The sequence below is a fragment of the Phyllobates terribilis genome, unplaced genomic scaffold (assembly GCF_046119375.1).
Source record: "Phyllobates terribilis strain yellow unplaced genomic scaffold, ASM4611937v1 Scaffold_1__5_contigs__length_1240528914, whole genome shotgun sequence".
NCBI classification, from domain to species: Eukaryota; Metazoa; Chordata; class Amphibia; order Anura; family Dendrobatidae; genus Phyllobates; species Phyllobates terribilis.
In genome coordinates this window covers 107,730,789-107,845,330 of record NW_027362761.1, presented here as the reverse complement: position 1 = coordinate 107,845,330, position 114,542 = coordinate 107,730,789, and the positions used below count along the sequence as shown (strand labels likewise).

Below are 114,542 nucleotides of genomic sequence, written 5' to 3'. Positions count from 1 at the left end.
ATTTGGCAGGCTTTAGAGACCCTACACTAACTATTTCGCAGGATAAATCTCTCCCTAGTTCAGCAGCACTGACCCTACACTCTCTGATCCGGAGCGACTGTGTCCAAGATGGCTTGCGCCTGGTTTTAAATACACGAGGTGACGCTGTGCGGCCAGCCAATCACTGTAATGCCCACAAACAACATGGCTGCGGCATTACAGTGACTGGCTGGCAATCCCTGCATGTTCATTGGCTCTGTAAAGAGCGCCAAACGTGCAGGGCGGAGACCCGAGCTTCTGCCCGAGTAACCCGGAAATGCTCGGTGATCGCCAAACATCCCGAGTAGTGAGATGCTCGGGCGAGTACCGAGCAGTGTCGAGGATGCTCGCTCAACACTACTTGCCATAATGGATGCAGCATTCTATATTCTTGCTTCTTTCCTATCCTTTCTATACATCACTATTTTCACTTAACTTCTACTGGAGAAACACATCGCATGTACATAGTTTAGGTAATAAATGTATGATCAGTGGTGGTCTTACCATTAGTGCACCTACAGATCATGAATCGAGGGGTCTCAAAATTGCGTGTTTATAGATCAGTGAGGGGAGATGGCTTTTCTTCCCACCTCCCTCCAGAGTTTCCATACAAGTTAGATTTCATTTGATCACTTTCCATTCGCTCTGTTCACATCTGCTGTGATAAGTGGGTTGGATGCATGTTGATATGCCATAAATGTCTGACATGAGCAACTGGCCTGGTCCAACTCTGCAGCTATCATTTGCCTGACAGCTGTTAGAACTACAGTAGAACAATTCCTCCTCCTGTGCCATGTATTTTGATTGTCAAGATATAACCAAATCTGCCTTCTCTTAGGAGTCTGCACTTCATGTGAAGTAGCAAGGACCCTATTGCAATCTCTTGAGATATTGACTTTTGTTATTCCCTCCCTGTCGATTGGTTATAAACCCTTTTTGTGTGCTATATGGATTTAAAGCCATGGAGCAAGCACAATCCCATTTTCTAGATGTCTCTGAAGACTCCAAATGACTGAGGTAAAAGCTTTACAAAGGATGATGTTTGGGCTGCTCCAGAACACAAAGATCAGAGATGGGGTTGAAAAGGTGTAAATCTGCACCCAATGTAAAATAAGACAACTTTGGTCACTGGAATAAAGTTCCTGTTTTGTCTTGGTTACATTTATGGTTCACTGTAAACTTTGTTCTGTTTGACATATTTTTGTTTCTAGGCATTTATATTTTCTGCAAAAGTGCTGCTTGATGTTTGGTAGAAATGATTTAATCATTTGAAATCTATCAAACTTCTCTCTGAAGTCAAACCCATCAGAGCTTTGAATGCATGCAAATATAACCAAATGTTCGATGACTTTTAAATGACTTGCTAGAGTCTTGAGACTCTTTGTTGTGGGTCTGCTGACCAGTGTGACTGCTTCACAGAAACTTAATGAAGCAGTCATGCTTTGGTTGGGAGACCTGTGACCAAATTGCATTGCGGTTCATTATGTATGGGCGTCTGCATGAGCCCTTATTGTTCATGGCTATTACCCTCTTTTCAAAAACTGATTCACTGATGGAGTTGGAAAGATACGATATCTGGCTAAAAATTGATGATGCACTTCCTAATGGTCTTCAGATGTGTCACTGATGTCTTACAAATAAACTAAAATATTAAGCACATAGCGATTAAAATATTTGATCAAAACACTACTAGCAATATCCTGCAGAGTTAGGAACTTTAAATGTGGCAAGGTCAAAGGCTAACACCTTTACCTAAAGGGCCTAACTTTTTTTCATGTCTATAGTCACAGCACCACCAGCCACAGAAGAGGCATAACAAAGTTACTATATAATATGCGGGTTCTGAATCTTGAGCAGCAAACTAATCTCTGCACTATATTTAATTAATTTAGATGTCTCAGCAAAAAGTGTCCCTAATCCCTCCTAATTATGTATATATTGAAGTGTATTAAAATACCAATTTAGTGTTCCCTGGTTTACAGTGGTGCTTCAGTCATCTTCTGGGCCATGTGACTGCTTCATCTTTGCTTGCTCACGCTGTTGGGGGGGGGGGTTGCTTTTCCAATGTAAGTCTATGAGACTGAGAACGAGGCTCCATAGATATGAATTGAGAAAGCTAGCTACAGGAAACGCACTAGATGGAAACCCAACCGGGAGTCTTCACATTTCAAAAAAAATTTTTGCTAACATTAGGAGCAACAGAAGCCATGACAAAGATGTCACAGACTGCAATAACGTGAGATTAATGCAGAATACTAAAAACTACACTATCGCCTAGTCTTCGATTGGGGCACAAATGTCCTTGGAGATCCATTACTTGTTCATCTTTATGAAAGTTAGGCGGTCTGCACTTTCAGAGGACAGCCCGATGTTCTTATCTGTCAGGACACCACCAGCAGCACTGAAGACATGTTCTGAGCGAATGCTGGCTGCCGGGCATGATATAACCTTCAAGGCGTGACAGGTGAGTTCAGGCCACTGTTCCATTTTTGAAAACCAAAATCTAAAAGGGTCCAAACCCAGCATCTGGCAAAATTTACTCATGTGCCTTGGCTCTAACAGAGTAACAACCCAGTAGTCGGCACTATTTTGAATCCTAACAACAATAGGGGAATCATGTCGGTGTGAGAATTCCTACTCCACTCACCTATAGAACTGTTTTAGTAACTATGTGTGTTGGAGTCCTCTTAAAATGTATTATTTATGATACGGCCATTAGATGGCAGCAGAGTTACATATTTATATTACCTTACCCTTGTCAGTTGGGGCACACAGGGTTAACTGGTTTGGACCGCCCTTAGTGTGACAGTTAAGACTGAGGAATTACTGGGAGTTGGTGTCAGCCATGTTTTATTTAAGAAAAGTCAGAGAGGACAGATGTGCTAGGGGCAAAGCAGAAGAAGGACTGGTGTGTGTGTGGGGAAGATATGGAGGATTAACAGCAACAGGCATAATACAGTACAACCTATACTCATGTAGTCAATTTGTGCACTCTCGACTTTTCCAGCTGGTAGGCATTATTGAACGTGTCAGGACTAGGGCAGCCTTAAAGTGTCGTTATATGCAACTGGCATTGTATCTGTAATCCTACCTGTCTTCAAGGCCAGACAGACTGTGTTGTTTTTTAAAAAACTGTGTCGTCTCTTATTCAAGGCTCAGAAGAACTGCACCTAAAGGAACCGAGTATGACCGTGAGTAGAGAACACCGCACACCACACACACCCAGGGACACACGGGTCCCTATTTTCCTGTAGTGGGAGAGGGTGAAGAAGAAAACATAGCATCCCTCGCCACTGACTACCTCCCTGGCCCCCGTTACATCGGGCTCTTCCATGAGGTCCAAGCCCATGGTGTATTGGTGGTTGGGTAACACTGAAGCTTGCTTCCTCCGTCCCCTCCTGCCAACCACGCATAACAGAGGGGATCATTATCCTCTTCATTTCCTGACTGTTCGGTGCTCGCCCATCACCTCTTTCCTCCTTCCTTGTCGTCCTCCATTTTTTCCTCTGCTCTGTCACCTTCACTAACAGTTTGTCTGGTGCCACGAGCCCCCCTCGATCGCTGTAATCCACACTCCTTTGGCGCCCGCCTGTGTGATGACCGTCTGGAACTTAGAGACGTTATCACTTCCTCTGGGACCACTACCTCCTCTCGCAGACTATTCAAAGTGTGCTCCAGCATGTAGATGACTGCATCGTCAGCACTAACCATCTTAGTAGCCAATTAAAACTGCAGAAGGGTACAGAGGTCCTTAATGTATGCCCATTCCGCAAGCTTGATTTGCACCTTTTGCAACATGCGATACTGCATTGGGGCTCAGCGCTGCTGCCACAGTCGCTGCATCATGTGCAGAGTAGAATTCCACTGTGTTGGCACATTGCATATCAACCAGTTAACTAGTATGTCCAAAGACCTCTGTACCGGTGCAAGTCGATGACCCGCGAGATGCGAATGGCAGAAGTGAGCACACAGTGACCGTGCTTTCTACAGCAGCGCATCCAAGCAGGGATAGGGTCGGAGAAATTGCTGTACCACCAGGTTGAGGGCATGAGCCATGAAAGGTACATGTGTGAGGTTGCTCTGGAGTAGGGCAGCCACCAGGTTCGCACCGTTATCGCACATGACCTTCTCTGGCTTCAGGTTCAGTGGAAACAGCCATTGCTTGAACTTGGCCAGGATAGCTGGCCACAGCTCTCGAGCTGTATAACTGTGATCTCCATGGCATATTAATTTTAACACTGCCTGATTGCTTTGAGCCCTAGCTGCGCAATATGGAGGTGGGGGGGATTATCTCTGCACTGTTGGAATGAGTGTCTCATTAAGGCACAGGTGGAGCGCGCTAGAGGAGGCAGAAGCTGTGGAGGAAGTGTTACATACAGAGGTTAGTCTCACAAGGCTTGGGGATTCCAAAACTTGTGGAACAGACCCTTCTCGCCTGCCCTCACAACCACCGGAGTCACCCAGTGCCCAGTCAGCAAGATGTAATGCCCCTGGCCATGCTTGCTCGTCCAGGTGTCTGGTGAAATGCCATCCAGCAGACATAGATTTTTTTCAAGGAACGGGTGATGTCTGCGACATGCTGGTGTACCGCAGGCACAACCTTCTTAAAGAAGTAATGGTGACTGGGCAACTGACACTGGGGGACTGCGACAGCCATCAGCTTTTGGAAGCCGTCTGTATCCACCAGGTGGAAAGGCAGCATTTCTGTGGCCAACAGATTGGAGATGGTGGAGTTTAACCTCTTAGCTTTGGTATGTTTAGGATGAAACAATCTTTTATGTGACCACAACTGCGGGACCGAGGGCTGGTTGCTGTCCTGAGAGGATGGAGTAAGGTGAACATGACAAACTGCTGGACTGTGAGTGAGGTGCAGGTGGAGATGTTACGGTGGAATGAGAAAGATGTGGTGTGCTTGGTGAAACAAAATCTGCAGGCATGTCCATTTCTGTTACAGCTGACGGGCTCTCACTCACCCTGACTGGAGTGGGTAAACAAATGGAGGTTCTGTGGCCGGAGACCTGCATAAGAACACTTGGCACTGTGACGGAGGAGGAAGAAGCAGCAGATGCGGTTGATGGGGCGGCCGATGGTTGATGAGGCCCGCTAGTCCGTATTTTATCGCAGTGAGATTCCCAGACTAATGCATGTTGTTTGCGCATGTGCCGTGTAATGCATGTATTAATCAAATTATTGCAATTTTTGCCTCTAAGAGTCTTTTTTTTTTGCAAAGTTGGCAGATAACGTTAGTTGGGTCATTCTTTGCAGTCTCAAAAAAGGCCCAGACTAGGCAACCCTTGACGCCCCTGCAAATTGCAGACCCGCGACCGCTGCTGGCCAAAGCCACAGTTGTGGCTGATGATGCAGTGGTCATTGTGGTCGCATCACTCCGTGTCTGTGTGGGAGGCCGCAATATAACCTCATCTTCCTCCTCCTCCACCTCCTCTGTTGAGCTACTCCGCTGCAAGCTTCTGGGTTCACACCAAGTGGGATCTACAACCTCATCATCATCCTCTCTGTTCTCCCACTCCTCACCCTGAGAGTCACCCTCCTCCTCTTCCTATCCTGACTGCACAGTATAGTCCGCGTGCGCCTCAGGTAACTGAGTCTCATCAGATGATGAGGGTCAGGATTCTGCTTAGACCCTACTTTGTCCTGCCCCAGATCCAACAGAAAAAAAATTTGGGCATCAGTGCAGATGATTTCCTCCTCTTGAGTCTGCGAATCCTTGGAGTAGACCTCTGATGCCTATGGCATAAAATGAGTGAATAACTCTGCAGACTCACCCATCTGTGATTCCCTACAGGCAGTTGGGCGGTTGGAGAGTTGTGACTCGGTGGGGTGGAAACAAGGGTATTTGGGGTGCCACTTCTGAGGACTGTACTGTGTGTGATGTTGAGGTGGAGAAAGAGGAGGAGAGGCCACTTGATGCAGTGCATGCCATCCACTGGAGCACATGCTCTTTCTGCCCTCATCTACAAGGCATACCGCTGTGCAGCTAGCTGCCAAAGAAAGGGAGTGGAGTAGCCCGTCCAGTAACAGAAGTTGTCAATTGTTTTTGGATCGGACATGAGGGTGTTCAGTAGAGCTTTGACTAACATTACCACCTACCCAACGTACACCTTGAACACCAAGCCTATTCCCCCTTCCACCTCGCTTTTTCCCACTCATGTTGGATGTACCCTTCCCCTCTTTAAATCATCTGTTTAACAAACCTATGCCCAGATTTGTCAGTCACCAGTCACTAAATTACAAATAAGTATTTATTTGCTTTGTAATATGGCTGGAGCACACTATTACCAACAAAAAAATAGATTTTCTAATGTAGAGCCCTGAATAGAGCAGAATCTCAGCGCAAAATAACTACAAGCTCAGATGTGGCCTGCTTTATGTAGCACGGTAGTAACAGAAGGAATCTGATTTTCTAATGTAGAGCCCTGAATAGAGCAGAATCTCAGCGCAAAATAACTACAAGCTCAGATGTGGCCTGCTTTATGTAGCATGGTAGTAACAGAAGGAATCTGATTTTCCAATGTGGAGCCCTGGATAGAGCAGAATCTCAGCGCAAAATAACTGCAAGCTCAGATGTGGCCTGCTTTATGTAGCAAAGTAGTACCAGAAAAAAATATATTTTCGAATGTGGAGTCCTGGATACAGCAGAATCTCAGCGCAAAACAATTGCAAGCTCAGATGTGGCCTGCTTTATGTAGCACAAGAGTTACAGAAAAAAAAACTATTTTCTAATGTGGATCTCTGGATACAGGAGAATCTCAGCGCAAAACAACTACAAGCTCTGATGTGGCCTGCTTTATGTAACACTGTACTACCAGAAAAGATTAGATTTTCCAATAAGGAGCCCTGGATACAGCAGAGTCTCAGCCCTTGTGTCTGGATGTTGTGGATGGCTTCTGAGCCCCGATTCTCCACACATTAAGTTAAGAAAAAAAAAAATAAGAATGACAGTCCGCCGCTCCACCGACCTCTCCCCAACCCCTCCCCTCATCAAACAAATCCCCCCCACTCATCATACAGCACCACTATCCTAGCCAAAGTCCTAAAAAATACTCTGGTGGAAACACAATAACTTATCGAACTTTGGCCGATTTCCTAACATGTTTGCTCTTCTCTAGTGAAGATGACTTTTATTTTTTATTTTATGGTTAATAGTGATGAGCGAATGTGCTCGGTACTCACCCAAGCATCACTGTGCTCCACAAGCTCGGCGAGTATTTCCGGTTGCTCGGGCGGGAACTCGGGTCCTCTCCATGCATGTTTGGCACTCTTTAGAGAGCCACTGAACATGCAGGGATTGCCTGCCACACACTGTAATTCCGTAGCCATGTTAGTTGTGGGCATTACAGTGATTCACTAGCCGCACAGCGTCATCAGGTCTATATAAGACCTGGCGCCGCTATGCTCGTCACAGTGTACCCTGGAATCAGGCAGAGTAGGGAGAGATGCTGCTGCGTCAGGGAGAGATTTGCTTCTTTATAGTTAGTATAGGTATTCCACAACATATACAGTGGTGGCCAAAAGTATTGGCACCCCTGCAATTCTGTCAGATAATACTCAGTTTCTTCCTGAAAATGATTGCAATCACAAATTCTTTGGTATTATTATCTTCATTTAATTTGCTTGCAAGGAGAAAAAACACAAAAGAGAATGAAGCAAAAATCAAATCATTGATCATTTCACACAAAACTCCAAAAATGGGCCAGATAAAAGTATTGGCACCCTTAGCCTAATACTTGGTTGCACAACCTTTAGCAAAAATAACTGCAAACAACCGCTTCCGGTAACCATCAATGAGTTTCTTACAATGCTCTGCTGGAATTGTAGACCATTCTTCTTTGGCAAACTGCTCCAGGTCCCTGATATTTGAAGGGTGGCTTCTCCAAACTGCCATTTTGACATCTCTCCACAGGTGTTCTATGGGATTCAGGTCTGGACTCATTGCTGGCCACTTTAAAAGTCTCCAGTGCTTTCTCTCAAACCATTTTATAGTGCTTTTGGAAGTGTGTTTTGGGTCATTGTCCTGCTGGAAGACCCATGACCTCTGAGGGAGACCCAGCTTTCTCACACTGGGCCCTACATTATGCTGCAAAATTTGTTGGTAGTCTTCAGACTTCATAATGCCATGCACACGGTCAAGCAGTCCAGTGCCAGAGGCAGCAAAGCAACCCAAAAACATCAGGGAACCTCCACCATGTTTGACTGTAGGGACCGTGTTCTTTTCTTTCAATGCCTCTTTTTTTTTTTTTTTCCCTGTACACTCTATGTTGATGCTTTTTCCCAAAAAGCTCTACTTTTGTCTCATCTGACCAGAGAACATTCTTCTAAAACATTTTCAGCTTTCTCAGGTAAGTTTTGGCAAACTCCAGCCTGGATTTTTTATGTCTCGGGGTAAGAAGTGAGGTCTTCCTGGGTATCCTACCATACAGTCCCTTTTCATTCAGATGCCGACGGATAGTACGGGTTGACACTGCTGTACCCTCGGACTGCAGGGCAGCTTGAACTTGTTTGGATGTTAGTCGAGGTTCTTTATCCACCATCCGCACAATCTTGCGTTGAAATCTCTCAATTTTTCTTTTCCGTCCACATCTAGGGAGGTTAGCCACAGTGCCATGGGCTTTAAACTTCTTGATGACACTGCACACGGAAAGACACAGGAACATTCAGGTCTTTGGAGATGGACTTGTAGCCTTGAGATTGCTCATGCTTCCTCACCATTTGGTTTCTCAAGTCCTCAGACAGTTCTTTGGTCTTCTTTCTTTTCTCCATGCTCAATGTGGTACACACAAGGACACAGGACAGAGGTTGAGTCAACTTTAATCCATGTTAACTGGCTGCAAGTGTGATTTAGTTATTGCCAACACCTGTTAGGTGCCACAGGTAAGTTACAGGTGCTGTTAATTACACGAATTAGAGAAGCATCACATGATTTTTCAAACAGTGCCAATACTTTTGTCCACCCCCTTTTTTAGGTTTGGTGTGGAATTATATCCAATTTGGCTTTAGGGCAATTCTTTTTGTGCTTTTTCATTGAAGACAAATTAAATGAAGAGAATAATACCAAAGAATTTGTGATTGCAATCATTTTCAGGAAGAAACTGAGTATTATTTGACAGAATTGCAGGGGTGCCAATACTTTTGGCCACCACTGTGTGTGTGTGTGTGTGTGTGTGTGTGTGTGTGTGTGTGTGTGTGTGTGTGTGTGTGTGTGTGTGTGTGTATATATATATATATATATATATATATATATATATATATATATATATATATATATATATATACACACACAGTACAGACCAAAAGTTTGGACACAACTTCTCATTTACAGATTTTTCTGTATTTTCATGACTTTGAAAATTGTACATTTACACTGAAGGCATCAAAACTATGAATTAACACATGTGCAATTATATACTTAACAAAAAAGTGTGAAACAACTGAAAATATGTCTTATATTTTAGGTTCTTCAAAGTAGCCACCTTTTGCTTTGATGACTGCTTTGCACACTCTTGGCATTCTCTTGATGAGCTTCAAGAGGTAGTCACCGGAAATGGTTTTCACTTCACAGGTGTGCCCTATCAGGTTTAATAAGTGGGATTTATTGCCTTATAAATGGGGTTGGGACCATCAGTTGTGTTGTGCAGAAGTCTGGTGGATACACAGCTGATAGTCCTACTGAATAGACTGTTAGCTGCTTTTTTCTTTCCATAATACAAATTCTAAGTAAAGAAAAACGAGTGGCCATCATTACTTTAAGAAATGAAGGTCAGTCAGTGCGAAAAATTGGGAAAACTTTGAAAGTGTCCCCAAGTGCAGTTGAAAAAACCATCAAGCGCTACAAAGAAACTGGCTCACATGAGGACCGCCCCAGGAAAGGAAGACCAAGAGTCACCTCTGCTTCTGAGGATAAGTTTATCCGAGGCACCAGCCTCAGAAATAGCAGGCTAACAGCAGCTCAGATTAGAGACCAGGTCAAAGCCACACAGAGTTCTAGCAGTAGACACATCTCTACAACAACTGTTAAGAGGAGACTTTGTGCAGGAGGCCTTCATGGTAAAATAGCTGCTAGGAAACCAGTGCTAAGGACTGACAACAAGCAGAAGACTTGTTTGGGCTAAAGAACACAAGGAATGGACATTAGACCAGTGGAAATCTGTGCTTTGGTCTGATGAGTCCAAATTTGAGATCTTTGGTTCCAACCACCGTGTCTTTGTGCGACGCAGAAAAGGTGAACGGATGGACTCTACATGCCTGGTTCCCACCGTGAAGCATGGAGGAGGAGGTGTGATGGTGTGGGGGTGCTTTGCTGGTGACACTGTTGGGGATTTATTCAAAATTGAAGGCATACTGAACCAGCATGGCTACCACAGCATCTTGCAGCGGCATGCTATTCCATCCGGTTTGCGTTTAGTTGGACCATCATTTATTTTTCAACAGGTCAATGACCCCAAACACACCTCCAGGCTGTGTAAGGGCTATTTGACCAAGAGGGAGAGTGATGGGGTGCTACGCCAGATGACCAGGCCTCCACAGTCACCAGACCTGAACCCAATCGAGATGGTTTGGGGTGAGCTGGACCGCAGAGTGAAGGCAAAAGGTCCAACAAGTGCTAAGCATCTCTGGGAACTCCTTCAAAATTGTTGAAAGACCATTTCCAGTGACTACCTCTTGAAGCTCATCAAGAGAATGCCAAGAGTGTGCAAAGCAGTCATCAAAGCAAAAGGTGGCTACTTTGAAGAACCTAGAATATAAGACATATTTTCAGTTGTTTCACACTTTTTTGTTAAGTATATAATTCCACATGTGTTAATTCATAGTTTTGATGCCTTCAGTGTGAATGTACAATTTTCATAGTCATGAAAATACAGAAAAATCTTTAAATGAGAAGGTGTGTCCAAACTTTTGGTCTGTACTGTATATCTATGGTACTTTCACTTTCTGCAGTTTGATCGCAGTTATCATGTATAGAAGTGCAGGATCACTGCTATACATTATGACTTGTCAGCCTTGCAGACACAAGTTACTTTGATCGTGCACTATCATACGTTATCAAAGTAACTTGCTGGTGTCTGGTGACTCATGACGACATCGGGTCACTATGGCAACGATTGGGACCCTGCGCTGTCAGCACAGGGTCTCCGATTCAAGGTAACAGCGGCTGTTTTTCCTCTCCCTGCTCCTGAAATGCTGCGATCTACTTCAATTGCAGCATTTCAGGGGTTAATGTGTCGGGAGAGGTGTGGGACCACTTGTGGCACCGAGTGTCAGTATCAGTGCCGGGTGTGGCAGACCGCCTGGTCAGTAATAGTACGTCCCTGGGCCAGGGCACATGGTCGTACTATTACTGACCGCGTCATAAAGGGGTTAAGGTTAAAATTGGCTCCGTCACTAAGGGGTTAAGAAGCCATGAAAGTGTGATATCTACCTCAAAATAGTATCAATAAAAACATCAAGTGACCAAGCAAAAAACGGGCCCTCACACAGCTGCAGTGACCGGGAAATGTAAACGCTATGGGCGTTGGAAGATGTCGACACAAACTAATTTTTTTTTTCTTTCAACAAAATTTCTACTTTTTTTTTCAGCACTTAAAAACCCCACAAGTTTGGTAGTGTCGTAACCGTACTGACCTGGACAATCATATTTAGAGCTCGTTGTTACTGCAGAATGAACACCGAAAAAAAGAAAACCCAAAAAACAATTGCCAAATCGCATTCTTTTTTGCAATTTCCCTTGGAATTAATTTATCTCAGTTTCCAGTACAGTAACATGGATGTACAGCTAGTCTCACAGAAAACAAGCCCTGCTGGCTTTGTCAGTAGGAAAATATAAAAGTTCCGGCTCTTGGACTAAGGGGTGTAAAAATGAAAAGCACAAAAACGAAAAATTGCTTGGTCGTTAAGAGGTTAACCTAAAGTGGGAGAGAATCTTTTACAATTATAATTTTTTCACTCACAAATTAGACAACAAACGGATTTCTTTTGTTTAGGAACCACTTCTGGCTCTGACTGAAAAGAAACCATTCTATGCTCCGGCGTAGTCCCCTGCTTGTGGGAACACGGCAGCTCGTCACTAATCAGGACTACGGGAAGATGGCGGCGCACGCACAGTTCTCACTCCAGCGACTGATGCAGCGTAAACAGCATCCAGTACCCGCCTACCTGCGATTTCCAGCGTCACCATTGGTTGATTCTGAAGACCACATTAGAGCGTGCTGATTGGACTAAATGAATAGCTGGTTTTGGCGCCAAGATGGCGGCCTCTTTTCTTCCCTCAGAGAAACTATTCACTCTCCGGATTGCAGTTGAGTGACAGCACCGGTCCTAAACTGGTGGCTGTGGAGTGGACCAGTGTGGGTATCCGGCAGGAGGCACTGACGCGGCTGTGCAGACAGCGAGCGCTTTCTTCTGGCCCTGTTAGACCTTTACTTGCGCCCACAGCAGCCATCATGCAGAGCGTGCCCCGCTCCCAGCCGTCCTGGCAGAAGGAACACGCGTGGCTGTCTCTGCAGGCCCTGGGCTTTGAGGCCGGAGCAGAGGCCGCCGCTGCTGTCAGGCCCCTCGCCCATGTGACGTTCGGAGTGTGAGTTCCCCATTCCCCTGGGGTCTGGGAAGGGTCACGTGGTGAATGTTGGTGTTTGGTCTCATGCATCCTTTCTCTCTAGGAACATGTTTGACAAGCCTAACAAGGACGCCTTCTGTGTGGTCTTCCACTTCCTGTTTGCCAGGCTGGACAGTGCCCGCTGCAAGGAGGTCTTCAGGTAAGGGGTAACCTCATGGTATGGTGAGTGGTGCCCACTACCTGCTGCTGACTGTGCCTGCAGGTACATTGCGCTCCTGCCCTTCAGTGGGTACGTGCAGGGGTGTACGTAGGAGTTGTACGCCCCATACCAAACTCCCCTTGGTCATGGTGCAGTCATGCAAGTATAATAATAATCTTTATTTTTATATAGCGCTAACATATTCCGCAGCGCTTTACATACATTATCGTCGCTGTCCCCATTGGGAGTTACAATCTACATTCCCTATCAGTATGTCTTTGGAGTGTGGGAGAACCTGGAGGAAACCATACAAACTCCTTGCAGATGTTGTCCTTGGTGGGATTTGAACCCAGGACCCCAGCGCTGCAAGGCTTCAGTGCTAACCACTGCGCCACTGTGCCGCCCAAGTATGCTGACAAAGAGGGCGACCAGTTACAGGCAATGTCTAAGCAGCTTGTGGAAAGCGTAATAATCTGTACTGAAATATATACATGGAGCTCTTAATTGTACATAGAGAGCTGACGTGTGCTAGAAAGTAAAGGGCTCTTTGAAAAATCATGAAATTAACTCTCATTTGCCATGTTTGGCCCCGATGAACTAATAAAACTTATACTCCCCTCCCGTGCTGGCTTTGTTCCCGCAGTGTCGGCACTTGCTCTCTTCGGGGCTCCCGTGCTGTTGTGTCATGTGACCTCGGCACCCAGTCAGGGCTGGCGTCACTGTCCCCGCCTCCTGTCGCACTGAAGAGGAAGTCAGTGATCAGCTGCAGCGCGGACCTCTTCAACATGTTCGATTTGTCCTTTTGCGGGGACAGTAACTCCAGCGCTGATTGGGCGCCAGGGTCACATGTCACAACCATCGCACGGGAGCCCTGGGACTGCGAGTGCTGGGGCTTAACAGTTAGATTAAGAAGGGGCTGTCTAAGTAGTGGACAAACCCTTTAAAAGGTTAATCTGCAACCCAATAGTAAATTTCAACTAATCTTAAATTACAAAAGTTGTTTTTTAAAGCCATGGTAAAATTCCCTACCATTCTCTCTACTGCAACTTATGGTTCTGTTTATCAGCTTTGAAAAAGAATGCCAGAGTGCGTGCAATCCGCTTTTAATGTTGTACTAACAAACCTTTTGGACTTTATGAATCTGGATTTTTTTTCTCATGTTTCTGGATTTCCATGTGGAATCGCACGTTTTCCTTGCTTTTGCACGCTGAGAGATGCTTTATGTGAGCTGGTTACATTTTCTTACATTCTGTTTATATTATCCAGTCCCTATGATTCTTTTGAGAATTCCCAGTGCTTGATGGGATACTCAAACAAATCGTCATCTGCTGGCTGAAACTGCTGTCACTCCCCTTACTGCCCTGAAATAAGTTCAGAGGGGGAGGGGTATTTGGGCGGGCGCTTAGAAATCCTGACACTCCCCTTGCTTCGTTTGCTGCCCTGAAAAGAAGCATAATCAGTGACGCTCATTTGAGGAGCTGGTCCCTGTGGTGTCTTTCCTGTGCAGTGTCCGTTTGTTGTCTGCTTAAATGAATAGTAATAAGCCTGCTATAGAGCAGTGTCACTATGCCCAAGTGAGACCAGTGACATCTACAGGGGCGGCACTAGTCCTCTTGCACACCAGGTATAGTGACACCGCTTGGCTGCTGTCTTATTACTATTCAGCTGCGCTCATCGCACAGCAGAAGAGACAGCACGGCCCCTGAAATGAGTCACTGACGCTTCGTTTCAGGGTGGCAAGGGGGGAGTGACAGCAGATGAAGATTCGTTTGAGTATCCCATCATGCACTGGGATTCTCAAATGAATTGTCATAGGAAGTGGGTAATGCAAACTGAACCTTAAAGGGGTATTCCCATCTCCGTGGTGGTGGTGGTACCCCCCCTTTAAGTTGCAATACTGAGTGAGTTATAGGGAATTTTATCATGACTCTTTAAAAACCTAATACCTTTTCTAATTTTAAGATTTATTAATTGAAATTTACTTTTGGATTTCATACTTGCCTTTTAAAAATATTAAAACGGTATAGACCAGTGGGTGGTAGCTCAGAAAACGCATAGCAGGAGGTAAATATAAAGATCTCAGAAAAAGTGTAATGTGACCTACTTGAGTGGGATATATCTCTATCTCTAATCTTGGGATTCTAATAAAATGTGTGTGTATATATCTGAGAGTGTAATGCTTCCAAGTGGTATATATAATCTTGATGTCTTTAGTCCATTAGTTATGGATTAAAGAATAAAGGCATCATGATTTTACATACCACTTGGAAGTGCTCCTCTGTTTCCCTCTCGTCTACCGTTGCTGTTCTGCACAAGCCAGAGATATGGCACCCATTAAGGATTGTCTGGTCAAAAGTGATAAGTCTGCAGTCACTCTGTGTGACTGCAGACTTATGAATGCCCCCAGCGCAGGCACTGTGCTCTGTAGGGGTTCGCCGGTATGAGACCCATTAACCTTATGTATGTGTTATACATACTCCCGGCCAGTGGGCCTGGCCTCACTCCCCATACACTTGTATTGAGCGAGGCTGTGCCTTCTTGTCAGACACGCCCACTGACTGTCACTAGACGGGGCGTAGCATTGCTCCATACAAGTGTATGGGGGTATGTATAATGTATACCTAGCATCCGGTCCCAGGACTCATGCCGGCGTATTCCCCCTCCCCTCCCCCCAGATATTGTGATAAAGATTTTATGCTCTATCCCTGTAGCTGGATTAATTCCCCCTCCCCTAACTGTTGTGGGGACCAGAATACCAGCAATTATTTTTTTCGGCTTACCAATCAGATTAATCTTAATATTTTGATTGGACTTTTCTGGATGCAGCGATACCACATATATGGTGTGTGTTTTTATAGAGAAAAAAAAGAGAACCTGTCATCAGTGTTATCCATATTAAAGCTCACCTGTCAGCAGGATTGTGCTTAGTAAACTACATACATTGTCAGGTGGACACCGCTACACTAAGATGATAGCAGGGGGAAGGAGAAGCTGTGCTGCCCGATTCCCCCTGGGTCCGCCATCCGGTAAGTTCTTCGGGTCCAGGGACCTCTTGCTCCTCTCCTGTTCCTATCCTCCCAGGGACAGGAAAAACACTGGAGGGGGAGGGCTTTTAAACTCGTGTTTCCTGTCCCTGGATGGATTAGGAGGACGTCCTCCATGGTGCTGTCAGGGGGACATCCTGGAAAGTTACTTTCTCTATGCCTAGAGGGATTGATATCGAATCATACAGTGTCATGGTCTTCTGTGTGAACCAGGAGAGTGTCACATACTGGTCAGGTGGTATAAGTTGAAATACCTTTTATAATTCAGGAGTGAAGCACCTGGTAAGAAAATTACCTGATTATGCAGTGTATGCCACACCTGAGTAATAGGGCCAGGAGGCACTATTGGGCCCAGACGTAGGTGCTGAGCTGTGGTATGGCTATTCCGTGGTGGCATGTAGTTTGGTGTGTCACGGTGTTCCTACTTGGTTCCTGGCGCTCCAAACTCATTCCCAGGGCACATCTAGAGGAGTTAGAGGTAGGTAGGAAGAAACATGACCTTGGTATGAACAGTTCAAACGGTTTGCTGGATCACAGATTAATTATTCACAGCTTCTCCAGCATTTAGCTGCAACACTTGATTGCCATACAAGTTCCGGCTGGATGGCAACAGGACTGATGCTCTGACTTGGTAAATCTATAACTGAGGTTTGGCCTTGTTGTGATGTGCTCTGTAAGTTTAGGGTCTTTCAGGTTATACCCTCGGTCTCTAGGACTACCTACTATAGCGGGCAGGATGTGGCGTGCCAATTGCCTGTTTGGGTTCTGTATTTAGATTTTATGCATAAGGCAGGAACGTGCCTTTTATATTTCTTCTGCTGTCGGCTCTTGGTTGTCAGGTCTCTGAAAAGACTGGTAAGGTACTCAATCCTAGCAGCCCTTGTACTCTACTCCTCGCCTCTAGTCGGGCTAGATCCTCTCCAACTGCCAACTCTCCCTAGTCACCATAGTGACCAGACTATAGAGCAGGGGTCTCAAACACGCGGCCCGCGGGCCGCATGCGGCCCCTGAGGCTGCTTTATGCGGCCCGCAGGCACAGACCCCTTGACGATCCCGACCTGGTCCGGGAGGAGCCGCTGACAGCAGCGATGAATTGCCGCACAGAGACTGTTTCCCAGCACTGCATTTCCAATGCCAGCCGCTGGCCAATCAGAGGCCAGCAGCTGATATCTGCGTGTCGGCGCAGCGAGTATGACGTCATTGCCATATGCAGATGTCAGCTGCTGGCCTCTGATTGGCCGGCGGCTGACATTGAAAATACTGTGCTGGGAGACGGTCTCTGTGCGGCAATGCAGCGCTGCTGTCGGCGGCTCCTCCTGGACCAGGTCAGGATCGTCAAGGGGTCGGACTCTGTGGTGCCTGCGGGCCACATCTGCAGGAAGGCCGCCGAGGGAACGGAGGACAGGTGAGAATCATCTTTTTTTTTTTCTATTTTATGTGTGTGAAGAACAGCACAGGGGGCACATAGCCACAAGATGGGGACCTGGATGGGGCACATAGCCACAAGAGGGGACCTGGATGGGGCACATAGCCACAAGATGGGGACCTGGATGGGGCACATAGCCGCAAGAGGGGACCTGGATGGGGCACAGAGCCACAAGATGGGGACCTGGATGGGGCACAGAGCCACAAGATGGGGACCTGGATGGGGCACATAGCCACAAGATGGGGACCTGGATGGGGCACATAGCCACAAGATGGGGACCTGGATGGGGCACATAGCCACAAGATGGGGACCTGGATGGGGCACATAGCCACAAGAGGGGACCTGGATGGGGCACAGAGCCACAAGAGGGGACCTGGATGGGGCACATAGCCACAAGATGGGGACCTGGATGGGGCACAGAGCCACAAGAGGGGACCTGGATGGGGCACATAGCCACAAGATGGGGACCTGGATGGGGCACAGAGCCACAAGAGGGGACCTGGATGGGGCACATAGCCACAAGAGGGGACCTGGATGGGGCACATAGCCACAAGAGGGGACCTGGATGGGGCACAGAGCCACAAGAGGGGACCTGGATGGGGCACAGAGCCACAAGAGGGGACCTGGATGGGGCACATAGCCACAGGATGGGGACCTGGATGGGGCACATAGCCACAAGATGTGGACCTGGATGGGGCACAGAGCCACAACATGGGGACCGGGATGGTGCACAGAGCCACAAGAGGGGACCTGGATGGGGCACATAGCCACAGGATGGGGACCTGGATGGGGCACATAGCCACAGGATGGGGCACATAGCCACAAGAGGGGACCTGGATGGGGCACATAGCCACAAGAGGGGACCTGGATGGGGCACATAGCCACAGGATGGGGACCTGGATGGGGCACATAGCCACAAGATGTGGACCTGGATGGGGCACAGAGCCACAACATGGGGACCGGGATGATGCACAGAGCCACAAGAGGGGACCTGGATGGGGCACATAGCCACAGGATGGGGACCTGGATGGGGCACATAGCCACAAGATGGGGACCTGGATGGGGCACAGAGCCACAAGATGGGGACCTGGATGGGGCACAGAGCCACAAGATGGGGACCTGGATGGGGCACATAGCCACAAGATGGGGACCTGGATGGGGCACATAGCCACAAGATGGGGACCTGGATGGGGCACATAGCCACAAGATGGGGACCTGGATGGGGCACATAGCCACAAGATGGGGACCTGGATGGGGCACATAGCCACAAGATGGGGACCTGGATGGGGCACATAGCCACAAGAGGGGACCTGGATGGGGCACAGAGCCACAAGAGGGGACCTGGATGGGGCACATAGCCACAAGATGGGGACCTGGATGGGGCACATAGCCACAGGATGGGGCACATAGCCACAAGAGGGGACCTGGATGGGGCACATAGCCACAAGAGGGGACCTGGATGGGGCACATAGCCACAAGAGGGGACCTGGATGGGGCACATAGCCACAAGAGGGGACCTGGATGGGGCACAGAGCCACAAGAGGGGACCTGGATGGGGCACAGAGCCACAAGAGGGGACCTGGATGGGGCACATAGCCACAGGATGGGGACCTGGATGGGGCACATAGCCACAAGATGTGGACCTGGATGGGGCACAGAGCCACAACATGGGGACCGGGATGGTGCACAGAGCCACAAGAGGGGACCTGGATGGGGCACATAGCCACAGGATGGGGACCTGGATGGGGCACATAGCCACAGGATGGGGCACATAGCCACAAGAGGGGACCTGGATGGGGCACATAGCCACAAGAGGGGACCTGGATGGGGCACATAGCCACAGGATGGGGACCTGGATGGGGCACATAGCCACAAGATGTGGACCTGGATGGGGCACAGAGCCACAACATGGGGACCGGGATGATGCACAGAGCCACAAGAGGGGACCTGGATGGGGCACATAGCCACAGGATGGGGACCTGGATGGGGCACATAGCCACAAGATGGGGACCTGGATGGGGCACAGAGCCACAAGATGGGGCACATAGCCACAAGATGGGGACCTGGATGGGGCACATAGCCACAAGATGGGGACCTGGATGGGGCACATAGCCACAAGATGGGGACCTGGATGGGGCACATAGCCACAAGATGGGGACCTGGATGGGGCACAGAGCCACAAGAGGGGACCTGGATGGGGCACATAGCCACAAGATGGGGACCTGGATGGGGCACATAGCCACAAGATGGGGACCTGGATGGGGCACATAGCCACAAGAGGGGACCTGGATGGGGCACAGAGCCACAAGAGGGGACCTGGATGGGGCACAGAGCCACAAGATGGGGACCTGGATGGGGCACATAGCCACAAGAGGGGACCTGGATGGGGCACATAGCCACAAGAGGGGACCTGGATGGGGCACATAGCCACAAGAGGGGACCTGGATGGGGCACATAGCCACAAGAGGGGACCTGGATGGGGCACATAGCCACAAGAGGGGACCTGGATGGGGCACATAGCCACAAGAGGGGACCTGGATGGGGCACAGAGCCACAAGAGGGGACCTGGATGGGGCACAGAGCCACAAGAGGGGACCTGGATGGGGCACAGAGCCACAGGATGGGGACCTGGATGGGGCACATAGCCACAAGATGTGGACCTGGATGGGGCACAGAGCCACAACATGGGGACCGGGATGGTGCACAGAGCCACAAGAGGGGACCTGGATGGGGCACATAGCCACAGGATGGGGACCTGGATGGGGCACATAGCCACAGGATGGGGCACATAGCCACAAGAGGGGACCTGGATGGGGCACATAGCCACAAGAGGGGACCTGGATGGGGCACATAGCCACAGGATGGGGACCTGGATGGGGCACAGAGCCACAAGATGTGGACCTGGATGGGGCACAGAGCCACAACATGGGGACCGGGATGGTGCACAGAGCCACAAGAGGGGACCTGGATGGGGCACATAGCCACAAGATGGGGACCTGGATGGGGCACAGAGCCACAAGATGGGGCACATAGCCACAAGATGGGGACCTGGATGGGGCACATAGCCACAAGATGGGGACCTGGATGGGGCACATAGCCACAAGATGGGGACCTGGATGAGGCACATTAGTACAAGATGGGCGCCAGGATGGGGAACGTTGCCACAGGATGGGGACCTGGATGGGGCACATAGCCACAGGATGGGGACCTGGATGGGGCACAGAGCCACAAGATGGGGACCTGGATGGGGCACAGAGCCACAGGATGGGGACCTGGATGGGGCACATAGCCCCAAGATGGGGACCTGGATGAGGCACATTAGTACAAGATGGGCGCCAGGATGGGGAACGTTGCCACAGGATGGGGACCTGGATGGGGCACATAGCCACAGGATGGGGACCTGGATGGGGCACATTAGTACAAGATGGGGACCTGGATGGGGCACATTAGTACAAGATGGGGACTTGGATGGGGAACATTACTACAAGATGATTTCCATTATTACTATATGATGCTAATTGTAAGACAATATTACTGTATGTGGCCAATTGGGGGAAATAAAATTGTAAAAAAAATAAAATAAAGCATGAAAAAATATTGGGCACTAAAAATGCTGTTTTATATGTAAACTAAAGTAAACACAAAAAAGTGCACGTTTATTATCGCCACATCCATAACGACCCAAGCCATAAAAAAATAAACACGGCAAAAATGTTCAAAAGGTGTATACAAAAAAAATGGTATCACTAAAAATGTCACATTGAACAAAGAATGCGGCCCCCCAAATTCAAATTTTTTCCATGTGCGGCCCATATACCCAGCCGAGTTTGAGACCCCTGCTATAGAGTATGTTGCTCAGACATCCCCGAATACAGTCCCTTGCCGACCCTTATACCGCCACCTGCTGGTCTCCAGTGTTATTAAAGAGCAACACCTTTCATTTAATCTGGCAGAATGATACTAGGCAATCAGGGCTGTGGAGATGGTAAGTCCAATCTGACTCCTCAATTTCCCTGACTCCCGACTCCACAGCACGGCCTCACTACTGAGCATGTACATAAAGTGCAGCACAGATCAGGAATAGAACAGACATTTATAGGACATTTCATAACTTTCCCAAATTCTTATGAGCAAACTTACAGCACATCCTGCATTGAACTAGTGTACCAAATTTACTGTGTTTTAGAAGTCGGCCCATTTTATTCCAGCTCCACCAAAATGGACTCCGACTCCACAGCCCTGCAGGCAATGCATCAAAGCATGAATTATTCCACAGGCTCCTATGAATGCAGACATATTTGTAATGGCCCCTTTTGGGTCATTACAAATACATTAATAGTGGAAAAAGGGGGGAGGAAATTGACATTGCTACGCTTTTTAGCTTACAATGTGCAGGTCATTGCAGTAGCTTGGGTGTCTATGGTAATGACCATTAACTAACTGTCACTATAGTAGTGGTCATAACCACGAATAGCTAAGCTATTGCAATGCCCTACATATGGGGTTAATCGACATGGCTAATCAGAAGAATACTACAGTTCTAATTGGAGGTATTTGCTAATATTATTACACCTACTACATATTGGCATAGGATCTTGGAGATGGGAATACCCCTTTTATTAGTTTCCATTTGGGAAAGCATGCAGCCCTTTATTTATTTTTTTAGAATAAACCTGCTACCATACAGTGTTTTGTCATGTTTAGACGAAGCGTTAGCTTACAACAATTTATCCATATTGATAGATATTGCTGGCCCCCACTAGACAAGAAGAAAGATGCAGAGTTTAGGAAAGCATCATGTGAATGGCTGAAGAAGATTTCAGTAAGCACCTTTAACCTTTCCTCCATATCTTTCTGCTGACAATACCAGCCCATTGTGTTGTAGAATATGTGATTGTTAACATTGCTTATTTCCAAATAGGAAGAAGTTGGTAATAGTTTTCCTCAAGTCGTGGCATCAATATTTCTGTCCCCGGGTGGTCCTAAGTTTATTCAACTCCTGTACAATTTTGCTAAATATGTTATGTTACAACATATCAAAAGGGATGCTTCTGGTAAGTTATCTGCTGCTAGCTTTTAGATCTGACATTGTATTACTAGGTTCGTATATGCTTTTTTTTTTCCTTTTTTAGATGAAAACTACTTTATTCCTGATGCTCTGCAGAGTAGAATTGAGGACCCCCAGAAGTCTCTGGCTCGTAATCTAGTGTCTCACCGTAGATACCTACAGACGTTGCAAAGGGAGAACTTTGTGATCGAGGCGTATCAGAGCAAAGCGCAGTTAGTATTGGCATAGCTTTTAGTATTGGCATAGCTATTTTGCTATAAAGTTTCTTTCATTTTTGCACTACTCAAGCATTGTTCACTGCAATGCAAAATGCTGTATTGGTAATGATTTTTCTTGCAAAATACTTTGTTTTAGAATGGTTTTCCAAATTATGACAAACAGAAAATGAAGTGGTGGTTGTACTTGTTGGACTGTTTTATTGTGCATTGTGAGTTTGATCTGAATGTGGGTATGATTCAGATGGTCAAATGAAGATGTTACTATAAAAAAAGCATGTAGTTGCATATTTTAAAAAATCATATATATTTTTTTCCCCCTTTTCAAGGCTGTTAGTAAAACAGATAAGGGAGTTGCGCTCTGAATTTTCATCATTGCAGACCAAATTCAGGTATGCTGACTTTGTGGCAAATTATTTGGCCAGTTAAAATATACTAAAGAAATTAGCACATTTCTCAGAAAAAATGCCATCTAAATGTTAAAACAGCAGGGATTTTTTATTTGTGTATTATAGGTGCTGCTTTAGTTGTGTGTTTTTGTTTTCTTTTTTTTCTTCTGTGTTTTCGCTTGGGCTTCTTTAGGCTCTTTTCATGAAGAATTTAAGGGTATACTTTGGGTATTTTGTGTGCAGAAATTTCTGCATCTCTTGGCAGGAAAACGCAGCCTCAAAAACATTGCCGTTTTTTCAGTGCATTCAATTGGTGAAAAATGCAGGTAAAAATGCACAGAATTGACATGCTGCAGGCTATTTTTTGCACCAAATCTGCAACGTACATCAAACTTCTTTTTAAAATGTTTACAAATACAGTTTTAATGAGTTTTTGCAGCTCCATGGGAAGAAAATTTGTATGGCTCTTGTAACCCTATTGAAGAAAAAAATCTGTGTTCTCAAAACCAAAATAGCTGCTCTATTGAAAAGTTATTCTAGCATAAAGTTGTTATTGCCATAGGCGATAAATGTTAAGCTGCAGCACTTTTTTTTTTCTGCTCTATAAGAATGCACATTCGTGCAGATATCAATGGATCTCAGTCTGATCACAGACCGCAATTCACGGACTGGCTGCGTGTTTCCTGATTGGAACATGGCCGCTTCATATATTTCTGAGGCCGTTGTTTGGGTCGGGAGACCCGTGGCCAGTCCATGCATTGCGGTCCATGATTGGACAGGGATCTGTGAACATCTGCATTAGCCCTAAAACTGGATATTTTTTCAATTTACTGTGCTAAGCAGCATATATACTTGCATTTCAGAGCACTAAGTGTACAGAATGACAATTCCAATTCCAGGAGATATGTCAGGATAATCGAGGTAAACAGTTTTTGATATTTCACAAACTAATTAAATTTTGGAAGAAAATGAAAGGCATTTTAAATACTTACCTCTTTTTATGTTAAGGTTCGTTCTATGTGGAACACCATAATGCACATCTTAAAAACTTTGGAAAAAGAAATTGAGGTTGTCGATTCCGTTGTTGGAGGAGATGTGGATCAGTTCTCTCTGGATGGATCTAATATTGCCATAAACATTCCCAGCATGCTGGTGACTAGAATTGAGCGTGAAATGTACATGGTATGTGGGTGTCTTCTCTTTTTTTGGGGGTTCTTTTCACCCATGTATAAAAATATCTACCCACCTTCCAGAACAGGGTTATTCACAAGATAGCGTAAATGTAAGAAAAAAATGGCTTCCAGAAAAAAAAAAAAATTTCCAAATTTTTTTTTTGGATAGAAAAATAGTTCAGATCAGTTCAGGTAAAAAGATAAAAATTCAATGGATAAATCACATCATAGGATCCAGCTACGCGTTTCGAGCATGACACTATGCTCTTTGTCAAAGCTGATTATATATATATATATATATATATATATATATATATATATATATATATATATATATATATATATACCAAAAGTTTGGACACACTCTCTCATTTAAAGATTTTTCTGTATTTTCATGACTGAAAATTGTACATTCACACTGAAGGCATCAAAACTATGAATTAACACATGTGGAATTATATACTTAACAAAAAAGTGTGAAACAACTGAAAATATGTCTTATATTCTAGGTTCTTCAAAGTAGCCACCTTTTGCTTTGATGAGCTTCAAGAGGTAGTCACCGGAAATAGTTTTCACTTCACAGGTGTGCCCTGTCAGGTTTAAGAAGTGCGATTTCTTGCCTTATAAATGGGGTTGGGACCATCAGTTGTATTGTGCAGAAGTCAGGTGGATACACAGCTGATAGTCCTACTGAATAGACTGTTAGAATTTGTATTATGGCAAGAAAAAAGCAGCTAAGGAAAGAAAAACGAGTGGCCATCATTGCTTTAAGAAATGAAGGTCAGTCTGAAAAATTGGGCAAACTTTGAAAGTGTCCCCAAGTGCAGTTGCAAAAACCATCAAGCGCTACAAAGAAACTGGCTCACATGAGGACCGCCCCAGGAAAGGAAGACCAAGAGTCACCTCTGCTTCTGAGGATAAGTTTATCCGAGTCACCAGCCTCAGAAATAGCAGGTTAACAGCAGCTCAGATTAGAGACCAGGTCAATGCCACAGAGAGTTCTAGCAGTAGACACATCTCTACAACAACTGTTAAGAGGAGACTTTGTGCAGCAGGCCTTCATGGTAAAATAGCTCCTAGGAAACCACTGCTAAGGACAGGCAACAAGCAGAAGACTTGTTTGGGCTAAAGAACACAAGGAATGGACATTAGACCAGTGGAAATCTGTGCTTTGGTCTGATGAGTTCAAATTTGAGATCTTTGTGCGACTCAGAAAAAGTGAATGGATGGACTCTACAGGCCTGGTTCCCACCGTGAAGCATGGAGGAGGAGGTGTGGGGGTGCTTTGCTGGTGACACTGGGGATTTATTCAAAATTGAAGGCATACTGAACCAGCATGGCTACCACAGCATCTTGCAGTGGCATGCTATTCCATCTGGTTTGCTTTTAGTTGGACCATCATTTATTTTTCAACAGGACAATGACCCCAAACACACCTCCAGGCTGTGTAAGGGCTATTTGACCAAGAGGGAGAGTGATGGGGTGCTACGCCAGATGACCTGGCCTCCACAGTCACCAGACCTGAACCCAATCGAGATGGTTTGGGGTGAGCTGGACCGCAGAGTGAAGGCAAAAGGGCCAACAAGTGGTAAGCATCTCTGGGAACTCATTCAAGATTGTTGGAAGACCATTTCTGGTGACTTCCTCTTGAAGCTCATCAAGAGAATGCCAAGAGTGTGCAAAGCAGTCATCAAAGCAAAAGGTGGCTACTTTGAAGAACCTAGAATATAAGACATATTTTCAGTTGTTTCACACTTTTTTGTTAAGCATATAATTCCACATGTGTTAATTCATAGTTTTGATGCCTTCAGTGTGAATGTACAATTTTCATAGTCATGAAAATACAGAAAAATCTTTAAATGAGAAGGTGTGTCCAAACTTTTGGTCTGTACTGTGTGTATGTGTATATATATCTCTCTCTCTATCTCAAAACATACAAATATATATGAAATAAAAAGAAGGTTCACTTAGGTATAATGATACATAATCTCCCGACGTGCATTGAGACCATTAGGATATCGTGAATCCAGAGAATAAATCCAAAATTCTTCTCTGGTAAGAAGATGTCGTCTGCGATCACCCCCTCTTTGTGTGTGCTTGAGTCGTTCAATACCAATCACTTGTAAAGCACGGGTGTTTCTCTGATGTCGTTCAATAAAATGTTTAGAAGCGGACTTCCGGGTCAGGCCCTGGCTGAGAGGCGGTGAGAAGAAATAGCTCCGCAACCCTGGCAGATTTCACCCCCTCAAAGCAGTAAAAACTGTTAAGAAAACTTAGGATCAAAAGCACAGAACAGTGAGAAGCAGATTAACCAGCCATGGAACGTTATCTCATCTCCTCCGCAGCAGTAAAACCCCAGTGAGTGGTATGACGGGGGAGATTCAGGAGATATCCAAAATGGCCACCAATGAAGATTCTCAGTGTGCCTTGCTGTTATCACAGACGCCAGCACAGAAGCCAAGAGGGGAGGAACGGTGTACAGACTCCCAGCAGGAGATGGGGGTGAGAGAAGATGGGAGAGGACAGAGAGAGTCTGGCCAGCTAATGGGAGAGATGCAGGCAGACTTCAGCAGTATAAACTACAAAGAACTTACTGAATCAGTAATCAAACACCTCACCCCACAGATAGGTTTCCCTTGAGCATGCAATGAAACAGACGCTGATGGGTCTTAAAGAAGACCTCTCACAACATGAAGTGAGGATAGAGGAGGCAGAAGCCAGAATTGGGCGCCTGGAGGATATAAATGAACAGGCTGATAAAGACATCCGTTTACTGCAGAAGCAAGTTCATATTTTGGTAGATCGCATTGAAGATCTTGAAAACGGATCACGTAGGAATAATTTAAGGGTCGTTGGACTCCCGGAGACTTTCAAGCCCAGACAACTTCAGAGAATATTTGAAGATGATTTACCAGAGGCTCTGGGAATAACCTCTCACAGGAGGGTAGAAAGGGCGCACCGAATAGGCCCTCAAAGACCGAACAATACGCCAGAGACAAACCAGAGACCAAGGCAAGCAATAGCCAAGTACTTGGACTTTAACGATAAGGAAAGCATTCTGTAAGCGTTTAGACGTCGAAGAGAGCCGTTAACTTTTGAAGGACACAAAATTATCATTTTCAATGACTATTCTGTGGAGGTTAATAAACGGCGCAGAATGTTCAGTGACTGTTGTTCTAGACTATTTAAAAATCATATACAGTTCCAATTACTGTACCCGGCCACATTGAAAGTAAGGCACACAGATGGCTCAACAAAAAGCTTTCAAAACCCGAAGGATGCAGAAGAGTACATATCGAAGCTGCTGAGGAAAAACGGACAAGATGAAACAGAGGTCGGAACATCGCCGAAGCAGGGGAGAAAAGCAGAGCAAAGTACAGAGAGAAGAGGAATCCGAAAATTGGAGGTTGAGCCCACAGACCCAAAGGCAAAGAACACCCAGACATCACAAGATAATCCAGGAAGTGGATATTGAAGCAGATAAGTAATACATTATGGAGGGGATAAAGCAGGGAGAAGGACACTTTAATAAGACTGGCGACCCAAGGACTCTCCTATTTGTAGTCACTTGAGGGGGTGACCACTTAAAGAACTTAGAGGTGGTTTAACAAAAGAAATATTGCCGGGGAGGAGCTTGTGGGGGAATAACCCAGAAAAAGGAAGTCACAGAAAAATGCTATTGAGTGATTGTTTGTTTGTTGTCGGTTGTTAACTTGTTTTTTGTTCAAAGGGGAGACATGCAGGAACACAATGTAAGTCAGAACAAAATTGTGATTATTTGGTGTGAGCACCCAACATATAATCAAAAATGAAAATATCCTAGTATGCACATTGTAAAGGGGCTTAGAGCCCCGACTAAAAGAATGATGGTTCTGCGACATTTAAAGAAGCTAGAAGCAGATATTGCATTATTGCAGGAAACTCATTTGAGAAATGAAGATATGTTTAGGATGAAAAAATTGTGGGTGGGAGAGGTGTATGGTTCAGAGGGGGTGGGAAGAAAGGCAGGTGTTCTAATATTGCTGCACAAAAATCTACCGTACAAAGTAACGCTGGTAGAACGGGATACAGATGGAAGGTACATAATGCTAAAGCTAGAAAGAAATGAGGAAGAAACTGGTGTAATCAATATATATGCGCCCAACACAGACCAAAAACCTTCTTTTTGAACAACTGTTTTAAGATATTACAAAACACAACAAAGAACATGATAGTAGGAAGAGATTACAACAACACACACTCTATAGAGGAAGATCGATTGAGTCACGTGAGGACAAGAGGGGAAAAAGCTAGTGGGAAGTCAACTCTATTGGCAGAGTTAAGAGGACACAGATTTGTCGGATATTTGGAGGTTGGAATCACCCAATGAACGAGAATTTACACACTTTTCCCACCCACATCAAACTTGGTCTAGAATTGACTATATATTGGTGAGTAGAGGGCTACTAGACAGATGCAAAAAGTTAAAAATTGAGGAAATGGTGATTTCGGATCATGTGCCAATCTCTTTAAATTTAATTGAGCAATATCCAAGGGGAACGGACTACATATGGAGATTCCCATCGTTTCTTCTTGGAGACGAGCGATTTAAAGTGATATTATAGCAATGGTGGGAGGAGTATTCTTACCACAATTCGGTGGATGGTCTGAAACCACAAACATACTAGGAAGCAGGAAAGGCGGTCCTGATAGGGAAACTAATAGCGTATATGCATACATTAAAAAACAAACACTAAATATGAGGAATTTAGTAGGAAATTAAGAGAAATGCTTGCATTTTCAACAACAAAAAGCAGCTAAAAATAGGGATGAATGGAGGGAGGCCAAAAGGGATTTTGACATATGGGCAGAAAAAAAATTATTTAGAAAGACTCAAATGGAAATAGTTGAGGAGATATGGAGATAAAGCAGGAAAGCTATTAGCAAACTTGGCAAAGGGCAAGAAGGGAAAGAGTAATATCTTAAAGCTTAAGACTAGAGCGGGTTTAATGGTGGATAACCCTAGGGAAATAAACTCAACCCTGCGGGAGTATTATGCTAACTTATATTTAGAAGAGGCCAAGGGCACAAGTAGGGGTGAGGACTTTCTAAAAAAAAATGAACATACCTTGTGTCTCAGAGCCACAGTTAAATATGCTAAATGCTCCCATTACAGAGGAGGAAGTGAAGAGTACCATTGGGGGATTGCCAGCTGGAAAAGCACCTGGGCCGGATGGGTTCACAGGCAATTTTTATAAGGTCATGTCCCAACAAATAACCCCTACTTTGACTGCATGGTATAATGAATGAATTGTTACAGGGGGCGGGATCTGTTGGTGGGCACTAATGTGGCTCATATTAGCTTAATACCAAAAGAAGGGAAAAATGTGGAGGACACAGCATCTTATAGACCTATATCCTTGATAAATCAAGATGTTAAAATAATATCCAAACTCATGGCAAACAGATTAGCAGAGATACTCCCAACATTAGTAACTGCACTCCTACCTTTCACAAAGCCCACCTGTGCTGGTGTTACTAATGTAAGATGTACATTGTTAGCCATAGATGCAATAAATAAAGAAGAAAACAGTCGAGGTAAGCCGGCTCTAGTTACACTAGACGCAGAGAAGGCCTTTGATAAGGTGAAGTGGAGCTGGGTAGGTCAAGTTTTGGACAAAATTGGGCTTGTGGGAAACTTCAGAAATTTTAAAAAAGCCCTATATGCTAACCCCGCAGCAAGAATTCAAACCCCAGGTCATTGTCCCTGCTAATGTTTGATCTGGCATTAGAACCCCTTGCGCGATACCTAGAACAACATGAAGTTTATGAAGGGATACCAATAGGGGGCATGAAGCTTAAGGCCTCGTATTTTGCAGACGATATCATACTTTACATGGCTGAGGTGGCAAGAGATCTGCCAGGGGTCCTGGATCTTATGGAAAATTTTGGTAGGTATTCGGGATTCACTCTAAATAAAAGCAAATGTGAAATTCTCCACTTAACAAATAGAGACAGAAGTAGTATGGTGGAAAAGGAAATGTGCAGTATTCCAATATCCAAAACACATATAACATATCTGGGTATCAAGCTGGGGAGAAAACCAGAGTCAATATATAACTTAAACTTTCCTCCAGTCATCTCAAATTCAACAGGAATTAGAAAGGTGGCAAAATTTGCCTGTGAGTCTATTGGGCAGGATTCGCCTTTTTTAAAAATGAGTTTTCCGAAACTCATGTATCCACTGCAGACCATTCCTGTTCTTCTAAAACATGTAGATGTGCAGAAAGTATACTCGGCTATTAGGAAATTTATATGGAGAGGTCGAAGACCCCGTATAAAACTGAATACACTGATGGCTTCCAGGGAAAAGGGAGGGGTAAACTTGCCAGACATAAGAGGATATAATCTAGCGTGTATTTCCCGTCACATAGTAGATTGGTTTAAAGACACTAGTGGGTTCTCTGATACGGTCCTGGAAAAATCGTATGCGTACCCGTGGAACTTAGTCGCCTTATTACACACGCCACAAAGCCTAATGCCTTAAAAAAAAAAAAAAAAAAAAAAAAACTCAATAGTGTATCGGGATACAATAGCTACATGGAAGGAACGTAGGAGAAAACTTAAATCATGGAGAATATCGAGAGATTTACCCATATGGGGAAATCCCGTGTTCCAACAAATAGCAGAGAACAAACTATTTCAGGAATGGAGGGTGAGGGGGATCCTTAAAATAGCTAATCTACTACATGAAGAAGAAAATAGGTGGCTGAGTAGGGAAGAGATAATATTAAAATTCAAGCTAAGTGAACAACAATTCCTACAATTCGGACAAATAAAAGGGACAATTATGGCGCATTTGATAGATGTGAGTGAAGAGACGAGAAGGAATGCAATGGATGATCTACTATTTGACCGAACAGGTACATGCAATATATCCGCAATATACAGAAATCTGAAAGGCATCCTTGGAAAAATAGACATAGAGAAAACATTCAGATCCTGGGCCAAACAAATAGAGGGTGATGAAATCGGGGAAAAAATGCTGGCGGGTTGGCAGGCAGTACGGAAAAACATCTTAAGTGAGGTTTGGAGAGACACACAATTTAGGATTTTGCACAGAGCTGTACTGGCCTTCAACATACCAGTATCTAGAACAATGAGGGATCGTCTGGTACATTGTCCAAAATGCAAACTCGGAAAATCTGATCTGTTACATGGACTCTGGGGATGCCCTAAAGTACAGGAATTCTGGGAAGATATAAAACATATGATGGAAAATATAGGTATTGGGAACATATCATTGCACCCATTACCGTTCCTCTTCCATTACTGGAAAGGAGAAGAAGCCCCACAACAAAAAGGAAAGGACACATTAACTCAAATGTTCCAATTAATTTGTATGATCGCCAAAAGAAGCCTATTAAAGGATTGATTGGGCGATTCCATTCCAAATCGGAGTTATAATGGGACAAATGTAAACTTTGTTTCGCTTAGAATGGTTGGAAGCCGAGCGTAACAAGGAAAAGAGTATAAAATCGCTCATAATAAAATGGAAAAGCTTCTTACTTAGACATTACACAAACAAAGAACTTCAGGAAATTATGAAACCCTTTGAACAGACCAGTTGGTACATACTGGAAGACTTGGGTGGAACATTGGGGAAGTTAAAAATAGTTGATCTGAATGTTGATGGAAAAGGTGGAAGGGATACAGGTTAAGACGTAGTATAAAATATGGATACAGACTAAATATTCAATAATGTTTAAGGGATTAAGAAGAAGACGAAAGGAGAGGTGCACACAAGAAATATACAAGTGTTTTCTGCATGTTGGGGAAGAGGGAGGGCAATGGGGAGGTTTTTTTTTTTTGTTTACTTTGTACTTAGACCATACAATTAGTAAGGTGATAATCAAAACTGAAATGAATACTTAAGCCAAGAATAATGCATTGGAATGTACATTTACACTTATGTTAAAAATCAATAATTATTTAAAAAAAAAAAAATGTTTAGAAGCATGTGAAACATTCCGATTACTACTACAAAGAGAAATAATGTCAAGCAAATGTTCAGAAATACGGTCTTTTAATCTCCTGGTTGTACATCCCACATAGATCAATTTGCACTCCTTGCATAATATAATGTAAACCACTCCTGTAGTATTACAATTAATATACGTCTTAATAAAGAATGATTTGGTGTAAGGAGTTACTCTTTTACAGGAATCATGTGGTTGCACGTACGGCATTTGGCCTGACCGCAGCCATAAAAACCCTGAAAATTAAGCCATGTGGCCTTTTTTTAACCTTAAGAAAAAAGAGATGGAGACAACCTATTGCCAATAGTTTTCCCTCTGCATGCTACAACTGAACATCCTGAATTTAATATCTCAGATAAGATCGGGTCTTCAAATAAAATAGGTAAATGTTTATAAAAAATTGATTTAATCATTGAAAATTCGGTGCTGTATTGTAAAGATGGATCTAATTTATTTTTCTGTACCATGCTATTCCGATCATGACAGACAAAATTGTGTCTTTTTTTTTTTCTGCGATGTTCTATTCCGGTTATGTGTTCGTATCGGAGTTATTCCCACTGACTGTTGAGCCCTATTCAAAATCCATTTTGGATAACCACGTCGAATAAAGTTAGTTTTGGAGCGAGAATTCACCAGCTAATATTTGTGCATTACAATTTCTAGCTATACGTGTGAATTCGCCCACTGGCACCGCTTTTATTGTGTGAAGTGGGTGACTCCTGCTGGCATGCAGAATAGTATTGCCAGAAAGAGGTTTAAAATGGGTACTAGTGGCAATGTTTTTGTTAGAAATGCCACACAAATTTAGATCCAAAAACAAAAAATTTTTTTGATGCTGATATGTAAAGGTAAGGTTGCAATGATTAATATTCAAAAAAATCTATGAACTCGGGTATGTCAGATCGCCAGACCATATGAAAAGTTGGTCATCGATTTATATCTGCCATACCAGTAAATATGTCCCAAAAAAGATTGTTGTCACAATATAAATAACTCTCCTCCCAATAAGCCATAACTAAATTTGCCAACGAAGGTGAATACTTTGCGCCCATAGGAACACCCCTGATTTGGATGTAAAATTGGCCATCGAAGGAGAAGTAGTTGCATTTCATTAAATAATCAACAACCTGTATAACAAAATTGCAAAGGTCTGGTGAATATTTACTATATTTAATCAAATGAAAAAACGCCTCAAGAGCAATTTCTGATGGAATAGATGTATATAAAGCAACAATATCACAAGAAATCCAACAAATTCTCCTGCCACACTATATCAGATAACTGCTCCAGAACGTCACCTGTGTCCTGCAGAAAACCGGGTGTCCTCTGGGATAGAGGCTGTAACAAGGAGTCCACCCACTCGCCCAGTCTCTGAGACTGAGCCAATACCCGAAATGATGGGTCGCATAGGTGGAGGAGTGATCCCCTTGTGCACCTTGGGCAGAGCATGCATAATGGGGGTAACAGGAAAATCCACCTGCATATAATCACATAGGGTTTGAGTAAGAATACCCAAAGACAAACCATCCTGCAAGATGTTAATTTTTGTGGCAATATTTTTAACTGGATCATACTGCAGTTTCTTATAGGTGGTAGAATCACTTAATAGTGTTAAAATTTGGGATCTATACACATCTGAGTCCAAAACGACCACCAGACCGCCTTTATCAGCCATGCGTGTCACTATATGGTCCATATCTTGCAAAGCTTTTTGTTGATTCTTGGACAAATTGTTTATGATTTGTGCGATCACTGTGTGCCAGGATCCTAAGTTCACGTTCCATGGTTTCCTGAAAACGGTCCATACAATCAACGCAAGCTTGAAGAGGGTAAAAAAATGGATTTAGTTGCAAAGGATGTCGCTTGTGATATTTCAGCAGGTGGTGATGATTGGTCTTGTAAATCCTGCAATTGTAACAGGGCCTTTTGTTCTTCAAATTTTAAGTCTGTATTCGTTCTTTATTGAGGGAGTAGAAACGTCAATTTGTGATTCAGAAAAAAAGTGTTTTTATAGTCACATTATGTATAAATTTATTAAGATCAATTAGAGTAGAAAAAAGGTCAAAATGTCTGTCCGGTACAAAAGAAAAACCTAGTGATAGAACTTCATCCTGATCTTTAGTCAATATCTGTTTGGACAAGTTAAGAACATTTGAGGTGTATTCATTTATGGTCGTTGCTTGTAACGAGTTGACATGCCTGCAGAATTTGTGTTTGCGGCCACCTCTCGTTTTGCGGGTTTTTTTTTTTGCGTATTTAGAAGCTTTTGCTTTACGATAATATGGATTATTCCCATTTTCCATATTGGTATTAGTATCATCCATTGATTACTGATCTGAACTAAATGAAACATGTAAATTTGTTGGCATAGAATTATAGTTAGTTCTTTTTAAAATTGATTTAGGTGAAGGGGAGGTATGAGACCATCTGCCCCATTCATACACTTGATGTGAGGCATAATCAAGTGTATGAGATGGCAAGTACCGCATTTTTTGGACCATAAGACGCACGCACCCCAAATTCTCAGGAGGAAAATGGGGAGGGTGGGATGTAATGCATCAAATGGGGGTCTGAATTCAGCTTACCAGCGAGGGGCGGTGGTGGAGTGGGGACACAGGTGGTGTTCAGAGGTGCGATGCTACAAGTCCCAGGGTGGTAGGAGGGGGTGCTTGACTGTCCTCAGCGATGCGGGGGCTCCGCCGACATTGATTCCCAGGCGCCTGTACGTGTGATACTGATGCCACACACGGATCACAGCTATCTCCTTTACTGGTTTTTCCGGTACCGGAAATATACGGACGTGTCAAACCGGCCTAATTCTTGGAAGACTTGAAGCTGCGATCATTTGATAGCTTTTGCTATACATGGCAGTGCTTCAGCTCTGCTATGTATAGCAAAAAATCCTGATCTCCTATGAAGACCGGCCTTGGGGATTTACAATGACAGGCATGAGGGTCTTCTGCTAACTCTGGCTGTCATGACAACCCATTGGCGCCAATGGGCGGGACTCATGCTCTTCCTGCCAGCCCATGTTAAATGCTGCTGTCAGTGATTGAAAGCGGCATTTAACTTAACAGCGGGGTGTGGAATTCAAGGTTGTGTGTTTACTTACTCTGAAGGTTTTATCACCTGGTGATTATCATTGCTGTGACTATCTGGCATGTGCTTGTAAGTCAAACTCTGCACCCCTCCTTTGAAAAGCCGTCCACTGTCTGTAGACCATAAGTATAACATATATGATGTCTAAACGGGATCCATTGGAGTAACAGGAAAAACACACTCGACACTAACAATGCCACAAAAGGAACTAAATGCCACCTTAGTTCAAATAGTGACAAGGTTTTCATATTAAAAATCTTTTTATATTGAATACATAAAAACATGCATATATGTAGATAATAACTTATAAGCAAAGAACATCATGAAAAATAAACGATTGGTCCTAGATAAATGACACCTGAGCCATATCCCTTATGAACAATGATGATAGTGTTTTCTGACATTTAGTATACTTACAGCATCTTTTTGTCCATATACTTGGTTGCACTTGTCATTTGATATAATTATGGAAACCTAAAGGGATCTATTTACCTTAGTCTTATAAATACACCAAAAAAGAGCCATTTTGTTTATGGCACTTCCACCAAATATACATAACCTATAACAATATGGAAGCACAAGCTATCATAATTACATCAATCTTTATTAATCAGAATTAAACATAAAAAAAAAACATAATAAAAAGGGGAAACATAGCAGAATTAACCCCATCAACAGGCTATACAGATTCATTCCACAAGAGGGAGCTCAAGCTCCATAAACAGACTGCAATGTAGATCAGCACAAGGCATTAACAACTACCATATAGGTTAGTGTGTCACTAAAAAAACTCAATTTCTCTAGATATGAGAATATTTGATAAAGTACAAATGTGCTGGAATACAGATAAATATTAAACATCTATAGATCAAGCAGTGCCTAGTGATATATGCATACTATGGGAAAACAAAATACCAAAGGCTTATGCGGGCAAAACAGCCCTGTTATCAGTAGTATTAAAGTACACCTAATAATGCATCATTCAGTCCCACAGTGAAAAAGCATACTGCGAAACGCGCGTTGGGGCCAGTAAACACGTTGACAGATGTACCTTTCATTCCCAGCACTTTGCCTTTCTATGATTTCCTTCTTACTCTGTCTCTGCACTCTTCACTGTAGTACTGAATTATGTCTTTTTTTTTTTTCTTTAAATGCGTGTAATTGGGGCTGAAAAATCTTTCAATGAAAAATCATGGGTTTCATTAAAACTTTTACACAGTTTGTCTCCTACAGCTGCTGTATGATGCGGTCTATTGCTGGCTGCGGCTGCCGAATGAGTTACTGGGATTGGCAACTTTTTTTTTTTTACCAGATGTGTTGGGGACATGTTTGTGTGGCACTTACTATTAGATAGGTATGCCAGGTTCTCCTCCTGCTCTTGTTACTGCGGCTTTCCTCAGTCTGCAAAGCTCTCCTGTCCATAATTGCGGCTGGTGGAGGGACCTGTGACCAGACCTGTCCACTAGCTTTGTCTAATAGAAAACCTCACATGAGAACTGCTTTTCTATTGGAGGAGGATGATGGACAGGTCTGGTCACATGTTCCTCCACCCGCAGCCATTGTATGGACAGGAGAACTGTGCAGTCAGAGGAAAGTTGCAGTAACGAGCAGGAGGAGAACCTGTCATTATAATGGTAAGTGACACACAATCTTGTTCACAACACATCTGGTAAAGTAAAGATAATGTTGCCCACCCTGTTGCCTCATTCAGCGGCTATGGGAGGATGTTGGCAGTGCTCTAGTCTGATGGTCTCTGGCCACAGGACCAGGGTTCTGCAATTTTTTTCTTAAGTCTAATTTGACTGTTTTAATTAAGTCTCTTCTTGTTAATGCAGTTGCAATTGGAAAATGTGTACGAAGCTGGAAAAGTGAATTTTATCACAGTTATTCAATTACTAAATGAAGTCCTAAAGGTGGTTAAAGAGGAAAATGTCCACAACCGTGGCAAACAATGCCCAGTAGTAGACCTCCAGTATCTCTTAGCAAAAGTGAAGTATGAAACTGAAATTCTTCAAAGAATAAAGCAAATCAGGTGAGTTTTTCTTTGAGATGATTAGAAGCTAAATATTGGGAGACTGATACACAAACAAAGTACAGACTTGCCCTGTTTGTCACAGAATCTCCCTAAAGTAACACTGCCTTTTGATGACCGGAACGAAATGAGAGAAATCGTAACGGACAGATACGGGGCAGACATGTTTTTAACTCAATATAATCTAATATTATTTTGTGTTTTTTAAATATTTCAGGCATAAAATAAAAAGGGAGGACCTTGTATACATTAACAAATCAATTAATGATAAAGAAATCGAATGGGATAAAAAATGGGAGAGGTTTTTGGGCCAATCACCATTCAGCCTCTCTAAGACGTTGAATCCAGTAAGTTTGTGGGGTTTTTGTTGTACAAGTGTCTTTATTCCTATATTCTATTTTTTTTTAAATGGCCACTGATATATTTAAGAATATGTACCTCTTGGGCAGAAGAGTCATACATTTGTAGGTGATTAACCATAGTCCATATCCATTTTTTTTTCTTCTCTCCAGGGTCTTCAATTTCAGTCATCCCTGCCTCTATTTTCATTTGAACCTGCCACAGAGGAGGAGTTCATAAACAGTCCTTATAATCTGTTCCCAGAATCTGTCCCAGGTGAGATGTCTTGTATATTGTTTACGTCTTATCCATCTTTATGTCCTATAAAGCTATAAAGACTCGCAGTTTGGACCAGCGGCATAGCTGTGCCACGGACATGAGCGGTGCTCTCCCAAGCTGCTATCTGAGGTGAATTTGCCTTTACAGCATCAGAGGAGGACAAGTGCACTGAAGCCGGCAGGACCTAGTGATCTGGATCATTTCAATGCAATCTTTAAAATCTCCATTGCAAAGATCCTGTGATGGCTGCCTAAAAGACCAGCCACCGCTGATGGTCTACAGAAGTGGCTAGTAATTTAGACAACGAACAGTAAAAACAAAAGCCCTACATTCTTGAGAGCAGAGAAGATTTTTATTAAAATATAAACTGCTTTTTTTTTCCCCCAATTTCTGATCATGAGAAATCCCTTTTACCAGGCTAATGGCATGGTCTTCAAGTATCTGGTAGAAGGAATCTGACACCACTGAACGTCTCTGTATACTGACCATTGATAAGTGATCTTTTCGGCAGTGTCATAATTGGGTACATTTTGGTTATACTGCAGTTCTCCGATAGATTTTTGACATACTGGAAGTCTGTTCATATACTCCCAACAGGGTAAATTTGGATCATATATTGGTTGGAAGACTAACCCAATTAGGGCACTGTTTTTTTATATGTTTATGTATATATAAAACTTCTACCCATCTGCAATATAAAATTACAGGCACAGAAGCAAAATGGCACTTTGAGATGCAAGTTTTATATACTGAGCCAAAATAAAGCCTATTGCTTACACTTATGCATCTATCTTTCTGTACTTTTGTTTTGTTAGCATTCTCAAACAATGATTCTAGCTTTAGGAACAGAGAGCCCAGTGATTCCTTCATGAATTTTATGGATGCTCCATTGTTCACACCTACTGGAAGGTAAGTATTCCAGAATAGGATATAATAGTTTTCTTCATCTTTAAAATGTTTCCAGGTTTGTAGCCACAAAGTTCTACAGGCATGTTCTCATTTATACCACTGAGCTTTTAAAGGAGCAATAAACTTAAAAAGAACTTCCAACATTTTCTAAAATAATTGTGTTGGGGGACCTGCTGGAGCAAGTTTTGTGAGTAAATGTACACACTGCTTTTCCGCTTGGATTGATGTCTAGAAAATTTGTAGCTTTCTACATTACCACCTGAACTTGGATTTTAAAGGCAGTCTGTCGTGCCCATATTCAAGTTACTGGTAGTCATATGAGACTTATGTCCCATAGAAAGCATACCTTTTTAGTATAGATTTATTCGGTCGACCATGACAGCACCACGAGAGAGGGGGTGGGAACGCCCAGTCTTTAACCCCTTTACCCCCCGAGGGTGGTTTGCACGTTAATGACCAGGCCAATTTTTACAATTCTGACCACTGTCACTTTATGAGGTACTTTCTCTGGAACGCTTCAACGGATCCCACTGATTCTGAGACTGTTTTTTCGTGACATATTGTACTTCATGATTGTGGTAAAATTTCTTCGATATCCCTTGCGTTTATTTGTGGAAAAAACGGAAATTTGGCGAAAATTTTGCAATTTTCAAAATTTGAATTTTTTTATGCCCTTAAATCAGAGAGATATGTCACACAAAAGAGTTAATGAATAACATTTCCCACATGTCTACTTTACATCAGCACAATTTTGGAGCCCAATTTTTTTTTTTTGTTAGGGAGCTATAAGGGTTAAAAGTTGACCAGTGATTTCTCATTTTTCCAACAAAATTTGCAAAAACCCTTTTTTTTTCATTTTTACGAATCAATTTGTGAAGCACCTGGGGGTTCCAAGTGCTCACTATGCATCTAGATAGGTGCCTTGGGTGGTCTAGTTTCCAAAATGGGGTCACTTGTGGGGGAGCTCCAATGTTTAGGCACACAGGGGCTCTCCAAACGCAACATGGTGTCCGCTAACAATTTGAGCCGATTTTCTATTCAATTTGTTAGCGGACACCATGTTGCATTTGGAGAGCCCCTGTGTGCCTAAACATTGGAGCTCCCCCACAAGTGACCCCATTTTGGAAACTATACCCCTCAAGGATTTTATTAAGGGGTATAGTGAACATTTTGAACCCAGAGATACGACACAGAATTTAACATTAGGTCATCATATTGAATAAGTTGTCATTACTCTTGAGCACAAGTGCTCGCTACTTGAGTTTGCATCGGGTACTCAGGTATGCACCATGTATCACGGGTGCTCAAGTGAAATGCTCCTGTCCCCGCCCGTATGTTTCACGGTTATTAGACACCCCAAAAAAAACATGCGGGGACCGCTCGTGCATGGCAGGCAATCCCCGCGAGTTTTTTTTGGCCGCGAAGCATATGGGGCGTAGACTCGATCACCAGCGATACTCAGTGCATACCCGAGCACCAGATGCAAACTCAAGTAGCGAGCACTTGCGCTCAACACTAATCGCCATATCGTCTTTTTTTTTTTTTTTTTTTACTTTTGGAAAAAAAACAACCCTAGCGTTTATTTTTTACGCCGTTCCTCGTGCGGTATAAGTGATGAGATTACTTTATTCTTCGTGTCGGTGCGATTACAGCGATACCACAATCATATCGGGTTTTTATGATTGACAGCTGTCGCATACTAAAAGACACACATTTTGTAAAATCTAGTTTTTGCATCGCCATATTTTGGCCGACAGTCATGTGACTGCTTGTTTTTTGCGGTATGAGTTGACGTTTTTATTGGTGCCATTTTCAGGCACGTGACATTTTTTGATCGCTTTCTATTCCTATTTTTGGGAGGCAGAATAAACAAAAACCAACAATTCAGGAATTGTTTTTTTTTACATTTTTTTTTTTTTTATTCTGCTCCGGGTGTGGTAAAATTGATAAGGTAGCTATATTCTTCGTATCAGTACGTTTACAGCGGTACCACATTTATATTGTTTTTTGTATGTTGGCGCTTTTACACACTAAAGGCTATTTTATAGAAAAAATTATTTTTTTGCATTGCTTTATTCTGAGAGCTGTAACTTTTTGATTTTTCGGATGATGGAGCTGTATGGCGGCTTGTTTTTTGTGGGACGAGATGACGTTTTTTGTTTGGCGGTATGATAAAGTATTGTTTTTGTTTTTTTATACCGTGTTCACTGAAGGGGTTAACTAGTGGAACAGTTTTATAGGCCAGGTCGTTACGGACGCGGCGATACCAAATATGTGCACTTTTATTGTTTGATGGGTACATTATATTTTTATTTTTAGTGGATTATTATTTTTTTTTTATTTTTTTTTTCACTTTCTGGGAGTTTTTTTTTTTACTTTTTTACTTTGTCCCACTATGGGACTTTCAATTTTTTTTGTTCTGATCGCCTGTATAGCACAGGAATGCAGCACTATCCCTGTGCCATGCAGGCAGTCAGCGCTGGACAGGGAGAAGATAGTTTGGAGATGCACTGCGCATGTCCAAACAATCCTCCTGCTGTCTGGTGACCCGGATGTTGTCATGACGACATCGGGTCGTCATGGCAACACCCGGGAAGCCACGGCAGACAGCGCTGGAGGCCGGAAGAGGAGGGGAGTATCTGCGATCACCTCCCCTTGCCACCGCAATGCTGCGATCGACTTTGATCGCAGCATTGCGGGGGTTAATGTGCTGGGAGCGGTGCGGGACCGCTCCCTGCACATTGTCACAGCTGACACCCGGTACTATCAGCTGACACCCGGTGGCGATCGCGCCCGCACAGCCTGTGTGCGATCGCGATGACGTACTAATACGGGTCAGACTCTTAAAGCCCAGGGCACAGACGCGTATTAGTACGTCATGGGCTTTAAAGGGGTTAATTAATTTAAAAAAATAAAAAAAATAAAAAAAAATGGAAGGGGCTGGCGCACCTATAAATTGGGTCTGGCACCACAGCCCTGTGCTTCCCAGCTACTTCTGACCCATATTCCAAATGGAGACTGAGCAACAGCAGCCGCTGCCATCACAATCTCAGCGGCTCCTTGTGAAACCCCAGGAGAAACTGCTCCTTCGGGGCAGCGGAGGTAACCGGACCTTGGAAAGGCGTGGATCTGCAAGCAGGTCCAGTCACCATAGCTCCAGCAGGATGGATGAATCTGCAACTTTCAGGGACAATCCCCCGGCTGAGAAAGATCCTTCCTCCAAACCGGTACCAGCCATTTGAGTCGTATGGGTAAGTGGTCTTTGAGAAAGTTCACTTAATAGGGTGTCCCTTCTTGTCTATCTTTTACTAGGGGGAAGAAGTGCGTCACCAAAACTAGGCACAAGGAATGTGCATTGTGTAAAGCCCTGTTAGCGGACTCATAGCCAAAAAGGCTGTGTCAGTCCTGTATCAACCAGACTCTGGCAGGCGAGACTCCTAGTTTTTCATCAGAATTAAAATCCTTGGTCAAATCGGAGATCAGCAAGGCACTCTTTAAAAAAGGAAAGGGGAAGGAAGTTGTGGAATGGGAAAGGACTTTCTCCGCTCTTCCTTTAAAAGGAAATGCTCCTTTTGAGGACTCTGCCTCATCCTCTTGGGAGAAAGCCTCAAGACTTGATGTGGCGATAACAAAAGCATCTAGGAAGTCCTTCCTTTCCCTTTCATATGGGAGCCCTCAAGGACCATTTGGATAGAAAAGCCAATGCCTTTAAGGGGACCTGGGAGACATCTGCTGGAGATTTAAAGCCGGCGGTTGCAGCAACCTGTACGGCCAGGTCTCTGATATGGCTGGAACAGCTCGGGTCCCATCTGAAAGGACGCCCAGGAAAAATATATTGTCTAGCATCCTGCTCATGAAAGGAGCTGCTGCTTTCCTACCGTACGCCACGGCAGATTCGGCCATGTTGGCCGCAAGATCGGCTGCCCTGTCCAATGCGGCTCATGGAGTCCAGGCGAGAATGAGACTGTGCTCTATTCCATGCGAGGGAGATAATCTCTTCGGGCCGGCTCCAGATGAAATTTTGGACAAAGCAAGTGATGTGAAGAAGGGATTCCCCAGTCTATCCAGGTGTACCTAATAGATGATCATTTTCCAAAAGAAAATTTGTCTGTAAAAGACCGCAAGAAAAACAAGATAAGTGGGAGGATCGCAGGCCGAAACGTAGAGGGCTTCTGTTTGATTCCTCTTCCCAGTAAACCCAGAAGCAGTGTCGATGACTCATAGCCCATGTGGGGGGGGTGGGGGTGAGGCTGTTGGGCTAATTACCTACCTGGACAAATATTTCAGCCAGTAACCTGGATCCTTGATCTGATAGGTTCAGGTCTTAGGTTTGAGTTCCAGGTGATCCCTCACGAGAGATTCATCTTGACCCTGGTCCTTTCCACTGAGAAAACTAGCCCTACAAAAAGAGGTGCTGGATTTAGTGCAGAACGCATTCCTGATGGAGGTCCCAGCGGCAGAAAAAGTGTTGGAGTTCTACTCTCCCCTCTTCCTGGTTTCTAAACCTGACTGTGCTGCCTGGGCTCTGTGCAGTGCCGACTTTTATAAAAGGTGGGTGGTCCTGCAAGCGCTACGAGTGCGGTGCAGAGCAGTAGCTCTGACAGGGGACATCATTGGGATCTGATTGGACAAGGTCCCAATAATGTTAACCCTTAGCGATCGCAGCATTTAGAAGATAGTGAGAGGGGGTCATCCACTTATCTTTCTGATGGCCCCCTGATGTCTGAGAGGACCTGGCGTTGTCATGGCAGCCGAAGGTCACATGACCACCTCAGGGTCTGCCTGCAGCTGAGTCTAGCAGGAGATAATGACAGTGTAAAACTGTCAGCTGAGCTCTTATGCAATACATGTCTATTGCATTGCATGAGAACAGTGATTAGAAAAATAAAAATTGATGTCCCATAACGCGACTAAGTAAAAATGTAAAAAAAAAAAAAAGTAAGTTCTCAAACTGTAAAAAAATAAAAATCACAAAAAAATAAAATAAACCAATAAATCCGTATATTTATGCAAAAACAAAAAGTACACATTTTGTATCGCCGCGTCCGGAACAACCCAATGTATAAAACTGTCACACTAACCCCTCCTGTGCACACCGTTATTACGCTGTCGCCTCATTGGGGGACACAGGACCATGGGTGTTATGCTACTGTCCACTAGGAGGCGACACTATGCATAATCTGAAAAAGATTAACCGTGGCTCCTCCTCTGCAGTATATAACCCTGGACGGCGTCGGCCTTCTCCAGTTTTTGCTTAGTGTCGCATAAGGAGGCACACATAAAACTTTTACTCCCTTTTCTCCAACGGGATTACAGATGAAGAAAAGCGGGTCTCCTGCGAGACATTTCTCCTTCTTCTGTCCCCTATTGCGGGGTGCACAGTTGAAGTTGAGATGGCTATTCCCCATGTCGCTCCTTCCCCAGCCCCTCGGGTGCTGGTTCGAAGTGGAGACCCTCCCCCCCCCCCCTCCTTCCCCAATTCCTTTTGGTTTCTGGGTTGAAGTGAGGATAAAGCCCCCTGATGGTGACAGCAGCACCCTCCCTAATCCCCCTCTGGGGGCATTATGTTGAGATGCCTCAGGTAGGGCCTGTACAGGCAGCACTCTGCAGCTCCCAGTAGCTAGCACGCTGCAGCTGAATCCAGGGACCCCAGCCCTGCTGCGGGCTCCTGTCGGGGCCGGGGGGAGTGCAGGCAGGCATGGCACAACACAGGCACAGGCCTCCCTGCGCCCTGTCTCTGCGGCAGCACCAGCTCTATGGTTCCTCAGGGGGACTCCTCACAGGCCCCCCTTCCGCTTATACCCCCACCTCTATCTTGCCTTCAAATCCGGGGGGGTCCGGTTCAGATCCGGCCCCCTCCCGGACTTCTGCGCCGGCCTGGAGCCCCTTTGGGCATCAGGCTTCTAATTTAGACCGTGGCTCTGGCCTAGCAGAAACTGCCACCCCCTCTCCGCCCCCCGGATGACAAATGACACTACAGTGTCATGGAAGGGGCGGATCCAGACTGAAAGGGTGCGATTTCACAGCAAACTACCGCCCTTTTTCAGCTCTCCGCCCCCCTTCCTCAAACATTTACTCCGGCGGCAATTATCTGCTGCAGGAATAAGATTAACCCTGCAGCTACCGGTCGGCAGATACAGACCAGGCCTGCCAGTCTCCGGGGAGGCACAGGACTGTGGATCTTTGACGCTGGACCTAGAGGCACACTGGTGGGGTAAGATCACAGCTGGAGTTCCTCCTCAGCTGTGAATCCATTATTTTCCCCTCCCTCATGACAGCACACCTTGAGAGGATCCGCCCCACCAAGGACAGGAAACCGTCTGAAATAAAAGGGCGGTACCTCTCCCTCGCTTCAGTTGGTTTCCTGTCCTTGATGGGGAACCTGTCTGGAAGAAAGAAGACTTACCTGGGGCTGTCCCGGTGTGGAAGAGCAGGCACTGGCCTGTGCACCGGGTTCAGTATCCCAGAAGCGCCGTCCGCAACTTCCCCTGGGGTCTCTGCGCCGAGCGGGGCGCACGCGGTGAGGCAGGCTCTGTCCTCCCGGAGACCGCGGCGCCGTCCTCCCCCTGCAGTGTGGAACGCTTCCGGGTGTGACGCGCCTGACGTCACGGCGCAGGGCACGCTGGGAGCGGCGCGCTGGGTGACGTCAGGAGGCGGTGCCGATCCAAGATGGCGGCGCCCATCGGAGCGTCCCAGGCCGGTTTTTTATTTTTATTTTTTTTTTCAACAGAGCTCCGGCCTGAGGAAGGGGGAGGGCCCACAGACCGGAGGAGGCTGGATGGCCCTATATTTAATGGGGGGGGGGAGGAGCTATCCTGGAAGCGTGGTGCGCTTCTGAGACATGGCTGATCCAGATAGCCAGGAGCAGCAGCAGCTTACCCCCCCCCACCTCAGCAACAGAAAAAGCAGAGGGATGCATCGTATACAGACAGCCACTCGAGTAATCGTAGTGGCAGCCGCAGGAGTAAGGCTTCGAGTGCCTCGGGACCATCCAGAATGGAATCATCGGTTCCGCGACAGCCTCCGAATCCGGTACCCGTTTGTGACCTCCGAGGGTGAGTGAGCTTCGTGAATGTCACTGGTTAATAACGGGAAGTCTCTTATGTGCTTCCTTTTTTTTTTTTTTTTAGGAGCCTAAGAAGAGTAGTGCCAAGCAAAAGCATAAAATGTGTGCCCTTTGCCAAGCTTCTCTCTCAGTAGAGTGGCAGAAACCACTTTGCCAGGGCTGTGTGACCAAAACCATAGCTGAGAATTCCCGGGATTTTGCTGCAGATTTAAAGTCCATAGTACATGCAGAAGTTCAGGGGTCCCTGAAAGGGTTCCTTAGAGGGAAGAAAAGGCCCCGTAGAGAGGTTTCCCCCGTCTCTGATTCCTCCCAGTCCGAGGAGCAGTGGGATTCATCGTCCTCTTCCTCATCGGGGGGCGGTAGACCCTGCTTCCCCATTGAGAATACAGACAGACTGGTTAGGGCAGTAAGATCAACCATGGGTCTGGAGGAAGAGAGAGTATCTAAATCCCGGGAGGACATCATGTTTGCGGGCTTGGGAGAGAAGAAGAGACGCTCATTTCCGGTTAACAGTAAGATTCAGGGCCTCATTGACCGGGAGTGGAGGAGACCTGAGAGATCAGGGGCTTTACCCTCCTTCTCCAAAAGAAGGTACCCCTTCGAAGAGAAGGATGCGGAACCTTGGGATAAGATCCCCAAGGTGGACGGGACTGTGGCAAGGTCATCGAAAAGATCTTCCCTGCCCTTGGAGGACTCTGGCGTCCTAAAAGATGCCCTGGATAAAAGAGCTGACTCCATCCTGCGCCACACGTGGGAGGCGGCGGCAGGTGGCCTAAAACCAGCGGTGGCTAGCACCTGTGTGGCGAGGTCCTTGATGGTGTGGCTCCAACAGCTGGAAGACCAGCTTAAAGATAAAAAGGTCTCCAGACAGGCAATACTTGCAGAGCTACCTCTAATACAAACAGCATCGGCCTTCCTGGCCGACTCTTCAGCTGACTCGGTCAGACTGTCAGCTAGGGCAGCGGGACTATCCAACGCAGCCAGGCGGGCCTTGTGGCTCAAAGGTTGCCCAGGCGACCTACCTTCGAAACAGAAACTGTGCTCCCTCCCATGTGATGGTAGACTCCTGTTTGGCCAAAAGTTAGAAGACCTGTTGGAAAAAGCAGGCGATAAAACCAAAGGGTTCCCGGGATTTTCGGGGGAACCAAGAAGATTTAGTTTTCGGAGGAGAAAATTTAACCGGGGTCGTCCTCCGGGAGACACAAAGAAATGGGAAGCCAAGTCCAAAAAAGAATCGGGCTACATGTTTGGAGGACCATCCTCGAGTTCGAAGAGATCATCCCAATGACGCCAGGCTGGAAGTGGGTGGAAGGCTTTCCCACTTTCTTCCAGCTTGGGATGCGATAACAGCAAACCCCTGGATTCTGAAAATTATCAGTGGGGGCCTGAAGATCCGGTTCAGCCAGACCCCCTGGCGGACCTTTGTGGTTACCCCCCTACGAAAGGTCCAGGAAGAACAATTAGCCCTGGAAACAGAAGTGTTAGAGTTAGTAGGAAAGCAGGTCCTTCTCGAAGTACCAGCAACACAGAGAGGGAGGGGGTTCTATTCCCCACTATTCATGATAAAAAAACCAAACGGGTCCTTAAGGACCATCATCAACCTCAGGAGTCTGAACCAAGTAGTAGAAAACCAGACTTTCAAGATGGAGTCAGTAAGCTCGGCAGTGAAGCTCTTACATCGCAACTGCTTTATGGCTGTAATAGACTTGAAGGACGCATATTATCACGTCCCAATCCATCCGGAGTATCAGAAGTATCTGAGAGTAGCCCTGTTTATTCAGGGGAAGCTGAGGCATTTTCAGTTTGCTGCCCTACCCTTTGGCCTCTCCATTGCCCCGAGAATATTTACGAAACTAATAGCAGAAGTGACAGCCTTCCTACGGATCAAGAATGTAGTGATCGTGCCATATTTAGACGACTTCTTGATAATAGGGAAAACAGAAGCCCACTGCTCCAGCCAGCTCCTAGTGGTCACGGAAGTGTTGCATCAGCTGGGGTGGTTAGTAAATTTCCAAAAATCAAGACTAACCCCCTCCAGGACTCAGAACTTTCTGGGTCTAATCCTAGACTCTTGTCGCCAAACCTGCTTCCTCCCAGAGGACAAAATCTGCAGGTTGATTGCATTAGTCTCGAAGGCCATTCAAGCTCCAGAGATGTCTCTGAGAGAGGCAATGTCCCTCCTGGGTTCTATGACTGCCTGTCTCCCAGCAGTAATGTGGGCCCAGGGGCATATGAGGCGGCTTCAGTGGGAGGTCCTGTCAGCACAGAGGTCCTGCAACGGGCATTTAGAAGGCAGGCTCTCTCTCTCCCCACAAGTAGTAGATTCCCTTTCGTGGTGGACAGTCAGGGGAAATCTAACCGCAGGCGTTCAATGGTCCAGACCAGTAGATCGGGTAATTACGACCGATGCAAGCAGTTCCGGATGGGGGGGTCATCTGGCAGAACTCGCAATACAGGGTCACTGGGCTTACCACGAGGGGGGAGCATCCTCAAACTTAAAGGAGCTTTGGGCCGTAGAAAGATCCCTCAGGGGCTTCCTCCCTCACATCCAAAATCACCATGTCCAGGTCAGGTCCGACAACCGGACAGCAGTAGCCTATGTGAATCACCAAGGAGGGACAAGGTCACGCCCTCTGATGGTGGTGGCAGACAGGATCCTTGGTCTAGCAGAGCGAAACCTCCTATCCCTCAGCGCCCTTCACATAAAGGGGATAGAAAACGTGAAAGCAGATTTTCTAAGCCGCCATACCCTAAGACAGGGGGAGTGGGGGTTGAACCCGGAGGTCTTCCATCAGATTGTCCAGTTATGGGGGCAGCCAGACATAGACCTGTTCGCCACAAGGGCAAACAGAAAGGTGCAGAAATTTTGCTCCCTAAATCCGGCAGAAAATCCCCATGCCGTAGATGCCCTCCAGATTCCTTGGGGGTTCAGGAAGGCCTATGCCTTTCCGCCATTAGTGATGATTCCAGTAGTGGTGAGGAAGATCCGGGAGGAAGGCGCCAGGGTGATTTTGATAGCCCCTTTTTGGCCCAAGAGGCCTTGGTTCTCTCTGCTTCGGCTAATGTCGGTGTCAGATCCCTGGATTCTACCAGAGAGGCCGGACCTTCTCATGCAGGGACCAGTATTCCATGCCCAGGCCAGGGGGTTCCATCTTTCGGCATGGAATTTGAGAGGTCGCTATTGAGTAGCAAGGGGTTTTCACCAGGCTTAGTTTCTACTTTATTGGGGAGCAGAAAACCAATTACAACTAAGATTTATAGCAGGGTTTGGGGTAAATTCCTAGAGTTTATAGATATCCCGCTATCGAGCAAACCTCCGATCAGAGGGATCCTGGAATTTCTGCAAAAGGGGCGGGACCTGGGTCTAGCTACAGGGACCCTTAAGGTTCAAGTTTCAGCTTTGGGAGCACTCTACAATTGTAATCTGGCTGGGAATAGGTGGATCTCGAGGTTTATCAAGTCCTGTGCCAGAGCAGGACCGGTTAGATCCTTGGGTGTTCCTCCTTGGGACCTGAACTTAGTCTTGAACGCTCTTACTAGTGAACCATTTGAACCTCTACACAAGGTTTCTCCAAAAATTCTCACCCTTAAGACCATCCTCCTAGTGGCCTTAACGTCAGCCCGTAGGGTGGGTGATCTGCAGGCCCTTTCGGTTAATCCTCCTTACACACAAATCTTTGAGGATAGGGTCACCTTGCGGCCAGATCCAGCATACCTTCCCAAGGTGGTATCTAGATTTCACCGTAGTCAGGAGATTGTGCTACCCTCGTTCTGCAGCAATCCCAAGAACCCAGGGGAAGTCAGGTTCCATAGCCTAGATGTTAGGAGGTCCCTGCTACAGTACATTCACATGATTAGTCTGTGGAGGAAAGACGGTTCTCTGTTCCTGGCCTTTCAAGGGTGTAGGAAAGGTCACGGGGTGTCCAAGTGTACCATCTCTAGGTGGCTCAGGGAGGCCATTTGCTTAGCCTATACGTCCACAGGGGTTCCAGCCCCGGACAATGTGAGGGCTCATTCCACCAGAGCCGTTGCAATCTCCTGGGCAGAGAGAGCAGACGTCTCGATCGAGCAGATATGTAGGGCTGCTACTTGGTCTACACCATCCACCTTCTTTAAGCACTATCGGTTGGATCTATCCTCTTCTGATCTCACCTTTGGGAGAAGGGTACTTCAGGCGGTGGTCCCTCCCTAGGGTGCTCATAAATTCTCCAAAATTCTCTCAAGGTGTGCTGTCATGGGGGAGGGGAAAACACCAAGGTTACTTACCGGTAGCCGGTTTTTCCTGAGCCCATGACAGCACCCGTAGTTTCCCCCCCTTATTTTTTCTATGTTTCTCACACCCTGGTGTGCACTGTTTGGGGTGGTGTGTATATGTATATTGTGGTGTTGGTTATGTGCCTAACCTGTTTAGGGAGGTCCTCTCAATGCTCTGTAAACAACTGAAGCGAGGGAGAGGTACCGCCCTTTTATTTCAGACGGTTTCCTGTCCTTGGTGGGGCGGATCCTCTCTCAAGGTGTGCTGTCATGGGCTCAGGAAAAACCGGCTACCGGTAAGTAACCTTGGTGTTTCTCATAAGCTCCTCTGCACTCTGCATAGCCACCCATGTGCACTATGGAGGACTCGAGGTCGAAGAGAACCAGGCAGGACTGCTATTATGCACTCTGTACAGCCTGCAGTAATACTCTCCCCAGTGGCAGCACTTACCTGCACTACCAGGACTGCATCCAGACTACTGTGCCAGAGCCCCAAGAAGCCCCTACCAATGCTTTGGGTCTAATGCCACGCCGGAATGGGTCACTCAGATGTCGCAATCTATGACTCAGTCTATAGATAACCTAACCTCTACATTGCTTCAAGCTCTGCAGCGTCATGCCTCGGCTATGAACGCTAACCAGCAAAGGGAGAGCTCGACTCAGGGACATGACGACCCGGGCACATCCGCGTCTAGGTCAGGATGCAAGCGGACCCACAGGTCACGCTCATCTGCATCATCCCATAGCACACGGTCATCCCCCTTCTAGGGAGAGACACCGTAATGCCAGTTCATTTAGACCGTCCCCTACCAGGGACAGACTATGCAGATCTCCGCAGCGATCCCCGACCAGAGAAGGCCTCCGCCCCACCAGCAGGAGACGCCTTAGCGATGCACAGGATTCGGAAGACATCTGTGATTCCGACTCTGACAAGGAAACTGAAGGGTTCCTGATCCCAATCCCCCTAGCAATACAGTGCTAGTTGAGGACGTAATCTCGCCCATCCATCGGGTGCTGGACATTTCTGATCCGCCCCCGGAGGCACCAGAACATTTCCTTTTGAAGGAGCTCTGAAGCCGCCTAAGATCTTTGACCACCCAGAGTTTAAATCGATCCTTAAAGCGCAAATATCTGGAGGTGCAGTACCCCTTCCCACAGGAGGTCACCAAGGAATGGACAGATCCACCCAAAGGGGATCCCCCAGTCTGTAGGCTAGCACCACAGTCACTCCTTTCACTGCCAGGTAGCTCAACCCTCAGGGATGCAGCAGACCGGCAGGTGGAACGCAACGCTTGTTCAATCTTCGAGGCCGTAGGGGCCTCCCTGGCTCCCGTGTTCTCTTCAGTTTGGACTGCCAAGGCCAATCCTGGCTTAGCCCCCAAAAATTTACAAACTGGCCTCCAAGCATCTGCTCCTGAGCTGTCGGACCAAGCGGTTCAAATAGCAGTTATAGCAGATTACATGCTTCATGCAGTCTGCATTCAGCAAGGGGTGCAGCGGGGATAGCATCAAACGCCATCATGATTCGGCGTATCCTCTGGCTGCGGGAATGGAAACAGAAGCAGCCTCAAGGAAGTCCCTCGCCCACCTAGCGTACCTCAGTGGTAGACTTTTTGGCAAACAGTTGGACATGATATCCAATGCCACCGGGGGTATGAGTACTCTCTCCCCCAACTGAAACCCAAACGCACTTACAAGAAGCGTAACCAAACTCTATTCCGAACCTTTCGGAACTCTTCGGACTGGTCCGTCTCGCGTCCAGCACAAAATAGCAACCTCTCCCCACGCAGGGACTACTCGCGGTCGACGCAAAAATCGGACAAGACCTGGCAGTCAAAAGCAGGCCAGTCAAAGTCCAAAGGAGGAAAATCTCAGATTTCCTCCTCATCATGACTCACGGACTACGGAAGACACCCCACCCGTAGGCGGCCGACTTTTGCTCTTTCATCAAGTCTGGCTGCCTATTACAGAAGACAGGTGGGTCAGGGAACTAGTGTCTTCGGGATACAAGATGGAGTTCACTTCCAACCCACCAAACAGACTTTCTGTTCCCCAAAGCTGCCAGCCAAGGCTCGTGCCTTCAGCCAAGCAGTCTCCTCGCTTCTTCAAGCAGGAGTCATAGTTCCTTTCTCCGCGGCCGAGCGCTTCCGAGGGTTCTACTCCAATCTATTCGTAGTCCCCAAGAAAGGAGGCGGCGTACGGCCCATACTGGACCTAAAACGGCTCAACAAATGGGTACTGGTACCTCACTTCCGCATGGAGTCCATTCGGTCCATCATTGCGTCCATGGAGAAGGGAGAATTTCTCGCCTCCATAGACATACAAGACGCATACCTGCATATACCAATTGCACCCGCCCATCTGAGATTTCTCAGGTTTGCTATCGATCAGGACCGCTACCTGTTAGTGGCTCTCGCGTTTGGACTCGCCGTGGCTCCCAAAGATTTTACCAAAGTCATGGCAGCCACCATGGACGTCCTGCACTACAGAGGCATAGTAGTCGTTCCATACCTGGACGATCTCCTTATCAAGGCTCCTACTTTCAAGGACTACAAACTCAGCATCTCAATCACAGTCGACACTGAGTCGCCTGGGCTGGTTAGTCAACCTACAAAGGTCATCACCAACCCCGAGTCAGTCTCTGACCTTCCTGGGAATGCTATTCAACACCTTCAGGGGTCTAGTGCTCCTTCCCAAGGACAAGGCACTGCCTCTCCGTCTAGGAGTTCGCACCCTCCTCAGCAAACCCCCTCGTTCTCCGGTTTGCCATGAGAGTCCTCGACAGGATGAATGGCGGCAATAGAAGATGTTCCATTTGCCCAACTTCACCTCAGGCCTCTCCAACTACCCATCCTCAAGTCATGGGACAGGAACCCCTTTTTCTCTCGACAGGGAGTTCCAGCTGACGTCAACCAGGAAGTCCCTGCACTGGTGGCTCAAGCCAACCTCACTAACAAAGGGGAAATCCTTTCTCACGGGTCAATGGAAGGTTCTGACCACCAACGTGAGCCTGACGGGTTGGGGTGCGGTGCACTTACACCACAGAGCAAGTGGTCCCCAGTGGAAGCGACCATGCCCATCAACATCTTGGAAATTCGTGCCATTCTCCTGGCGTTGAGAGCCTTCCATCACTTACTGGCAGCCTCTCACATCAGAGTACAGTCGGACAATGCCACAGCTGTGGCATATGTAAATCACCAAGGGGGGACCCGCAGTACCCAGGCGATGCAAGAAGTGACACATTCTCCACTGGGCAGAAGACACAGGTTCAGTTCTCTCTGCGGTCCACATTCCAGGTGTGGACAACTGAGAAGCAGACTTCCTCAGCCGGCAAGGAATGGACTCGGGAGAGCAGTCTCTCCATCCCGAAGTTTTTCGCCAGATCTGCTATCGCTGGGGGACGTGGACCTAATGGCATCCCACTTCAATACCAAGGTCTCCAACTTCATGGCCAGAACACACGACGTGCGGGCTCTAGGAACGGACGCCCTGGTTCAGGACTGGACCCAGTTCCAGCTCCTGTACATTATTTTTTTTATTTATTTTTTTTTCTCTCCCACCTCTCCTCCTGATATCCAGAGTGGTGAGGGAGTTCCAACCATCCTAATCGCACCGGACTGGCCCAGATGTACAGCTCACAGCAGACGTCCTCTGGCGTCTCCCCGACCACCCGGATCTTCGGTCACAAGGCCCGTTCTACCACCAGAACTCAGGGGCCCTCAATTTGACGGCGTGGACATGGAGACTTGGGTTCTAACCCAGTCACGGTTCTCGCCGCACGTCATTGCAACCATGATCAGGGCACGGAAGCCAACCTCTGCTAAGATTTATTACTGTACCTGAAAAGCCTTCTTTACCTGGTGCGAATCTCATGGCCAGACCCCATTCCCTTATTCCCTCCCCAGGGTACTTGGGTTTCTCCAATCGGGTCTGCAGGCCAGACTGTCCCTGGCCTCCCTTAAGAGCCAGGTGTCCGCGCTCTCGGTGCCTTTTCAGAAGTGCATTGCTAACAAGCCGCAAGTAAGGACATTTCTTCAGAGGGTTTCCCGATTGGTTCCCCCCTACAGACGACCACTAGAAACGTGGGACCTCAACCTGGTGCTGACAACATTGCAGGAAACACCTTTGAACCCCTTAGTGAAGTGTCCCTCCACCTTCTATCCCAGAAAGTGGTTTTCCTAGTGGCAATCACCTCGCTACTCAGGGTGTCTGAACTGACAGCACACTCCTGCAGGCGGCCCTTCATGTGTTTTTTTTTTTTTTTTACCAGGACTAGATGGTTCTCTGTAGGTCCCATCCTTCCTTCCGAAGGTTGTGTCCAACTTCCACCTCAATGAGGAAATTTTCACTTCCATCCCTCTGTCCGGTCCCGGTTCATAGAGTGCAGAAGGCTCTGCATACACTTGACCTTGTCAGGGCATTGCGTATCTATGTGTCTAGGACTGCGCCCTTCCGGAAGTCTGTTACTCTTTTCCTTCTACTGGTAGGCGGCCGCAAGGGTCTGCCAGCTTCCAAAGCTACCCTTGCCAGGTGGATCAAATCCACCATACAAGAGGCCTACCCCCTCAAAAATTCTCCTCTTCCAGCACGAATGATGGCACACTCTACACATGCGGTAGGTGCCTCCTGGGCCATTCAGCACCAGGCTTCGGCACAACAAGCGTGTAAGGCAGCCACCTGGACTAGCCTACACACGTTTACCAAACATTACAGATTTCATACCCAGTCCTCAGCAGACGTGAGCCTGGGTAGATGGGTTCTGCAGGCGACGGTGCTCCAATAATAGGGGCCTGTCTACACAATGTTCGTCCATTGCTTCCCACCCAGGGACTGCTTTGGGACGTCCCAAGGTCCTGTGGCCCCCAATGAGGCGACAGAGTAAAGGAGATTTTTGTGTACTCGCCGTGAAATCTTTCTCTTAGCCTCTAATTGGGGGACACAGCTCCCACCCTGTTGCCCGTTCCGGGCCGGTATGTTGAGTTCTCATATTGTCTTTGAGCTCGTACATAGTTGCCTTCTTATAGGCATGATTGTTATCCATATTACGTTCCTCCTCCTGCTTTTGCACAAAACTGAAGAAGGCTGACGCCGTCCAGGGGTGTATACTGCAGAGGAGCCACTGTTAATCTTTTTCAGATTATGTATAGTGTTGCCTCCTAGTGGATAGCAGCATAACACCCAAGGTCCTGTGTCCCCCAATTAGAGGCTAAGAGATTTTATGGTGAGTACACAAAAATCTCATTTTTCATCATATCGCCAAACAAAGTGGAATAAAATGCGATCAAAAAGCCTAATGGAATAAAAATGGTACCGCTGAAAACGTGATCTTGTCCCGCAAAAAACACACAAAAACCGCCATACAGCTCCATCAGCCGAAAAATAAGTTGTAGCTCTCAGAATAAAGTGATGCAAAAATATTTTTTCTATAGTTTTATTGTGTAAAAGCGAAAAAATATAAAAAACGATACGTGTAGTATCGCTGTAAACGTACTGACCCGAAGAATAACGCTGCCTTATCACCTTTACCACACGCAGAATGACATAAAAAAAAAAAAAACACTCAAAGCAAATCCTGAATTGTTGGTCTTTATTCATTTTACTTCCCAAAAAAACGGAATAGAAGGCAATCCAAAAATGGTACTAATAAAAACGTCAACTCATTCCGCAAAAAAAAAGCCCTCACATGACTAGGCTGAAATATGGAAAAATTATAGCTCTCAAAATGTGATTCAAAAACTAGATTTTGCAAAAAAAAGCGTCTTAGTGTGACAGCAGCCAATCATAAAAACCCGTTATGAATCTGGTATCTCTGTAATCACACCGACCCGAAGAATAAAGTCGTCTAATCACTTATACCACACGAACGGCGTAAAAAATAAAACCAATTCTTCACCTGCTACTGATTTGTTTGTGTCTCCCAAAGATAGCAGTATGGCTCTGCTCACATTTATCCGGCATTCTGCGCTGAGCGCTTAGGCTATATGCCCACGTAGCGTTTTTGCGGCCGCGAAAACGCTTGTAAAACCATCTGCCATACAAAGCAATGTGAATTCGGATGTGCTGTGCACATGATGCGCTAATTAGCGCGCCGAATTCGCATTGCGTTGCAAAACGCAGCATGACCATTTCTGCCACGTTTACGCCGCAAATTCACGGCCATTGAGTAACATTGAAACGCAGCAAACCCGCAGGTATATGTGGATTTGCTGCATTTCAATTTAATTCAATGGCCGCGAATTTGCAGCGTAATCGTGGTGCGTGTGGTACCCAGGATGAAGAAAAGACTACAACTCCTCTTCATCCCAGCTACCACACGGTTAAAAAAAAAACAAAAAAAAAAAACTGTATACTCACCGCTCCGGTCTTCTCACGGCCGCGTCCTCTCTCCTCGGCGTCCCGCGGTGTACTTGCAGGACCTACACTGACGTCATTTAGTCAGCTGATGGTCACGCGACCGCTGACTAAAAGACGTCACCGCAGGTCCTGCCAGTACACCCACGGACGCCGAGGAGATAGGATTGCTGCTGGGAGGAGATTGGAGAGGTGAGTATATAGGTTTTTTTTTTTTTTTCCTTACTATAGATGCAGCATTAAGCATCTAAGTTGGTCACACAATATAAATCCAGGCCAGTTGCATGGATTTATATTGTGTGACCAACTTGTCAAGCACTTTTCCAAGTGATGTTCAAAATCGCTTGAAAAAGTGCTTGAAAAAAAACTCATGCGTTTTCGCATGTAAAAACGCTGAAAAAACACTTCTCTGGCAGAAAAAAACGCATGTAAATCTGCATGCATTTTTTTTTCTGCCAGAGAGGCAAAAACGCTCTGCATCAAATCTGCTACGTGGGTACATAGCCTTACACCGGGGTTTCCGTGTAAATCTCTGAAATATGTGATTCGGATGGAACCCCTGACGGAAGATTCCCTGTAATGAGGCAGATATAGGCCACTGTGGATGCCGTCTGGCCTGTGATCCCACGGTGTCAGGTTTTTTTAGGCGTGCATAAGTGCGGTTGGCCACAGTTTTTTGTGCTCTTCTGAAAAAAAGGACACCACTAAACAGAGGCCAGATGGAGTCCAGAGTAACTCTGCTGCCTCATTATAGTGAATGGATCCTGTGGGGGTTTCATCTGAATTGCATCACTTGGCGATTTAGATGGAAACCCCGATGTAAGTGCTCAGCCTAGAGCACCGGATAAGCGTTATGTAAAATGTTCCCAATAAAAGATTCAACTCCGTCCTCAAAAAAAGCTAGTCCCCACTCAGGTCCGTTATCTGTTAAAAATATAAGGGACTTCCAAGTTACTGGTAGCAGAAAGGCTCTGGAAAAGCGAAATGGCCCTTGCCCCCCAAAAGAAACTCAGAAAATTTTGTGCATCCAAATGCCTCCCTGCCTTCTGAGCCCCACAATGTGCCTAAACTGCATTTAGGGTCGACATGTTTTGGCATTCCTGTAGCGATGAGAGCTTGCCTAATTTACAGGTGCATGTCTCCAGAAGAACGAGCTGGGCACAACGTACTGGTCACTTCAACGGCAGTTTGAAATTTTCACTCCGCAACATCCACTGCTGCTTGTTTCTGGAAAAGACCCATGGAGTCAAAATCGTCACTATACCTGTAGGTAAATTCCCAAGGGGTATAATTTCCAAAATGGGGTCACTTGAGGGGGGATTCTGCTCTTCTAGCACTTAGGGGCTGTGTATATGGAGTCCGCAAACTATTCTACAATAATTTGTTCTCCAAGAGTCAAATAGCGCTCTGTCCCTCCCGGATCTCGCCATATGGCTAAGCGGTAGGGTACAGCCACATATGAGGTATTGCCACGTTTAGAAGAAATTGTGTGACACATTTCGCACCATTTTTACCCATTGCCCTGTGTGAAAATGTAAAATCTGAGGCTAAAACTTTTTTTTTTTTGTGCTAAAAATATAATTGTTTTGTTCACTGCCCAATGGTATAAATGTAAAAATTAAAAAATACTCACTACTTCCCTAGATGAATTCCTTGATAGGTGTAGTTTCCAAAATGGTGTCATTTTGTGGGGGGTTTTCACTGTTTAGGCACATCAGGGGCTCCCCAAATGGAATATGGCATCCGCTAATTATTCAAGTAAATTTTACATTCAAAAAGTCAAATGGCGCTCCTTCCCTTCCGAACCCTGCAGTGCGCCCAAACAGTGGTTTTCCCTCACATATGGGGTATCAGTGTGCTCAGGAGAAATTGCACTACAAATTGTGTAGTAAATTATTCTCAGACAGCATAGCCAGAACAATAAACAGAATTTTTTAAAAATTCCAAAATCAAATTAGAAAATGGCAAAAGGCAATAGTTCTCACCAGCCAAGGTTTCAAGAAAAATGCACACCAGGACACGGCCTTCCCTCTTTTTTGTTAGAAGGAGGTAACACAGGTGCATAATGCTGATGAACAATCACCCTCACCCACTCTCACTGGAGGAGCGATTGCCTAGCACTAAAGCTGCACACAGATGAAACTTGCAGTAGGGTGCAATTCACACACTCGCGGCACCGTGCCTAGCCAGCATCCTATTACACGCCTACTATTCGATTAGGCGGGATGCCCGGCACCCTATCCGTGCATCGCAGAGTTGCGAAGCCTCAACTCACAAGGTCACCGTTATTCTCTAATAACCCCCCACGACAGCACACAGGAGGATGTAACCCCACCCTAATAGGGACAGGAAATATGAAGAGGTTTAAATAGCCCCTCCCACATCCTCCCTCCAGTGTTATTTCCTGTCCCTATCAGGGATGAAGAGGTCATCCCCGGTGTGCTGGGCTGGGGACAGGCACTGGGGGAAAGCTACTAGCCGGGCAGCGGAGGATTGAGAGGTCTTTACCTCTCCTACTCAGGGTGCTGCTCCCGACTCCTCTGGATTCGGGACCCCCTCCTGCAGTCCACGCTCTCGGGCAAGGTCTGCAGGATCTTCTGACTGGAGGCCTCTGAGCTTATTTTTTGCGCGCCGGGCTGACGTTTTTATTGATAACTTTTTGGGGTAGATCCGATGTTTTGATCGCCCGTTATTGCATTTTATTGCAATTTTGCGGCGACCAAAAAACATAATTCTGGCGTTTAGAATTTTTTTCTCGTTACGCCGTTTACCGATCGGATTAATTCTTTATTTATATTGATCGGGCGATTCTGAACGCGGCGATACCAAATATGTCTATGTAGGGTTTTTTTTTTTTAATATTTTATTTTGAATGGGGTGCAAGGGGGGTGATTTAAACTTTTTTATATTTTTATTTTTTTTTATATTTTTAAACTTTTTTTTTTTTTTTTTTACTTTTTGCATGCTTCAATAGTCTCCATAGGAGACTAGAAGCAGCAACTATCCGATCGCCTCTGCTACATACAGGGGATCAGCAGATCCCCTGCATATAGCAGAATTGGTCCAGTGCTATGAGCGCCAACCACTAGGTGGCGCTCATAGTGACCAGCTCATGACAACTGCAGGCATCTGCTGCAGACCCTGGGTTGTCATGCACGCCCATCGGTGACCCGCGATCACGTGACGGGGTCTTCGATGGGTGGGGCTTATGACGTGCTACCCGGAAGTGCGCGTTAAATGCCGCTGTCGGAGATTGACAGTGGCATTTAACATGTTAACAGCCGTGGGTGGATCGCGATTCCACCCGGGGCTGTTGCGGGCACTTGTCAGCTGTAAGAATCAGCTGACATGTGCTCGGTTCAGTGAGGGCTCAGCGCAGCAGCCCTCACTGAACGGGGGGTACGCAAATGTGCGTACTAATACGGCAAGGGTTGTTAAGGGGTTAATGGAGGAGATAAAGGGGATTGTATGCCAGGAGATCAAATCCTCCTTGGCCTCGATCACTCTCCCTACGCCCTCACCTAGTCAGGCTTCTACATCTACTCCCTCAGCAGCCAAAAAGAGGAAGATTAGCCCGCCAGAGGGAGGGGAGGAAGACTCTCAAGAGGAGATGTATATCTCGGAAGATCTTCCAGAGGAAGGTGAATGAAGTCCAACCCCTGATTACTCACAACGAGAGAGAGATTATTTTCCATCAGATAGTTTGGAGGAACTCCTCATGGCAGTAAGGAGAACTATGGAGGTTGAGGAAGAAAGTGCCCCAAACAGTACATGATCAGATGTTTGGGGGGCTAGGTTCCAGGAAAAAATTGGTGTTCCCTATACACCAGAGTATTAGGGACTTAGTCTTAGAGGAGTGGGAATCTCAAGAAAAGAGATTAAATACCCCTACAGAGTTAAGGGATAGATTTCCTGTGGACAATGAGACTGCAGAATGCTGGTCTGAAGTCCCAAGAGTGGATATCCAAATTGCACGAGTAGCAAAGAAAACCACTTCCCTTTTGAAGATTCCTCTCAATTAAAAGACCCCTTGGAGCGCAAAATGGAGGGGACTACTCAGGAAATCCTGGGAGACCTCGGCAACACTATTAAGCACCAACGCAGTCTCTACGGGCGTGGCTCGATCAATGGCTCGTTGGCTAGATCAACTGGAGGAACACCTAGTTTCAGGCTCCCCCAGAGAAGACATCTTGGCATCCCTACCACTTCTACAGAAGGCTATGGGGTTTTTAGCAGACCCCTCTGCAGAATCCATGAGAGTGGCGGCAAGAGCATCTGGGCTATCAAACTCTGTAAGAAGGGCCCTATGGTTGAAATCCTGGAACGGCGGCGTGACATCAAAAATGAAGTTGTGATCCATCCCCTTTAAGGGGAAATACATGTTCGGGCCAGCCCTAGATGATCTTCTAGAGAAGGCCTCAGACAAGAAGAAGGTCCTCCCGTAACCTAGGAATGTGAGGAAGAGGCCTTTTCGTCCCTCTCAAGAGCAGACTCCTCAATATAGGGGTAAAGGCGAAACAGGACGATGGCACTACCCAAAAGGTAGAGGAGGCAAAATATCTTTTTCTCTCCCAAAACCAACGTCAGAACAGACCATGACATCAGGACAATCGGGGGCCGCATCTCGAATTTTCTCCCTCAGTGGAAAGAAATCTGCTCAGACCCATGGGTCCTGAGGGTTGTCGAGTTCGGAGTAAAAATAAATTTCTCCTCCTATCCTCCAGAGAGGATACAGTTAACACTGCTCTCCTCTCAGTCGTCAGGCCACCCTGTTATCCGGTCTTGCAGACCTATTGTCCTCAGGGGTGATATCCCTGGTTCCTACAAGAGAGAGAGGGAGAGACAGAGGATATTATTCCAGGCTCTTCCTACTAAAAAAAACCCGAATGATTAGAACTCTGTGTGAGCCAATCGAAGGCCACTGAATCAGTATATCCACTACCAACGATTCAAGATGGAATCCATCAGGTCGACGGTCCCTCCGATGGGACAGGACCATGTCATGGCCACAATCTACCTCCAGGATGCATATTACCACATCCCCATACACAGCCCACCTTTGTCATCAAGGGGGCACAAGATACGAAAGCTTAAAAGCAATCTCAGCAAGAATATTCTCCTGGGCCAAAGAACATCTTCTATCCTGGTCGGCTCTTCATATCAAAGGTTCAGTCAATATCCAGGCCGACTTCTTAAGCAGAACAAAGATTCATCCAGGAGAGTGGAGCCTAAGCCCAGTCGTCTTCCTGATGTTAGTTGAGATGGGGCTATCCAGAGGTAGATCTCTTCACCGGACACCAGAACGCGAAAGTACCTCAATATTTCTTCCTGGATGCAAACAGCCCTTGCCTGGGTGTGGATGCGTTCACTTACAAATGGGAGTATAAACTAGCGTATGCCTTTCCCCACTATCTATTCTTTCAAAAACCTTACAGAAGATAAGGACCGAAGGGACCAGAGTAATCCTAGTGGCCCCTCGCTGGTCAAAATGGACTGGGTTCGGAACGTTAACCAGTCTGTGGAGAGCCCTCTAATCCTTCCTCCCATCAAGGATCTTCTTCTCCAGGGACCGATTCACCATCCGGATCCCGAGAGGCTACACCTAACTGCCTGGCTTCTGAATTCCTGATATTAAAAACAAGAGGCCTCTCAGAGAAAGTCATCAAAACTCTCCAGAAGAGCAGGAAACCTGTAAATAGCAACATTTACCATAAGATCTGGAAAACCTTCTTAAGGTGGTGTGTGTTAGAACCCTCCTGTTTGTTTTTTTTCCGTCTTGTGTTTTGCGGTCACGTGACCATCTGCCTTTATGTTCCAGCTCCGCCCTTTTGGCTGTGCTGGACTTCAGTGTTTGACTGTTTCTCTAGCCAGGTGCTTCTGTGCCTTTCTCTCAGTTCGCTTGGTCCTTTTGGGACCTCTAGTGCCTTTTTTGTCAGTTTGTCTTTGTGTTCTGCAACAACTTCTCTGTTTAGGAGGTGTCCCGTTTTTGTCCCCGTCCTTAGTTCTTTTAGGGACCCTTCCCTTTATGCTATAGGTCTTCGTTCAGACTAGCCGAGGACTAAGGCTGGTCTGTTCGCTAGGAACAGGCAGCCCGCTACATCATAGGGATTCAGCTTAGTCTTACTGTAGGGACAGCTTTCCCCTATCTTTCCTTATTTCATGTTGCAGATCATAAGTGTGCTCCCACTCGCCCAGACGCTCATAGGGCTGATGTGGCTCCGATTCTAGAATTTTTTCAAGAAGGCCTGGACAAAGGTCTGAGACCTAGTACCCTTAAGGTCCAGGTAGCGGCGTTAAGTTCTTCGATCAAAGACTAGCGGAACATCAGTGGGTGAGAAGATTTAGGACAACAGCCACCCGCATCCACCCTAGAGTAACAGACCTGGTTCCCCCCTGGGACCCCGTAATATTATTCTGAAAGGGTTAACCCACCCTCTGAGCCCTTATCAACCGTAAGACTTGACAGGCTGACCTGGAAAACTGCTTTCCTGGTGGCTATAACTACAGCCAGAAGAGTGTGTGAACTACAGGCCCTTTCGATCAAAGAACCCTACCTGAGAATCCTGGAAGATCGTCTAATTTTCCAACTTAGCCCTTCAATTCTACCTAAGGTGGTCTCAAATTTCCACAGATCTCAGGAGATAATTCTTCCATCTTTTTGTGACAACCCAAAAGACAAAAAAGAGATGGAATTCCACACTCTGGACGTTCGGAGAATAGTACTGCACTATCTTCAGGAAAGACAAGAACCTATTTGTCCATACACGAGGTGCAAACAGAGGAAAGAAAGCAGCAAAATCCACAATAGCCAACTGGATTAAGAGGGCGATTACGGAGGCTTACCAGATCCAGCATCTACCTCCTCCAGCAAAGCTCAAGGCCTATTCTACAAGGGCGATATCTGTCTCCTGGGCTGAAAAAGCCAGCGCATCAATCGAACAGATTTGCAGAGCTGCCACATGGTCCTCAATTGATACTTTCTCCAAACACTACAGACTAGACCTACTGTCTGTTGGAGATTTAGCCTTCGGAAGAAAGGTCCTTCAGACTATTGTCCCTCCGTAGTATATCTTTGGTATGCCTCCTGTGTGCTGTCGTGGGTGGTTATTAGAGAAAATAGAATTAGACTTACCGGTAATTCGGTTTCTAATAACCCACCACGACAGCACGGGTAAATCCCTCCCCCTCGCTTATTGTTTCTACGACAGCTTGATCAGTAGAAATAAAATTTAATTTGAAGCATCTATACTCTTGTGGTCCTTTGTAATAACACTGGAGGGAAGATGTGGGAGGGGCTATTTAAACCTCTTCGTATTTCCTGTCCCTATTAGGGTGGGGTTACATCCTCCTGTGTGCTGTCATGGTGGGTTATTAGAAACCGAATTACCGGTAAGTCTAATTCTATTTTTTTTCGTTACCCTTGTGAAAATTTAAAAAAAATTGGGTCTAAAGTAACTTTTTTGTGAAAAAAGTTAAATGTTCATTGTTTTCTTCCACATTCCAAAAATTCCCATGAAACGCCTAAAAGGTTAATAAACTTCTTGAATGTGGTTTTGAGCACCTTGAAGGGTGAAGTTTTTAGAATGGTGTCACTTTTGAGTATTTTCTGTCATAAAGGCCCCTCAAAGTCACTTCAAATAAGATGTGGTCCCTAAAAAAAAAAAAAAAAAAAAAAAAAAAAAAAAAATGGTTTTGTAACTTTTGTTGGAAAAATGAGACGTCGCTGGTCAACTTTTAACCCTTAGAACTTCTTAACAAAAAAAAATGTTGGTTCCAAAATTGTGCTGATGTAATGTAGACATGTGGGAAATGTTGTTTATTAACTATTTTGTGACATACAGTACAGACAGTTTGGACACACCTTCTGATTTAAAGATTTTTCTGTATTTTCATGACTATGAAAATTGTACATTCACACTGAAGGCATCAAAACTATGAATTAACACATGTGGAATTATATACTTAACAAAAAAATGTGAAACAACTGAAAATGTCTTATATTCTAGGTTCTTCAAAGTAGCCACCTTTTGCTTTGATGACTGCTTTGCACATATCTGCCCAGCATTGTGTTTTAAAATAACAAATATAAACTTGCTTGCCAATATTTTGTGGCTTCTACTGTACTGCTGGGTTCCCTGCTGTTCTCCTTGCTTCATTTACATTCTGTCCATACATGCATGCCAGAAGAGGTAGAGGAGAGAGTCGGGTGGGAGATTCAGAGGAGCGACTATCTTAATATATACATTTTCTATGTTCATTTTAATGCTGCTTCTCTGCAATCAAAAGCACAGCAGTAATATGTACTTATAATAGTGCAGGGGCCAGCAACCTGTAGTATGACAAGCTGTCGCATGGCCGTTGTATAGTAATTCTAGCGACAGATGGAATGTCGCTAATGTTAAAGTAACCATTGCAGAAACTATAAGTAGATGATGGATGTCCTGTAGATCCAAAAGTTTGTCTTCAAACTAGAGAACGACTACATTTATGTTCATGAAATCTCTTGGTGTTTGGTCTTGTTCCCAACTACCTTTTGACCAAGCACTCTCTGCTTTTTTGGCTTGAAAGGTTTGCTGTGTTAATTGAGAAATATTGTAATGAGTTACTTTTTACCCTCACTAGGAAATCTCTACCACTTAACAAACTGACTCCTGATATGCGTAGATTGTCCTTAAATGAAAAGGTAAGTTTTAATTAAAACGATTTAAATTCTAATATTTTTTTATTTTCAATTAGAATATTTATTCTCTTTTTTTTGTGCTGTGCTGCATTTTAAAAAATGCCTGAAGATTTGATTTTTAAATGCTACAAGTCTGACCATGGGGAAAAAAGTGGGGTGTGGTTTAAAATTATGTATAAAAAAATATATACTGGCTACTTAACTCCCTAGTTATCAAGTTAGTCAATGCTTTTGCCTCAAGTAATTGGTTCCATTTTTTGGGGGGGGTAATCATGTTTCCTTTCTGAGAGCTGTATTGTGACTTATGAGTCAATACATTTATTGAAGATCACCATGTTAGATACAGAATGTGTACTAATTGAACTTTCACAGGAACTTCTATCACCCAACTCCACTGGAGAAGATAGTTTTGTACAAAGAACTCCAACCTCTTCAATGCAGAAAAGGTCAGACACTACCTGGACAACACCTGCAAGCAGCTTACTGCATAATACTCCAACACCATGTGAACAGGATGCTAAGAGTGCTGCATGTCTACAGCTTGCACAACAGGTTTGAAACCTTATTTTCCTTAATTTGCTTGTAGTCTTGACATAATGTTCATTGTTGTGTTCTGCTTTTTGCAGATGGTCTTCAATAGTCATGCATAAGCACATCCACTTCTCATTGATTTTAACCTGTTAGCGCAAAGTTAGTTATACAGTGGGGAAAATAAGTATTCGATAGAATTTTTATCGTAGGGTGGTACACTTTATCTGTGAGAGACAGAATGTAAAAAAAATTCACATTTGTATAATTTTTAAATAATTAAATTGTATTTTAATGCATGAAATAAGTATTTGATCACCTACCAAACAACAAGAATTCTCAGACCTGTTAGTTTTTCATTAAGAAGCCCTCCTACTCTGCACTCAAAACCTGTATTAATTGCACCTGTTTGAACTCATTACCTGTATAAAAGACACCCGTCCACACAGTCAATCACACTCCAACCCCTCCACCATGGCCAAGACCAAAGAGCGGTCTAAGGACACCAGGGACAAAATTGCAGACCTGCACAAGGCTGGGATGGGCTACAAGACAATAGACAAGCAGCTTAGTGAGAAAGCAACAACTGTTCGCCCATTTATTAGAAAATGGAAGAAACACAAGATGATTGTCAATCTTCCTCGGTCTGGGGCTCCATGCAAGTTCTCGCATCGTCTGGGTAAGGATGATTTTGACAAGGGTCAGGTCAGGAATGAGCCCAGAACTACATGGGAGGACCTGGTCAATGACCTGAAGAGAACTGAGACCACAGTCTCAACATAACTGTTAGCAACACACTGCTGTCATGTATTAAAATCCTGCAGCGCACGCAAGGCCTCCCTGTTCACGCCAGCACATGTCCAGGCCCATTTGAAGTTCTCCAGTGACCATCTGGATGATCCAGAGAAGGCATGGGAGAAGGTCAGATAAGACCAAAATAGAACTTTTTTTGGTATCAACTCCACTCGCTGTGTTTGGAGTAAAGAGGAGTCCAACCCCAAGAACACCGTCCCAACTGTGAAGCATGGTGGGGGAAACATCATCCTGTCCCCTTTTGCAGAAAAACACCCACCAAAGTATGATTGCACCATATTAAAGGGAGGATGGATGGGGTCATGTATCTCAAAATTTTGGCCAACAACCTCCTTCCTATAGTAAGAGCATTGAAGATGGGTCATGGCTGGGGTAATCCAGCATGGCAATGACCCGAAACACACAGCCAGGGCAACTAAAGAGTGGCTCCTTAAGAATCATTTCAAGGTCCTGTAGTGACCTGTCCAGTCTCCATACCTGAACCCAATAGAAAATCTTTGGAGGGAGCTGAAACTCAATGTTGCCCAGAGACCTGAAAGATCTGGAGAAGATCTGTATGGAGGAGTGGGCCAAAATCCATTTCTGCAGTGTGTGTGCAAACTTGGTCAAGAAATACCTGGGGGGCTGAGGTGTTGGTGGAGCAGAGTCCCAGGTGGCAGGGTCGAGGCAGAAGTCGGGAGATCGCTGCTGCTGGAAGCTTCTGCCTTCCGGCAGAGGCAGGATTCAGCATATGGCAGCGGGCCCCATGCTTGTAGTCGGATGTGTTCGGTGGTGCAGGGGCTCCGCCGACATTTTGTGAAAGCCGGAGCCCTGCACCTTCCAAAATTATTGAACAATACTGTGCCTTATGTGAATCTGCTTTTACACAGTTATTGTAGTTGCATCGCTCTGTTGGCTACACAACTATTCTGACTTCAATTTATCTTTTTGTCTAGGTTGCGGATTACATGGTTGACGAATCTTCAAATAGTGCATCAGATCGCGGAACGGAGTTTGAGGATTTAATTGGCATGCTGTCTTCAGATCCTTTTTTGTCTAGAAAGGAGATTCCTAGGACCCCAGAGAACTTGAGTAAGTTTACTTCACTAGTAAATAATATTTCCTTATATTCTAAAGGATTTGGAAAACCATGAACTCCCCAAGATGGGAAGAACATTCAAACTCTGTGCAGATATTGTCCTTTGGTGTGAATGGAACCCTGGGCTTTAGCACTGCTAGACTACGCTGCTAACCACTGCTGCCCACTTAAGGGAACCTGTCACGTCCTAGTTGCCATCTACACTGCCCCCATTGCTTTGTTAGTGATGCAATGTGCACTACTAACGAGCTTTTTTCATTAAAACCCTTCACGGTTGACCAAATGAGTGTCAAATTATTATGTTGATTGCATTCCACAGAAAACCAAACTGAAACAATGTTCTGTATTTGGAGGATTCAAAGAATCTCTGATCCTGTTTATTTTGCTTAGCATTTTATATGGCTATTAAAATACTCAAAACAAATCAACTCTGCAGCCATACTATAGTACTATAGGCTAACTAATGTTAGTACAATTATTACGGAAACACATATATGGTCCTATTATCGTTCGTTCGAAGCACTATGGAAATTTTACAAGGTCAAACCTGGCCTAAACAAGTTAGATAACAGTGTCTGACAAAATGTTCTCTTGAGAAAGTTAGTGTGAGAGAAGTTCCATGGGAAGAGAGAAAGAAAGAATGTATGTTATGCAAGGAGTTATAATATGATTTTAAAGCAAGCAGACAAAATGGAGTTGCTCTAGCATGAGTTTCAATATGTCCTTTACATTCCCCCCTAAAAATTATCAACAATAGAGGTGCTTTCCCAGGGTCATGTTTGGAGCCTGAGGGACATTGGTCTTCACCCAATTAGTGCCATTGTTACCAATTGGGGCTGTCGTGGCATGTCCATCCCCCCCTTGTTAGTTGATATAATCATAAGCTCAGATCTGAGGTTGGTTGGGGCAATGCTGGTTCATTGTCCTTGTGTAGTAGCACTGGATGTCTGTTAACAGCGTCCTCCTTGCTCTCTATTGACTGACAGGTTTTCCTCATGCAAAATGGGATACAATAAAAGACTAGTTTTGGTAAAGGTTGGTGCTACAACACCGGGTTTACGTGCTCCACAATTATGGCACGTCTTGCGCCATCCTGGATTAGTGACCTAACACACATTACAGAGCCAACCGTCTGGGTTATATGATGGTGGCTGGCTCTCAGTGGGAAGTGTAGGGTATTTAATCTTATAAGGTATAAGTTGCTCGCTCAGTTTCCTGATTGAGGGGCTGGGGTACTGCTACATTTGTGGGGGTAGGGGATGCTTCTTTAGGGGCCAACAATCCACAACAGTCAACTAATCTACCCTTTTGCTGCCAGATGCCTTCATCCCACTACACATGCTGAAGCCTCCCCTCCACAGGAAAATTTAACACCTTAAACACTTTTGGCGCATTCTTAAAAGATCTTTTCCCTTCTCTACTGATCATGTTATTCATCACATTCTCCCCCTCCTGCAGGGGAGACCAAATTCTTTTTGCTCCACGGAAACATTGATTAATCACTACTGCTGCTTCACAACCAGCAAAGATTCTTAATTCTTGTGCACAGCGGAGTCTGGCCAGAGCTCCCAGCTGATCCACTACTACCTACTACCTGCTGCCTACTACTTACTAACTACTACCTTTTAATTCACCCCACCCGTCAGGGGAATCGTACAGACTATTTTAAAGCAAGCAGACAAAATGGAGTTGCTCTAGCATGAGTATCAATGTCCTTTACAGTAGTATAATTTTATAACTAAATTAATAGATTATATATCTATCTATCCTATCTGTTATATTTACACACACACACACACACACACACACACACACACACACACACACACACACACACACACACACACACACACACACACACATTGTCCTATCTGCTTGTAGTCAGTCATAGGGGAATGTGATTCTCTCATTCACTCACTGCCAAGGTTGCGTCTAGATCAGAGGTGTTTTTTTTTGTGTTCCACACTTTAGCCCCTCCGATCTAGACGCTTCACTGCTGAGGAGACTAGATCGGAGTTGCTGGAGTGAGGGCCTCAAAAAATCCCCTGTGATGTAGACAGTTCAGCACTGACACCACTAGATCGGAGTAGATTCCAGGATCCTCATACACTCTGCTGTCTAGTCGCCTCTTCTGGCTTTTTATTTTTTTTATGCCTTTTTATGCAATTGCTCGTGTTTTTAATGGAGCAAACATCACAAGTCAAAAATGATTTTTTTTTTGATCACTGTTATATAACAGTGTAAAAATACATAAAATGTATAACTTATGGATGTGAGCAAAAAAATATTTTTTTCCTGATTAATGAAACTTACATTTTTATTGTCGTTTTATGTAATATAAAAAATTCCCCTTATCGCTGATTGATCCGTTTTGCCAGAATGTGACTGACCATTTGTCCACAGTCCTGTCCACAGCACCTTCATTGTGAAGAGTGGGTGGAGCTCCGAGGGGAGAGGCGTAAAAGAGCACCCCCAACAGTCACCATAATGTACAACACAGAAGTGACATTATTACTGGAATATCTAAGGTCACTGGGGAACACTGCTGCTATAATTGACGCCACTTTTGTGCCGTACATTCTGATTGTCGGCTGCTCCGTCACTGGCTGAGACTTGTGGACATGCAGGAAAATTTGAATTCTATCAAAACTGAACAATCAGACCTATGTGTAATTTTTAATATTACAGAAAGCGATGATAAAAAAACTGACTTTATTAATTAACTTAAAAAAAAAAATTCATAAAGTGGCCAAGCTTTCTCCCTCACCCTTCACTAGGGGATATCCAGGACTTTATGAAAAACAAAAAATGTGCCTAAGCACGAGCAGGCAGGTAATTGCTACTTGCCTGCCTGTTCCTGGCGGCATTCTTCCCTGGCACAGAGCAGTCAGACCGTTCCTGTTAGGGATTCAGCTGCCTCTGCTGACGGGGCAGAGCGTGATGTCCGACTCATTCTGATTGACAGCCTTCTCCCCCAGTTAGATAGTGGGAATCCAGCTGTCAATCAGAATGACGTAGTCAATCTCACCCTGTCAACACAGTGGAGCGGAAAAGAAGCCTCCGCTCTGTCGACAGGATGTCAGCGGAGGCAGCTGAACAAAAGGAACGGATATCCCCTTTAATGAAGGGTGAGAGGGAGAAAGCTCAGCCACTTTGAATATTTTTTTTTAATTAATAAAGTGAGTTTTTTTTATTGCTTTCTGTAATATAAAAAATTACACACAGCTCTGATTGTTCAGTTTTTATAGAAATAAAATTTTCCTGCATGTCCACAAGTCTCAGCCAGTGACGGAGCAGCCGACAGAATCATCAGAATGTACGGCACAAAAGTGGCGTCAATTATGCCAGCTGTCTCCTCCAGTGACCTTAGACATTCCTGTAATAATTTGTCAATTCTGTGTTGTACATTATGGTGACGGTCGAGGGGCGCTCTTTTACTCCTCTCCCTGCAGAGCTCCGCCCACTCTCCGATCTACTCTCCTCAGCAGTGAAGCGTCTAGATCGGAGGGGCTAAAGTGAAGAGCACAAAAAATCACCTCTGATCTAGACACAACCTTGCCGGGATCAGTATTCAAATACATGGGCAGTGACTGAGAGAATCACACCCCTATCACTGAATTACGAGCAGGTAGGACAAAGTGTGTGTATATAGAAGGTTATAAAATCCTTATACTACCACCGATTTTAATGAAAAAAGCTGGTTAGTGATGCACATTGCATCACTAACAAAGCAATGGGGGCAGTGTAGATAGGATGTGACAGGTTCTGTTTAAACCCCAGACATCAGAGTCTGGTTAGTTCATAGCACAAGACTTGGAGTTTGAATTCTCTCTTATGAGATATTACTACAGTGCCTTGTGAAAGTATTTGGCCCCCTTCAACTTTTCTACCTTTTGCCACATTTCTGGCTTCAAACAAAGATATAAAATTCTAATTGTTTTGGGAAGAATCAACAAGTGGGACACAATCGTGAAGTGGAACGAAATTTATTGGATATTTTTTAACTTTTTTAACAAATTTAAAAACTGAAAAGTGGGGCGTGCAATATTATTCGGCCCCTTTACTTTCAGTGCAGTGAACTCACTGCAGAAGTTCAGTGAGGATCTCTGAATGATCCAATGTTGTCCTAAATGACTGGTAATGATAAATGATTACACACAGGCGGATTCCAAGTCTCCGTATAAATGCACCTGCTCTGTGATAGTCTCAGGGTTCTGCTTCAAGTGCAGAGAGCATCATGGAGACCAAGGAACACAAGGCACTGTATATCAGACATTTCCACCTTCTTCCTTTTAAGATGGACTATTTCACAACTTTTGACCTTATCTGTACATTCCTGCACCCAGTCACAGTTCTGTGCCTAAAAATGTGTCTTAGTTTTTTTTTTGTTTTTCTTTCTTTGTACAGGGTGCCAAAATTACTGGCACCAATTTTTTAACTGTTTAACTGCGTGCTTTCTTTCAGCTGTGTACTTTTTAACTTATGACACTGTCCAGTTATGTAAAGGTAGATGCTGACAGTTGTGACCAAAATAATGCCTGTGGTGAACGTCAGAACTGTCCCACTGTGGTCACGTGACACTATCTCAAGTCACCCACAGACAGTTCCCCAACTGCACTAAGATTATTACCCGTAATGGGTCAAGTGTCCTCCGCTTTCTCCCTGTGATGCTGCAGTCCCCTTCCTCTCCCAGCTCTTTAGTAACAGGAAGGGCTGACACAGATGTGATGCCAGCTGTCACAGAAGCTGGTTATCACAGGAGTTACATATGAGTTTGGATAAGGTGGATCACCCCCTCTGATTATCTGTCATATCAGAGGGCTTGCGACTTGCAGAGCTTCTGTCCGTCACATTAAGCGGTATATAATCCCAAAGTGACTCCATCCCACTCATAAACACCTCCACTAGTCTGTGACATCCAGTCACTGTCCCAGTGAGCCCAATGCCGCTTTTCTATTTAAGAGCTATATATGTATTACTAGATGGTGGCCCGATTCTAACGCATCGGGTATTCTAGCATATGTCTCCCGACCCTCTTTTATAATGCCCCATGCAGGAAGTCACATCCCTCGTATATAATACCCCATGCAGGATGTCACATACCCCCCCCCTACATAATGCCCCATGCAGGAAGTGACATCCCACTATAGTGCCCCATGTAGGATGTCACCTCTCCCCCCATATAATGGCCCATGCAGGATGTCGCCTCTCCTCCCATATAATAGCCCATGCAGGCTGTCACATCCCCCCTATATAATACCCCATGCAGGTCCCCTATGGCCCCATACAAAAAAGAAAAAAATCCAATACTCGCCTCACTGCTTCTCTGGACGCTGCGCGTTGTGACCGGTCAGGAGAGAGCGTGGTGTAAAGACGTCACCGCGCCCTCTGACCTGAGACGTCACAGAGCTGCTGCGGAGGCACGGGGAGGGGTAAGTATGACGCCAGGGTCCGGAGGGGAGGGGTAAGTATGACGCCGGGTGCTGGGGTCCTGATCGAGCAGGGGGAGGGGAGGGGAGAAGAGGGTAGGGGCATCACACTTGTCCTCGGGAGATAAGCGGCCGTAGCCGCTGATCTTCCGACGATAGCCGCATGTAGGTCAGCGGCGCCTGCTGTCGGGGGACTTATGCTGCATCGCCGCTGACCTCCGTGCCACACATGAGCCGCTAACGGTCGCCATGTTTTTCTGAAATGCCGCGTCGCTGATTGGCCGCGGCCGGACCAATCAGCGACCTGGGATTTCGAAGACAGACTGACAGACAGATTAAGACAATTATATAGATAGATTTATTTTTGTCATCTGTTCCCAGATAGTAAATAAAAAAGGCCCTTTTATTTTATACTGATAAAACTATATAAAAGAATGTTTTAAAGTATGTCTTGATGCAGATTGTTCAATGCTGAAGATGCGAATGCCATTGTTTGCTAAGGCACGGAGTATGAAGGTGAAATTAATTATCTCTATAATCACCCACCCCTGAAGGCACTGCAGATTTAATGCTTCACTGTCCTGTTCAGTTGAACTCATTTGGGCTTTCAGAGATAACTGTGCACAAATGTACTGCTGACAAAGGGATCCATATTGCCACAAAAGGGTTTAAGGAATTTTTTTTATAAACTATTTCATTAATGGTTGAGCAAACCAGCCTGTATGCTAATTTTCCCAGGCCCACATCATTTTATTGATATCATAAAGTCTAGTCTCAATCCAATCCAAATATAACTGGAGACCAAACTTAACTCAGCGAAACACAAAATGTATTTAAAATATACATATAAACATACAAATAAAAACCGGCACCTCCAAACTGTGAGGGACCATATATAGCATCTAATCCAGGGTGCACATACATATAGGATATACTGCTTCTGTTCAGTACACTAGAATACATATATTGCCCTCTATATTTGATTCTTAAACAAAAACCAATGCTACTGCTCATATAGTGTACAATAGTAACCTACCAAAGCAAAAAGTCCAGTCCTGACACCAGCGTGATGCAGAGTCCCTCAACCCCTACGCACGTTTCATAGTGCAACTTCCTCAGGGGGCGTGGTGTTAGCCGGGAAGTGTGCTTATTTTATGTGTGGAATGGACCAATGCGGGAAGTAAAAACTATCACATGATATAATCTGCCTCTGACATTAATGGCGCATGGTTACCCCGCCCGCATCTCCTAACCACATGACTTCCGGTTTCTGGCCCGTGGAACGCACGCTATCAGCACTCCCATGACAACATGGGACGCGCTGCACGTACGCTCCCGCTATGGTCAGATTCCCCAAAGTCAGGAGTGCAAGCAAAAGGGCACATGCGCACTGACAGATGGATTAGGATATATGTAGTGTGTTAGGTAAGTATGATGCTTCTATAAAAGATGGACTCGTGTATTAGCATGGTGCTATTAAAGTGATGTAATAGTGGAGTTGTATTTATCAATTAAAGTGAAATTGATTTTTAAAAAATTGTGATTATATAGCATATATGAACTATATTATATAACTAGTGTAGTTGTAATTTATGCTAAAATAATGGATCATGTGTGAATGTGTACATTATCAATCCTACAAATTACATTAACATATTGTTACATAATAGAGAATAGTATTAAAAAACCAACTATATTTCATGCTGAATAAGTGCTTAGTGCAAAAATTAATAACATAACTTTTTAAACAAAAATATTTAAACTAAGACACTAGGAAAATATATATAGTGCCAGTGAACTCCATGCACCCCACAAGAAGATCCCCAAGCAAACCCCCAGTCCAAAAGAAGATATATCTCCCAGAGTAGAATATCTATATGAAAATGTTGCATAATCGTCCATAGATAAAAAAAAAATTTTCAACCAATGCCTGAGGGCTGTTTGACAAAAATATCTCAAAGTCTGAGGGTACATGGTACTTGTGTAAAGACTTGTAGTTTTCATTCGTGATCTCAATTAAAGTGCAAATGCTTGACATTCATCGAACACCTGACCCAGCCATCTAACAGATGTCTTCTTCTCTGCACATGGACGATAACGTCCCACGGGTAAGTAGTTAATGTAGAGATTTCTTCCTCTCGAAAATCCCAGGTAGCGGAGTTTCCCGTCTTTGGCCCAGGTGGGATGTAGCATATCGAGAGCGAATTATTGCCACACATAAGATACGCAATCTAATATAAAAGAGATATAGATTAAAAACAATAAAACACAATAGTATAAAAAAAAAACACTTCCCCTCCCACCCTTGAAACCACAACTAGCCTTATTCTAGGGACAAATTAGAAGAAGGCATTGAATCCAAAGTTCTCGTTAAGACCAGTAGGTGCCACTGTTTTAAGCCTGAAAATCCATTTACTCTCGGTCTGAGCTAACCATCTCCCAAGGTTCCCACCCCTTGGGCCCATAGAAACTTGGTCTATGGCTTTAACCTTGAGTAGATTGGCATCACTTTGATGTAGGTAGAAGTGTTTGGGAAGGGTCTTAAGTTGGGTGATATCTTCGGCCGTTCTGCTTTTCTCAATATCCCTCACATGTTCTCGAGTTCTTATTCTTGGTTCTCTTGTGGTTAGTCCGACGTATATTTTTCCGCATGGACACTCTGCAAAGTAGATCACTACTTTAGACGAACATGTGAGGTGATGCCTTATTACATAGGTCCTTATACCGGCTGAGTTTCTAAAGTCCTTGGCTTTAACCATGTTGGTACACGCTTTACTGTGATTACAGGGGTAAAATCCAAATGTGCTAAGCCAAGTGTTTGTGTTTTGTCTCCCCTCATAATGACTATGAACAAGATCTTTTAGATTTTTAGATCTCCGTGCTGTAATGGAGGGATATTCTGGCAGACATTTTCTGAGGGCAGGATCAACTAGGAGAACACGCCAATGTTTCTGTATGATTTTCCGAAGACCTGTCCACTGATCATTGAAGGTAGTTATCAACCGCATTGGATTCTTCTTGTCATTGGAGTGGCTTAATTTGGTGGTATACAGGACATCATTGCGAGATGTCCTTTTCGCCCTAAGATAACCTCCTTGAATCTGACAGCGGTTGTACCCCTTTCCTTAAAACGCCCTTTTTAATCTTCTGCCTGCCTTTCAAAAGAAAACTCATCTGATCAATCTTAAAAACTGCCCTACTGGGATGCCTTTGATGGTTGATGCTGGATGTGAAGAGCTCGCATGCAATAGAGAATTTGTAGACGTGGGTTTTCTAAAGACATCTGTGTGCATATCACCATTGGGCAATGTAGTAATTTTAATATCTAGACAGTCCAAAGTTCTACCTATTTTGTAGGAGAGTCTGATGTTAAGGTTGTCTTGGTTTAGTTTGTTCATCAGGCATTCAAGTTCTAGGTCTATGCTCTCCCAGATGAACCAAACGTAGTCTATAAACCTCATCCACTGTTGGACCTTCTCAACGCCCGGTTTTGCGTCTACCATAAAGATGTCTCTTTCCCACGCTCCCAGAAATAAATTTGCGTAACTGGGTGCACAGGCCGCACCCATCGCAGTTCCCTGGGTTTGAAGATAAAATCTGTGTCTCAAATATGAAATAATTGTGCGTAAGGATGAACTCTAACAAAATTAGTAGTAGTTCAGTCAGTTCTGGTTCTATATTACTTGACCTCAAAAAGAAGGAAACTGCTCTCAAACCATCTTCGTGTTTTATTGAAGTGTACAAAGACTCAACATCAGCAACTACCATAGTCATATTGGGTGTCAAATGTACACTATCCAGGCGGTGTAAGGCTGCAGTTGTATCCTTAATGTACGATGGTAGGGTTGATACAAGTGGTTTGAGATAAAAATGATTGTTAATAAATTAATCAATACTAATGCTCTTGAAATGCATATAATTTGGAGAGCTTTACGAACTGGGACTTGTTAAAAGAAGACATCACTAATAGCGTACCAGAGTACACATACTTTATTACACCCCAATATACTGTACGGTGATGGCTAGAATGCGACTTGGAGCCATTGTGAAGTTTATCAATTATAATAACTCAAGATGTCCACTCCAAGTGAGCCACACGAGAACAAAATTGGTATACATAACAGGTTGAGAATTGCCACCATGTTTATTCATTAGAAAATTACCAGAAAGTCTATTTAGACGCAGAAGCAACATCTGAGAAGCATTTTAGAAAAAAAAAAAACAGTAGGCTAATCCATGGACAAATGCCATCAGAATAAACTGTAGGGTAGTAATGAAATGAAACCACAAGAGGGAGCCATAGGATAAAATTAGAATGAGCGCAGTATTAGGGGTGAAACTAGATTGATGTACTGTGGATGTATGCATGCACCAAAGAGAACAGGGTACTGGATATTGCTAAACAGTTAGAAACAGCTACTGCTAAGTATGTAGAGACAGAAGCACAAAAGTAAACTTACCGGATTGCACTAGGAACACAGTGCTATATGGTAAAGGGGTGTGATTCCCAGAAGAATTGTGCTAAAGTGGCTGATTCTGAGGAGGTTTAAAATAGAAGAGAGGTGTGCGAAGCTGGAGGCGTTTCTAATACGCGAGTATCAGAGGCCCTAAGAACGTGCTGAGCAGTGATGTCACTTCCTGTCGGCTGTGCTGCGAGTGCAATACTGTAGGAGGGACTGTGTGCTGTCACTGATGATCTGCACAGGATCTAGCGATGTGCTGCAAATAGAGTGATCTATATTCCATTTGTTACAAAAATGTCATTGGAAAGGAAACCTGCCATGGTTGTAAAACATGTCATTCAAAACTGAAAGTGTTTCCATATTTATCATACTACTTTAAATACTTTTAACTTTGTGAAAAACAGAATAAAATATGGAAAAAAATAATAACTACTGAAAAATGTAGCTGATCTAAAATTTCCATTATGCCCTAGGATCAAGGGTGGGCAGTTCATTTTCCTGAGGGGCCAAACGAGACTGACTGTTGTGAAGGCCTGATCCAATAGGTTGAAATTCTTCTCAATAATATTACAATATTTATGTTCTCACTTAATATTGAGCAGGATTAAGCATGCTAACATCCCCTATATACATCATGAGCCCACACAGCTCACCTATATACAGTATGAGCCCACACACAGCTCCCCCTATATAAAGAATGATCGCCCACATATAGTGACACCTCCACATAGCCCCCCTATATACAGTATGAGACCTCACATATCCTCTCTAGAGGCACACATCCCCATACATACCAAAAAAAGAAAACCCCTCTCGCTCCCGGGGCTCTGCATCAGTCTCTTGTGCACGGCAGATGCGATGTAATGATATCATCACGTCTGTCTGTTGCACACGCTGATTGGTGGAAGGAGGAGCCTGCGGCCCCGTCCTCCACCTATGTATCCACCGCTATCTGCATCGTGAGGGCACAGATATCCGTGATATCAGGATGCTGTGTGGGAGAGGGCATGGCCTGTGCTCCACTGTTTTTGAGCCCCTCTCTTGAGCCCAGGTCTGCCCTAGATGAATACTTCTTATTAGTGGTTTAGTTTCCAAAATGGTGTAAGTTTGTTTTTTTTTCTGCTGTTCTGACATCTCTGGGGCCCTGGAAATGTGACAGAGGTCTGCATCTGAGCTCTAATAACTAAATGGCGCTCCTACTTTACTAAACCCAGCTAGGTGCCCAAATAGCAGTTGGTGGCAACATATGGGTTATTGATGTACTCAGGAGAAATTGTATTACAAACTCTTTGGTTGATCTTCTACTGATGCCCTTTGTGAAAGAGAACTCTGTCCATTGCTACATTTTTATTAAAAATTGAATTTCCAATGTTACCAAATCCATTGAAACCTGTGGGCACAGAATACTCACTACCCACCTAGTTGGAAATGTCTTGAGGGGTGTAGTTTCCAAAATGGGGTCACCTTTAGTGTTCTGCATTTTGACACTTCAGATTCTGCATATTTGACATGGAGTCCACAAATTATTCCAACCAAATTTGTCCTCAAAAAGTCAAATGACACATCCTGCCTTCCAAGCCGTGCTTTGTTCCCAAAAGTTGTTTGTGACCACATATGAGGCATTGATGCGTTTTTGAGAAATCATGTAATAAAAGAAAATGCACCCATAACTTACCGCTATTGGAAAATTTGTGCTAAAACATTTTACGTGGAAGAAATGTACTTTTAAACTTTATTTCAACTTTAACCCTTCATGAATTTCACGTCCGTTAACACAAGCTTCATCAATGCAGTTTTGATTACCATGAGGGGTGCAGATTTTTAAAACCTGGTCTTGTTTTGGGGTTTTTAGACACCTAGACTCCTCCTCATAAATTATTTCAAAAGTAAAGTAATCACCCCTGCCCCCCCCCCCCCTAAACAACAGTTTTTTTAAACTTTTTAAGGGGAGAAGGAAAAAAAAGGTTTTCTAAAACCTAATGTTCTATCAGAATGAAAGGGTGTTTTAAAAATGGTGATGTAAAGTAGACATATGGGAGTTTATTCAAATTCTGAATTTTTCAGCAAATTTCAGATATTTTCATAAAAATATCATCCTAAATTTACCACAAACACCAAGTAAAATTTGTCACAAAACAAGCCCTCAGAATCGCTTGGCTATGTAGACCTACTCCAGAGTTATTACCACAAAGTGACACATGCCAGACTTGAAAAATGGGGCTTGGTTATGAAAGCCCAAACTGGCTACATCCTTAAGGAGTTAAAGCCATTATCTTTTCAGTTTCAGATATTCGTACATCTTGGAGAAAAGCTATCCAAACTGAAGAATTTTCTGATGTGTCTAGTCCATTGGAAGTTCGGGACACAGAGTCCCCTACTGAAGCAGAATCCGCACACTGCAGCCAAATAGACCTTAGCATGGCTTGCTTCTTGTCTACCTCTCATCTGTCTGAACAGAATGAGTCACCAGGCCCACCAAATGCCACTACTGCTTTAATGGCTTCTTCACTTCCAGAGGCCGCTGTTAATCAAAGTGCATTGCATTCACCCACAAGGGCACCACTGCCAGAAAATAACAACTTAAAGCAGTGTGAGGAGTCAAGCATGTTTTCTCCGCTTATAGAAAAGGACCAAACCCATTTATTGGAAAGCCAGACATCCAGAAAAATAGTGGACAGCACAATTCTATCTTCTCTTCAACTGGAAAATGCTTCTGCTCACACAACTTTATCTTGGAATTCCTCAAACATGGCAGATGACAATTGCTTAGACAGTCGTGAAGAGATCCAGTTTGGTATACTGCATGAAACACTTCCAGAAGGAGCTGGGAATGTAAGTCTTAACAGTACAACTAGTCTTGAGGCTCCAGTAACGCACAAGAACATTTCAAGATGCGAGCAACTGTTTTCTAATACTGACAATAGTGGGGAGCGCAAACTGGACATTGACTCTATACGCTCCAGATATGAAGCTCTAAAAAAGACTTTTTCTGCATCTTTATTGGAGGAGACTGATTCTCAGGTCCCTTCATGCAAGTTTGGCAAGCATAAATCTGAATCCAATTTGCTTACAGACTCTGGGAATGTGTTTAGTCCTTTAGACAAAGGTTTAGCCTTGAACTTGGAACATTTAATGACCCCATCACCAAAAGGAAGAAGGTTTTCTCTCCCGCAGCTTATTTCTTTCTCTCCTGCTGAAGATGTCCAAGTGAGGCGCCCAGAGGAACTTGCAGATGTGTTTGATTCTCGAGGTGAGTTTCCTTTGCTCTTGTTGGGATTGACTTTTTAAACTTTGTTACTATTGAATCCTTATTTCAGAGATTTATTTTCAGTGTTGTTTTCTGGGGACCGGGTATGTTTTCAGTGCTACTAGTTGCTTGCCTTGGAGGTATATTTGATAGAAAAAACATTTGCTTTATGCAGTGCTAGTCTTGCTGAGACAGACCAAGATATACTGCACGGACAAAAGTGTTGGGACACCTGCACCTTGATGTAAGCTTTTTAAGACATCCCATTCTAAATTTCTTAAATCCAAAAGCCTTAATATGGAATTGGCTCCCACCTTTGCTGCCTTAAAAGCTTCCACTCTTCTGGGAAGGTTTTCTACAAGATTTTGGTGTCTTTGTGGGAATTTTTGCCCATTTATCCAGAAGAGCGTTTGACCAATTGGCTCACACAATCTTCGTTCTAGTTCATCTCAAAGGTATTTTGGATTGAAGTCTGGTATCTGTGGTCCAGTAAAGTTCTACCACATCAAATTCACCCAACTATGCCTTTTTTGGTATTTGCTTTTTACTCTGGGTCACAATCGTGCTGGAACAGAAAAGGACCTTCTCCAAATTCCCATAAATTTATATCATGGTGCTTCAGCATATGAAGACATCATTTGCACTAATGAGCCTAGATCATCTCCTGAAAATAAGCTCAATGACATGGTCAGTCCTCAAAGATTAAAGGCGGCACATTGCCGTTAGGCAGGTATCGTTCTCGATCCTGCAGTCTGATATACATGTCTGGGTTTGGAGAAGTGCTGTTTTTCACTTTCCAGATCATGTTTTCAATGCAGTTAGCAGGGCGTTGACAACTTTCTACACTATACTCCTCAGCACTCTGTGTCCCCGCTTTGTATGTAGTCTACTACATCATGGCTGAGTTTCTGAGGTTTCTAAACACTTCCATTGTTCAATAATACCATTCCATAGAATCATAGAATGTTAGAGTTGGAAGGGATCTCCATGGCCAGTGTCCAACACTCTGCTCGGTGCAGGATTCACTAAGCCATCTCACACAGATGTCTGTCCAGCCTCTGTTTGAAGACTTCCATTTGATTGTGGTATAGATTTTAGGAGGGGTGAAATTTTATGAACTGACTTGTTTAAAATGGTGGCATCCTAATACAATACCACTCTCAAATTCGATTGGCTCTTTAGAGTTCGTAAAGGCAGACTAAGGGGAATGGATTTTATACACCTGTGGTAATTTCTTTAAATGATCAACCTAAGTTTAATTGAAGTCTGTCCTAATACTTTTGTGCATGCAATGTATCTCAGTAGGGTCAATTGGGAGATGTTGGTATCAGTCATGTGATGGGCCACACAATGGCATAATACTCTCTCAAATGTTGCACAACTTTTTTTAAAATGTTGGCGTTTTTACACCAGTCTTGGACAGCTATGCCAAACTGGGAGGGGCATGGCTAAGCCCACTCATCTAATAAAAACTTGCACCACCAAAAAGTTGTGCACGTTTTTTACATAAATGTACTCTAGTACCCAATTGGACTAAACTTTCTGGCAGTGGCGTACACCAGTTGTAAGATGCTCCTAATTCATTAAATTGGGTGTGTTTCTTAATGATGGGGACTGCTGGAGTGAAATGCACCTAGTTCATGAAGACTGGCATGCACAATGCCCGATTTAATAAATTGAACCCAATGTGTTTTTACTTTTTGTTAAAAATTGGAAACCATGAAGTAAATATAAAGAGTGCCCTATGATCACGCTATGCTTTTTCAGCAACAGAAGGGAAGGAAGGGAGACACAGATCCATTACTAGTGGGTAGGCGGAGCCCCACAGGATAGTTCACCTCAGATTAGAAAAAGTGACGACCGGCCCCTCCAGCTTAGGCTCCTCCTACTCCCATGTCCTTCAGTCTAAAATTTGAGGTTGCAGAGGATAGTCGCTGCCTTTGCAGCTCCTCAGAAGAATTTTTTAATTTACATTTCCGGTGACTTGGACCCCCCGTGGTCTAGAGGTCTCAGGGGGTCTCGGCGCTGCTGGGACCCCTGACCCTCCCCTGGCAGATCTGCGTACCCCCTAAGGAGGTCCCCGCAGAAGCCTCCCGGCCCCGGGGGATACAGGGCGCTTCCTGGCGGAGACGCACTCCGCTTCAGGGGGTCCCTGTGCGCTCCGCCGTGGGGGGGAGCAAAGGGCCACGGTGCCACACATCCCTGGGGGTCCCTGTGGCGCTCAGCTGGGTAAGTGCTCTCAAGGTTTGAGTGCTTTAGCGGCTGCGGCGGCAGCCGCTGTTACTGTTTCATGTGGTGACTGCTGTTTTGTCCTTGGGATATCACCGCTGCAGGTGTTTGTGTAATTCTCTGCTGGCAGGGGAGCAGGGACGGAGGAGCGCGGGCTCCGTTATTATGCAGGGGGCGTGGCTTCACGTCTTTTTGCTGCCTGTCATCATAGCTCAGACAGGAAGCGCCAGGAAAGCGTGCGCTGGAGCTGACCCAGCCCCTTCTTCTTCCAGGGCCTTCTGCCGGCGTCCATTGCCTCGTGCAACCTCCTGCTCCCTGTTCCCCGCTCTCTACACCAGACACCGGGAAGAGCAGTCGCCGTGGCCAGCTGGTGAGTCACTTCTGCCTTTTAAGGCAGAAGATTTCTTTTTCTCACTATTGCAGCGCAGAGCTCCTTACTGCTGGCCTGTTAAGGCAGACAGGGTGTGCTACCTCCCCGCTGAGGAGGCTCTGGGACTCGCACTCCTCTGTCCTTTTAAGGCAAAGGTGTATTGCGTGGTCAGCAGCATTAACCCCTTCTGGGGGTCTGGTCTCATCAGGGCTGTTAACCCTTTCTGGATGTGCATGCTTCTGGGATCACGGGGTGCATCACCCTAGTCTGTTAGGTTAACTTTTGCTCTGCAGGCAGCTGGGGTAGCTCTTCTCCCTCTAAGGAAGAGCTTTAACCCTTCAGTGCTTGGGGTTTTTTTGTGTAGGAATAGGCTGTGGTAGTGGAATCACACATCCTCGGTTACTGTACCCATTGTAAGGGGTTATTACCGCATTATCCGCGACGCTCGCAACCGTATGGGGGCATGTCGGATCAGGGACCATGGGGCGCGGATCTCTCTCCCGGTCCGCTTCAGGATCGGTCACGCGTATCTGATACGCCGGGGTCTTCGACGGCGTCAGGTTCGACACTGGTCGGGGGTCTCGGTGATGTTAAAGTGGAGGCGCTCACTCGCTCCATTGACAGTCTGTCTGACCACCTGGGTCATTGGGTATCAGCTAAGTCACAACCGACATCACGAGGCAAGAAGCGCCACAGGCCTGTGGTGGCGCTGTCTCCTCCGCGCAGTGCGTCGGAGGCTTCGGAATCACCGACAGACTCTGCTGGTGAGATCTCCGATTCTGATGAAGAGGATCGGCAGGGACGCTCTGCTTCGCTTTCGGGCCGCGTGGACGCTTTTATTGGGGCTATGCTTGAAGCATTACAGCTGTCTGAAGAGGGGACGAGGCGCCCTGGCAAGTCGGCCCGGCTGTATCAGGAGTCACGTCCGGCTCGTTGGACGCTGCCGCTGCACGATGAACTTAACGAGGCGGTGGAGAAGGAACGCCTGTGTCCGGATAAACGCTTCCAGGGGATGCTTTTTTTTTGATGCCCTGTATCCCTGCTCCACAGAGGCTATCGCTAATTGGGTCCCCTCTCCTGAAGTGGACGTGCCATTGTCTCAGCTCAGCAAATCCTCTTTGCTTCCTGTTAAAGGGAAGGCGAGTCTACAGGAACCGCTGGACAGAAGGACGGAGTTAGCGGCGAAGTCCATCTACGAGGCCGCGGGTCATGGATTCCGAGCGGCCTTGGGGGCCATGTGGGCTGGTGAGGCTTCTCTGCGGTGGTTGGATCCGCTTCGGACGGCGTGGCAAGATGGGACTCCGCTGTCTGAGGTGGAAAGGCTCTTCCAGCTGTTGGAAGAGGCGGCCCGATATGGCAGGGACGCAGTGCTGGACACTACTTCGGTTCTGTCCAGGGCTCAATCCTCGGCCGTCAGTCAGGAGAGCACTGTGGCTTAAACAGTGGACTGGAGACACAGTATCCAAACAAGATTTGCTGAGTCTGGTGTACAAGGGCGGTCAGCTTTTTGGTTCGGACCTAACGGAGCTGATTGCCAAGGCCAAGGATTCGGCTTTGCCGCAGCGGAAAGCAGCGGCTTCTACGTCTGGCAAGTCAAGTGCCGGTAGTGGTCGTCGGTCCTTTTGGCACAGGGGACGGTTCGGTCAGCCCTCTTCGAGATCGGGTCGTCCCTCGTCTTCCGGAAAAAAGACCACCCAGAAATCCCGTACTCCCTGGAAACATTTCCGTCAGGACAAACGGGAGGTTGACCAAAAGCCCACTAAGGCGGACTGACGCCAGGAACCCTCTCAAGGGCTCTCGGGTGGGAGGTCGTCTGCTACAATTCGAGTCGATTTGGGCGTCCCACGTATCGGACGCCTGGGTGACGCGGGTTATGTCGGCAGGCTATTTCATAGAGTTCCATTCTCGACCCCCGGACAGGTTTTGTCAGTCACACATCCCGTCCGAGCCCAAGATGGCTGCCGCACTACTGCGGGAGGTCGACTCTCTTCTGCAGCAGGGTGTGGTGGTTCCGGTTCCGCCGGAGGACCAGGGAAGGGGGTTTTACTCCAACCTTTTTGTGGTCCCCAAAAAGAGGACAAGTTTCGCCCCATTCTAGACCTCAAAGAATTGAATGTTCATGTCCGGACCCGGAAATTCCGTATGGAGTCTCTCCGCTCTGTCGTGTCGGCCCTGTCGCAGTGTGATTTCTTGGTGTCGATCGACATCCGCGACGCCTATTTGCATGTCCCGATCGGCAGGGCTCACCAGCGCTTCCTGCCTTTCGCCATAGGTCAGGCCCATTACCAGTTTGTGGCCCTACCATTCGGGTTGGCCTCGGCGCCCAGGGTTTTTACAAAGATTCTGGCGCCGCTCATGGCGCTCCTTCGAGGGCAAGGGGTTATGATTCTCCCCTACCTGGACGACCTGTTAATTGTGTCGCCCACAGCGGAGGAGGCGGTGACAGCTCGCGATCTCTCCCTTCAGCACCTGGAGGACTTCGGGTGGCTGGTCAATTGGAAGAAGTCGTCATTGGAGCCGTCGCAGTCAATCCTGTTCTTGGGGATGCATTTCAACACGGTACGAGCGGTGGTGTCCCTGCCTCCGGACAAACAAGCGAACCTTCGTCACCATGTCCAGGCTATGAGGTCGGCGATGGCGATGTCCCTTCGGAAGTGTATGCGCCTTCTGGGTCTGATGGTGGTCGCAATGTAAGCGGTACTGTTTGCACAATTTCATTCCCGGGGTCTCCAAGATCTTATTCTGACCCGTTGGGATCGATCGCCGGCTTCGCTAGATCGCTGTGTCGGTATCTACCGCAGGGTGCGAGAGTCTCTTGGATGGTGGTTACGTCCGGAGGCTTTATCCCTGGGGAAATCATTTCTTCTCCCACGGTGGAAGGTCATTACCACCGATGCCAGCCTGTCTGGTTGGGGGGGGGGGGGGGGGTTTGGAACGATCTCTGGGTTCAGGGGGTCTGGTCGTCAAAGGAGTCGTCTCTGCCGATCAACATCCTGGAGTTGAGAGCGATATTTCTCTGCCTCCAACATTGGACGGTCCCTTTTGAGCGGTCTGCCGGTCCGGATTCAGACGGACAATGCGACAGCTGTCGCGTATATCAACCATCAGGGCGGGACGAGGAGTTCCAGACTCATGATGGAGGTCTCTCGGATCCTGGTATGGGCCGAGTCCAGGGTTCCAGCCATCTCCGTGATTCACATCCCAGGAGTGCTGAATATCACGGCGGACTTCCTCAGTCGCGAGCAGGTGGATCCCGGAGAATGGAGTCTTCATCCGGAAGTTTTTGCACTGCTGTGCTCCCGTTGGGGGACTCCCCAAGTGTACTTGATGGCATCCAGGCTGAACGCCAGGATTCCGACGTTCATGTCCAGGTACAGGGACCCGGAGGCTGTGACGGTAGATGCTCTAGTGGCCCCGTGGGACCAGTTCAAGCTGATTTTACTTGTTTCCGCCGGTATCCTTGCTTCCTCTGGTGATCCGGCGGATCAAACTCGAACGAATTCCGGCGATTTTGGTGGCGCCGGATTGGCCGCGGAGGGCGTGGTATTCAACGCTGGTGTCTCTTCTGGTGGCGCCTCCGTTTCCACTGCCTCTTCTCCCGGACCTGTTAACCCAAGGGCCCATTCGCCATCCGGACCTGAAGTCGCTTCGTTTGACGGCGTGGCACTTGAGACCGAGATCTTGATCCGTCGTGGGTTTTCGACCGAGGTCATTGCCACCTTGCGGGCAGCCAGAGGTCCAGCTACGACTAGAATTTATCACAGAACTTGGGAGGCCTTCTATTCATGGTATTCTGGATCATCAAGGAACCCGAGGGTTTTTTCCATTCCCAACTTCTTGGCTTTTCTGCAATGTGGTTTGACCAAGGGTCTGGCAGTTGGTACCTTGCGGGGTCAGGTATCTGCACTATCCGTGCTTTTTCGGAAGGCTATTGCCTCGCGCAAGGATGTGCTTTCGTTTTTTTGCGGGGTTGCACGTCCGTTTCCGCCTCGGAGGGCGTTTGTGGCTCCCTGGCGTCTCAATCTAGTCTTGGAGGCTCTTCAGCATGGGCCGTTTGAGCTTATGGATTCAGCTACGCTTTACTTGCTTTCTTGGAAGGTGGCATTCCTGGTGGCGGTCACCTCCTTGAGAAGGGTTTCTGAATTGGCGGCACTGTCTTGCTCGCCTTTTCTGGAGTTCCACTCGGATCGCGTGGTGCTTCGTACCCGTGGAGATTTTTTTTTTTTTTGCCTAAAGTGGTGTCGCGGTTCCACGTCAATCAGGACATCGTGTTGCCCTCCCTCTGTCCGAAACCGAAGAGTCCAAAGGAGCGGGCCTTGCACTCGTTGGATTTGGTGCGGGCATTGAAGTTCTATCTTACTATCACGCAAGGGTTTCGGAAGTCGGACTATCTTTTTGTGATTCCTGCTGGTCGTCGGCGTGGTCAGCTGGCTTCCAAGGACACTATAGCTCGGTGGATACGTTCGGCTATCCTGGAGGCGTACCGGCTTAAGGGCGAGCCTTGTCCGGTTAAGGTTCGAGCTCATTCCACGAGAGCTGTTGGTTCGTCGTGGGCTTTTCGTCAGGGGGCCTCGGCAGCGCAGCTCTGCCGGGTGGCTACCTGGCGCTCCGTTCACACTTTTACTAAATTTTATAAAGTGGACGTGAGTGCTTCCGCCGATGCGGCCTTGGGACGCAGGGTCCTGCAGGCGGCGGTGGTTTAGGTTCTCTTTATCTAGTTTTGGCGCTTGTTGCGCGCTTGCCTAAGTTGTTGGGGTGTTGGCGATACTGCCACGGTTTCCCACCCTTGAGTTCTGGACTGCTTTGGGACGTCCCACTAGTAATGGATCTGTGTCTCCCTTCCTTCCCTTCTGCTGAAAGACTGATTTTGGTAAGACCTTACCTGTAAAGTCCTTTTCAGCGAAGGAAGGAAGGGAGACACAGCACCCTCCCATGGCAGAAGTGCATTATTGTTTTCCAGATGCGGCGCGACTCCTCTCTGTTGGCGGTCATCTGGGTTGGGGTTGGCGCGCTAGGGCTCTGTTCCAGCATTGCCAGCTCATCGCAGTTGTCAGGTCCAGTGAGTAGTGCCTGGGACTGTGTGTTTTCTGTTATATGCATAACCTGTTCTCTCGCATTTCTGAATTTTTTTTGGAAGGGGTTCTGTTGTTCCGCTGGTGGTGTCTGCTCTTCCTTAGCTTGTGTACGGACTGAGGAACATGGGAGTAGGAGGAGCCTAAGCTGGAGGGGCCAGTCGTCACTTTTTGTAATCTGAGGTGAACTATCCTGTGGGGCTCCGCCTACCCACTAGTAATGGATCTGTGTCTCCCTTCCTTCCTTCCTTCGCTGAAAAGGATTTTACAGGTAAGGTCTTACTAAAATCTGTCTTTCTCCATCTTGCACTGGGATTGCAATGTAAACTAGACTTTTTATCCCTCTTTTCTCTAGATTCCGGAGCTTTGAATGAGACCATTGATTTACCTCAGCCAGAATTAGATCTTCAGACAAGCACAGATGAAGGCGAGGGGCAATTAATAAAACTGTAGACTCCTAATCATTCAAGTGGATGGACACCATCTATGATAAGTCTAAGTGCTTGCAGACCTCAGCAAGATATATTTTAAGAGACTGCCTGACTTGCTGTAGAAATTTCTCCCTGTTTTGCCATAATTTTGTTCCCAAATGTTGAAACCCAGCTGTAATATTGAATTTAGGGGCACTTTTTGGGTTAAACACCATACTTGGTATGCATTCATTGTGTTTCCTAAATTACTGAACAGTCTAATATTTCTGTGATCTATTGAGAGCATCTCACATCCTCATTTTACTAGGGTGACATTCTAGCCTCTGAAAGTAAACCTTATAAAATGATCATATTTGTCTAGCATACAGATATTAATATAGTACTCATTTGTATTTTAGTAAGTTTAAGAAGCAATGAGAATAAATGTACTACTTTACCCAATTGTACTGGTGTACCTGTAGACTGGACACCATTGCAGGAATTTAGCAACACTGATGCGTTTTTCCAATGCATTGTATAGGCAGAAACGCACAAGAATTGGTCATGTCTGTATTTTTTTCTGCGAGTTAAATCTGCACAGAAAAAATACAGACCATGTGCACAGAACTTGCAGAATGTCATAGGAAGTCATGGGATAAGGTATGCAATGCGTTTCTGGAGTGTTTACGTGCTGCAAATACGCACCAAAATACGCACCAAAAACGCATCGTGGGCACACAGCCTAAATGTCCTAGATCTGCTTTCATAGCATTAAGTCGTCTGATCAGAAATTGTAGGCAAAATTTTATGTATAGGAGAGTAATCTTTAGCAAGGAAGAAATTCCACATTAGGTGTTTTTGTTTTGTTTTTTGTCTGTTTGCGGTGTTTACACATTTAAGAGTAAGAATTAATGCAATATTTAAGTCTAATAGTCTAATATCTTTGTGGTATATTTTGTTGGCACAATTTGATAAATCTGGGATGATTTAGTCTTAAAGAAAAATATCATGTACTTGTCCTTATAGAATTAACTGTTTAGGTATTTTATACACAAGATTTTGTTCTAAACAGTACATTCATGACTAGTTTCAGATGCAAATGGAAATACTCAATCTGAGACTCCATCTGATCACAACCAAAGGTATACCTTGCGTTGCAAAGCAAAGGTTTGAAGTGGTGCAAAGACTTGTACGTAAAATGCCAGCGCCATGATGACATCAGCCCAATGCTACAGCATGATATTACGGTCTTACTTAATAAATAGGGAATAGGTTTTGAAATCTGATCAAATGGTGGTGGACAAAGACAACACAATGGTAACATTTATATCCGTTTGATAGGTGCACTGAAAGGGATTGTGATAGGAATGTCACTGTAAACATTTAATTTGAGATCTATGCCCAGGATTTATAATTGTGACAACTATTCCTCCCTAACTGCAGATTGATCATCTTGGATTTTTATTTTGATCTAACAGCCGTTCAGATACAATTCTCAGCCCTCCAGCATTGTAATACAGCCGCCATGTGGCCTTAACAAACTGCTATGCTTTTAAGGTGCAATAGTCTGATATTCTATGGGCAGAATACTGGCTGCCATATTCATCTGTTAACAGACCTGGAAATTAGTTCACACACTGTCATATTGAATTGTTCCCATTAGGAGTAAGTCCAAAGAAAATGTATGACCAAATGTTTCTTCTGAATGTACCTCTGTTCTATGATGTACTAGAGCATGCATGTCTGATCCTGCAGGAGAAGAGCACCTACCTGATATCTGACATTATCTGCATGTGTGGGAGTAGATGATAACCATTCCATTGTGTGGAGATGGGCTTCCTGCTTCTTTCTCACTTTACAATTATGGATGGATGTAAATCTGTAGAGAATCATAGATGTATTAGGAATACTCTCCATTCAGGCTTAGCAATTTTTTTATGCAGTTTAAACAAAGTAAATCTAGATTTCTTCAGAAACCCTGGGATAATGCAGTGTTCATATCATGGTAATTTGATATACTTTCTAATTTCACCTTATTTTGGCAATTTAGCTTTTGCACTCTCACCTGCCTGTCACTTTTCACTTTTTATAGATCTCTACTTGTTCACAGATTATAACTACTTTTGTACACGAATTCCAAAAATGTCTACGCCGTGCACAATTTCTCAGCTATTTTAAACTAATGTTAGCAGTGTCCTGAAACTAAAGAGGATTCTATTAATTGTGACCTTTTTATATTAAACAGTAACTAAACATTCTTCCTGATATTTCATATTTCGCAGGCTCCATCTGTTGTGTAATAGACCTCCAAAAGTGCATGGCTGCGCAGCTGCATGCACATAGAGCGAGGTACAGATTTAGTAGAAGGCATAGGCTATGAAGCAAATGCCGTCTATTGAATCCGTACTCCAGCCTCTCTATGCTTTTTGGGGTTATCTGAACTCTGGTTGAAGTAGGCAACCTTTTTCCTGTTCTATTCTAACTTGCAAACAAATGAAGGGTGCAACAAAGCTGCTATTATGCTGTGTTCAATGCAATAAATATAATATTTTGTGGCAGCTGCTGACTTTTTAATACTGTTAAATTGTGTAGTGTTTTTTAAAAATAAATAACATTCCTGTCATGGTATGTGAAGTCACTTTGTCATGTTTCAGTTGCGTGTCAGTGGTGTAATATGATACAGTATTCTGTGCAAATATCTTTGTTTTCACAAGTTGGGTCAGGGAAAAATCCATTTTAATGGACCCATCAAACAAATAACTTGCCATAATGGATGTGGCATTCTTTATTCTTGCTTCTTTCCTATCCTTTCTATACATCACTATTTTCACTTAACTTCTACTGGAGAAACACATCGCATGTACATAGTTTAGGTAATAAATGTATGATCAGTGGTGGTCTTACCATTAGTGCACCTACAGATCATGAATCGAGGGTCTCAAAATTGCGTGTTTATAGATCAGTGAGGGGAGATGGCTTTTCTTGCCACCTCCGTCCAGAGTTTCCATACAAGTTAGATTTCATTTGATCACTTTCCATTCGCTCTGTTCACATCTGCTGTGATAAGTGGGTTGGATGCATGTTGATATGCCATAAATGTCTGACATGAGCAACTGGCCTGGTCCAACTCTGCAGCCTGACAGCTGTTAGAACTACAGTAGAACAATTCCTCCTCCTGTGCCATGTATTTTGATTGTCAAGATATAACCAAATCTGCCTTCTCTTAGGAGTCTGCACTTCATGTGAAGTAGCAAGGACCCTATTGCAATCTCTTGAGATATTGACTTTTGTTATTCCCTCCCTGTCGATTGGTTATAAACCCTTTTTGTGTGCTGTATGGATTTAAAGCCATGGAGCAAGCACAATCCCATTTTCTAGATGTCTCTGAAGACTCCAAATGACTGAGGTAAAAGCTTTACAAAGGATGATGTTTGGGCTGCTCCAGAACACAAAGATCAGAGATGGGGTTGAAAAGGTGTAAATCTGCACCCAATGTAAAATAAGACAACTTTGGTCACATTTATGGTTCACTGTAAACTTTGTTCTGTTTGACATGATATTTTTGTTTCTAGGCATTTATATTTTCTGCAAAAGTGCTGCTTGATGTTTGACAGAAATGATTTAATCATCTGAAATCTATCAAACTTCTCTCTGAAGTCAAACACATCAGAGCTTTGAATGCATGCAAATATAACCAAATGTTCAATGACTTTTAAATGGCTTGCTAGAGTCTTGAGACTCTTTGTTGTGGGTCTGCTGACCAGTGTGACTGCTTCACAGAAACTTAATGAAGCAGTCATGCTTTGGTTGGGAGACCTGTGACCAAATTGCATTGCGGTTCATTATGTATGGGCGTCTGCATGAGCCCTTATTGTTCATGGCTATTACCCTCTTTTCAAAAACTGATTCACTGATGGAGTTGGAAAGATATGATATCTGGCTAAAAATTGATGATGCACTTCCTAATGGTCTTCAGATGTGTCACTGATGTCTTACAAATAAACTAAAATATTAAGCACATAGCGATTAAAATATTTGATCAAAACACTACTAGCAATATCCTGCAGAGTTAGGAACGTTAAATGTGGCAAGGTCAAAGGCTAACACCTTTACCTAAAGGGCCTAACTGGTTTCCATGTCTATAGTCACAGCACCACCAGCCACAGAAGAGGCATAGCAAAGTTACTATATAATATGCGGGTTCTGAATCTTGAGCAGCAAACTAATCTCTGCACTATATTTAATTAATTTAGATGTCTCAGCAAAAAATGTCCCTAATCCCTCCTAATTATGTATACAATGAAGTGTAAGTGTATTAAAATACCAATTTAGTGTTCCTTGGTTTACAGTGGTGCTTCAGTCATCTTCTGGGCCATGTGACCACTTCAGCTTTACTTGCTCATGGGGGGGGAGTGGGTGGTGCTGCTTTTCCAATGTAAGTCTATGAGACGGAGAACGAGGCTCCATAGATATGAATTGAGAAAGCTAGCTACAGGAAATGCACTAGATGGAAACCCGACCGGGAATCTTCACATTTCAAAAAAAATTTTTGGTAACATTAGGAGCAACAGAAGCCATGACAAAGATGTCACAGACTGCAATAACGTGAGATTAATGCAGAATACTAAAAACTACACTATCGCCTAGTCTTCGATTGGGGCACAAATGTCCTTGGAGATCCATTACTTGTTCATCTTTATGAAAATTAGGCGGTCTGCACTTTCAGAGGACAGCCCGATGTTCTTATCTGTCAGGACACCACCAGCAGCACTGAAGACATGTTCTGAGCGAATGCTGGCTGCCGGGCATGATATAACCTTCAAGGTGTGACAGGTGAGTTCAGGCCACTGTTCCATTTTTGAAAACCAAAACCTAAAAGGGTCCAAACCCAGCATCTGGCAAAATATACTCATGTGCCTTGGTTCTAACAGAGTAACAACCCAGTAGTCAGCACTATTTTGAATCCTAACAATAGGGGAATCATGTCGGTGTGAGAATTCCTACTCCACTAACCTATAGAACTGTTTTAGTAACTATGTGTGTTGGAGTCCTCTTAAAATGTATTATTTATGATACGGCCATTAGATGGCAGCAGAGTTACAGATTTATATTACCTTACCATTGTCAGTTGGGGCACACAGGGTTAACTGGTTTGGGCCGCCCTTAGTGTGACAGTTAAGACTGAGGAATTACTGGGAGTTGGTGTCGGCCATGTTTTATTTAAGAAAAGTCCGCCAAACAGGACAGATGTGCTAGGAGCAAAGCAGGAGGACTGGTGTGTGTGGGGAAGATATGGAGGATTAACAGCAACAGGCATACTACAGTACAACCTATACTCAAGTAGTCAATTTGAGGACTCTCGTCTCTTCCAGCTGGTAGGCATTATTGAACGTGTCAGGACTAGCTCAGCCTTAAAATGTTGTTATGCAACTTGCATTGTTTCTGTAATCCTACCTGTCTTCAAGGCCAGACAGGCGAGGTAAACCGGACTGTGTTGTTTTTTAAAGAACTGTGTCTTCTCTTATTCAAGGCTCAGATTAACTGCACCTAAAAGAACCGAGTATGACCGTGAGTAGAGACCACCACAGCACACCACACACACCCAGGAACACACGGGTCCCTATTTTCCTGTAGCGGGACAGGGTGAAGAAGAAAACAGCATCCCTCGCCACTGACTACCTCCCTGGCCCCTGTTACATCGGGCTCTTCCATGAGGTCCAAGCCCATGGTGTATTGGTGGTTGGGTAACACTGAAGCTTGCTTCCTCCGTCCCCTCCTGCTAACCACGGATCATTATCCTCTTCATTTCCTGACTGTTGCTTGCCCATCACCTCTTTCCTCCTTCCTCGTCGTTCTCCATTTGTTCCTCTGCTCCTTCACTAACAGTTTGTCTGGTGCCACGAGTCCCCCTCGATCGCTGTAATCCACACTCCCTTGGCTCCCGCCTGTGTGATGGCCGTCTGGAACTTAGAGACGTTATCACTTCCTCTGGGACCACCACCTCCTCTCACAGACTATTCAAAGTGTGCTCCAGCATGTAGATGACTGCATCGTCAGCACTAACCATCTTAGCCATTTAAAACTGCAGAAGGGTACGGAGGTCCTTAATCTATGCCCATTCCGCAAGTGTGATTTGCACCACGTCCGTACTGCGTTGGCCCAGGCTATGCAAAATGAGATACTGCGTTGGGGCTCAGCGCTGCTGCAACATGTGCAGAGTGGAATTCCACTGTGTTGGCACATCGCATATTAACCAGTTAACTGGTATGTCCAAAGACCTCTGTACTCGTGCAAGTCGATGACCCATGGGATGCGAATGGTGGAAGTGAGCACACAGGGACAGTGCTTTCTGCAGCAGCGCATCCAAGCAGGGATAGTGGCGGAGAAATTGCTGTACCACCAGGTTGAGGGCATGAGCCATGCAAGGTACATGTGTGAGGTTGCCCTGGCATAGCGCTGCCACCAGGTTTGCACCGTTATCGCACACGATCTTCTCTGGCTTCAGGTTCAGTGGAGAAAGCCATTGCTCAAACTTGGCCTGGATAGCTGGCCACAGCTCTTGAGCTGTATGACTGTGATCTCCATGGCATATTAATTTTAACACTGCCTGATTGCTGTGAGCCCTAGCTGCGCAGTATGGAGGTGGGGGGGATTATCTCTGCACTGTTGGAATGAGTGACTCATTAAGGCACAGGTTCAGCGCCCTAGAGGAGGCAGAAGCAGTGGAGGAAGTGTTAACATACAGAGGTTAGTCTCACGAGCCTTGGGGATTCCAAAACTTGTGGAACAGACCCTTCTCCGCCTGCCCTCACAGCCACCAGTCACCCAGTGCCCAGTCAGCGAGATGTAATGGGGGGGGGGTGGAGGGATGGAAACAAGGGTAATTGGGGTGCCACTTCTGAGGACTGTACTGTGTGTGATGTTGAGGTGGAGGAAGAGGAAGAGAGGCCACTTGATGCAGCGCATGCCATCCACTGGAGCACATGCTCTTTCTGCCCTCATCTACAAGGCATACCGCTGTGCAGCTGCTAAAGAAAGGGAGTGGAGTAGCCCGTCCAGTAACAAGTTTTCAATTGTTTTTGGATAGGATGTGACGGTGTTTGTTCAGTAGAGCTTTGACTAACATTACCACCTACCCCACGTACACCTTGAACACCAAGCCTATTCCCCCTTCCACCTCGCTTTTTCCCACTCATGTTGGATGTACTCTTCCCCTCTTTAAATCAGCTGTTTAACAAACCTATGCCCAGATTTGGCAGTCACCTGTCACTAAATTACAAATAAGTATTTATTTGCTTTGTAATATGGCTGGAGCACGCTATTGGCAACAAAAAAATTGATTTTCTAATGTAGAGCCCTGAATAGAGCAGAATCTCAGTGCAAAATAACTACAAGCTCAGATGTGGCCTGCTTTATGTAGTACGGTAGTAACAGAAGAAATCTGATTTTCTAATGTGGAGCCCTGGATACAGCAGAATCTCAGCGCAAAACAATTGCAAGCTCAGATGTGGCCTGCTTTATGTAGCATGGTAGTACCGGAAAAAAATATATTTTCTAATGTGGAGCCCTGGATACTGCAGAATCTCAGTGAAAAATGACTACAAGCTCAGATGTGGCCTGCTTTATGTAGCATGGTAGTACCGGAAAAGATTCGATTTTCCAATAAGGAGCCCTGGATACAGCAGAGTCTCAGCTCTTGTGTCTGGCTATTGTGGATGGCTTCTGAGCCCCGATTCTCCACACATTAAGTTAAGGAAAAAAAAAAAGAAGAATGACAGTCCGCCGCTCCACAGACCTCTCCCCAACCCCTCCCCTCATCAAACAAGTCCCCCCACTCCTCATACAGCACCATTATCCTAGCCAAAGTCCTAAAAAATACACTGGTGGAAACGCAATACCTGATCGAACTTTGGCCGATTTCCTAACATGTGTCTTCTCTAGTGAAGATGACTTTAATTTTTAAGTTTTTATTTTATGGTTAATAGTGATGAGCGAATGGGCTCGGTACTCACCCAAGTATCACTGTGCTCGACAAGCTTGGCGAGTATTTCCGGGTTGCTCGGGCGGGAACTCGGGTTCTCTCCATGCATGTTTGGCACTCTTTAGAGAGCCAATCAACATGCAGGGATTGCCTGCCACACACTGTAATTCTGTAGCCATGTTAGTTGTGGGCATTACAGTGATTCGCTAGCCGCACAGCGTCATCAGGTCTATATAAGACCTGGCGCCGCTATGCTTGTCACAGTGTGCCCCGGAATCAGGCAGAGTATGGAGAGGTGCTGCTGCGTCAGGGAGACATTTGCTTCTTTATAGTTAGTATAGGTATTCCACAACATATATACAGCTCTGGCAAAAATTAAGAGACCGCTGCAAAATTTTCATTTTCTCTGATTTTCCTCTTTATAGGTATATTTTTGAGTAAAATGTACACTGTTACTTTATTCTATAAACTACAGACAACATGTCTCCGAAATTCAAAGCTAAAAATGTTGTATTTATTTGCAGCAAATGAGAAATCGTCAAAATAAAAAAAGAAACCGTGCTTTCAGACCTCAAATAATGCAAACAAAACAAGTTCTTATTCATTTAGCAACAACAATACTCATGTTTTAACTCAGGAAGAGTTCAGAAATCAATATTTGGTGGAACACCATGATTTTTAATCACAGCTTTCATGCGTCTTGGCATGCTTTCCACCAGTCTTTCACACTGCTTTTGGGTGAACTTATGCCACTCCTGGCACAAAAATGTAAGCAGTTCTTCTTTGTTTGATGGCTTGTGACTATCCATCTTCTTCTTGATTACATTCCAGAGGTTTTGCAATGGGGTTCAGGTCTGGAGATTGGGCTGGCCATGACAGGCTCTTGATGTGGTACTCCTTCATCCACACATTAATTGACCTAGCTGTGTGGCATGGGGCATTGTCCTGCTGCAAAAAACAGTCCTCAGAGTTGCGGAACATTGCCTGAGCAGAAGGAAGCAAGTGTTTTTCAAGGATAATCTTGTATGCGGCTTGATTCATGCGTCCTTCGCAAAGATTAACCTGCCCAATTCCGGCCTTGCTGAAGCATCCCCATATCATCACCGATCCTCCACCAAATTTCACTGTGGGTGCAAGACACTGTGGCTTGTATGGCTCTCCAGATCTCCGTCTAACCATTAGACGACCCGGTGTTGGGCAAATCTGAAAATTAGACTCATCAGAGAAGATTACCTTACTCCAGTCCTCTATGGTCCAATCCTTATGGTCTTTGGCAAACTTCAGCCTGGCTCTCCTTTTGCTTCTCATTGATGAAATCTTTTTTCTAGCTTTACATGACTTGAGGCCTGCCTCTAGGAACCTGTTACGAACTGTTCTTGCCGTGCTCTTCACCCAAACTGCCATTTGCCTTTCCTTTTGTAGGGCACTTGATGTCATCCTGCGGTTGCTGAGTGACATTCGAATAAGATGACGGTCATCCCGGTCAGTGGAGAGTCGCTTTCGCCCTCTGCCGGTCTGTAGCTTTGTTGTCCCCAATGTCTGCTGCTTGACTTTGTTGTAATGGACTGCCATCTTCGAAATTTTAAGGATGGAGGCAACATGACTCTCACTGTATGCCTCTGCTAGTAAAGCCAGAATTGAGCCCTTCTTTTCCTCACTCAAGACTTTTTTCTTTTCAACTCCTTTGGCATGGTTAAAAGTTATTTCATTCAAATTACTTGTTTTGCCATCCAGCTTGTCCTATTGCAAGAGGATTGTGAAGACCACAGCAGTGTTTTTTATACTTTCCCTTGTTACATAAGATTTCATTCAGGTGATCACCTAATCAGAAGCACATTAAGTAGAATGAGGTGTACTTTGGTTGGAATTCAACTGACGCTGGAAAGGAATGGCTGTCAGACATGTAGAGATGGTGATTTTTAGAAAACTGTGTAGTGGTCTCTTAATTTTTGCCAGAGCTGTTTATACACTGCTCAAAAAAATAAAGGGAACACTCAAATAACACATCCTAGATCTGAATGAATGAATATTCTCATTGAATACTTTTGTTCTGTACAAAGTTGAATGTACTGACAACAAAATTACACAAAAATCATCAAAGGAAATCAAATTTATTAACCAATGGAGGCCTGGATTTGGAGTCACTCCCAAAATTAAAGTGGAAAAACACACTACAGGCTGATCCACCTTTGATGCAATGTCCTTAAAACAAGTCAAAATGAGGCTCAGTATTGTGTGTAGCCTCCACGTGCCTGTATGACCTCCCTACAATGCCTGGGCTTGTTCCTGATGAGGTTGCGGATGGTCTCCTGTGGGATCTCCTCCCAGACCTGCACTAAAGCATCCGCTAACTCCTGGACAGTCTGTGGTGCAACGTGACGTTGGTGGATGGAGCGAGACATGATGACCCAGATGTGCTCAATCGGATTCAGGTCTGGGGAACAGGCGGGCCAGTCCATAGCTTCAATGAATTCATCTTGCAGGAACTGCTGACACACTCCAGCCATATGAGGTCTAGCATTGTCCTGCATTAGGAGGAGCCCACTGCCAACCGCACCAGCATATGGTCTCACAAGGGGTCTGAGGATCTCATCTCGTTACCTAATGGCAGTCAGGCTACCTCTGGCGAGCACAAGGAGGGCTGTGCGGCCCTCCAAAGAAATGCCACCCCACACCATTACTGACCCACTGCCAAACCGGTCATGCTGAAGGATGTTGCAGGCAGCAGATTGCTCTCCACTGCGCCTCCAGACTCTGTCACGTCTGTCACATGTGCTCAGTGTGAACCCGCTTTCATCTGTGTAGAGCACAGGGCGCCAGTGGCGATTTTGCCAATCCTGGTGTTCTGTGGCAAATGCCAAGCGTCCTGCTCGGTGTTGGACAGTGAGCACAACCCCCATCTGTGGACGTCGGGCCCTCGTGCCACCCTCATGGAATCGGTTTCTAACCGTTTGTGCAGACACATGCACATTTGTTGCTTCCTGGAGGTCATTTTGCAGGGCTCTGGCAGTGCTCCTCTTGTTCCTCCTTGCACAAAGGCGGAGGCAGCGGTCCTGCTGCTGGGTTGTTGCCCTCCTACGGCCCCCTCCACGTCTCCTGGTGTACTGGTCTGTCTCCTGCTAGCGCCTCCAGCCTCTGGACACTACGCTGACAGACACAGCAAATCTTCTTGCCACATCTCGCATTGATGTGCCATCCTGGATGATCTGCACGTACCTCAGCAACTTCTGTGGGTTGTAGAGTCCGTCTAATGCTACCACGAGTGTGAAAGCACAACCAACATTCAAAAGTGACCAAAACATCAGCTGGAAAGCATTGGTACAGAGATATGGCCTGTGGTCCCCACCTGCAGAACCACTCGTTTATTGAGTGTGTCTTGATAATTGCCAATAGATGGAAATTATTTGTCTATTCCATTTGCACAACAGCATGTGAAATTGATTGTCAATCAGTGATGCTTCCTAATTGGACAGTTTGATTTCACAGAAGTTTGATTTACTTGGAGTTATATTCTGTTGTTTAAGTGTTCCCTTTATTTTTTTGAGCAGTGTATATCCAACTGAACTAACAGTCCTTCTGAGGACTAATCCAGCTGCATATATTCAGTGGTGATAGCAGGAGTTAGGCAGGCAGGCAGGGTATGTTGCAAACAGCAGTGCATGATACAGCACAAGAGGGTCCATTTAATGTCCTGTTAGTATAGGTATTCCACAACATATATATATATATATATATATATATATACTAGCTGTACTACCCGGCTTCTCCCGGGTTAATAACTGCTGTTAGCAAAATAGAATGTGTTAACAAAAATGTATTATCCACACAAAAACCACAAAACAAATAGATAGAAATGTAATTATTAAAAGGCAAAAACTAAGCTAATAGAAACATTTCACAACATATATTTCAACTCCAGAGATATTTCACACAGATTTAACTAAATTGGCCAAGTAATGTGAAGTAATCTTCTACTCCTTATTCGAGAGCCTTTTGTTAAATGACATTCTTAGTTCTTCCTTCAGGTGCAAACACGAACAGATTTTTGGCTGTTCCACCTCTTTAACAGGCCATATAAAGTTGACCATGAGAAAAGCATGGAGATTGTAAATCGATTCCAACTACTTTCAAGGACTGTCCCTGAGCCTTGCTGATGGACATAGCAAATGCCAGTCGAACAGGAAACTGGAGGCGTTTAAAATCAAAAGGCAAATCAGATGGAATGAGAGGAATTGTTGGAATGAAAACAGCTTCTCCTGTGGCTCATCCTGTCAAAATGGTTGCCTCAATTACATGTGGAAACAGGTTCTTAATCAAGAGTCTTGTTCCATTACACAGCTTTGGTGGATCCAAATTTCTCAATAGCAGAATAGGTGCTCCAGGTTTTAGAAAGAAAGAGGAAGTCCTTGTGGCTCCAAGGAATTGAGGAACTCAGTTGGATAGAATAATGCTTGATCAGGGTCTATTACTGTATCCACTGACTTGTAAGTTGTGCACACACCTGGAAGGAGATTTAGAATTTGAAGATTGATCTTGTGGACACTGTCATTTTTGGGAGCTAGAATAGCCCTTTCACACAGCCAGCCAGAATTTTTGAAGTGGAGTTAAATGTTTGGAAAAATCTTTGCTTTCAACTCCTCAATGGAAGTCGCAATGCAACAAAAGTTGCTTGGGAAGGTGATCTGTCCAGTGGTTGAGTTTTACTGGTGCCTTGCCATCTCCAATAGTCAACAGCTGGCTCGAAACCAGTCCCACAGAAACATCGCCTGTCATGTAGACCCTCATGTTTGTGTTCAGTGACATTTTCTTTACTTTTCTCCAAAGGTACGATGCTTTGAGACAGCCATTCAGTTCGTCTGCAGGGGTTGATCTTGGAATAACAGGTAGTGTTTGGCGGAAGTCACCTGCCAAAACAACAACTACTCCTCCCATGATATATTTGTTGCTACGCAGGTCTTGCTGAAGTCTGTCCACTGCTTCCAGAGCCCTTTTGTGTGACATGGTGCATTCATCCCAAATGATGGCACTGCATTTTTGAAGCAATTTGGCCATTCCTGATCCCTTGGCAATATGACACACGGGGCTGTCACTATGAGACAGGTTAAGTGGTAGTTTGAATGTCGAATGTGCTGTCCTGCCACCTTTTAAAAGCATAGCTGCAATTCCAGAAGATGCCACTGCAAGTGCAATCTTTTTTTGTTGTCGAAATTTTGCCAGGAGGAAGTTGATTACAAATGTCTTTCCTGTTCCACCTGGAGCATCAAGGAAGACAATCCCACCTTTGTTGGTTTCACTGAAACTTAAAATGTAGTTATAGGCGTCCCTTTAATCTGGTACCAATATTGGCTCGTTCTGAGACACAAATGCTGTCAGTTCATCAATATTGTAGTTTTTTTCTAGGAAAATCTCCCTACACATTTGGATGCCTTCAGGATTTCTTATTGGAGCAGGCAAACCAAGCAACTGTAAGGCTTTTCCTGACATTGCTATGCACTGATCTTCAAGGAGCATTAAAGTTTCATTGAACATTTCCTCAGTGAAGTTGATGAGTTGCTGAGGATTTTCCCTTCTAATCTGCATGAGGATGTCCTCACTGAGATCAGTTTTGTACTTTGTCCAAATCTCAAGAGGATTTGAAATGCTACAGGTTGCTAGAATAATAGCAAAGATGTGTCTTAGTCGCTTTGGGGTGTGTGTGGCTGCTGCTTCACTGAGGGTCATGTCCCAGTGTCCATCAGTTTCCAAAAGTCCTTTTCTTTGGCAAGCTTCCCTGAATGTTTCACACACATGGCCTCCGACGGTCTTCAGGTCAGAAAATTATGTAGGGCCTTTGACAACATGAAGTAATATGCGCAGATAGAAGCACTCTGCATTTGACGGATGAACAGTGTAGACGCGACCAAGAGTATCAGTTGCTTTCACCCCTGGATAGCCTTCAATATCAAGCCCCCGTTTCCTCCGTTCCAGTGTTTTTCTGGAGGCATTCCAAGTGTAGTACTTTGGTAAATCACAGTAGAGAATTTATTTTGCAAAAGGGTCTTGTTGACACAGCTCAAAAAATGCCAAGAGGGTGGTCTTAGGTGGTGGTAGGAGCTGCTGCTGCAAGTTTGCTGGGTTAAAGTAAATTCTCTGTCCATTTTCCAAGTGCACACTCAGATGCACAACTGGCGGGTAGCGCTCATGAATGGAGAATCCTAGTATTCTCCAAACAGCTTCATTGCTGCTTATGTACCTGCCCATCTGGAATGCCTCCACTTCATCAATAATAGGTGCATTTTTCTGGAGTTCAAAAACTGCTTGATCACTTCCTTTGTGGACATATTTGCAGATATACTTGATTGATTTCACAGAGTGGCAAGATTCGACATTTATGTGGGCCTGGAAGATTTTTGAGAGCAAAGGGTTGTAAGGCACTACCCACCTGTTGTCAATTTCTATCTCTTGGAGTGATGATCCAACACGCATTTGGAGCTTTACTATGAAACCACCATCCCCTAGCTTTCTTCTTCGGTAGACTGGATATCCATCTTGTCCTGTTTGAGTTTCTTGGACCAGGGATCGTGGGTAATGCTTTGAACACCTGCCATCAATCATACAGGGAGAATTTTTGTTCAGACTCCCACACGGACCATGGATCATGTTTTTTGTGATGGTGTCAGCAATGGGTCAATCTGAGGGTCTGGCAATTCGGCACTGATGATATTGTCAATTTCGGTAGGCTGTATTTTTTGCTTCAGCCAAATCAAGATGTGGGCGTGAGGAAGGCCTCTTTTTTGCCATTCAACTGAATACATCCAGCACTGCGTCTCACCATAAATATGTGATTTTGTGATGAGAGTAGACATTTTTGAAAGTTTCTGTTTGAAAACCCGAGCAATAAGATCATGGCGATTCACTGTTTTTTGGCCCGGCAACAGGTGCCCTCCAATTTCCTCCCAGGCAGGATTGCAAGTAAAGGTGATGAAAAGATCTGGACGGCCATACTTTCTCACATAAGTCATTGCATCCTGTGTGTATTCATGCATGTGTCGTGGGCTTCTAGTGACAGTTGATGGAAGAATAACCATTTTCCCCAACTCTTTTGGATCAGCATCATTTGCAACAGCAGCTCTAAGGTGAATATATTCCTCTGCCCTGAGCTTCTTTTGATTTAGTCGGATATATAAAAGATGTTCACTCTCAATCTTTGCATACATGTCAACAATAAATTTGTGGAAGAGGTGTTTGCATTTCAAGATGTGATTTTCCTCTGCAAATCTTGTCATGATCCTATATGCATACACTTTTTTTCCTGAAGGGTTGCCTGTTGTAGGATCTGTCTGAGGTCTTCCAAAGTGATAGCCATCCTGTCCCTGCCAAAAGATGACTGGATATTGCAGAGCATCATAGGACCTGTGAAGTTTCTGCTACTCATTGCAAACTATTGCTCCTTTTCTGAAGCACAATGTCACTGCTTTGAAAATCATTACCTACAATCAAGATGACTACCTCATCAAATGTGGGAGCATTGAAACGTCGCTGATGTTCACCTTGTGGTGTTTTGTCAGCTCGAATGACAACCTTGTAATCGTCATTTGGCATGCATTCAAGTGCAGTCTTGAAAAGTTGAGCATATAGATTGTTGGAGTGAAGGAACTGCTGCAAAATAGTAACAATATCAAGGCGAGTGTTAGGAATTAAAGAGCATCTCCGCTGGGCCTCTGCTTCTGCATTTCCCATATAGAAGAGTTGAAGAAATTGAGGTTCTTCTCCTTGTAATGGAAGCAGTGAGCCAATTGAGTGGTAAACCTGTCCTTGAACTTTAAATGTCGGCATTAATCCTGTTGTAAACATTTCTTTTGTTGCACCAAATGATGTCATTTGGAAGCAGGAGTTGTACTTCCTAATGTTGTCCAAGAAATGCTTTGATATTGTACTGGTACCTGTCATCAGAGACTTTAGGGGATCGAGTGGCGACAGGAGAGGTGGAAGTTTTATCTTTCCATTTGCACAGCATAAACCTGGCGGTTCATCTTTCCATTTCAGGGCACTGCAGTACATGCAGACCACATACATTTTTCCTATTTAGGATTATCCTGATAGTTTATGTCTGACTGGTAACAAAAGGCAGCATGTTTCAAATCTCCAACCATTTCCTGTGCCCTGGTGGAAGAAAGATCAATTCTCTTAGTGGCAAATCAGCCTTTTCTCTGCTGAGATGACTCATTGGCCCTTGTGGAAGAAGCTCTTCTTCTCTTATCTGCAAGCCTTGCTTCCTTCTCCTCAGAAAGTTCATTGGCTCTTGAGGAAGCAGCTCTTGTTTTCATGTCTGCAATCCTCGCTTCCCTGTCCTCAGAAAGTTCATTGGCTCTTGAGGAAGCAGGTACTGTTCTCATGTGTGTCAGCCTTGTTTCTCGGTCTTCACATTTTTCATTGGCCCGTAATGCAGCTTTTCTTTTCGCATCAGCTGACATTCGTGCCATGAAATTCCTTTTCTTATGAGGCATTATTGTGGTAAAAATAGTCTGTAACTGGCAGTTTCTATATCCTCTCACATAGAAGTAATGTGACTGACATCAGCCTTTCCACCAACACACCCTAACTGACATCTTATTACCTTACACAAGCTTTGTTATACTGAAAACTAGCTATTGAACCCGTTCTACGCCCGGGTAGCGAGCATTTTTATTGGTATATGGCCTCACATGCTGGTATGTGCTGCCCCCATCCTGTCCCCACCATCCAATCCCGGTATGCGTGGCTCCCCTCATCCCCGATCCCGGTATGAGTGGCTCCTCTCATCCCCGATCCCGGTATGCGTGGCTCCCCTCATCCCCGATCCCGGTATGCGTGGCTCCCCTCATCCCCATTTCCGGTATGCGTGGCTCCCCTCCTCCCCATTTCCGGTATGCGTGGCTCCCCCCTCATCCCCATTTCCGGTATGCGTGGCTCCCCCCCTCATCCCCATTTCCGGTATGCGTGGCTCCCCCCCTCATCCCCATTTCCGGTATGCGTGGCTCCCCCCCTCATCCCCATTTCCGGTATGTGTGGCTCCCCCCCTCATCCCCATTTCCGGTATGTGTGGCCTCCTCAATCCCCCAATCCTGGTATGTGTGGCCTCCTCATCCCCCCAATCACTGCACACATAAAACAATAAACACTTATACTCACCTTCCTTCCTCACCTCTGCTCCAGCGCTGCATCCTGTCTGCAGCAGCTCATGTCGGCATCTGAGCTGCGCGCTCTCAGAAGCCGAGGTGAGCTGCTGCCACACATTCACTCCTCTCCACGCCGGGACTATGGGCGTGGAGAAGCGTGAATAAGCTTTCTCTTTAGCGGCGGCCACTGACAGCAGGAGCTGGGGCTCAGCGCTCCTCCGTGGCCGCTACTAAAAAGAATGAATATTCCCTCTTCTCCACGCCCATGGGAGTGGCCTCAGAGGGAATATTCATGTCCCTTTAGCAGCGGGCACACGTGGTAGTGTGCTCCGCTCCTCCACTGCCGCAACCTGCTCCTCTGCCGCCGCCACCTCCTACTCACCTATCCTCCTTGTTCCCACGCTGCATGGGGCCCTCACGGGCCCCCTCTGGCCACGGGCCCGGGCCCCATAGCAGTGGCTGTCTTACCTGTAACGGCTGGATGCGGGTCTTCTGTCTGGAGCCAGACTGCGCGTCACGCATGCGCAGTCTATCGAGGTTTCGGACAGAGACACGCATCTCCCGTTATATTATAGATGTCCTTTGTTGCCTATATTAACCAATCACAGCTCAGATTAATTAACTGTAGCAAAATAGAAGCTGAGCTGTGATTGGTTGCTATTGGCAGCCTGATAAATCTTTGTGAGATGAGTTTTGTGTGTGCTGAGGGTGGTATATGTGTTCAAGCACGTGGTAGTGTGTGGTGCATTTTGTGTGTGTGTTCATATCCCCGTGTGTGGTGAGTATGAGTATCCCATATCGGGGCCCCACCTTAGCAACTATACGGTACATACTCTTTGGCGCCATCGCTCTCATGCTTTAATTCTCCCTTGTTCACATGTGACAGCTGTCAATTTGCCTCCAACACTTTTCCTTTCACTTTTTCCCCATTATGTAGATAGGGGCAAAATTTTTTGGTGAATTGGAGCGCGCATGGTTAAAATTTCACCTCACAACATAGCCTATGACGCTCTTGGGGTCCAGACGTGTGACTGTGCAAAATGAGAGAGAGAGAGAGAGAGAGATCCATCTGAACTAACAGTCCTTCTGAATACTAATCCAGCTGCATATACTCAGTGCTGGGCAGGCAGTGTATGTGGTAGACTGTAGTGTATGATACAGCACAAGAGGGTCCATTGAAAGTCCTGTCTGCTGCTATAATAATAGATATTTGTAGACATAGCCCCAGATATCAAGGGCTAGGGCAATTTTTTTTTTTTATCTTAATCCTGGTTATTTGCTTAAAAAGCAATCCAGAGTACATCATTTTCTGCTCCATTTTATTGTTCTCACTGCAGAATAAAGCCAGATCTGTTCCATATTTCAGCGATAAAAATCCAGAAATTTAAACTGAACGTGGAAAATATTGGCCTCCTTTTCCATTCTGTTGCAGTGTGTCGGTCAAGCTATTCACACTAGGTGTCTGTGAAGAATAGTATTAGTAAATTACAGGCCTGCTATTTAAAACCGTGTTTCTCTGTCAGACATATCACCTATAAGACTGTTCCAAAATCAGCCATTTATTCCATTTTTCATTTCTTTGCAGTGTGTCGGTCAAGCTATTCACACTAGGTGTCTGTGAAGAATAGTATTAGTAAATTACAGGCCTGCTATTTAAAACCGTGTTTCTCTGTCAGACATATCACCTATAAGACTGTTCCAAAATCAGCCATTTATTCCATTTTTCATTTCTTTGCAGTGTGTCGGTCAAGCTATTCACACTAGGTGTCTGTGAAGAATAGTATTAGTAAATTACTGGCCTGCTATTTAAAATTGTGGTTCTCTGTCAGACGTGTCACATATAACTGTGTTCCAAAATCAGCCATTTCTCGTGAACGTGGAAAATATTGTCCTCCATTAAAAATGGGCAAGGTGCGTGGCAAGGGACGGGGAAGTGGACGTGATGGTGATGGTGCATGCAGAGGACGTGGCCGTGGTCAAGCTGAAATTGTGCCATAACAAACATCCACATCTTGTCGCTTGACCTTCCTGTCCCAATTACTAGGGGACCGCAGAACACCACTATTGAACACAGAGCAGTGTCAAAAGGTTGTTGGCTGGATAGCAGATAATACTTCTAGTCACTTTGCCACCACCACCACCACCCTGTTTTCCACATGGTCAAGTCTCAGTAGCCGTGAGTCTGGACCGCACATTCCTCACCCTGATCCTCCTTCCTCCCACCATGCCGAGTGCCCAGAAATAACTGATCCCACACTTGGACACTCAGAAGAGCTGTTGACTTTTCTATTTGCAGATTCGGGCCTCTTGCCCGGCCAGCTTCAAGCGAGTCAAGAGGAGAACGCGTGTAGCGATGCCCAAATATTGAAGCAGCCACAGTCACAGGTGACGGTAGGAAAGTGCAATTACTGTCGCAAGAGGTGGATGATGATGATAATGAGACACAATTGCCAGAAAATCAGGAGGAGGACCAGGGTGCGGAAGTGAAAGACGAGGTGATGGATGATATAGTAACTGACCCAACCTGGCAGGGGGACATACAGAGCAAGGAGAGCAGCACACAGGGGAAGGGAGGCATAGCACCACAACAGGCAGGAAAAAGCGTTCCTCGTAACGCCAACACGCCGGAAGTTGCCAGTGCAACTGTTAGGTCTTCCCGAGTCTGGTTATTTTTTAAAGACTCTGCAGATAACCCCAAAAAGGCCATTTGCACCATCTGCTAAGCCAGAATCAGCAGGGGTAGCAAAACTAGCACCCTGACTACCACCAGCATGATCAGGCACAAGGCAGCAAAGCACCCGACTAAGTGGGCTGAACCCCAGGATCCAGCAACAGTGTCTGCGGGTGACATCACTGCTTGTTCCACTGTTGTGGGTGCACACCAATCCCTTGTCCATGGGGCATGCCAAGATGCCTCCCGCCCTGCACCTGTCGTTGAACACTCTCAACTAGCACCATCAGCAAGCACGTCCTTGTCCCAGCGCAGCGTTCAGTTGTCCCTAACCAGTCCTTGGAATGCAAGCGCAAATACGCAGCCAACGCCCCACAGGCCACACTACTAAATTCACACATTTTGCAAATGCTTGCACTCGAAATTTTGCCTTTTCAGCTCGTGGAGATTGAAGCTTTCCGCAACCTGTTGGCTGCAGCCGTCTCTCGGTACTCGGTCCCCAGCCGCCACTATTTCTCCCGGTATGCCGTCCCTGCATTACACGAGCACATGTCCCACAACATTAGACATGCCCTCAACAACGCAGTTACTGGGAAAGTCCAACTAACCACGGACATGTGGACAAGTGCTTGTGGGTAGGGACGGTACATCTCGCTGACGGCACACTGGGTTAATATAGCTCTACAGCTCCTGCACCTACTCCTCCTCCTCTTCAGCCTCCATCTCCGAAATCACCACATCAGTTGCAAGCTGGAAGCACTGCAGCACTGCCTCGGCCAAGCGGCAACAGGTTGTGCTGAAGCTAATATGCTTAGGTGACACCGCACAATGCTGAAGAGTTGTGGACAGCTCTGAAAGAGCAGGCAGATCTGTGGCTGACACCGCTGACCCTACAGCCAGGCATGGTCGTGTGTGACAATGGCCGGAACCTGGTGGCGGCTCTGAGGCAAGGCGAGTTCACGTACCATGCCTGGCCCATGTGCTTAACCTTGTGGTTCAGCGGTTTCTCAAAACCTACCCGGATCTGCCAGATCTGCCAGTCAAAGTACGCCTCCTGTGTGCCCATTTTAGAAAGTCAGCTACAGCTTCCTCAGCCCTTGCCGTGCTTCAGCAGCATTTGCAGCTTCCAGCTCACCGACTGATCTGTGATGTCCCCACGCGTTGGAACTCTACATTGCTGATGTTGGGAAGGATTTGTGAGCAGAAGAGGGCAGTTGTTGACTACCAGCACCAACAAGGCTGTCGGTATTCAGGTCAGACTCCACACAGAAAACCTCAGGAGTGGACGTAGATGTCTGACATATGTACCATCCTCTAAAACTTTGAGGACTCCGCCAAGATGGTGAGCGGCAATGACACCATAATTAGCGTCACCATCCCGCTTCTCTGTCTTCTGAAATGCTCTTCTCACAATTAAAGAGGATGCATTGCAGGCGGAGGACGATGAGATGGAGCAAGAAACCATACAGGGTGATTCCACACAGCCCAGCCTCATCTCATTCCATCGTGGCTTGGGTGACAATGAGGAAGAAGAACAGGAGCTAGTTTCCGGCGCTATAGACGGTACTACCTGCACAACTGTCATATCGTCTGTTCAGCGTGGATGGCCTGAGGACGGGGAGGAGGAGGAAGAGGAGGAGGAGGAGAAGAGCATGGTCAGTCGTCCTCTTGGTGAGGACATGGAAGTCTTGCCTCTTTGCAGTCTGGCACACATAGCTGACTTTATGTTACGCTGCCTTTCCTGTGACCCTCGTGTTGTCCAAATTTTGTGTGACAGTCATTATTTGTTGGTGACACTTCTAGACCCACGCTACAAGAAGAACTTTCTCTCTCTTATTCCCACGCAGGACAGGCCTAATAAAATGGGGCAGTACGAGAAGGCCCTTGTTGCGGAATTATTAAAAAAATTCCCATCTGAAAATGTGTAGTAAAGTGCAATAAAGGAGGATTCTTACAGGATGTGTCAGAGATGAGGAAAGGTTGCCATCTGCTGGCCAGAAGAAATAAAGCGGAACGAAGTTATGCCAGAAGAGTTGGAGGTGGAAGAGATTCAGATGCTGCACTTGATCAGGTGACCTCTAGGAAGGATTTCCTAGATATAAAAGCCCAGCGCGCCAAGGCGCAGGGAGATTTGGCGCCAGGCTGGAGAGTGGAGCAGACATGGTCCAGAGGAACCACAGATCCCAGCGTGGCAAGCCCCAGCCAGAGGCCTGTGCTGCATCAGAGTCAGACGCTGCCTGAGAAGTTCTGGACTCCTCACAGAAGTGCCCTGAGCTCTGCTCGTGTGGCCCAGAGTCAGGACCTCCCGCCTTGTATCTCTGCGTTGCATCCCGGCACCTGCATTGCATTTCGTGTAGTCGGTGGGATGCAACATTCAGATACAGAGATGGCAGCCGAGTCCAGCAGGAAACATATACCCTTGGGGGCGATGCTCAGCCACCTACCTAAGTTTACAGGGAGCAGCGTGTCGCTGTGGGACTGGGTAGAAAGACTGAGAAGTATGTTACGCATGTATCCTCTGACCCCTCTCGCACAGGCTGAGCTGGCCCTCCTAACCCTTGATGTACCGGCCACTTGGGGACCGCGATACCGTGGAAAAAGTGATAAAAATATTAGAGGACATGCACGGTGACACCACAGACCTGGGACAGTTACGTCTGCGTCTGTTTCAGCGGGTCCAAGGGGAAAATGAGACCATAAACCAATATGTTAATGCATTGCAAGAAGTGACGGCCCATATCGTCAAGAAGGCTTGAGATGAGAACCAAGGACTAGGGCCATTAGACGAAGTGTTACGGGACCAACTGATTGCTGGCTGAAGGACCCCTCCCTGAGATTAATTCTAAAGGAGTGACTGCATCTGAGTTCTGATCTGGGCTTCCTGGTGGTTGAGGTTGAAGCCAGGGTCCTGGAGAAAGAGGTTCCTGTTCTTGAGACCGCAGTTCGGAGCTCTGAAGTGGCTACTTCTGAATTAACCCACAAAGAGCCTGACTGTGTACGGGAGATACGTCAAGAGATCCGGGATATCCGAGGTGAGCAGCACGATAATAAGGGAACCGCCACAGCCCTCTCCTTGACAGACTGAATAGCCCCACGTGGACGGAGGTCAGAGTGAGAGAAGCATTCCTACCATACTCCACCACGTCGTATACCCAGCCCGTCAGAGGAGCGAGGGCCAGAGTGTTGGACCTGCGGAGGTAAAGGACATATCTCCAAAGACTGCTCAAATCGAGAAAGGAGAAAACGGGGGCAGCCGTTAAACTAAGTCTCAGAGAGTGGAAGGGGGAGTTTTGAGGACATTGTTTCCGAGAGGCCCATCATCTGGGCTGAATTTAATGGGCGACGGATTCGTTGTTTATTGGACACAGGGCCTCAGTTGACCACTATGCCTGAGGCGTATTTCCAAAATCATTTCCCTGAAGTTGCTCGCTCCTGGAAAGAACCCACTGTCCGGCTAGTGGCGGCTAATCAATTACCTATTCCAGTAGCGGGAGTAGTATGGATGATCGTCTGGGCGTGCGGAAAGGATCTCGGTCGAAAAGGGATAGTGTTGACCACGGGGTCTGGAGGCGGAGGACATATTGTGACTTTGGGCATGAATGTGCTGAAGGAGGTAGGACAGTTCTTACCCGAGGGCCCCGACAAAAACAATTGGACCCGTGTCACTCGTGATCCGGCCAGCAAGAAAGTATTCCAACGTCTCATGCGAATCAACCAAATTCAGAAGCTGCCCGCTGCCTTCCAGTATCTCGGTAAAGTATCGATACTGCCTGAAGCCACATTGACACTGCCAGTGGGACAGACTATACCAGTACTGGCACATGTATCCCTAGAGGGGTGGATGTTCAGATTGAGCTAATAGAGGGAGAGTGCGGCAGGGGCGGGTGCCCGTACGCTGCCTCAACCTAAGCGAATCAAGTTTACAGTTATCGCCCCGACAAGAGATGGCTCGAGTTTGTATAATGCCGGAGGATCTCACCAGAACTGACACTATAGGATTGACACCTGTGAAAGGAGAACTGTGGACTCTAAAGGTGTCACTCAACAGTCAGGAGAATGGGAGAGAACCACAGGCTGGACGCCATCTCTTAGAACAAATGGAGGATAACCTCACTGAGTTCTCAGCAAGCCAAGTCAAGCAGGTTGAGCAGTTACTACAGCGGTATCAGGAAGTGTGTGCGCAGCATGAAGATTACTTTGGGTGTACCCAGGACATTCAGCGCTAAATAACTACAGGGAGTGCTGCTCCCATTCGAGAGAGGTATCGACAGATCCCACCTCAGATGCATCAGGAGGTGAAAGAACTGTTGGCTCACATGTTGCGAAATGGCGTGACACATGAGAGTCAGAGCCCCTGGGCAGCCCCTATCGTGTTGGTCTGGAAGAAGGACGGCACCTTAAGATTTTGTGTAGACTACCGGAAACTTAATGCATGCACTGTGCGGGACTCTTATCCCTTACCAAGGATCGAAGAATCTCTATGAGCACTGGGAAGCGCCAAATTCTTCTCTTCCCTCGACCTGGCTAGTGGCTTTTGGCAAGTCCCGGTAGATGAAAGGGACTGCCCACAGACAGCTTTTGTTCTCCCTATGGGCTTGTTTGAGTTTAACCGAATACCGTTCGGGTTGACAAATGCGCCAGGGACCTTCCAAAGACTGATGGAAAGATGCCTGGGGGATCTTAACTTTGAAGCCACTTTGATATACTTAGATGATATAATTATGTATTCTGCAACGTTTGAAGACCATCTCCGCCGACTGGAACAAGTGTTAGAGCGACTTCAGAGGCATGGACTGAAGATCAAACCTCGCAAGTGTCATTTAATCAAGCGGGAGATTGAATATCTGAGACACACTGTGTCCAGTGCAGGAGTGCACCCCACCACAGAAAAAGTAGCTGCAGTACAGAGGTGACCCACACCCACCAACCTGAGGGAACTGAGGGCATTTCTGGGGCTCGCCGGATACTACCGCCGATTCGTGAAAGACTTCTCTAAGATTGCGGTACCGCTCAATGAGCTGTTGAGAGGAACGGCGGGGGGAGCCAAACGGCCTATTCAGTGGGGTGCACGACAAGAGGAAGCCTTCCAAGCATTAAAGATGGCACTAACAGATGCTCCAATTCTGGCCTATGCTGATTTTTCACAGCCCTTCGTGTTGTACACTGACGGAAGTTTGCATGGTCTGGGAGCAGTGTTGGCACAAGTACAGGAAGGCAGAGAGCGGATGATTGTGTATTCCAGTTGGTCACTGCGGGATACAGAGAAGAACCCAGACAACTACAGTTCGTTCAAACTGGAGTTACTGGCATTGGTGTGGGCCATGACCGAGAAATTTGCAGAGTACTTGTCGGGATCAGAAGTACAAGTGCGGACAGACAACAACCTATTGGCTCACCTGGAGAATGCGGAGCTGGGCGCGTTGGAACAGCGGTGGGTTGCAAGGATGTCTAAGTACCAGTACAAGATCGCCTATTGGTCTAAGGCCCTGAACACGCATGCAGACACCTTGTACCAAGTCACCCAAGCGAGGGCCAAAGAGGGACATAAACAAAGAGCTTGAAGGCGACGAGATCCCGGATCTCAGTCGGTTTGCCGCTGCTGTAGTAGATGCCCCTGAGTCTAGAGAAGAGCCTAGACCCACTCAAATTCTAGGATGATCAAGAGACGAGTGGATACATCTACAGCAGTCTAACCCAGAAATGGCGAAACTGAGAGAATGGGTCGCCCTGGGGGAAAAGCCCGATCAGGAGGCCAGGGCTGCTTCGCTCCCAACTACCCTGCAAATCTTGGGCCAGTGGGAAAGACTCTTCCTGATGGATGGCTTGCTATGCCGAAGGATCCAACTACCTCCAGAGTTTTGACGTTACCTGGCAAACCGCTGGGGGGAGCCGCCGGAAAAATGCTCGAGTTTCCCATAGAGTTACATTAGGCTCGTTACTTGGACCGAGCACTCGAGCATTCCAATTAGCTCGACTCGAACAATGAGT

General features: G+C 45.6%; 1 protein-coding gene and 1 non-coding gene across 9 annotated transcripts; both read left to right on the top strand.

Annotated features, from left to right (window-relative positions):
- The first annotated feature begins 2,831 nt into the window (after nucleotides 1-2,831).
- Nucleotides 2,832-91,391, top strand: LOC141215063 (HAUS augmin-like complex subunit 6). 8 transcript variants are annotated; one of them, XM_073665583.1, is made up of 20 exons: nucleotides 2,832-3,028; nucleotides 3,172-3,209; nucleotides 4,780-4,876; nucleotides 4,973-5,111; nucleotides 12,690-12,785; nucleotides 21,999-22,077; nucleotides 22,177-22,309; nucleotides 22,388-22,535; nucleotides 22,868-22,930; nucleotides 23,791-23,848; nucleotides 23,936-24,109; nucleotides 37,052-37,248; nucleotides 37,466-37,595; nucleotides 37,761-37,863; nucleotides 38,682-38,775; nucleotides 65,069-65,129; nucleotides 65,499-65,678; nucleotides 67,403-67,538; nucleotides 79,719-80,687; nucleotides 88,711-91,391. In XM_073665583.1, the coding sequence occupies exons 4-20, from the start codon at nucleotides 5,014-5,016 to the stop codon at nucleotides 88,806-88,808; spliced, it is 2,817 nt and encodes a 938-aa protein (XP_073521684.1). In that variant the 5' UTR covers nucleotides 2,832-3,028; nucleotides 3,172-3,209; nucleotides 4,780-4,876; nucleotides 4,973-5,013; the 3' UTR covers nucleotides 88,809-91,391. The 8 variants fall into 8 exon arrangements, with proteins under 8 accessions (XP_073521684.1, XP_073521715.1, XP_073521700.1 ...); XM_073665614.1 differs by lacking the exon at nucleotides 4,780-4,876; XM_073665599.1 differs by having other exon boundaries at nucleotides 2,832-3,209; nucleotides 4,780-4,852.
- On the top strand, nucleotides 37,285-37,415 carry LOC141174989 (small Cajal body-specific RNA 8). The gene has a single exon (XR_012253002.1).
- Nucleotides 91,392-114,542: the final 23,151 nt, after the last annotated feature.

Coding starts and splice junctions, on each gene's coding strand:
- LOC141215063 (XM_073665496.1), top strand. CDS start 12,474: ATGCAGAGCGTGCCCCGCTCCCAGCCGTCCTGGCAGAAGGAACACGCG. Junction 12,786..21,998: donor CGCTGCAAGGAGGTCTTCAG/GTAAGGGGTAAC, acceptor CCATATTGATAG/ATATTGCTGGCCCCCACTAG. Junction 22,931..23,790: donor TCATTGCAGACCAAATTCAG/GTATGCTGACTT, acceptor CTTGCATTTCAG/AGCACTAAGTGTACAGAATG.